General features: G+C 43.1%; 4 protein-coding genes, 1 non-coding gene and 3 pseudogenes across 18 annotated transcripts; 5 read left to right on the forward strand and 3 right to left on the reverse strand.

Moving 5' to 3' along the window:
• Positions 1-15647: 15647 nt before the first annotated feature.
• On the reverse strand, positions 15648-18439 carry LOC115935773 (uncharacterized). Its single transcript, XM_055350078.2, has 2 exons — positions 18422-18439; positions 15648-18383 (listed from the first exon to the last, which is right to left on the reverse strand). Exons 1-2 carry the CDS (start codon positions 18437-18439, stop codon positions 17649-17651), a joined length of 753 nt encoding a protein of 250 aa, XP_055206053.2. The 3' UTR covers positions 15648-17648.
• A 9-nt stretch (positions 18440-18448) lies between these two features.
• Positions 18449-19252, forward strand: LOC115935870 (putative cuticle collagen 145; the record flags this gene model as incomplete). The annotated part of the gene is given in 2 exon segments (XM_055350079.1): positions 18449-18665; positions 18668-19252. Coding segments are annotated over 2 exon segments (792 nt in total), but the record flags the coding sequence as incomplete, so codon positions are not given.
• Positions 19253-19844: 592 nt separating this feature from the next.
• On the forward strand, positions 19845-47905 carry LOC101149535 (putative ankyrin repeat domain-containing protein 19). Of its 11 annotated transcripts, XM_063696566.1 has the most exons (10): positions 19845-20155; positions 23887-24001; positions 24165-24338; positions 28576-28682; positions 29488-29625; positions 32456-32523; positions 35695-35829; positions 36778-36831; positions 44593-45556; positions 46092-47905. In XM_063696566.1, exons 1-6 carry the CDS (start codon positions 19950-19952, stop codon positions 32508-32510), a joined length of 795 nt encoding a protein of 264 aa, XP_063552636.1. In that variant the 5' UTR covers positions 19845-19949; the 3' UTR covers positions 32511-32523; positions 35695-35829; positions 36778-36831; positions 44593-45556; positions 46092-47905. The 11 variants fall into 11 exon arrangements, with proteins under 11 accessions (XP_063552636.1, XP_063552635.1, XP_055205866.2 ...); XM_063696565.1 differs by lacking the exon at positions 35695-35829; XM_055349891.2 differs by lacking the exons at positions 32456-32523; positions 35695-35829 and adding an exon at positions 37646-37737.
• On the forward strand, positions 31223-31325 carry LOC115935879 (U6 spliceosomal RNA). Its single transcript, XR_004071475.1, has one exon. It is a non-coding gene; the product is annotated as a U6 spliceosomal RNA (small nuclear RNA).
• On the reverse strand, positions 43837-45484 carry LOC101149889 (elongation factor 1-delta-like; annotated as a pseudogene).
• A 3495-nt stretch (positions 47906-51400) lies between the features above and the next one.
• On the reverse strand, positions 51401-88679 carry ZNF484 (zinc finger protein 484). Of its 4 annotated transcripts, XM_063696561.1 has the most exons (6): positions 88493-88672; positions 85650-85694; positions 69998-70023; positions 64052-64178; positions 63671-63763; positions 51401-56372 (listed from the first exon to the last, which is right to left on the reverse strand). In XM_063696561.1, the coding sequence occupies exons 4-6, from the start codon at positions 64083-64085 to the stop codon at positions 54052-54054; spliced, it is 2448 nt and encodes an 815-aa protein (XP_063552631.1). In that variant the 5' UTR covers positions 64086-64178; positions 69998-70023; positions 85650-85694; positions 88493-88672; the 3' UTR covers positions 51401-54051. The 4 variants fall into 4 exon arrangements, with proteins under 4 accessions (XP_063552631.1, XP_018888541.4, XP_063552633.1 ...); XM_019032996.4 differs by lacking the exon at positions 69998-70023 and having other exon boundaries at positions 88493-88679; XM_063696563.1 differs by lacking the exons at positions 69998-70023; positions 85650-85694.
• A 4466-nt stretch (positions 88680-93145) lies between these two features.
• On the forward strand, positions 93146-99982 carry LOC101150625 (putative spermatogenesis-associated protein 31C2; annotated as a pseudogene).
• Positions 99983-122440: 22458 nt separating this feature from the next.
• LOC101126448 (polyunsaturated fatty acid lipoxygenase ALOX15-like) lies at positions 122441-132975 on the forward strand (annotated as a pseudogene).
• The last annotated feature ends 11204 nt before the right edge of the window (positions 132976-144179 follow it).

A 144179-nucleotide genomic window follows, 5' to 3' on the forward strand; every position in this document is an offset into this window, starting at 1 on the left:
CATGCTGCACTTAAACAAAAGAAATTTACTCTCTTGCAGTTCTGGAGGATGGAAGTTCAAGATCAAGGTGCCAGCAAGGTCGGGTTCTGGCGAGGGCTCTCTGCTTGGCTTATAGTGGCAGCTTTCTCACTGTGTCTTCACAATGGGTTGAGAGAGAGCTCGGGCACCAGCATGCTAGCTCTCAGGTGTGTCGCTCTTCTTATAAGGACACTAATCCCATCGTTTAAAAAAAAAAATCATTATTTATTTATTTAGTGAGACAGAGTCTCGCTCTGTGTCCCGCTGGAGTGCAGTGGCATGATCTCAGCTCACCGCAACCTACGCCTCCTGGGTTCAAGCAATTCTTGTGCCTCAGCCTCCCAAGTAGCTGGAATTACAGGTGTGCACCACCACACCTGGCTAATTTTTGTTTTTGTTTTTTTTTTTTTTGATAGAGTCTCACTCTGTTGCCCAGGCTGGAGTGCAGTGGCATGATCTAGCCTCACTGCAAGCTCCGCCTCCTGGGTTCACGCCACTCTCCTGCCTCAGCCTCCCGAGTAGCTAGGACTACAGGTGCCCGCCACCATGCCCGGCTAATTTTTTTGTATTTTTAGTAGAGATGGGGTTTCACTGTGTTAGCCAGGATGGTCTTGATCTCCTGACCTCGTGGTCCACCCGCCTCGGCCTCCCAAAGTGCTGGGATTACAGGCTTGAGCCACCGTGCCCGGCCTGTATTTTTAGTAAAGACGGGATTTTGCCATGTTGGCCAGGCTGGTCTCAAACTCCTGGCCTCAAGTGATCCGCCCACCTCTGTCTCCCAAAGTGCTGGGATTACAGGTGTGAACCTCCACATCATCATTGAGGCCCTACTCTCACGATCTCAATGGTTGATGGGTTGATGGAATTAAGGTGAAAATATGGAAGAAAATAGGAATTTTGAATGGACTTTATGTGAAGTGGTTGCATCTCCTTTACCTGAATGTGTTAACAGGATGGGTATTATGTCCGACTGGGGAACACGTCTGTATCTAGTATTGTGAAGCAGAAGGCACGGACGTTTGCCCTTTGGCCAATATTAATTGGACACGCTAAATGGGAACCCATGGGCCTGAGCCCAGACCGGTTGTTAATTTGAAAAAGCATAAAATGCTTGGTGGGCAAAGAGACTTTCACTTTAATAACCTGTTGGAGGCTGGAATCCTGGTACTGTGGTCTCTGTGCAATAACATTATGCATGAGTGCCACCCAGTGGTGACCACTGGGATTTTGGACCAGGAAATCCCCAGACCTGGTAGGTAGTAGCTTGCGATTGGGTATTAATTGAAACTTCCCCTAAGACTGAAGGACATACTCTCATCTTAAAGCCTGAAATACACATGTTGTCTTGGGGGATGGCAGAGATACAGTTCAATAAGGAAGGCACTGCTCAGAAGAGTCCCATAATAAAACGGAAATGGTTTCTACAGGAGCGTGATACAGAGGAATGCAAGGAGGGCTTTTCCCCTGCAACCGGTTTTGGAACCAGCTGAGGATCTGCCAGGTCTATGGCATCATGGATGGTGCCCCATGAACAGCTCTCAATGGACAACAAAGAGCTATTTGGTTTGTGGTTGGCAGTTTCAAGGTGGATGGACAACATCCAGATCTGAAGGCCACCACATCATGAGCAATAATGGGAAAACTCATACTGAAAAAGGCAAGAACAAATCAGCCCAGCTAGATGAACTGCATGCTGCGTTTCTTGCTGCGATGAAAGAATGGAACAATCATAAGAGCTCGTGTTTGGGTTTTTACTGACTCATGGGCAGTGGCCAATGGCCTGGCCATGTGACCAGGCAGAGGGGCAATGGCAAACTGGGCTGTGAAAGGGATGCCAACATGGAGCACAGCACTGCAGGAATTTAAGGGGCACATTAAAGTAGGTCATATCAATGCCCACCTGAAGAATCCCTCCCAGGATCTGTGATCAGATCCGGTAGGTGGATATCCTGGTGAACAAACTTGAGGTGGCCACCTAGGTTCAACAAAGGAGTGGGTGACAGTGCAGGGATGGGCTGCTCAGAAACATGTCCCTCCTGCACCCTCAGAGACACAAATGCCAACAAGAACTGCCTTGACAACAAGAAGATGGAGACCGCAGGTGGCTAAGGGGCAGATTCCCCAGAGGGAGATGACCCCACATGCAGCTGGCAGGTGGACTGTACGGGACCCCTGCTGGTAGCCCTGGAGGGAGTTTATAAATGGGTTCTGGCAGGAATAGACACTTACTCTGGACTGAGCTTTACCTACCCAGTGGCAGATGCAAATGCTCAAGATACTATAAAAGTACTGAGCAGAAGACACTGTATCAATGTGTGTCACTAAGTTACATACCTTCAGACCAAGGAACACACTTTACAACCTACACAGGGCAAGGAGACATCCCATCAAATGGGTATATCATGCTGCACATTATCCTCAGAGTAGTTTGTGAGAGAATTGAAATGGGCAATGGAAATGTTTGTTGTCTTACATGGGGAGAGAAAAAAGCGTGAAGGCTTACACACCTCCATGCATGTGTGCTCACACTTAACATGTGGTGGTCAAGGAGGATCCCCACTAGATAGATCCCTCCACTCTTGGGGTGATCTGGGGAAGATGGCCGGGAAGGATGCTGCTACGACTATGCAGTTCTTCACAACAGCACCTCAACTTTCTTGTCTCCTACCTGCTGAAAAGAGTCTGAGACCAGGCCCACAGCTGCAAGTGTTGGAAGCATCTGCCACTGGGTAGGTAAAGCTCACACTAGCACACCTAGCTAATTTTTGTATTTTTGGTAGAGACGGGGTTTCACCATGTTGGTCAGACTGGTCTCAAACTCCTCACCTTGTGATCCGCCGGCCTTGGCCTCCCAAAGTGCTGGGATTACAGGCATGAGCCACCGCGCCCGGCCAGATGCAGGAATGATTCTTAAGCGAGAAACAGTTGTTATATCTTTTAACATTTGTGTCAGAAATCCTAAAGGTCTGATGGGATAGCTGTGCCTCCACTGCATCTGGCAAATCAGAGGTGGACAGTGAGTGCAGCTGTATCTCCTGGTGGTCAGGGCAGCCTCACAGTTCGTCTCTTTGCAGCCCTACCTTACATGACTGGAAATGGCCCTGCGGGAGGCACTTGCTGAAGTGGTATTGCTGCTGGCCATCTGGGCCTACACAGTGGATGAACCTAACATCCCTTCATCCTTTCTAAAGGTGTAAAAGTTGGGTGAAAATCAATGACAAATGGAGAGAAGGAGAAATAGTAGCTGAGGGCAAAGGAATGAATAAATGGGTTATGCAATGAGAGAAACCCAACAATATATTGGTGCCTTGACGTAAGCTCAGAGCAAGGGACTTATATTGTCTCTTAGCACAGTTATACCAGATGCCTGAAAGGGTAAACTTTTGTGTTTGTCAAAACCATCCCTGTTTTAGGAATCTGACAAGGTCGAATAGCAACCTGCAAACCTAGTGACATCACTGTCAGAGACACAGTGGTCACACGACGATGACCAAGTGGAACTCTAGCATCTTTCAACTCTGACTTTTCAGGGTACATCTACAACAAAGGGTATCTTTTGGGAAGGGTTTTTTGGGAACTACTCCCTATTGGGGCATCAGACTCTGTGGTGTATGATTGCTGGTTGACTGACTCCTGTGTAACTATAAACCCTGGTGATCAGAGGCTTACAAAGTTCTCCCTGGTTATCTTGGACGACATAGAATGGTGGCCTGTCCAACATGCCACAGTGTGCTGTGCACAGACACAAACCACCCTGTTCTGTGAATGGAAAGCTCTTACACAAACCAGGAAAAACCACTGGGATGGTGATGGAACTAAAGCAGTAGGCACCACCCGGTGGGTCCAAATTCCCCAAGGGAGCAGCCCCTCCATGCACAAGGAAGACAATGGAAACCTCTGTGACATATTCAGACTAAATGACAATGAGGTGTGACCACGACTTACAAAATGCAAGTATGGGGAAACCCAATACTTTTGGGTAATGAAACATGTATCCTAACTGCACTCAGCCACGAGGACACAGTGGCAACAGCATGCATGGTGGCCTGAACACTGGCCCACCAGACAGAAAAGGGCCTTAGGGGAGACGGGTGCTGGCCTCGGCTTCATGGGATGAGCTGAATTTGCTTCTTTTTTTTTTTTTTGAGGGGGAGTCTCACTCTTGTTGCCCAGGCTGGAGTGCAGTGGCGCGATCTTGGCTGTCTGCAACCTCTGCCTCCTGGGTTCAAGCTATTCTCCTGCCTCAGCCTCCCTAGTAGCTGGGATTACAGGCACCCGCCATCACGCCCAGATAATTTTTGTATTTAGTAGCGATGGGGTTTCACCATGTTGGTCAGGCTGGTCTCAAACTCCTGACCTCAAATGATCCGCCCACCTTGGCCTCCCAAAGTGCTGGGATTCCAAGTGTGAGCCACCGCACCCGGCCAGAATTTGCTTTTGATGAAGAGTAGCACTCAGTGGGGAAAAATTTATTGAAAAAAATAAGCAGATTAAAGGGAGCAAGGGGTGGGAGTCAGCCTGGGAAGACAATGAGGCTTCGGTGAAGTGGGTTGGGTAAAGTTGGGTAAAGCTAGCACCCAGTGTTGGGAAAGGGCTTTTCCCTAGATCCAACAGGGTTACTTGACTATTTTGTTACAGATGGAGGCCAAAGTGGCCGTGGGGCAGTGGCCCTCTGTCCTGGTTGCTGAGGCTCAAGGGGCCCACCTGTGGGAATCGTATGGGTCTCCAAACCTATGGAAGCTCTCTGAGAGCTCTTGCAACTTTGACCAATGCACTCTGCTCTGGATAACCCACATCCTGTAGTATAATCAGCAGGAAAAGGAACTAGTCTGAATACCACCTACATCCCTGTAGGAGAGAGTATGTGAGCCCTGCTATATAACAGAAGCCAGTCTTGCAATACAAGCCTGTGAACTAAGACAAGGCGACTGACTTTGAAGCCCAGGAATTACCGAGTCATGGTCAATCTTTTTTTTTTTTTTTTTTTTTTTTGAGATGGAGTCTTGCCCTGTCTCCCAGGCTGGAGTGCAGTGGCATGATCTCCACTCACTGCAGCCTCCACCTCCCAGGTCCAAGAGATTCTTCTGCCTTAGCCTCCCGAGTAGCTGGGACTACAGGTGCTCACCACCATGCCCGGGTAATTTTTGTATTTTTTAGTACAGATGGGGTTTCGCCATATTGGCCAGGCTGGTCTTGAACTCCTGACCTCATGATCCGCCCACCTTGGCCTCCCAAAGTGCTGGGATTACAGGCGTGAGCCACCGCGCCTGGCCTGTCATGGCCAGTTGTAATGATGCCTGGTCATAATAATATCTGGCATGTGAACACGGGCGGATGCTATTGGAAAGGCATAGCAAATAGCACTTAAATTATGACTGATTTATTCTGTGATGAAGCTAAATTGTGCCATGACCATACTGCAGTGTGATGCAACACTGGCATTTTTAGTAAGATAAGAATGACACATTCCATGTTTCATAGCATAGTATAGGAAAAAGGGAACACGTCAACTTTTGCCATCTTCCTGACAAGCCAGGAGTTAAAAATAAGTAAATTAAATAATAATGAAATCTAATCCTGTAATTTCTAAGCAAACATTACTTTGACTTTAATCAATAAGATTATTTAAAGTTCATTGAAAAATCCATATTCCTGCGTTTAGACTCATAAGGCTTAACCAATTACAGAAGAATATAATACAAATAGTTTCTAAATGGACATAGAATTTAAATTCAGATTTTAATGAACTAAATTCTGGCACTGTAGAGTACATAATGTAGTCAGCATTTTGCAAATGTTGGAGTATATACTTAGTAATGGAGTTGGTTAATAAATGTCAATGCAGTGAGACTGAGAATGGGATAGATTAAAACTTTCTTTTATTCTTCCTGCCAGCTCTGTGGCTACATGGGTGTGAACTGGAAAGAGGCAGAAGGGATCTATTTTTCTATTTAGTGCCAATGAGCCCCCATGTATCTACGCAGGGTGCTTTGTCCAGATGAAGGTAAAATCCCTCCCTGAGAGCAGGTCTGTGCTCATGGGTGTCGTTGGTTTCTCCATTCATAAGCGTCAGGTGGAGCTTGGGTGGAAACCACCTTGATTCTTCAGGGCAGCTGCTCTGGTTTGTTCCATTTTTAGAGTTAGATTGTTTCCTTTAAGAGCCCTATACTTCACAGTAACAGACTCTGATTTGGAATTTGCATTCATTGTTTATTTTATTTTGTTTTTGCCCAAATAAGAAATTGCACATTTTTCTTTGCACTCTAAAGTAAAAAAGCCGAAGCGGGAATCATTATAAATGCAACATTTGAGTTCCTGTTATAGCTCCTTGTTCTTGGAAATGTTTCATTTGCATCAGGGTCGTGCCAGACATGGTAATGAAGGCCCTGAACAGAGGGAGAACCATCAGGGACTGCTGTGTGAGGAAAGCGTGGACTTTCATCCTGAAAAATGAATGTATCCATAACAACATCCTCAAACACAGACAGCTCTGATTAGTGCTCCACGAGCCCTCTCTCTAAAAACATCTGAAAATGCATCACTCTTCCTGGGGCTCACATGAATGGGGTAAATCCTTACGAAGGAGGGGCCTTGGTGCTCAGGAGGTGAAGCGCATGCCATTCTCCAGGTGTGCACGTGGGTCCGAGGAATCAGGAGCTCAGGCTGCACAGCCCTGCTGCTGCCAATCACTGCTCACAGCCCCTGAGCCCTGCTCAGAGGCAGCAGCATTTCCTACTAGGGGCAAGGTGCAGCAGTGACCAGGACACCCTGGCTCTTATTTGCAACTGCTGCATTACCTAATAGCCACCCATGGCTTCACGAGGAGGGATGCTCACAGCCCCCTGCAGAGCAGCCTCCAGGTTCCAGCCCCACAGGGAAGCGTCTGCCGTGACTTCCACCCACACAGCATCTGCTTCCACACAATCACCCTGAATGGCAAAGGCTAAACACTTTGGTAATCCAAAACAGTAAACCCCAATTGTGCTACTCATAGTCCAATTTCTAAAATTTTACACTACAGCTGTTGAAAAATTCTAATGTTTATTTCACTGCCAGAATCAGCAGGGTAATGGACGTTTCAGCAATAAACATCATGAGCAACACATGAAATCTAATTAGCATCATTCCAATTTGCAACAGTTAAGTAAGTTATTACTCTGGGCTTTCTCCCCCCTAGATACCAATGCTTAGATTCTTGTAAAAATGTCAACTCTAGAAAAATCCTCCTTCCACTTCCAATTTTTTCTAATTCAATCTGTTTTCTAGTATTTCTTTAGAAACAAACTAATGAAATTCTCTATCATCCAGCTGTATGTACAACAGAATGAGCCTTGTGATGCCCTCTGCACAGGAGCAGTATCCGTGGGACAAAAGAGTGGGACTCTGTCACCATGATCACAGATGAAGGATGCCGGGACACTCTGTCAAAGGAAACTCAGAACTCCACATAGGACGCTTGACTAAGGTCCCAGGTACTGTCACCATGACTGTCACCCACAATTTTCCCAGGAGGGAGACGCCAGTAGGAAAGAGAACAGCCCCTGTGATGTCAGGGCCAACCTGTCTCCAGCCTCCGTTCTGCTAAGTAACTCTAGAAGTTCCCCTCCTGTCTCTGGCCCAACTGACCATGTGTCAGATGCCTGGGAAAAAGGAACACAGACTTGATGATGATTCCCGGTTCTGAGCTCATGTCACTGTGCTCCCAGGCTGTTGACACAGGCAGGACCCCTGGGCTTCTTGGATTCAAGCACACAGTTAATAACACAAACCCTGACAGCCTAGGCTTGAGCTGGGGTTCGTTGGGGGTGGGTGGCAGTGGTAGGGGAATAACTTAGGAAAGTTATTTAAGCTGTCTGGGTCTGAATTTCCTTGTCATAAAATAGCGAAAATAGTTGTACTTACATGGCACATCTGTGATGTGAATTAAATATCTGGCACCTAGAACAGTGCCTGGCCCCCAGGATTTGGTGTGTGAAGAGTCCAGGTATTGGTACGAGTCCATGTCCACTGTCTTCCCTGATCCCCAAACCCAGCTGCACCCATTAGTAACTAAAATGAGGCAGGCAAAGGGGATGAGTGATGAGCAGCAGTGGTTGCCAGAGGTAGGTCCAGGGACTATATTTCTTAAGACATTCTGGGTCAGGAATAATTACATAGAATGGAGCCAATAATTCCAAATCCATGTATTTAGTTAATAAGCTTTTATTTAGGGCATGCAGGTGCCAAATTTTGTCCCAGGCACTTATATATATTTAATCATTTAGTCTCCTCACAACCCATGAGAAATAAACATACTGTACTATCATTATCTACAAAGAAACATGGAATAAGACCCTAGAGAGAGCCTCCAGCAAAAGGATGTCTGTGATCATTGCACATTTTTCAAAACATGTTCAATGACAAAAAAACCAGCTTTATAAAGTGCATGTTGAACTGTGATATAACTAGCAGTGCGTCTAAGAGTGAAACAATGAACATTAAAAATGAAAGGATCCTTGGAAAACAATCCAGCCCACCTTTTGTCTCTGTTTTGGTACAATTGTGTTTTTTGTAAGGCATGTTTTAGTTCCTTCACAATGTACTATTTACAGCAAACAGCAATATTTTTACCTTTCCATCCTTCTGTCCTCCCTGAAAGCTAACTCTCTAGAGGGAGAGAAGACAATATGGGGTTTGATGCAAGGCGGTGCCCCAGCGCCAGGGCAGAGGGATGTACAGGCCTTATAGGAGCCCTTAGGGGCAGCGGGTGGGGCAGCTGCACAGACGCAGCCTTGGCGCTGTTCAGAAGGAGGGACATTCCAGGTGCTGGGTGAAGCAGAGGAGGTGCAGCCCTGGGGCAGAGCACAGTGAGGCTGGGCATGCGGCGGGCTATGGGCACCTTCCTGCTCGGGGACTTCTGAGCCTCCACTTGTTGAAAAACAGAAAAAAGCCAAGGCTCAAGCCAGTAGGGGAAGGAACCGCAAAGGTGTTTTTGCATGGTTAAAACAAAGAGATAATCGAAATATGATTTCATGGATCTGTGGTTTATCCTCATGCAAAGAGAATTTTTTTCTTAGGTTCAGAACGCTTAAAGAAGATAACATGGTGAACAAATCTCCCAGGGAATCCACTTGAGAGATGAGGCACACTGACCACAGATGAGTGAGGTCCTCAATTATTAAAGTCTAGTTGCTCCGTTAGGATGAAAGTCTCTGTGGGAAGTAACTTCTAATTAAAGCTTGAGGTGTTCCTTTATACTAGCAGTTCTTGAGGGAAACTGGCTTGGCCATCACAGTGGAGACTGGAGAAGGCCGGGGTGGTCCCTGGATACTAGAGGGAAGTTGGGGAGAAGTGGTGGACAGTGCAGCCCTCTCACAGCACAAGCTCCTGGTCATCGGAGAATGGCTGACAGAGTAAACCCTGCCATGACCTAAGCTCTTAAAGTGTCTGTCAAACTCTTAGGTTTATTGGACTTGGGAGTCCAGTAGTTGAGCTCAGTAACCCATATGGGGTCTGATAAGCTGTGATGTCACATTCCCGATGGGAGGAGGAGTAGCTCCAAGTTCTCACGTATGGGGTCTTGTTCTCCATGGGAGGGGGAAATACACTTCCAGTCCTTACTGCAGCAAGGCGTATGTTCTCCAAAGGACCACCAGAATGGCTAGAGAGTAGAAAACAGAGTTTTATTGGCAATATCAGTTTGCAAACCAGGGAGAGATCATCTCTGGTAAGAACCGAAAGTGCTCTCTTTGAAGAACAAAGAGAAGATTAGAGGTTTTATAACAAGGAGAAATGTTATGTATTCCTCTTTGAGTAAGTTCATTGGCACTAGGAAGGATTTGGGGAGCTGGCAAGCTCTGAATGATGAGCAAAGGTGGTGGGAAAAATTAGTCACAGAGTTGTAGCAAGTTATCTCAGAAGCTATGGATAAAACTGGTCTCAGGTGGCAACAAGCAGTTCCAGCAGTCAGGCTTGCAGAGAATTACATTTTTGGAGCAACGTTTTGTACCATGAGTGCTTTATCCCCTGGCTTCTCAACTCTGTTTTAGTTGGATGTGATAAGAATCACATGAATATGTACATTTTTGCAGCACTATGTACGATAGCAAAGACTTGGGACCAACCCAAATGCCCACCAATGATAGACTGGATAAAGAAAATGTGGCACATATACACCATGAAATACTATGCAGCCATAAAAAAATGGGTTCATGTCCTTTGCAGGGACATGGATGTAGCTGGAAACCATCATTCTCAGCAAACTAACACAGGAACAGAAAACCAAACACCACATGTTCTCACCCATAAGTGGGAGTTGAACAACAAGAACACATGGACACAGGGAGGGGAACGTCACACACTGGGGCCTGTCAGGTGGTGGGGGGCAAGGGAAGGGGGAGCATTAGGACAAATACTTAATGTATGTGGGGCTTAAAACCTAGATGATGGGTTGATAGGTGCAGCAAACCACCATGGCACATGTAACAAACCTGCATGTTCTGCACATTTATCCCAGAACTTAAAGTAAAATTAAAAAAAGAAAAAGCTAGTAACTGGTCTCAGGGCATCTAGAAACAAACAAACAAACAAACAAACAAACAAACAAAGAATAACCCAATTTGTATGATCAACCTTCACAAATGTATCATTCAGGTAGCAAACTATGTAAATGTTCGGAGTAATTTCAAAGCTGCATAACCAAAGGAGAGCAGGGGGACTCAGAAGGGCAGAAGACAGGAGCAGGCAGGGACATGCCCAGGCAAAGCCCTGTGGCAGCTTAACAAGTGTTGAGGAACTGAATCCATGTGTGATACACCTGAAAGAGAAAAGCACTTTCTTTTTTTTCTTTTTTCTTTTTTTTTTTTTGTGACGGAGTCTCACTCTATCACCCAGGCTGGAGTACAGTGGCGCGATCTTGGCTCACTGCAAACTCCACCTCCCAGGTTCAAGTGATTCTCCTGCCTCAGCCTCCCAAGTGGCTGGGATTGCAGGTGCACGCCACCACGCCTGGCTGATTTTTTGTATTTTAGTAGAGACGGGGTTTCACCATGTTGGCCAGGATGATTTCGATCTCCTGACCTGGTGATCCCCCAACCTCGGCTTCCCAAAGTGCTAGGATTACAGGCGTTGAGCCACCGCGCCCGGCTAAGAAACACACTTTCTGAGGCTGCTTAGGTGCTGCTTCATGCACAGGCCCAGGGCACTAGGCTGGAGAAGTAGTTCGACAGTGATTTGTGGATCCTCTTGTTTATTCACACTCCAGTGACAAAGGCACAGTGGAAAATCTTCTTTATTAAAGTAACTGTGTTTGTCTGTTGGGCCACCTTAACAAAGTACCAGAGAGTGACCTAAACATCAGGAATTTATTCTCACATGATTCTGGAGGCAAGAAGTCTGAGACCACGATGTCAGCAAGGATGGTTTCTCCTGAGGCCTCTCCTTGGCTGGCAGGTGCCATCTTCCCCCTGTGTCTTCACACCAGCTTCCCTCTCAGCATGTCTGTATCCTAATCTTTTCTTAGTAGGACACCAGTCCAGTTGGATTAAGGCTCACCACATGACCTCATTTTAACTTAATTACCCCTTGAAAGACCTTATCACCAAATACAGTCATAGTCTAGGGTACTGCAGGTAAGGGTTTCAACAAATGAATTTTGGGGTAGGACACAATTCATCCCATAATAGTGAGATAATTTTATTTATAAAAAGGTAGTTATAGGTCAAGAAATGCACCTGGAAATTAAACTTTTCTTTGGAAATAAGAACCCATTAAGAACCCAATTAGGCCCATACAGGCTAATTGCCTGATAAAGATCCACAAAATCTTGCCTATATAAATGCCTTCACACTTCTCCAATGCTTTACTGCCAAAAGCCAACATTTTGTGAATTTGGAGTGATTGGGTTCAGAGCAAACTTTCCAGCTATATGTGAATTTTTTTGTTACTGATGCCTTATTTAGTAGATCAACCCAGCAGAACTTAATTATTGTTTAAAATGCTTTTTAAAGAAATGATCAAAATGTATGTCATGGTGTTATGGGGGTAGAGGGGGAATTTCATCATTGTCCTGTTCCCAAGCGTGCATCTTTTTAAAATTATTATTATTTCAGTAGCTTTACGGGGTACAAGTGGGTTTTGGCTACATGGATGAATGGTATAGTGGTGAAGTCTAAGATTTTAGTGCACGAGTCACCTGAGTAGTGTTAATTGTACCCAATATGTAGTTTTTTTAATCCCACATCCCTCTCCCACCGTTTCTGCTTCTGAGTCTCCAATGTCCATCATAACACTTTATGTCTTTGCCTACCCATAGCCAAGGCTGCAGCTTAAAGGAGTTTCCATGAGATAGGAAAACAGCCTATTCTGATTATTTCTCCAAGTCCAAGACAGAGGTACAGATGTGGTAACCTGGATCTGGAGAAAAAAATTCCATTAGTTTTGTTCCAGTGGTTTCTGTCCTCTATGTCAGTTAAAATCTAAGAAAAAGCAATTATTCCATCCTAATGAGTTAAGAATGCTTATTAGAAAATGCATTAGTGAGCATGGAATTTAGTAAGTATTTGGAGTCTGGAAATGATCTTATATGTAAAATGACATTTAAAATACTTTCCCACCAAAAATAAATCACATGGATTTACTAAATAATATGGAATGAAAGATAGTAACACATATTATTTTTCATTTCAACAGATTTGGGTTAACATTTTGGTCACATTTTTCTCTAATTAGCATTTGAGTGTTAATGTGAGCTTTCCATAAATAGGTGCAAGTTACTTTACCTTTTCCATTGGTTCCCCATGAGATATCATTGTTGTTCTTACATACACATGAATCTATTGAGCCCTATTCTGTATGTGATGCTAAATAATCCTCCTAGCCCTGGGTCTCAGACTTCCTGCTCATGTTAAATATTTACTCCTCTTAGTAAGAGGAGTAAACGAAATCACAGACGAAAAGCACTTTGAAGAACTCAGAAGATGTTAGAGCAAACTTTCTTTCCCTGTCCTCCTGTTTTCCATGTGGACGCTTCCCTAGTGTAATCCTGGCCATCCCTTTCCCTCCGATAGGAGTGAATTCTCTGATTAATCAATAGCAAGGATCTGGCATCCATCTGTTTACATACCTTGATTCGGTGCAGTTAATGATTTATTTTATTTTTATTTTTATTTTTGAGAATAATCAATAGCAAGGATCTGGCATCCATCTGTTCACATACCTTGACTCGATGTAGTTAAGGATTCATTTTATTTTTATTTATTATTTGTTTGTTTTGAGACGGAGTCTCGCTCTGTCGCCCAGGCTGGAGTGCAGTGGCGCGATCTCGGCTCACTGCAAGTTCCGCCTCCCGGGTTCACGTCACTCTCCTGCCTCAGCCTCCCGAGTAGCTGGGACTACAGGCGCCCGCCACAGCGCCTGGCTAATTTTTTGTATTTTTAATATAGACGGGGTTCAACCGTCTTCGCCAGGATGGTCTCCATCCCCGGACCTCGTGATCCGCCCGCTTCAGCCTCCCAAAGTGCTGGGATTACAGTCGTGAGCCACCGCGCCCGGCCATCTTTGTCCATCTTAATGAAAACATAATTTGCAGCAATAATATTGAGATTCACCTGGTGTATTAATATTTTAACAGAAATTTAATGAACTGAATTACAAGCTATCAGGTAAATCAAGTAGGCCACAGGTTCAGTAAAAAGGAAAGCACCTTCTGAACGTTGATCCTAATACCTGTGAGCATTCATGCTCTGAAATTATAGCTGAGCGCACACTGTGTGCCAGATGCGGTCCTACGTGCAGGGATGTACAATGCCCAAGGAACTGCCGGTGCCAGGATCTGGGCTTGTCAAAAGGTGCCTTCGGTGTATGTGAGGAGACCTATCATGGGGGACACACTGGAAAAACCACCAACATGGTCCAGCGCAATCAGTGAGGCAAATGCATGGGGAGGTGGAGAGCTAGAGCTGCAGAAGGAACAGAGGCTCCATAGGGAGCCCAGAGTGGAGAGAAGCCCCTGGAGGGAGGGGCTATGGAGGTCCTGGTGGAAGAAAGCCCTGGGAGCCCGGTGGGTGTCGATTAGGGTCAGGAGGGGATCAGTGAGTGAAGAGAAGAGTTTCAAGGAGTGAGTGTGTGAGTGCGGATGTGGGTGTGTGTTTGTGAGAGTGTGAGTTTGTGTGTGTGTGAGAGTGTGTGAGAGACTGTGGTGTGTGTGATGTGAGTGTGGGTGTGGGTGTGTGTGAGTGTGAGTTTGTGTGTGCGTGAGAGTGTGTGAGAGACTGTGGTGTGTGTGATGTGTGTGAGTGTGGATATGGGTGGTTTGTGTTTATGTGGCATAGGTGAGTATATATGGAGTGTAGTGGGCTTGGTGTGTGAGTGTGGTATGAGTGTATATATGGGGTATCCATGGTGTGTGTGTGGAGTGTGTGATGTGTGTGTGGTATGTGGGTGTATGGGGGATGTTTGTGGTGTGTGTGTGTGAAATGTATGTGAGTAGATGGTGAGTGCCATGTGTGGTGTAAGTGTGTGATGTGTGTGTGGTGTATGTGAGTGGTACATGAGATGTGTGTGGTATGAGGATGTGTGGTGTGTGTGTGTGGAAGTTATGTGTGGTGTGTTTGTGGTATGTGAGTGTGAGTGTATGAGGCATGGCGGTGGTGTGTGTGGTGTCTGTGTATGTGGCGTGTGTGTGTGAGTGGTGTGTGTTTGAGAGTTTGGGTGATGTGTGTGGTGTGCGTGATAAGTGTGTGTTCACAGTGTGTGTGTGGAATGTGTGTGTGTTCTATGTGAGGTATGTGAGTGTGAGTGTATGGGGAGTGTTTTTGGTGTGTGTTTTATGCATGTGGTGTGTATGGTTTGTGTGTATGTGGTATGTGTGTGAGTGGAGGTGGTGAGTGTTGTATTTGTGAGAGTATGTGTGATGTGCATGTGGTGTGTGTGGGGGTGGTATGTGTGGTATGTGTGGTATGAGTATGTGTCTAGTGGGGTGTCTATGGTGTGTGTGTGGAATGTGTCAGTGCATGGTATTGTGTGATACGTGAGTGTGAGTGTATGCGGGAGTGTTTGTGGTGTGTGTGTGATGCATGTGGTGTGTGTGGATGTAGGAAGTGAGTGTTTAAGGTGTGTGAGTTTGTGTGATGTGTGTGGTGTGCATGTGGTATGAGTGTGCACGTATTGGGGTGTTCATAGTGTGTGTGTGGAATGTGTGTTTGGTGTGTGTGGTATGTATGTTAGTGTAGGTTGTGGGTGTGATGCATGTGTGGTGTGGGTGTGGTATTTGTGGTATGAATATGTGTGTACTGGGGCGTTCATGTGTGTGATGTGTGTGGAATGTGTGAGTTTTTGGTGTGTGGTGTGTGAGTGTACGGGGGCTGTTTATGGTGTGTGTGTGTGTGTGTGTGTGTGTGTGTGTGTGTGATGTGTTGTGAGGGAAAGTGTGAAATGTTTTGCTGGGAAAGGAAGATCATCAGGTAAGAGAACTGTAGCAAGGTTACCGTAGCAGCAGGACAGCAAATAGATCATGAGGTGCATTAGAGGCGGGGAGACCAAAGCAGTTATTACTGGCAAGTTGACCCAAGTAACTGAAATCTGCAAAGCTTATGATTGACGGAGGAATTATAGAAAGTCAAAATACACACATGCACAGTAAGACTTTCTGATTCTGTACCATAGGCTTCTTTTTTAATATTTTTATTTTGTAACATTATCTTAATAGCACATTATTAATAATATTTTGAATAATGAAAATACCCAGTACAAACATTTTTCCCTAAACTATTGCTTATCTGGTGATGCCACCCAAGGTCAAGGACCAGGGTCACATTTCTGTTTTTATACTTCAGGTCAATAGGAGCAATAACAATGGCTAACATTTACAGAAAATCTATGTTCCAAGTCTTATTTACATATATAAATTAATTTAATCTTCATAACAGTCTATAAGGTAGGTCACTATTATCTGTTCTTAGAGACTAGGAAACTGTGACACAGAGAGGAAAAGCGAGTTACTCACTATCACACAGCATGAAGCTGTGGAATGAGAGTTCCAACCCAGACACTCTGCTTGCAGCCACTCCACCCCAATGTCTACCAGAAAGTGTGGTTCAGTATTTTGAAAGAATGCTGGTGGATTCATCTTGATTTATATACCTCCACTGTGCCTCTTGTATGTAATTCTGAACATAAAATTAGAAAAAACCTTCACCTGAAAATAGAGATATTCCCTCAGCAATAGCATAGGCATGTCATCCTGCCCTTGAGCTAGCTAGTCATAAAAATTCTTACAGATCACACAGCAGGTTTTGTAGACAATAATGACCAGCCATGGGCAGACACAGAACTCCCCAGCCCGGACTAGTAGGGTCAAGTCTGCAAGCACAACGGAAGCTCCTTCTTGCTGAGACAGGTGACTGGAAACAAGACCACAGTTCCCACGCCCAGAGGCAGTTGCGACTCAAGTGTGTTTAGTCTCCTGGGCCTGGAGGAGAGTAATGGGCAGCCCGCTGGGCTGTAATGGCCATCTGCCCGCCTGCGGTTTCTGCCCTGATGCGCATGGTCCCTTCCTTCCTAGCCAGACCGTGTTCCAATCACCTAGTTCTAATCGGCCTTGCCCCAAGTGCATCAGTTGCTGCTTCAAGTTTCAATTACACTGTATAAACCAGGTTTCTGGAGAATTCCAGCCAGACAGTGATCCGAGGCACTCACCCCGAACCCTGCATATGGAATCTGACTCAGATCTATGTTGTATTCACAGCACCTGCCTAGTGATGGCAATTTTGTCCAATAGCACCTGCCTCCCCTCTCCGGCTCTTTGCTCTTGGGTAGTCTCCCTGACACCTGGCCTTTGTGTCTACCTCAGGAGTTCCCAGCAGCGCTGGTAACAGGCACCAAGCTTCTGAGTAAAGCCTTGGGCCATAAGTCATGTCATTCATTTTACTACTGGTGGAAGATAAAACACCAAAAATCAGCCAAAGAACTGTTCCTTGGAGAAGTGCCTCAACATTTGGAGGGGTGAGGTATACTCACAGGAAATTTTATTTTTATTAGGCTTCCCACAAAATATTAATGAAATACTCATAGTGATTCTCCATCTTCCATTTATATTAAAAATAGTATATTTTAAATGTATCAATTTTGGCTGGGTGCGGTGGCTCACATCTGTGAGTCACATCTGTGACTTCGTTACAATTTAAAACTTTTGCTCTGGGAAGGGAAATATTAAGAGAATGGAGAAACAAGCCACAGACAGGAAGAAAATATTTGTAAAACACCTGTCTTGCATCCAGACCATTAAAAACCACTTACAACTCAACAATAAGAATTCAAGCAACCCAATTAGTAAATGGACAAAAGATCTAAAGAGGCTCCCATCAGAGATGGCATATAGAAGGGGGAAAGCTTATGAAAAGATGTTCGCCCTCCCTGCGCTTTTCCCTCCCTGCGTCCATCTCTCCCCCACACACCCTCCGCTGCAGCGAGAGTGGGAGCGGGTCAGGGGCGGTAGGCGGTGACGGTGACTTGCTGTCTCTCGTGCGAGGTGTGGGATTTAAGCGCATTATAAGCCGTGGGTCCGGAGAATCCCGAGAGGCTGCGCTTGGAGCCCAGACTGACGCGCTTCTCTCATGGTTCCGGGCCGCTGCCCTGCAGAGCCCACCTTACTCTTACTCTCCACAGGCCTGTTGGCCGCGGCGGGCCTTGGCTCCCCTGAGCCTGGTGGGCCTGCAAAGAGCTGCGTCCAGGAGCCGCCCCCCGGGAACAAGCTGCCAGCGGGCCCTGGGGAGAACCGCCCGTCCGATGAGCTCGGCTGAGCGTGCACGCAGTGCCGAAATCAAGGACGCCTGGATGCTTTTCGTGGCAGATTGACAAAGGTTTAACAACAGGAAGAGGATCAGGGGCCAAGACAAGAAGCTGAAGTTCGGCCTGCCAGGACTCCCGGGCCCCAGCATCCCACCCAAGGCGCTGCTGCAGGAGTTCCAGCTGCTGCTGAAAGGTGCGGTGCCGCAGGGCCAGAGTGCGGGATCCTGAGCCCTGCATGCCAGTCCTTGCGGGGGCCGATCGCTGCGAGCCTCACTCAGGTCCAGCCGCCTCCAGGGAGGACAATGTAGACGAGGTGCGGGGCGTGAGGGCGGTGCTGACCGCACCCCTGGTCCTGGGGCCGCAGGAGCCGCGCGAGGAGGCCGCCTTCCACTGACGCCTGCACCAGGACCGGTTGCTGCAGCGGTGTCAGCTGCAGGAGCTCCGCGTCTGCTGCTTCTCCGACGCCAGGGCGCCGCCAGGATGACAGGTGCAGGAGACCGCGGCTGTGGGCAGATGTGGTTTCCAGCCCCAGGTCCCTGCGGCCCCTGGCTTCCCAGCCCGCTGTCCTGTGAGCAAGAAGATGAAAAAAGCCACCCGATCTACAGGTCAGCTGCCCCGCCTGGCAGCCCAGCCAGACAAGGCAACCGAAGTTCATCCTCTCTGAGTTGACTTCGTGCGGGCAGCGGGCCGGCGCCCAGGATGCTGGGGAGCCCCGCGCGCCGGAGGCCGACAAGCCGTGGGGCTCAGAGGCGCCTCAGGGCGAGAAGGCACCCGCCTCCCAGCGCTTTCACCCCCTGGCCTGCCCGGCCCGCGTGGTGTCCCAGTGGCTGCGGCCACGCCAGGCATTCTGCCCCGCGGCGGCTGCACAGGGACGAGAACTGAGAACCGCTGCTCAACCCCATCCGGGGTGACTGCCAAATGCCTATGCCAGCGGCCCCGATCTCCCTCCGGTGGAGGAGTGGGGCGGGAGACACGGCCTGGGGGCCTCAGGCTGGGCGCGCTGGCGATCCCGAGGCCGACCAGGTCATGCACCTCCAGTCCGCCTGGGCACCCAAGCTGCAGCCGCCTTCTGTGTGCAGACAGCAGCCTCCAGGCAACCCCCGAGCCCGCCCGCACTCCCCACATCTCAGAACCGGGGCTAGAGGTCCCTGTAGCTGCGGCCAAGCCAGGCGGTCTGCCCTGCGGCGGCTGCACAGGGGCAGGAACCGGCCCTCAGACCCAACCCCGGTGGCTGCAGAGGGCCACTGGCTAGAGGTCCCCAGCTCCAGCAGAGGAGGAGCCGGGCGGGGGCAGGGCCTGGCGGGCTCTCAGGCCAGGTGCACTCGCGATCCAGAGGCAGCCCAGGCCATTCTCCACCACCTGGGCGCCCAAGCTGCAGGCGCCCTCTACCTGCTGGCAACAGCTGCCTGGCCACTCCCAAGCTGGCTGGCGCTCCCAGCCTCGCAGAACCGGGGCTAGATGTCGCCGTGGCTGCGGCCAAGCCCGGCGGTCTGCCCGGCGGCGGCTGCACCGGGGCTGGAACCGACCCCCCAGTCCCATCCCCCATGGCTACGGAGGGCCCCTGTCAGCGGCCCCGATCTCTCTTTGGAGGAGGAGCGGGGCGGGAGTCAAGGCCAGGAGGGCCCTCAGGCCGGAAGGGATGCACGTCTGCGATTCCGAGACGTCCGGCGCGAGCCCAGGAGAACCCGCAAGCCAGAAGCGCCTGCGCCCGAGCTGCAGCAGCCCCCTGCAGGCCACGCGGGCTCGGGAGCGGTTTCCGGAGTCCGAGCTGGCGCTGAGCTGCAGGCGCGCACCTAAAGGCTTAGCCGGGGCTCACGCTGTCTGAGAGATCGGAGCGTTGAGCTACAGGCACGCGCTTAGCGGCTTCGTGGAGCTCACTCGGTCTGAGAGGTCGGAGGCTGCGAGTGTAGCTGCTGAAGGCTGTGGTGGACCAGGCTGGATCGCGGATTCTGAGCTACATCGCGGGTTTGGTGGTGGATCTTGGATTTGGGGGTGGATCGCGGGTTTGGGGGGTGGATCTTGGATTTGGGGATGGATCGCGGGTTTGGGGGTGGATCGCGGGTTGTGGGGGGGGATGGCGGATTTGGGGCTGGGTGGGGGTGGAAAGGCCACGAGGAGCCGCGGCGGCTCAGGAGCGGGTGGTGGGCGTCTGAAAAGTCGCCACCATGAGGAAGCTCTTCAGCTTCGGGAGACGCCTGGGCCAGGAGCTCTTGGACTCCATGGACCAAGAGTACGCTGGTCGGGTGTACCACATCCGGGACTGGGAACTGCGGAAGATCCACAGGGCTGCCACCAAGGGCGACGCCGCGGAGGTGGAGCACTGCCTGACGCGCAGGTTCCGGGACTTGGACGCCCGGGACAGAAAGGACAGGTAGCGGGGGCTCAGCCTGCGGTGGGAGGGGGCCCCAGGCCCGGCTTCCCTGCAGCCCCTGGGGCGGGGGCCTTGGAGGGCCCCAGGCACCCTCGGAGCCGCGGAGCCAAATGGAGCCTCAGCTGCTTTCCATCGCTGGCAATTCCCCGTCTGTAGCACTTGGTGGATAATTTGATTTAACTCACAAAGTTAAGCATATACACGTTTAAAACATGGGGCCATATACATGATAGGGAGGTGCCTAATGAGAACTCATTCCCATGTCAAAAATACCATGAGCCATTTTCAGTAGACGAAGAGTTCTCAGATTAAACCCTGTGTCAGTTTTAAATCCGAATCCACCTAGGTAGATAGGTTCTTTACTGGGGCTTCTTAGAGGGACACTTGGAAATGGGACGTGGGTTTCTTGAATGAGAAGACTCATTTTTCTCAAAATGTGAGCTCTATGTTTATCAGTTTTACATAAACCAAATAAAAATATCAAGGTTTTATCATTTTTGCATGACACTATCTATCTTACTATTGTGATGATATTTAAAAATGTTCATAATGGAGTGAAAAAAGACTTACTCCTCTAGATATCAAAATGTGCTATTAATTCTCACAATTAATTATTTACTAACAGCTGAAAACACAGATAAATAAATGCAACAGAATAGGAAATCCAAAAACACTGAAATATATGTAAGATATATACATAGGGACTGATAATGGTAACATTTCAGATGAGTAGGAAAGGATGAGTTATTAATAACATGCCTGCTGTGTGGAGAAAACTAATGGAATTTTATGTCGCAAAAATGAGTTCCTGATGGAATTTAGACTGAAATTTTTACATATGCAAAATGAGAAAAGTGCCAGAAGAAAATACAAAGACTTATTTATACAGGTACATTTTATGTTAATAAAGGCCTTCCTAAGAATGACCTCGCAAGCAGGCATTCTGAAAGTTGATTTAGCAAACTAAAAATTAAAATCCCCTGTGTATCAGAAAAAAATTAACAAAAGGTAACACACTTGAAAAATATTTACGATATATATTTTTACTAATATATAAAAATATATATTCAGATGAAAGGTGTATCTTCATCCTACAGGGAAGTTATTCTTTATCATATATAATATGATATATATTACTGATTATATATATAACAAATTGTATATATTACTAATATAATATGTTATATATATAGCTCAGTTATATATATACAGATAAAAAGCACATCTTTATTTTACAGGGAATTCTTTCCAATCAAATCCACAAGAACAGAACTCTAAAAGTGAGCAAAGTACTTTTTTGCAGATCCACAAGTTACTTATGTACATAAGAAAAAATCCTTAGTGTTTCTCATAAAAGAATTTAAGTTAAAAGAGGAATGAGACTGTGTTCTATCCACAGTGTTTGTGAGAATGAAGAGCAGTGGTACTTACACTGCTGCTTGAAGTTTAAGTTGCTGATGACTTTTCAAGTAGATAATTTGGAGATAATTACCACATTTTAAAAATGTATATGCCCTTTACCCATCAATTCCATTGTATTAAAATACCTTCAGAAAATAGAGATACATGCACTTTGTTTTTCTCAGCATTTATGTTAACAAGAACCCATAGAATGGATATGTGGCCATTGAAGGTGGCAATAGGTGGAGAAGTATGTTGATGTGTGAGGATGTATTTTGTTATAGCCAGTGAGGAAAAAAAATCAATTTGTTTGCACATACACACAAACATACTGTGGTCTTGTGTTAGCCAAAACTATGTACAAAATAGCATAAAATTAGTAACTTCTGAGCATTTGTATTTTCAAGTCTTTTGTTCTTTTTTCTTACCTTTGATTTCTGAAGTGAGCATTTCTAAAACTTCTAGTAAAAATTTATTATTAATGGAATAATTTTTGGGAAGAGAGAAATATGAATCTTGTACAGATAAAAATAATTTCTCACTATTTTTTATCATTATTATTGAGGGTTGTTATCTTGTTTGAACTTTTAGCTTCTTCAGAAGTAAAAAGAGAATCTTTTTACCTGTGCTTGCAGATTTTATTATGTACATATTATGTATATATGTTTTTCTTATGTATAGATTCATTACATATATGCAAACAATGATAGGTTAATCATTTCATTATAGTTGTAGTCTTATAAAAATAACAAATAGCAAATAGTATTACTATCACAAAAATACTGGTTTATAAAAGTTGTATTTAAAAATATTGAGCTCCCCAACTGTATTCTATCAATCCATTTATTCATCAAACATAGCCTGAATACCTGTTATGTAGCAAACATTTTACCTGTTATGTAGCAAACATTGTGCACTATCTCTCAGGACGCTTCCATACTTAAAAACTTTGTTTACCTGTTCTGCCTGAGCAAGATGAGAGATTTAAAATGGGAATAGTAGGACTTAATCTCCTTGAAGCTTTTCCTCCCACCTTTCAAGCAAAAGCATTTCTGAAGGTAGAAAACAGTAAGAGATAACCTTTAACTGCCCTTTTGAAAATTTATCAGTCTTAAATACTAATATGAATAATTGGAAAGTCTGATTTGCATATATTCTGTAAATCTAAGTGTTGACTAAAATGAGCCATACCTGTTCATCTCAATCATTAGTTTCCTTTAGCTTCATATTTTTAAAAATCAAAGAAGTAATTTGTTTAAAAATATGTTGTTATTTCAGTGCTCTTTCCCCATGGTACTTTTAGGAATTAAAATGTATTTAAGTGTCAATTAGATGCCTAGAACTGCCCTAGACCTGCTGTCTATACCGTATTTGCTTAATGTAAGGCCTCATGGATTGTGTGATACCCTACTGTTTTCTATATTAATAAGATGATTTTTTAAATGCTACCAATTGTAGTTATAAAAAATTATGAATTATAAATGCCATTCCAATATCAGATATACTAAAATGTGACCTAATCTTTAAATCATCCTGCAAAATAGCAATAATTGTATCATTTTACTTAATTAAAATGTTTTTGTTAAGTAGTAGTAATAGTAATAATTGTAACATCTGGCTGGGTGTGTGGCTCACGCCTGTCATTCCAGAACTTTGGAAGGCTGAGGTGGGAAGTTCCCATGATGCTAGGAGTTTGAAACCAGCCTGGGCAACAAAGTGACATTCCTACTCTACAAAAAATTTTTAAAAATTAGCTGATCATGCTGGTGCACTCCTGTGGTCCCAGCTACTCAGGAGGCTGGGGCAGGAGGATTGCTTGAGCCTATGAGTTCCAGGCTGCAATGAAGTATAAACACCATTGCACTCCAGCCTGGGCAACAGAGCAAGACCCTGTCCCAACAAACAAAAATCTAACAGTTATTGAGTTGTTGCTTGTTCTGGAAACAGTTCTAAATGATTTACATAGATTTTCATTTAAGATCACAGTGGTGTCCTGTGAGCTAGCTGCTGTTGTCATCTTTATTTTATTAATGAGGAAATTGAGGCACAGAAAGGCTAAGCAATAGCTGGTACCTGACCGAGTTCAAAGTAGAACTCAAACCCTAGCTGAACTGAATCTAAACACCAAGCTCATTCTGTCCAAATAGGCTGCTGTTTCCTTAAGGTAGGGAGCAATAAGAGCTAATAAATATTGTACTTTCTTCAAAAGAAAACTATTTGTTTTGAAGGCAGAGGAATAACTTGCTATTCACTGTTTACAATTACATGAACCATTGTACGTTTTGAGATACTGCACTACCATTTCCTGAAAATTCCTCTCGCCCTCCTAGGACTGTTCTACATTTGGCCTGTGCCCATGGCCGTGTGGAAGTGGTCACCCTCTTGCTGAGCAGAAGATGCCAGATCAACATCTGTGATAGACTAAACAGGACACCTTTAATGAAGGTATATAGTAGCCAACTCTTTCAGCATGAAATGGATTTGATTTAAATACATAGAATTAAAATGAATTTATCTCATTTAAATATAACTAGTTGGTGAAACCTGTGGAATATGTATTTTGAATTCTTAGAATTTATAGTCTAGTTTTTTTATCTGGCACTAATAGGCTGTACACTGCCAGGAAGAGGCTTGTGCCATTATTCTCCTGGAACATGGCGCCAATCCAAACATTAAGGATATCTACGGCAACACTGCTCTCCATTATGCTGTGTATAATGAGGGGACTTCACTGGCAGAAAAACTGCTTTCCCACCATGCAAAAATTGAAGCACTAAACGAGGTACAGATCAATCAACTTTCTTTTCAAAATACTTGTTTTAACATTGACATAAGTAAGAGTCAGTTTTTCATATTTGGAACTCAAGTGTTCCTGAATAAAAATATTTTGAAATAAATTAATTGTCTAAAATTTTACCTTAAATACAAAGAAGCTTTTTTAGTGCACTTACGGGAAATATTTGTGAATTTGTTAAGCTAAAACTTCTTCAAGTATTTGTTTCCTACCCCAGGTGTATTTATTTTTCTAGTTAGTATTTAAAAAATCACAGGAAAAAAGTTACCCTGGAAATAGGCTTTATCTTAAAACCAGCAATAGCTGGTACATGACCAAGTTCAAAGTAGAACTCAAGCCCTAGTTTAACTGAATCCAAACACCAAGCTCATTCTATCCAAAACAGCAACTTAAAATAAATGGAAGTCTTGCTGCTGCTGACGGTTTTCTAACAAAATGGATGTATCTTTCATTGGCAAGGTTTAAGAGGGAAAAATGGGAAGGGAAAAGGGGAGCAATCAAAAACATGCAGGTCAGTTGAAAATTAGGTAATGAGGGAAAATACCAAGAAGAGGTTTTGTTTTTTAGTTTGTTGTTTTTCCAGTTTATGTATTGAGACAAAGCACTCTTCAGCTTTGGGGTAATCATTTTTGGTTTGGTAAAAGAGGGATTGAAACTTGCCTAAAGATTAATTTTTAGAGGACTCTGAGGAAACCAGATTGGCAGTGAATATATGGTGATGAAGTGAGAAACACTTCAGCAAAAGGTGGAACAAATTAGTAACTGACTTATTACCCATCCTGGCAAAAACAGCCACTTAGATAAGAGTCTAAACTCTCCTTTCAAATCTAGAATGTCTTGGTGGGAAGGTGGGAGATAAGGAGCTTATAAATAGCAAAATCAACTGGGATTTTGAGTTTACTTATCCCTGTTATACCCACACCCAGGAAAATTCACTGGAGTTTTAATAAATAACTCTATCTCATACTCTTTTCTCTTTCTGGCCACATCCCAAGCTGATAAAGGATATTGGCCACGTGGGTGAGAGATGAAACTGAAGCGATTGTCTGCTGCAGTAATTCTCAGCTAGAATTGCGCATTACAGTGACCTGGGGAAATTTTGTTAAAAGTCTACAAGTGTAGGCTTTCCCCTGAGGATTTTGATGTAATAGATCATAAGTTCTGAACATGTATGGTTAAAAATATTTTCTTGAACCATGCACAGTGGCATGTTCCCGTAGTCCCAGCTACTCAGGAGGCTGAGGTGGGAGGATTGCTTGAGCCTAGGAGTTTGAGTCCAGCCTGAGAAACATAGTAAGATTCTTGTCTCTTACAAGAGCGAAAAAAATAATAATAATACCTCAGCGTTCGAATACACTCCTGATTAAGAAGCACAGAATACATAAGTGCAGTATATAAATTCCCATATCTCAAAGACATAAGAAATCTCTAAAAGAGTTGGCATTTGATAGGTGCTACTTTCTTCAAAGTTCTCCTTTCCAATAACATTAGCCTGACTTATCTGTCTTTCTCTATATTTGTGACTGGGAAGTGAAAGGAAATATCATTGGCAATATCTCTCAGCTTATAGAATAACACCTTTTGCTTCCCACCAGGAATCATTCACTGCCATTCAGAAAGTCTTTAGCAATTTACTTGTGGGTAATCTTTCAATAAGTAGAGGCTGACCCTTTCACAATTTCATGTTCCTTTGTCACCATTCAAGTAATTATGTGTCAACAAATGTTCATTACAAGTGAGATTTTCTCAATTAGATTAGCAGCAAATCCTGAACTTTTTTTTTTTTCAGTTGAAGTTGTATTAGGGACTATCTCGGTATGTCTGTTAAGTTTATAGAGCTTTGGCATAATCAGGATGTCAGTTTTAAACACGGAAATCCTTGAAGTCAGTGAGAATACAATAGGAATTCTTTTAGTAATTTAGTTTCAGCATTCCTATGAACTAATTATCTATTTGGTTAACAATCTGGGAAAACTATGTACACATAGATTGCAAATGAATAAATGTTGGGAAAATTCTTGAGGTGGATACTATGAGTCTTAACAGCAATTTTTATTATGTATATATCAGGGCCTGAGTTTTTTTATTAAACATATGCTACTACAGAAAGAAAAAGTTCCACATGCAAATACTTGGTTTATACACAATCATTTAGCAACACATTCATAGCAAATATAAAAACACAAGGGCTATAGTCTAAGTGTGGCATATAGATTTGTTCTTTGCCTCTTTAAATTGAGTCAACATGTAAAATTTAGTAGACTCATGCAGAAATCTGGACCTCAGGCTTGTCTTAAGAATCAAATCTAGTGTCCCCTGGACCGCATCACTTCTTGGTCTGCTGTGCAGAGGTTGCCCTGTGTAGGAGGCACATATTCTCCAGTTTGCTACTGTGCCCACCTGAGTACTTCACTTACTTAGGTAACCTCCTTCATCCTTATAAGTATTTGAGCTTACAACTCCTTTTTTATAGTATGTTTTCATAAAGATTTCAAGGTTTTCAAGACAGCATATATTGGTTCATAATATATAGTCTATAGTTTATATAAATCCCTCAATTATAGAGTTGAATTTTAGAATTCAGAAGTTTTTTTTTAACTGTTTTTTTATATCTATACCACAAATAGTCATCTGCTTATAGGAATGCCTAGAAGCCTTTTTAGGTTATTCCTGCTGGGAAGTGGATAGATTATGAATATTGCAGGCATTATATCTTTCTTCTCAGCAGTTTCCCTTAAAAATGCAAGTGACGGCTGGGCACGATAGCTCACGCCTGTAATCCCAGCACTTTGGGAGGCTGAGATGGGTGGATCACGAGGTCAGGAGATCGAGACCATCCTGGCTAAGACGGTGAAACCCCGTCTCTACTAAAAATACAAAAATTTAGCCGGGCATGGTGGCAGGCGCCTGTAGTCCCAGATACTTGGGAGGCTGAGGCAGGACAATGGCGTGAACCCGGGAGGTGGAGCTTGCAGTGAGCGGAGATCATGCCACTGCACTCCAGCCTGGGAGACAGTGTGAGACTCCGTCTCAAAAAAAAAAATGCAAGTGACTTATTGGCTTTTATTATGCTAGAAATAAGCCCTATACATCAGTATTAGAACTTTTATTGATAAGCCATTGTATTTTTATTTCTGATTTATATTTTGCCTAAAGTAAAAAAAAGTTAAATAGCAATTTAAATGGAAACCAATACAAATCGATTTAAAAAGTAAAGTTGCATTAGCATCCCAGGACTATCATTATAATTGAGAATAAAATTTCTTACTGAGCTTTGCTTTTTAATATTTATTTTCAAAAATTTTTAACTGGTCTCTCTTACACAGAACATACTGAACTTTCTAATAGTTAAGATACAAATCTATCCTCTTGTATTAGGAAAAATCCCATGGACTATTTAATAATAAGGAAAATAAGTGCATTTGAAGCCAATCTCTCCTAATTCAGAGCTCATTTCCTTAGTGGCCCCTTTGGACCAGGAGTGCCTGACATTGGCATCCTGACACCATTGATAGAAGTGAATCAAGCAAGTTTGTACCACCCAGAGGAAACCTCCACTTGTATTGGGAAGCTCTGACAACAGGATCCCTGAAACTCTAGTTCCTAAAATGTTAATGTTTGCCACAAAAAGTATTGTCAAATTGAGATTAGGCAAAGTTCAAGGGATTTCTAGATTGTTGGCCATGTAATACAGTTTTGTAATACTTCTCAAATGCAGATGATCGTGGAATCTTTTTGTTGGGGTACAGTTCTTCTGGTAAAACAAATATTCTTTGAAATATAGTTTAAGAAACACTGCTCTAAAGATAATAATTTAGATCATTAATTTATTTTAAAAACGTAAAGCATTCGCTACTATGTCTTAAGTTTTAGGGTTATAGAGAAAAAAGATACAGCCCTTGCCCTCAAGAAGCTCTTGGTTTCAGTGGGAAACAATGAAATAATTACAATGTACTGTGCTAAATGCTGAGATAGAAGCAAGGATTTTGGGGACTGGTAAATATAGTGAGTTTTGGAGATGACCGAAGTTAACGTGGGGAGGCAGAGGAGGGGTGTTTCAAGGCAGTGTGTGGGAAAGCACAGAGGAGTGAAAAGGACGGGACTGCTTTGCATTTACTTTCTCTCTATATTGCATGTTTAAGTTCATAGCATCTTATAGAAGATTTTTAGTTCAGTTAAGAAATACGTAATTTTGTGAATTATAAATTGTTTTTGCTTTTTACAGGAGGGAAACACTCCACTTTTGTTTGCTATAAATTCTAGGAGACAGCAAATTGTGGAATTTTTGTTGAAGAACCAGGCAAATGTACATGCCGTTGACAATTTCAGAAGGTGCAATAGTTTTTGGTTTTTTTGTTTGTTTTTTGTTTTTGTTTTTTTCCTAAAAACCTGAATGTTCTAGAGTGGTAACAGTCACTCAAGTCAGAAATGTTAATAAGATTAACTTATAACTATTGGCATATAGTAAAAAATAACATGAATAATCAGTTAGGTAGAAAAGCAGTTATTTGGACTGAGAAACATAAAAAACAGTATATAGTAGGATTCATCTTCTCTTATAGACTGTTACTTGTAATCTGATATTTTTGGTCCTGTAATCTTATATTAGCTAAAGGGGTTTTGTATTTTATTAATTTTATAAAGCGTAGACTTTAACTTTCAGTTTACAACTACTACTATTACCATTATTATTATTATTACTATTATTATTATTATTGCTGTTGTTTTAAGCCTGCAGATAGCTCTTACTTATTTGATCCCTAGCTGATTTTGAATTACACTGTATCAGACTAGGAAAGCAATGGGGAAATCTTCCTCTAAATCTTTGCCTACTTTAGATAAGTGACCTCAGTATAGTTTCTTGGCCATCAAAGGACTATAAATTAGCAGCTTGTATTATGTCATACCCCAATGGGACAAGAAGCTTCCTTGTTGTCCCTACCTTTTAGTCTTGGTGGTAATTTACCAAGGTGAACACTTGAGCACCCAAGACGCTTATACACATAAGCTAGTACATGTAAATGGTTATTATGTCTATCCTGACAGGCAAGATATGAAATTGGTGAAGTGTATCCAATTTGCTAATGAAATATCTTTATTAAAGTTCTTGAGTGCTGTTATTTCTTTATTATTTTAGAACAGCCCTCATGCTTGCAGTACAGCATAACTCGTCAAATATCGTCAGCCTCCTCCTTCAACAAAATATAAATATCTTTTCTCAAGACCTGTTTGGCCAGACTGCCGAGGATTATGCTGTTTGTTATAATTTCAGAAGGTATGTGCTTATATTAAAAGACCAGTTAATACTAAATTAAGGTTTAAAATAATTACAAATATTGCATCTTATACATTAGGTGACAGTTCATAGTTTGTTTGAGGTAGTTTGGAATGGCAACAAGTTAGTCCACTTTTTAGCCAGAAATCAAACAGAAAGCTAGATTAGTTAGAAGTAGCAATGAATGCAAGATTCTTTCAGGACTTTTAAAGACCTTTATCCCTAGGGATCTCAGTGTTGTTCATTTTATTCCAAGTATAACCGTCATATGTGAGATATAAATAACGTCACATCTTTTACTTTTTTTCTTCTTTCTTTTGTTTTGAAACAAGGTCTCACTATGTTGCCCATGTTCCTGAGCTCAAGTGATTCTCCTGCCTCGGCCTCACAAACTGCTAGCCACCATGCCTGGCCTGACTTTTCTAATTAGTTATTGGGTCTTGAAATATCCAGTTTAGCAGAAAATCTTGTATTGTCCCCTGGGGCTATCTCCTATGCCTTCCTCCTTTGAATTTTTCAAAAAGCTAAGGGGTTCTCTAAGTCCAAGGAAGACAATCTTACTTTACAAGTCAGAAGAAGGGGGGAAAAGGCCATTCTAGTCATTCTGTTGTTTCCATTGATTCACTTGCTGTATTGCTGCCATTGTAACTGGTCCTGCAATCTGGTAATGATTAACTTTTGCCACCAGGATGCTGTTACTGATTCAGATCCCTCACTCTTCATGGTGACTTATACACAGAGTCCACAGCTGCAATGTTTTTTAGTTCATGTACATAGGCTCAGCCATTGTTCCCAGCACCCTGCTCTGGCAGCAAGGCCTCCTGGCTTTACCCACACACATAGTGAGTAAATTGACCTTTCCCCAATACTAAAAACTTTATTTGTAGCCCACGTCTTAGCTAGGCTTACCCTAGTCCTTCATGGTAAGTAATCCTTTGAGGCCAGTGTCCATCTTTTCTCTAGCAAATATTAGTTGGGATTGTACTCAACAGTCAGGGATGTTCAAATAATGTTGCAGGAAGAGAGAAGAGGTCCCTTTGCCTTTTGCTATCACATCTGTACCTTGAGGCTTTTTTCTGTCCTGTGTAGCAGCTTTTGTTAGATAGCAAAAGGTTCCACATTATCCTCCAATAGACAGTGGGCACCAACTTGCCGTTGGCCCCTCAAGTAATGTGTTTCCACAGTAATGAAAATCTCTAAGGCTACTTGCATCTCTACCTCAAGTTTTTTTTTTAAATTATACTTTAAGTTTTAGGGTACATGTGCACAACATGCAGGTTAGTTACATATGTATACATGTGCCATGTTGGTGTGCTGCGCCCATTAACTCATCATTTAACATTAGGTATATCTCCTAATGCTATCCTTCCCCCCTCCCCCAACCCCACAACAGGCCGCGGTGTATGATGTTCCCCTTCCTGTGTCCATGTGTTCTCATTGTTCAATTCCCACCTATGAGTGAGAACATTTTAAAATTCTACCTCACAGGAAGTCATTTGATAGAATTCTCTGTATCTAAAGTAAGTAATTTGTATTTCACAGAGCTAAGCCTCATCCATGACTTATGAGTATCCATGTATAAAACAGGGCTTTATACTTGCCCTAGCAGCACATATTCTAAAATTGGATCAATACAGAACAGATAAGCATGCCTGCTGCCTAAGGATGGCACGCAAATTCAGAAAGCATTCCACATGTTGCACAGTACCCAGAAGGTCGTTTGACTATTTGTTAACTAGCTTCAAGGAAACAATGTGAGTCAAACCAAAACAGGAGACACCCGATATGGAAATTGTTATTATGATCATTATGAAAGTATTCATATAAGGTGATCTGTGAAATGAGAACAGAGCTGAGTAGCATATGGGATGTTACATGCAAATATGTTGTTAGTACATGACTTGGAAATGAGGAAACATAAACTTGCATCTCTTTCATGGAACCAAAAAACAATACAAGCAGGGCTTTGTCTTGTATGTCAGTCGGAGAGGACCCAGAAGATGCAGCCTCTAACACAGACCTGCTGGCTCCGAGTTTGAGGAGGTAGAGAAGGAATGGTAGTTATCCCAGCCGGGTTTTGACACCTATTAGTTTTCTGCCCTTGGTGTGACTGATGAGCTCAGTAATGGGGGACAATTAGGTTATATGTTTTAATGAGATAATAATATATTTATGTAGAAATTTAGTTACAAGTTATGAACTAGCTAAAATGCTGTGAACTACAAGCCACAATGAATAGAACTAATAACCAAAATTAGCACTTAGTAACATTCTCTGAAAACTGTGACATCCAAATATTAGAACCTATGAAAAAACACCCATCAGGTTTTGTTTGAGATTCCAAAATGGTTTCAGCAATACAGTTCAAGAGTAAATTTTTCCATTGCTTTACGATTTCTCTGAACATTTGAACATGTTATCTCATTACATCCTCCTGACAACCTAGTGAAGTCAAATAGTAAAATCTCTACTTTTTAGAAGAAGCCATGGAGCCTAAGAGAAGCAACTCGTCTGAAAACAAAATACCTATTAGTTACAGAGTGAGGACTTACTCTGAGTGCAAGACAGTTTCCAGGCTGTTAAGCTAGCTAACTAGAATTAATTTACTGAGCTATGCTTTTCTTGGTTTATGAGTACTTCCTGTTTTTCTTCTTTAATTAGAAGCTTAATAAGTTTATAGAGCTTAAAATTTTAAAGTGTATGGGACATTAGAGTTCCGATATTAGCTCTGATATTGTCTGAAATGCTTTAAGAATTTAATATGTTTGGTAAATATTTTTCATATCACTATTAAAATACTAATTTTATTTATTACATTTATTATGCATAGCATTCAACAACAAATTTTGGAACATAAAAATAAGATACTTAAAAATCATCTTTGAAATGATAATCAAGGTAAGACTTCTGATAGTAAATTTCTCATTTCTCTTGGTTATCTTACTGATTTTAAAAGGCAAAATTACAGGCCAGGCATGGTGGCTCACACCTGTAATCCCAGCACTTCGGGAAGGTGAGGCGGGTGGATCACCTGAGGTCAGGATTTTGAGACGAGCCTGGCTAACATGGTGAAACCCCATCTCTACTAAAAATACAAAAATTAGCTGGGCATGGTGGTGGACACCTGTAATCCCAGCTACTCAGGAGGCTGAGGCAGGAGAATCACTTGAACCTAGGTGATTGCAGTGAGCTGAGATGGCACCACTGCACTCCAACCTGGATGAAAGAGCAAGACTCTATCTCCAAAAAAAAACAAAAAAAAGTAAGATTACATATTTTTAATCATAAAAGAGCAGTTTAAAATATATATATTTATATATAAATTAATTTTTTAAATTTAATTTCTTTAGAATTCAGTTATTTAAGAAGTTAGTTGTAGCTAATTCTCAATCTCAAACAGTATTGTCTGAAAAAAATTCATTTACCTACTTATGATCCCTGAAATTCTACATGATATTTTTGTATTAATAGAAATAAGAAATTAGATTTTTAAGTTAATATGTTGCATTTTCTTCTATAATTACATTGTTACAAATTGGACTTGTTATTGCAAATGGATCTTCTATTTAATTTTTATAGTAAATGGTTTATATTTAGTAAATAAATGTTAATTACAGTTGATTCTTGAATATCGTGGGGGTTAGGGACTCTGATCCCTGTGCAGTTGAAAATCTGAGTATAACTTTGACTCCTTCCAAATGTAACTACTAATAGCCTACTGTTGACTGGAAACTTTACTGATAATATAAACAGTCGATGAACACATAGTTGATATGTGTTGCATTATTATATACTATGCTTTTAAAATAAAGTAAGCGAGAGAAATGAACTGTTATAAAGAAAATCATGGAAAAGAAAAAATATACTTACTATCCATAAACATAAGTGAATCCTCCCAAAGGTCTTCATCTTTAACATCTTCAGGTTGATTAGGCTGAGGAGGAAGAAAATGGTTGGTTTTGCTGTCTCTGCGTTGCAGAAGCAGAAGAAAAATCTGCATATAAGTGGACCCCTGCAGTTCAAACTCTTGTTGTTCAAGGGTCAACTGTATTACACAGGAATCTGTGTCACTAAGAAAGTAACTGTCTTTAGAACTAGGAATTCAACAATCCCTTTCTGATACCATAAACAAATGGCAATAAGAACCATAAAACTGAGCCAGTGTGCACCCATACAAATAGGAGATTATTTTTGAAGATACCTACTGAATGCAGAAGACAGAAAAGTAATTCCTTCCCGAGAAGCAGAAGTTATGTTATGTATTCCTATACAAACAAGGTCTATTTGTAATTTATTCACCATAAGTTGGAAGCTCATGAGATATATTCACTTCTTAGAACAAGCTGTGTGTTTTTATGTGCTGGATAATTATCATAATAATAGTAATTTTGCTGGAAGAAGATAATCTGTTACCAGGCTGGGTGTGGTGGCTCACGCATGTAATCCCAGCACATGAGAGGCCAAGGAAGGCAGATCACTTGAGGTGAGGTGTTTGAGACCAGCCTGGCCAACATGGTGAAACCCTATCTCTACTAAAAGTACAAAAATTAGCCAAGCATGGGGGGTGGTCACCTGTATTCCCAACTACTCGGAAGACTGAGGCAGGGGAATTGCTTGAACCCGCGAGGTGGAGATTGCAGTGAGCCGAGAATGCGCCACTGCACTCCAGCCTGGGTGACAGAGCAAGATTCCATCTCAAAAAAAAAAAAAAAGATACTCTGTTACCATTAGGCAAGATATGATCATAATAAATATTCTAATAGCCAAACTCTAGGCTCAAAAAATGAAAAAAATTATAATAAAATTATAAAAATGGTTCACAATAACAAAAACATGACACCCAATGCATTGTACAGTCTGAACCGTATAAAGACACCGTTAATTTAGTACATAATTATCAAACCACTTCTATAAGTTAGGTTTGGCAAATTGTAGGAGACAAAGATGGAATTGACATAGTTTTTGTCTTTAAGATGCTCATAATAGAATATAGATAACTGTTTAATTTTTGTGTTTTTTTCAACAGAATTTTTAAGAAAAATATTTTAATTCATTCATATACTCGTCCACTTAAAAAATAACCATCATGTATCTTTTATAGACTAAGCATTTTTCCAATGTTACAAAATACATTTAAAAAATACAGTTAGGAGATTGTTATTACCACTGTTATTTATTTTATTTACTACCTTAAGTAGTGCTTACTGTGTGTCCGATGTCATCTGGGAGCTTATAGTTATTATTTATTATGTATGTATCATGTTCAGTATGTGCCAGGCATGTTTACATTTGTGGTAATGAATGCAAGCTTCTAAAATGTGGGTAGGATTTAGGGTAAGCGTGCAGAGTGAGTGGAACTTTGCCAGGTAAGGAGGCAGAGGGATGATGCTTGGCAGAAGGAGTATCTAACAAGCTTGCATGTTTGACAGAAGCAGCAGCCACGAAGAATGAAAATTTTAAAACACAAGGAGCAAGTTCAAAAGATAGGACATCTGAGTGAACTTTGTAGAGTTTATGAGCAGTTCAAATTTACTAGTGCAAAAAAATATATATGGAGTGCTTGGTAATGAGGTGAAAATAGCTTATAGTTATTATTTATTATGTATTTATTATGTTTAGTATGTGTCAGTGAAGGCAAGCTTAGGAAAGACTTTGTTGTTGTTTTACCTGTTTCTAGAAACAAGTTCAATGAAAGACCTTTAATAGTATAGAAATGAGTAGATCTTATCCTGTAGGCCAGGGGAAACTTCTGAGGTAGAATGCTTTTGGCTGCAAATTCTAGAAGACCTAACAGTGGCCAAAACTATAAGAACCAGACTTGTTTTGGTTGTCCAGCGATATTATTGGATCCCACTTTTTCTTCTTTCAGCTATGCTGTCGGCAGTGTCTTGTTCATGTCTCCTTTCATGGTTGGCTACTTAGCAACAGCTCCAAACATCATGTTATCACAAGACAGTATCTAAAGGCTGGAAGGGCTGCTTTTCTTCACATGTGTCTTTTAAATTGGGAGAAAACTCAGAAGCATGCAGGGGACTTTTTGTAATTTTTTTTTTTTTTCCGGGGATGTAGTCTCGCTCTATCACCAGTCTGGAGTCCAGTGGCACGATCTTGGCTCACTGCAGCCTCCGCCTCCTAAGTTCAAGCAATTCTCCTGCCTTAGCCTCCCGAGGAGCTGGGACAACAGGCACTTGCGACCACGCCCAGGTCATTTTTGTATTTTTAGTAGGGACGGGGTTTCACCATGTTGGCCAGGATGGTCTCGGTCTCTTGAGCTCGTGATCTGCCTGCCTTGGCCTCCCAAAGTGCTGGGATTACAGGCATGAGCCACCGTGCTCAGCCCTTTTTGTAATATTTTATTAGCTGGGTCACACCACATGCTCCTTCCTAAACCAGGCACTGGGAAAGCAAAGGTAGTTATCTGATTAGCTTAGAATAATCACTTATCCTTTGAAGCTGGGGAGGGGTATTGGGATAATAAATACCCAAATAAATTTGTGATTCTCCAGCAAGAAACAACAAGGAACTGCTCTTGGGTAGGGAGCCAGCTGTATTTGCTCTAGAAATTCATTGGAAAATTGTGAGCAGGGGAGGCATTAGATTCGATTTGAGAATTAGGGCATTCTGTTCAGGGTATAAAGCAGGGATTGGCAAGCTTTTTCTGTAAAGGGCCAAATAGGAAATATTTTAGGCCATGTGGTCTCTCTCTCTTTCAAAAATGATTTAAGCAGCTGAAGGCCATGCTTAAATGGCCTTAAGTAGCTCTGTCGTAGCTACTCAACCCTGCCATTGTAGTGTGAAAGCAGTCATAGGTGGCAAGTCAGTGAACAGGCATGACTGTACTCTCATAAAACTTCATTGAGAAAAAACATGGTAGGCAGGATTTGGCCTGTGGTCTACAGTGCGCTGATCCATTATGTAGAGGGTAGATGGAGGATAGATGTCACCTGGGAGCATGTAGTTATTATTTACAAGGTGTTTATTATGTTCATTAGATGCCATGCACTTTTAAATTTGTGGTGATGACTGCAAGCTTCTAAAAAAATGGGTAGGATTTAGGGGAAGCATGCAGAGTAAGTGAAGCTTTGCCAGGTAAAGAGGCAGAGGGATGATGTTTTCCAGAAAGAATATCTAACAAGCTTGCATGTTTGACAGAAACAGCAGCTATGAAGCCTTGAATTTTGAAAAAAAGACAAGAAGGTGCAAAAGGTAAGACATGTGAGTGTTTCTACTCTTAACCACGTAAAGAGGCTGGGAGACAAGGGAAGCTTCAGCCATAGTTAATGCTATAGTTTCCTTGTCACAAATCCATGGAGTACATGAGTCTATTACAAAGTTTTCACCCATCCATGATAAAATAAAATGATGGAGCTCCAGTTTATTCATTTGAAAATATTGGTATTGCCGGGGATGGTGGTTCCTGCCTGTAATCTCATCAGTGTTGGAGGCTGAGATAGAAGCATCCCTTGAGGCTAGGAGGTCCAGCAGCCTGGGCAACATCACCAGACCCCGTGTCTATTTTTTCAAACACTGTAGCTGGGTGTGGTGTTCTGCACCTGTGATCCCAGCTACTGGGGAGGCTGAAGCAGGAGAATTACTTGAGCCTAGAAGTTTGAGCCTGCAGTTAGCTATGATAGCAACATTACACTGTGGCCTGGGTGGCAGAGTGAGACCCCATCTCTAAGAAAAATCAAGTCAAATAAGACAAGATACAATAAAATAAAATGTTGGTTTTTTTCTTGGAATTATGCTTTTCTAATTTGTTTTGCTTTTTTTATAAACTTAAGAAATGACAATAATAGTTGTTGGTTTATATAAGGCTTTCAGAAACTGGCTTCTGCCCAAATCTCCATCTGCAGCCCTTTCTCTGTCTGCTCCTTTTTCTGGCATTACTGAGCTGCTGGTGATGCCCCATCACCATCCCTCTCAAGTAGACAAATACATACACTCTGGGAAGGTCAATTAGGTAATAGCACTAAATCGATGTTAATCCCTGCTTTCATAATTTTACATGGTTATATAGGAGAATGTCTTCGTTATTAGAAAATACGAAAAGAAGAATCTGAAGTCAAGGAGAATAACGTTTGCAACTCACCCTCAAAGGCTCAGAAAAAAGTAATGTGTGTTTGAGTGTGTGTAAATGCACTTATGTTAATGGGCAGAGAGTTGAAGCAAATGTAGTAAAAATGTTAACATTTGGGGAATCTGTGTGAAGGATATATGGGAATTTTGTAATGTTCTCATAAATTTAAGACTGAAATTATGTCAGAATACAAATTTAAAAGAAAAAATGCACAGTTAAGTAAATCATAACAAAAATCAATAGATAAATGACAGATTCATAAGAAATATGTGTAAGGCACATGACAAAGGGATTATTTCATAAATATATGAAATCAACAAAGAAAAGATAGGACAGTAAAGCAATAGGAAAAGAAAACAAGAAGACAATTCACCATAAACAAAAATGGCTTCTAAAGCACTCACGCAGAAAACTCTACCACAACCATATTAGAATATAGTTAAATATATGTATATATAATTAGTCTTTTCAGTTATCCAGCTGCCAGAAAAGTAAGAGCCCTTTAATGTCTTTGATGTATAAAATTAAAATTTCTCCAATGCAAAAATCCCGGTTATAAATACTATGCACTTTGAAATGTAAGAATACTAGCTAAAAATAAATGGCCATCAGTAGGGGCTTGGGTAAATGATGGCACATCCATTATTAATTCATATAATATATCTACAAATAACACTTACAAAATAAGTGACACAGATATATGTGTACTAATATAGACTAGTCACCAAGGTATGCTAGGTGAAAAAACAAAGATGTATGTGTGTAAATATATATCTACACAACTTCCCATGCCTATTTTCTGCTAATTTTTGAAAGCTTATAATTGACAGAGGAATGTGGGAACTGTCAGATAGTGGTGATAGAAAGATAGCATTTACTGCATATTTCTTTGTAATGCTTTAAATATTTTAATCAAGCATATATATTATCAATAAAAGATGAACCAAACTTTTCACAAAATTTAATGCCTATTTTAAAACCTCCTGTTAACATAGTCTACTTTTAATTATTTACTCTCAATATTTATATTAATACTTGTACCTTTCATAGTACTTTATATACCATATTTTCCAATATTGAGTTAAATAGTTACAGTTCCAATGGGATACTCTAATTACTGATTAAAAAAAAATAAAAAACAGGATCTCACTCTGTCACCCAGGCTAGAATGCAGTGGTGTGATTACAGCTCACCACAACCTTGAACTCCTTGGCTCAAGCAATACTCCCACCTCAGCCTCCTGAGTAGCTGGGACTACAGGTGTGTGCCACCCACACCTGCCTAATTATTTAAAAAAATGTTTTTGTGATGACAGGGTCTCCCTATGTTTCCCAGGCTGGTCTTGAACTCCTGTCCTCAAGCAATCCTGCCATGTTGGCCTCTCAGAGCATTGGGAGTACAGGCATGAGTCACTGCAGCTAGCTCCTAATTAGTGATCTTAATTATCTTCATTATTTCCATGTAAAATATGTGCTCTTGTGATGAAGGGATTCAAGACGTCTGACTAGAGGCATCTAGCACTTGCCTCCTCCACAAAGAAGAACCAAAATAGTGAGTAATCACACTTCTAATAGATAATCTAAAAAAGAATACTGGAATTCAACAGAGAAGTAACAGGAAACACCTAACGCAAGGAAAGAGAGGGAAGAGAGGCAGCCTGCTTGGCTAGGGTTGGCTGGGAACCTCAAAGAGGCTCCACAATGTGGGAAAAAGGTAAGTAAGAGACCCCCATTGGTCTACACTCCCACCACAAACTCCTGCAATTCTAGCCACAGGAGAGCCCCTTGACACTCGTGGGCCCTAAGACTTAACACAGGGAGCTGCCTGGAGACTGTGTGATGGCATTGCTCCAAAGAGGGAGTCTATGCTGCATTGCATACATCTCCTGAGCTCTAAGGAGCCATTTTGAGAGTCCAGCCATCACCAGACTGCATCCTGCTCTGGAGCCCAACAGTCCCTACATTTTCACATCTCTAGAGATCTATTGACTTCCCATATCTACAGCCATTACTACTGCTGGCTACTGCCATCAGAGCTGAAGTGCGAGCCACTGGCAGCAATCCTGACACTCCCAAGCAGCAGGACCACCACACATTTACAAGTGCCCTGCTGGCTACCCCACCTGCAGCCACCACCTAGAGCTGACACATATGTCCCCCAGCCACCTGCTTACAGTTGCTGCCACTGAAAAGAAATGAGGAAGTCAAATTGTCCTTTTTTGCAGATAATATGATCTTATATTTAGAAAAATCTAAAGACTTCACCAAAAATCTCCCATCAGTAAATTTAGTAAAGTTGCAGGAGACAAAATTAACATACAAAAACCAGTTGCCTTTCTATACACCAATAATGAAATAGATGAGAAATAAATCAAGAAGCCAATCCCATTTCAAATAGCTACAAAAAACGAAATACCTAGGAATAAGTTTAAACAACAAGGTTAAAAACTCTACAAGGAAAACTACAAGACACTGATGAAATAAATTGAAGGGACACAAACAAGTGAAAAGACATCCCATGCTCATGGATTGGAAGAACTAATATTATTACAATGACTGTACTGCCCAAAGCAATCTACAAATTCAATGCAATTTCTATAAAAATATTAATGTCTTTTTTTCACCAAAATAGAAAAATTACTAAAATTTATATGGAACCAATAAAAAGCCCAAATAGCCAAAGCAATTTTGTGCAAAAAGAACAAAGCTGGAGGCATCACACTACTTACCTTCAAAGCATTACAATGCTGTAGTAACCAAAATAGCATGGTATTGATACAAAAGCAGACACAAAGATCAATGGAATAGAATAGAAGAACCCAGAAATAAATCCTCATATTCATAGCCAACTGATTTTCAAGAAACGCTCCAAGAACATACATGGGGGAAAGGAGAGTTATCTTCAAAAACTGAATAACTCTATGGAGAAGAATGAAACTAGACCCTATCTCTCACCATACACAAAAATCAAATCAAAATGGATTAAAGACTTAAGGGGGTCTAAGAACTGAAACTGTAAAACTACTAGAAAAAACGTAGGAGAAAAACTTCAGGACATTGGCCTAGGCAAATACTTAATGGCAAAGACTTCAAAGTACAGGCAACGAAAACAAAACTAGACAAATGTGATTATATTAAACTAAAACCTTCTGCACAGCAAAGAAAACAATCAACAGAGTAAAGAGACAACCAGTTGAATGGGAGAAAATATTTGCAAACTATTTATCTCATAAGAGACTAATATCCAGAATATACAATGAACTGAAACAGCTCAACAGTAAACAAACAAACAACCCCTGCCCCCAAATAACCTCATTAAAAAGTGGGCAAAGGAAAGGGATATTTAAAAATGCTCCAGGCATGGTGGCTCATGCCTGTAATCCAAGCACTTTGGGAGGTGAAGGCGGGCGAATCACATGAGGTCAGGAGTTTGAGACCAGCCTGGCAAACATGGTGAAACCCCATCTCTACTAAAAATACAAAAATTAGCCGGGTGTGGTGGTGCATGCCTGTAATTCCAGCTACTCAGGAGGCTGAGGCAGGAGAATCGCTTGAACCCAGGAGGTAGAGGTTGCAGTGAGCTGAGATCATGCCACTGCACTCCAGCCTGGGTGACAGAGCGAGACTCCGTCTCAAAAAAAAAAAAAAAGCTCAACACCACTAATCATCCGGGAAATACAAATCAAAACCACAATAAGGTATCATCTTACCCCAATCAGAATGCCTATTATTAAAAAGACAAAAAATAGCAGATGTGGCAAGGATGTGGAGAAAAAGAATAGTACAGCCACTGTGGAAAACGGTATGATTTCTAAAGCAAACTAAAATAGAATTACCATTCGGTCCTGCTGTAGGGGTTTAGTCAGGATGGTGGGGAAAATTATAAGCCACAAACCTTCTTGGAAGGCCTGAAGGGTTTTGCAAAAGTCTCAGGATAAGGTTATGTCTGAAGGCAACCTAATCCATACCTTGAGTAAATAGCTTAAAGTGGGTACAAAGGAAGGTAGAGTAGTTTACCTGACTAGTTTGTTTACTCATGTGGTCCTAAGACTAACCTTTGATCTACCACAGGTGCTTAATTGCTTTCTACTCAGGAAGTCCGGGAAGTCTGCAATGTCAATTACCCTCTAGTGGTGTTTACTCACAACCTTTGTCAATTAATCTTTACTGAATAAATGCAAGTCTTGCTGACTGATCAAGGCCGCGGCTGTGACTAAGTGGCCTGGACGCTAGGCTGGACTGGCAAAGCAGAACATCTGTGTTTCAGTGTACTTTATTCATCTGTCGTTGGGTCAGGGTCTGGAGGACAGACTCCCACATCCTGCAGTTTCACTAATGGGGTTTTATTCAAAGGAAAAGAAATCAGCATATCAAAACTATACCTGCATCCTCATGTTTATTGCAGCACTACTCACAGTAGCAAAGTTATGGAATCAACCTAAGTGTCCATTAATGGATAAATGGATAAAGAAAATGTATATATTCACAATGAAATACTATTTGGCCATAAGAAAGAATGAAATCATGCCATTTGCAGCAACATGGATGGAACTAGAGGTCATTATGTTAAGAAAAATGAGCCAGACACAGAAAGACAAATATCACATATACTCACTCATATGTAGGAGCTAAAAAAAGTTGATCTCATGAGGTAGAGAGTGAATTGTAGATACTAGAGGCTGGGAAGGGCATGTGGGTTGGGGGAGGTACGAAGGGAGGTTGTTTAATGAGTGCAAACATATAGTTAAAAGGAATAAGTTCTAACATTCAATAGCAGAGTAGAGTGACTATATTTAACAACAATTTATTGCATATTTCAAAATTGCTAGAAGAGAACATGTATTAATATGTTCCCAATACATAGAAATGATAAATACTCAAGGTGAGGGATTCCCTAAACACCCTGACTTTATCATTACACATTCTATGTATTTAACAAAGTATCATATGTACCCCATAAATATGTACAAATGTCATTCATCAATTTAAAAAAATTCAAAAAAAATTGCTGTTGCATTTAGTTAAATAATTATATTTAGGTAACCTTCTACCAGGCCTATTTTATTAAAAATGCTGAATTAATAAAATACCTTTCAGTGATTACTGATATAAATATATTACCTTCTCTTTTAATTTATAGTAGTAAATTATTTCAATTTCTTTTTCTTTTTTTTTTTTTTTTGAGATGGAGTCTCGCTCTGTTGCCCAGGCTGGAGTGCAATGACATGATCTTGGCTCACTGCAAGCTCCACCTCCCAGGTTCACGCCATTCTCCTGCCTCAGCCTCCTGAGCAGCTGGGACTACAGGTGCCCGCCACCACACTCGGCTAATTTTTTGTATTTTTAGTAGAGATGGGGTTTCACCATGTTAGCCAGGATGGTCTCAATCCCCTGGCCTCGTGATCCGCCCACCTCGGCCTCCCAAAGTGCTGGGATTACAGGCGTGAGCCACCACGCCCGGCCAACCTCAATTTCTTGATAGTCTATCACTTTTGAATTTTAGAATTAAAATCATTACTAATTTTCAAATATACTTCAATATTCTATTCACCACAATGTTATTTAGAATTTTTGCATCTGTGGGTATAAATGACCTGAGTCAATAATTTCTTGTTTGTTTTTTTTTTTCCTGTACTTACTATGATGGTCTAAGAGTGATGATGTATTTTAAAGTTGCAATGAAGCAATTACAAGAAATAAAATATTGGTATATACTTCTCTATAACTTGAAATGATTTCAATTAATAAAATGATCTGATCTTTAAACATGAACTATATTCAGATATGGATCTATCTTCTGTATTTTAAAAAATCAACTTTAGCAAGATATTATTTACATACAATAATTGTATCTATTTAGTGTTCATTTTGACAGTGTGTGCACCCATGAAACCACCAACACAATAAAAATACAGAACATTTTTATCAACTCTAAAAGATTCCTTGTGCCCCTTTGCTGGCCATCCCTGTCTCTGGCCTAGCTTCAGGCAACTGCTAATCTGAATTTTGTTACTTCACTATTAGTTTGCATTTCTAGAATTTTATATGAATACAACCATATGGTACATAATACTCTTTCATGTCTGGCATCTTTTACTCAAAATGACTGAAATTCATCCATGTTGTCACATGTATCATTAGTCTGTTCCTTTTTATTGCTGAGTAGTTTTCTAGTTATGGATACACCACATTATATCTATTCACTTTGATGATAAACATGTAGGTTGTTTCCAGTTTGAGGCTATTGTGAATATAAGTCTTGTCAACATTCATGTACAACAAGTCTTTGTTTGGACATAAGTTTTCATTTCACTTGGGTTAAATACTGGAGTGGAATGGCTGGGTTGTATGGTAGCTATGTGTTTAACTTTTTAAGAATTTGCCAAAGTATTTTACAAAGTCTTTGTGCCATTTTACATCCCTACCTGCCACGCATGAGTTCCAGTTGCTCAACATCTTCCAACACTTGGTACTGTCGATCATTTTAATTTCATTAATTTTAATGAGTGTGTAGAAGTGTCTCATTATGGTTTTGATTTGTATTTCCCTGGTGGCTTATGTTGAAATCCTTTCTTGTCCCCATTGACCATTTCATATCTTATTTTATGAATTATCTCTATTGAAGTATATTGTCATTTTTATTGAGTTGTCCTTTTACAATTGGGTTATAAATTTCTTTACATTTTCAGGAAACAAATCTTTTGTCAGAAATTTATTGCAACTATTTCTTCCCCTTCTGAGTCTTTCCTTCTAACCTTCTTAAGTGCTTTCAAAGGACAAGAGTTTTTAATTTTGAAAATTCAAAGTTATGATTTCTGTCTTTTATAGTTCATTATTTATGTGTACTACCTTAAAAATCTTTTTTTTTCTTTTTTTTGCCGGTCTCAGTCTTTAATCCTGGCAGGGATTCACGGGCGCACACACACACACTCAGGATTCAGATCTTGTTGAAAGCTGCGATATCGACACTCTGCACGTGCTCCTCAAACTTGGTGATCTCCTCCAGCAAGTCTGTCCCCACCTTGTCGTCCTCCACCACACACTGAATCTGTAGCTTCCGGATACCGTAGCCCACGGGCACCAGCTTGGAGGCCCCCTAGACCAGCCCTTCCAGCTGGATGGAGCGCACACAGGCCTCCAGCTGGGCCATGTCAGTCTCATCGTCCCAAGGCTTGACATCCAGCAGGATGGAGGACTTGGCCACCAGTTCAGGCTTCTTGGCCTTCTTCTCTGCGTACTGCTGCAGCCGCTCCTCCTGCAGCTGTGCCGCCTTCTTGTCCTCCTCCTCATTGTCGCTGCCAAACAGGTCAGTGTCATCATTGTCGTCATCCTCTGCTGGTGTGAATGGCTTCTTGGCCAGGGGCTCCACTTGGCGCATGGGAGACATGTGCTGGGTCTGTGGGGCCGTGGCCCGGCGGCCAGGCGAGTTCTTCTCCAGCACGTTCAGGCGGGCCTCCAGCTTGGAGATGACCTGCTGCAGCTCCTGTACCACACTGCGCGGGCTCTGGTTCTCCACTTTCAGAGTGGTGATCCGGACGACGAGCTTGCTGTGGTCTCCGCTGGGGCCGCTGGAGGCCCCGGGGCCTGAGCTTCCGGCCAGGGATTTCTGGATGTTCTCTCTGGCTCTCGCGATGTCACGGAGGATCACGCTGGCGCCGTTCTCTTGGCTGGAGGCACCGGCCGCAGGCCCATTCATCTGCTCGTAGAATCTCCTTTCTGCGTCGTCATATTTGAACTTGTCGAACCAGATCTTCTCATGTACTAGGAAGTTTGTAGCCATTTTTCTGACGCCTGCCAAGGACGCGACGACCAGGGAGGAGGAATCGGCGGACGCGGGACACCTGAGGAAAGGGTACTACCTTAAAAATCTTTTCCTATAGTCTTGGTAAATTTTAAATGATAGCTCTATAAATGATATTTATAACTTATGGGGTTTTTTTTTAGTTTTTCATTAATTTTGATCAATTGTATCTTACTAGGAGATCACCCATTTACTGTAGGTAGTATTCTCTTCCTACTACATTTCATATCTACTTACTACATTTCATATCATTTCCTACTACATTTCATATCATTCCTACTACATTTCATATCTACCTACATTTGCATGTAGGTAGATATGAAATGATTCAATATCCATGTCTCCTTTTACTCATTACAAATCTTACATAATTTTGCTCTCTCTTATCTCTTTACCTTACTCGGGTTTATGTGAGGTATTTAGTTTACTAAGGTTTTAAAATATTTTCATATTCATTTTAGTAGGAAAAGGACGGATTATTTTATAAATTGCATTGCCTGAATAAGTTTAGGTATGGTTTCGGGTACAATAAGAAAGACATAAAATGGAATGCTTTATGCCAAACATGTTTATTTTTATCACACAGCTAAAGTCTGTAGTTAAGTTGCTGCTACTTTTGAGTCAATAACATCAAGACCAGTGTTGGTGAATCTTTTGGCCTTTCCCCAATGCTTGAAAGAAGATCACCACTGCTGGAGGCATAATGTACAAGGCAGGAAAAGGGATGGAATTGATGGTGACAGCTAAGTCTGTCTTTTTTCTTAGGAAATAAAGGTTTTCCTAGGATACATTTAAGTGTTTTGCTTCTCTTGGGCTGAGGGAGGTCATTTGGCCACTACCAGTTTCAGAAGATGATGATGTTACAGCACTATTCACAATAGCAAAGACATGGAATCAACCTAAATGCTCATCAATAGTAGACTGCATAAAGAAAATGTGGTACATATACATCATGGAATACTATGCAGCCATTAAAAAGAATGAGATCATGTCCTTTGCAGGGATATGGATGGAGCTGAAGGCCATTATCCTTAGCAAACTAACGCAGGAACAGAAAACCAAACATCACATATTCTCACTTATAACCAAACACCACATGTTCTCACTTATAAATGGGAGCTAAGTGATGAGAACACATGGACACATACAGAGAAACAACACACACAGGGGCCTACTGGAGGGTGAAGAGTGGGAAGAAGGAGAGGATCAGGAAAAATAACTAATGGGTTCTGGGTGATGAAATAATCTGTACAACAAGCCCCCATGATATGGGTTTACCTGTGTAACAAACCTGCACAGGTACTACTGAACTTAAAATAAAAGATAAATTTAAAAAAAGATAAAGTAAGCCGGGCACGGCGGCTCATGCCTGTAATCCCAGCACTTTGGGAGGCCAAGACGGGTGGATCACAAGGTCAAGAGATCAAGACCATCCTGGCCAACATGGTGAAACCCCGTCTCTACTAAAAATACAAAAAATTAGCCGGGCATGGTGGAGGGTGCCTGTAGTCCCAGCTACTCAGGAGGTTGAGGCAGGAGAATCACTTGAACCTGGGAGGCAGAGGTTGCAGTGTGCCGAGATTGCGCCACTGCACTCCAGCCTGGCGACAGAGTGAGACTCCGTCTCAAAAAAAAAAAAAAAGCAGTGAGAGAGGAGTTTGGGGATTGCACGCTGGTTCAGCAAAGCAACATTTTCCCAAAAGATACACAAACTATACAGAAGACCACTTTAAAATATCATATGTGAAGCTTAAGTTTTAAGATTAAAAATTCAGAAACTGTAAAAGAATACACATTTAAACATGTAGAAAATAAAATTATGTGAATGGAATAATATCACATGCAAAGTCGAGACAAGGAATAGATGTTTTTTAAAAAAGGAGTTACTCCCTTTAACATAAAAAGCTGTTTTAAATTAATAAGATAAACAATCCAAAAAGAGAAATGTATAAATAAATGCTTTATAAAGGCAATTTGCAGAATAGCAAATTCAAATGGCCAAGACACATTTGGAGGCATATTTATATACAAATTACAATTAGTTATCATTTGGAACTTGTAAAATTTCTCAAGGTTAAAGAGTAACAGCAGCTGGGCACGGTGGCTCACGCCTGTAATCCCAGCACTTTGGAAGGCCGAGGCAGGTGAATCATTTGAGGTCAGGAGTTTGAGACCATCCTGGCCAACGAAATGAATCCCTGTCTCTACTAAAAATACAAAAATTAGCTGGGCATGGTGGCAGGTGCCTGTAATCCCAGCCACTTGGGAAGCTGAGGCACGAGAATTGCTTGAACCCAGGAGGGAGAGGATGCAGTGAGCCAAAATTGTGCCTCTTCACTCCAGTCTGGGCAATAGAGCAAGACTCAGTCTCAGAAAAAAAAAAAAAAAAAAAAAAAAAGAGTAACAGCTACTTGTAGTGGGGGAAAGAGGTATATTTATACACTAATATTGGAAACATAGAAAGCTACAGTCTTAGGACAAAGAAATCTGGCAACATCTGTTAAAATAAAATAACACATACCATTTGATCAGTCCCACTCCTACAAGCATATATGCTACAGAAAAAAATAATCTCTAGTACGTAAGGGCATGATTGTCCTTGTCCAATTGATTATCTGTTGACAGACTGTTGGAGTGGTTGGAATTGCTATGAATGGAAGTTCAAAAATCAAGAAGACATAAAATACATTATAAAAGTTACAGTTAGGCCAGGTGTGGTGGCTCATGCCTATAATCTCGGCAATTTGGGAGGCTGAGGCAGGAGGACTGCTTGAGGCCAGGAGTTTGAGACTGACCTGGGAAAAATAGCAAGACCCTGTCTCTAAAAAACTAAAAAAATTAGCAGGTGTGGTGGCGTGTGCCTGTAGTCCCAGCTACTCGATAGGCTAGGACAGGAGGATCACTTGAGCCCAGGGGTCGAGGCTGCAGTGAGCCAGGATTGTGCCACTGGACTCCCATCTGGGTGCCTGGGCGACAGATTGAAATCCTGTCTCTAAAGTAAATAAATAAAGTCACATTTATGCCAAGTTATATATGTATGCACGTGTGTGTGTACGTAAATATTTATTTTAATAGAAAGGAAAGTGTTGGATGGTCTGTTTTTCTCCACTGGTTTGAGACATGGGCTTGAGGTTAAATCAGTAAACAAAATGAACTATATTTATTATGAAATCTGCTTCTATAGGAAGACCTTTTCCAATGTATCAAATAGAGCTTCTTCTCTATTTGAATTTTATGGCATTTAATAAAATGATATATTCTTACAAAACCTATTCTTAACAATTACTTGTCTGGTATACAGTAAGGTGTGACTCACGGATGAAGATTTTTCCATATACAATATATAATGTACAGTAATCACAGGGCTTCTCTGTAGTATGAGTAATTTAAAACTGGTTCTGACTTCTGTGAAAAGACTTTCTCACTTTCAAGAAATACAGTTTCACTCGTGTAAATACTGAAGAATACTAAAACCTGATTTCTGTGTGAAGCTACAGCCACATTTGCTCTTAACACTGTCTCCTTCTGGTAGGAACTTTCTGATATATTCCAAGTGAAGTGTTTTCCAGTCACTGTTCTTATAGGCTTTGTTCTCCAAATTGTGTTTTTAGTGTATAATGGGATTTGAATTATTTTTTCTCATGTGTGAATTTACTATGTTCAGGTCATTAACTTTTCAGTGGAAGATTTCCTAGTCATCATATTCATAAAGTTTCTCTCAAGCATGAATTTTCTGATATGTAATGAGGTATGACTTGTAAAGAAAACCCTACCCACATTCAGTACAAACAGAAAATTACTCTCCCTTATGAATTATCTGATGCATACGTAAATGTTTGAGTGTATGTTTTCGTATATTTTCTGAATACACAGTATGATTCACTTTTTAAAAATTAATTTAAAATGCATTTTTGGCTAGGTGCTGTGGCTCACATCTGTAATCCCAGCACTTTGGGAGGCCAAGGTGGGAGGACTGCTTGAAACCAGGAGTTTGAGACCAGCCTGGGGAACAAAGTGAGGCCTCATCTCTAACAAAAAAACAAAACAAAACAAAAAGGGCTGGGCACAGTGGCTCACGCCTGTAATCCTAGCACTTTGGGAGGCTGAGGCGGATGGATCACCTGAAGTCAGGAGTTCGAGACCAGCCTGACCAACATGGTGAAACCCTGTCTCTACTAAAAATACGAAAAGAATTAGCAGGGCATAGTGGTGTATGCCTGTAGTCCTCACTACTTGGGAGGCTGAGGCAGGAGAATCGCCTGAACCCGGGAGGCAGAGGTTGCAGTGAGCCAAGGTTGCACCATTGCACTCCAGCCTGGGCAACAAGAGCGGAAACTCTGTCTCAAGAAAAAAAAAAGCCAGGTGTAGTGGCACATGCCTGTGGTCCAAGCTACTTGGAAGGATAAGGCAGGAGGGTTGCTTGAGCCAAGGAGTTCAAGGCTACAGTGAACTATGATCATACCACTCCACCCGGGGTGACAGAGTGAGACCCTGTCACTAAAAAAAAAAAATTAAAATTAATAAAATAGAATAAAATGCATTTTTATTAAAATATTTAAACTGTAAAACTGTCTTAAAATAGTTTGCTGTAAATGAACTATAATAGAGTGCTGGCATAAAAAGATATGGCTGGCTGGGCCATGCCTGTAATCCCAGAACTTTGGGAGGATGAGGTGGGTGGATCACTTGAGGCCAGGAGTTCGAGACCAGCCTGGCCAACATGGCGAGACCCTGTCTCTCCTAAAAATACAAAAATTCGCTGGGCGTTGTGGTGCATGCCTGTAATCCCAGCTACTTGGGAGGCTGAGGCATGAGAATCACTTGAACCCAGGAGGTGGAGGTTGCAGTGAGCCAAGATTGCCCGCCATTGCACTCCAGCCTGGGTGACAGAGCAAGACTCTGTCTCAAAAAAATAAATAAATAAATAAAAAAGATACGGCTAACCTACAGTGTTTTCCCTAGTAAAGTCTATATTCCACATGCTTCCAATCTATACTGACCTTTGAGTTCTACTTAACATTTAGCTCTCCCAATTCACTTATAGTTTTCCACCATTTATTCCTCAATCAGTTCACAAGTGCCCCTTGAGAAGCAAGAAATCTCACAGAAGAAAGTCTTTCTTTCTTCTAGAGATTAATACTGTGTTGACAAAAGGTCAAGTAGCTCTTTTATAGTTTCTTCTTTTTCTTGGGAGTATAACATTCTATTTTTTAAAACGTGCCTGAGAATAAAGGTTGAGAATCACTATCTCAGTTATCCTACTAAGTTAATTTTTCAAACCCTGGGACTCTATACCAGTCTTCATTAACCCCATTTTCTATTAATTGTACAAAGGAAAAGCCATAGTATTAAAAAAGACATCTGAGAAGCTTTTAGTGAATCTCTTCCATTTGCTAAATTTGGCAGCTACCACAATAAAATTTGAAACCACCAGAGGTAATTTTCTCTTACGTATCAAAGTTTGTAAAGGTTTTTTTTTTTTTTTTTTGAGATGGAGTCTCGCTCTGTCGCCCAGGCTGGAGTGCAGTGCTGCGATTTTGGCTCACTGCAAGCTCCGCCTCCTAGATTAACGCCATTCTCCTGCCTCAGCCTCCCGAGTAGCTGGGACTACAGGTGCCCACCATCACGCCCGGCTAATTTTTTGTATTTTTAGTAGAGACAGGTTTTCACCGTGTTAGCCAGGATGGTCTCGATCTCCTGACCTCGTGATCCACCCGCCTCGGCCTCCCAAAGTGCTGGGATTACAGGAGTGAGCCACCGCGCCTGGCTGTAAAGGTTTTAACAAATGGGTGAATGCCTTAAGACTTTTAGCAACAAAAGATTGGAATAAAGTAATGCTGCAAATCTAAGCATTTTCATTTACAAGTCAGTAATTTTGGAAATTAAGAAAATATATTTTTGGTCTTGATACTTCTTAAATACAAGTAGCTATCTCAACGAATTAAAAACATCTGCCAGTGGCAGAGTAGGTGGTACAGACTAGTACTTCCTTTGGGAACTAAAAAAGGTGAATGAAAATATTAAACACATTTAATTTTTTGAAGGCATAAGAAAGCTACCACGGCAGTGAGAAACTGCAGGAATAAAATTGGAGACAAGACATAAAGTCTCATATTTGGGACATAATGTCTGAAACTGTTTATTACTAAGAGGTATTTGCTAATTCTGACAGCAAATACTGGGCAAGAGAGGCTGGAGAGAATTTTTGACAAATTCAAGTGACCGAAGGAGAAATACTAGAATTCAAGTCTTTCCAAAGAGGTGGGGCCTGATGTACCTCCCAAACTCCTAAGTCCTAAAAGTATCCTAGAAATAAGGTTTAGATGTTCACATTCTGAACATATAATAAAATAAGATGAGTCTTCCAGAGACTCAAGCCCAGTTTCAAATAATCTTAATACATGACTCGATAAAGGCAGTCAGGGATTACTAGTGATCATAGCCTAAGAAGCTACGTTAGAAGCTATGGCAAATCCTCTCTGGAAGAAGATATTATCCAGACCATCTTATTACCTCTAAAATTTTAATATATATTGTCTGGCAAGTGATATAAAAATCACCATATGAGGAGATAGGACATCAGCAAAATTCAAGAAAAATAACCATTAGAAAACAGGCCAACAGAACTGGGTAATAAGGCTATCCCTAAAAGAAACAGAGAAGGAGAATGAGGCAGATACATAATTTGAATAGATAATAGCTAGGAATTTCCCCAAATGCACGTGTGCACACACGTACACGCACACATGCACACACACACCCCAAAACCACTAAACCACAGATTTAAAAAACATTATAAACTTCAAGGAGGATAAATACATGGAAAAATTACACCTAGGCATATCAATGTGCAACAGTTGAAAAACAAAGACAAATAGATAAATTTCAAAGGAGACAGAAAAGCAAATTGCCTGCAAAGGTAATTATATAAAGCTTCTCAATAAAACAATAAAAGACAAACCAAAATAAAATATCATCAAAATACTAATAGAAAACAACTTTCAACTTAGAATTCTATATTCAGTAAAAGTATCCTTCAAAAATGAAGGCAAAATAAAACACTGCCAACAAATGAAGAACAATTTGTCACCACCAAACTCACAGTAAAAGAAATACTAAAGGGTGTTCTTCAGTAAGAAGCAAAATAATTCTAGAGGAAAACTTAAAGGACAGGGAGGAATAAAAAAGTAATTAAAATGATAAATATGTGGGTTAATTTAAATGGATATTGACTCAAATAATGATTGGGTATGTTCACCATGTACAGAATCCAAATATACAAAATTAATACCATATGAGAGACAAATAAATGAAATTAATGTTATAACTTCTCCCCTTGTCCAGAAATGTTAGTACTAATTTACATTAGCTTTTAATCCATATGTAAATTAGTATCTGACATAGTACATTTAAGGCAAAAAATTACTAGAGATAAAAAGAAACATCTAATAATGATAATGTGTCAATTAACCAGGAAGATTACAATTCTAAATTGTATGTAAAATCAAAGACAAAATATATAAAGCAAAAATTAGTAGCTCTAAAGGAGACAAATTCACAATTATTTGTAAAATTACAACACAGTTCTTTCAGTATTTGATAGAAGAAAAGACAAAAAAGTCTATTCAAATACAGAGAATTTGAAAAACAAAATTAATTAAGATTAGTTTGTAGAGATTGTGAGGAGATAAAAGGAGAAGTCTTCCAAATGTTCAACTATATTTTATCTTCTAAGGACACAAACTAAAATTCAAGATGCTTGTGTCTCATGGTAATCTAGCAAGTAACGAACATGTAGAGAATGTACTAACAAAATTAGTGGGAAAAAATTTTAGGATTTGATATCCATTTTCTTAATTTGTCCTATTTTTCAAACAGGAGTTGGTAACAACAACATCAAAAAAGTGCAGGTTTCTGTGGCGAAAGCTGAGGATCTAAAGTGCTGCTATCTAGACCTGGGTCCCTGTATCTAAGTTCCATGATCGTAGGGCCAGTTCTAAGGTAATAATATAGACTTTTGAGAAATAGGCAAAGAGCAATTTCAGACCTCTTGGCTAACTGCTGCCCCAGCATACGCCAACAGATATAACAATAAATAATGGTGACTTCCCAAAGAAAATTTAAAAAAAAGTAGAGTCCTTTCTGTCTTTAGTGTTTTCACAAAAACTGCTGATTCACTTTCATTATAGACCTAAATTGCCCTCCCTTTGCCTTGATCTCAGTGTCCTTAGGCTGCTTAGACAATGTAAAATTATCTCATCATACTACTCATTATGAATTTTTTGGGGTCAATATTGAATAATTGTGGTACCCAGAACATGAAAAACTCAACAGCCATGAATTTATAAAACTGTTTGCCCAAAAAGTGAAACAAGAAAGACTGCCAATCATCTCCTTGCACATTTACTATTATTTGCAGGAGCTTGACAACACCAATATGAAGTAACCAAAGATGGCCACTATACATTGCTTAAACACTCTCAAAAGTGTCTCCCCATATGCGTAACTACACATCAGCTATATGATCCAGATGTTCATAATTCTAACTAGATAGAAGAAAGTTGGCCTTGGTCACCTTCTGAGTCCCCACACCATAATTGTGGCATGGAGCACTCTACTTGCCCAGTGTCAGATTTCTGAGGCATACTGAGTTGTGGCTTCCAGTTTAAGGCTTTCCCCAAGTCACTGCACTTATAGGGTTTCTGTTTAGTATGAATTTTCTGGTGTTTAATAAGATTTGATCTGATGGTGAAGGCCTTTCCACACTCAGCACATATATATGGTTTCTCTCCTGTGTGAATTCGATGATGCTCATGGAGTTGTGATTTCTTAATGAAAGACTTGCCACAGTCACTGCATTCATAGGGTTTCTCTCCAGTATGAATTCTCCTGTGTCTATTTAAGTGTGACTTCTGGATGAAGGATTTCCCACATTCATTACAAATATAGGGTTTCTCTCCTGTATGAATTCTCTGATGCATAATTAGTGTTGATTTTCTTGCAAAGGCTTTCCCACATTCACTGCACTCATAATGCCTTTCTCCAGTATGGGATTGCTGATGTATATGGAGACCTGACTTCCTAGTGAAGGCTTTCCCACAGTCACTACATTTATAAGGTTTCTCTCCAGTGTGAATTTTCTGGTGTGTAAAGAGATTTGATCTGTCAGTAAAAGCCTTTCCACATTCAGCACATCTATAGGGTTTCTCTCCTGTGTGAATCTGCTGATGTACGTGGAGCTGTGATTTCTTAGTGAAGGATTTCCCACAAATACTGCATTCATAGGGTTTCTCTCCAGTATGAATTCTCTCATGTGTAATAAAATGGGATTTGTGGAAGAAGGCCTTACCACATTCAGTGCAAACATATGGTTTTTCCCCTCTATGAATTCTCTGGTGCATACTTAGTGTTGACTTCTGAATGAATGCTTTCCCACATTCACTGCATTCATAATGTCTCTCTCCAGTATGACACTTCTGATGTATCCTGAGCCGAGACTTCCAGGTGAATGATTTTCCACAGTCGCTGCATTTATAAGGTTTCTCTCCAGTATGAATTTTTTGGTGCTTAATGAGATTTGACCTGTCAGTAAAGGCCTTACCACATACAGTACATATATAGGGTCTTTCTCCTGTATGAATTTTCTGGTGTATAATGAGATTTGTCTTGTGAGTGAAGACCTTCCCACATTCTGAACATATAAAGGGATTCTCTCCTGTGTGAATTCGCTGATGCACATGGAGTTGTGATTTTTTAATAAAGGATTTCCCACAGTCACTGCATTCATAGGGTTTTTCTCCAGTATGAATTCTTTCATGTGTGATAAAATGTGACTTCCGGATAAAGGCCTTCCCACATTCAGTACATACATAGGGTTTTTCTCCTGTATGGATTTTCTGATGCATACTTAGTGTTGATTTCCTTGTGAAAGCTTTTCCACATTCAGTACATTCAAAGTGTTTCCCTCCAGTATGAATTTTTTTATGTATATTAAGGTTTGAATTCTGAGGGAGGTTTTTCTCACATTCACTGTACTCATAAGGTTTTTCTCCAGAATGAATTCTCTGGCATCTGAACAGATCTGACTTCTGGATAAAGGCTCTTCCATAGTCACTGCATTTATAGTAATTCCCCTCATAAGGAGTTTTCTGACGGTTTGACTTGAGGGAAAAATCCTTCTCATATTCAGTGCATATTCCTGCATAAACCCTCTGACTGCCCTCAAGCTGGGACTTCTGAGTGAAGACTGCCTCACATTCATGGCATTCATGCTGCTTTTCTTCAGCACAAATACTCTCATGTGCAAAGGCATGTGACTTCGGGGAGAAAACATTTATATAGTCAGAAAACAAATAGAGGCTCTCTCTAGTATGAATTTTCTGTTGTTGAATGAGAGCTTGCTTATGATGCAGAGGTTTCCCACATTGGTTACATTCACAAGCAGTCACTTCTGTATGAGAATTCAAATGAGTGAAAATATCACCATCTCCAATAGTCTTAGAATTTTCTGTTGCATTGTTTCTATCATATAAGGTTATGATAGGCTCCAAATTCTTTCCACACGAGTTACAGTTATGGGGTCTTTTTCTTGAGGAAACCAGGTGTGTGTTTACATGAACTATTTCCCCAATGTCCTTATATTCAAAGATGCTGTCATTAGCTAGTGTTTTCTTGTTAATCAAGGCAACACGACTTAAAGGTTTGTTCTGGTTTTCTCCACATTTTCTTGTGTGTTCATCGTCTTTCCACAATTCTTCTAAAATGGAATATGGGTCATCTCTTGTGAAGAGATTAACATTAATCTCAGACTGGAAAGAAACTTCTTCAGACATCCTCTGTTGTAAAGGTCCAAAACCAATGTCCCCATCTAAAAAAGAAAGAAAAGATAAGACTGACAAAAAGAACAATTAACAGAAAATAAGGCCAGGTGTGGTGGCTCATGCCTATAATCCTAGCACTTTGGGAGGCTGAGGTGGGCAGATCACTTGAGGCCAGGAGTTTGAGAGCAGCCTGGCCAGCATAGAAAAACTCTGTCTCTGCTAAAAAACACTAAAAATATTCTCTACTAAAAATTAGCCAGGTGTGGTGGCACATGCCTGTAATTCCAGCTACTCAAGTGGCTGAGGCAAGAGAATGGCTTGAAGGCAGAGGTTGCAGTGAGCTGAAATTGCGCCATTGCACTCTAGTCTGGGTGACAGAGCAAGACTCTGTCTCCAAAATAAATAAATAAATAAATAAATAAATAAATAAATAAATAAATAAAAATACAATAGACCTTTGATTCAGGCCGGGTGTGGTGGCTCACGCCTGTAAGCCCAGCACTTTGGGAGGCTGAGGCAGGTGGATCACCTGAGGTCGGGAGTTGAAGACCAGCCTGGCCAACATGGAGAAACCTCATCTCTACTAAAAATACAAAATTAGCCGGACATGGTGGTGCATGCCTGTAATCCCAGCTACTCAGGAGGCTGAGGCAGGAGAATCACTTGAACCCAGGAGGCAGAGGTTGCGGTGAGCCGAGATCTTGCCATTGCACTCCAGCCTGGGCAACAAGAGCGAAACTCTATCTCCAAAAAAAAAGAGTTGATTCAGGGCAAACACAGAGATATGAGAGAGGCTATATAAATATAACAAATGTACATAAGTATTTTAAATATACATAAATATATAGGTATAATAACTCATTTATATATAATATGTAATACAATGATGTAGAGTAATAATATTAATACTTACATTTATAACATGATAAACTATCATTTAGATGTGCTGTTCTAAGTTCTATATTAATTCACTTAAACTTTATCACGACCCGGTATGGTGGTTCATGCCTGTAATCCCAGCACCGTGGGAGGCTAAGATGAGAGGATTGCTTGAGCCCAGGAGTTTGAGACCAGCCTGGGAAACATAGTGAGACCTCCATCTCTACAGAAAAATGAAAAAACAATTAGCTGGGCCTAGTGGCACATGCCTATAGTCCCAGCTACTTAGGAGGCTGAAGCAGGAGGATCACTTGAGCCCAGGTGTTTGAAGCTGCAGTGAGCTCTGATCGCAACATTACACTCCAGCCTGGGTGACAGAGTGAGACTCTGTGTCTCTCTTTTTTTTTTTTCTTTTTTAAGACAGGGTCTCACTCTGTTGCTCAGGCTAGAGTGTAATGGCATGATCAGAGCTCACTGCAACCTCCACCTCCTGAGTTCAAGGGATTCTTGTGCCTCAGCCTCATGAGTGGCTGGAACTACAGGCACGTGCCACCACACCTGGCTAATTTTTGTATTTTTAGTAGAGACGGGGATTCACCATGTTGGCCAGGCTGGTCTCAAACTCCTGACTTCAAGTATCTGTCCGCCTCGGCCTCCCAAAGTGTTGGGATTACAGGCGTGAGCCAGCAAGCCCAGCCAAGACCCTGTCTCTTAAAAACAAAAACAAAAACAAAAAACACTTTATTGCAACCCTTTGCTGTTGGTATTATTATTGTTTCTAGTTTACAGATGAGGAAACTGAGCCACAGAAGAGTTTAGTTAAATTTGCCCAAATCAAATGTTTAGTAATTGGGGAAGAAGAGATTGCAATTCAGTGCAAATGTAGTAGAACTACATGGTGAGTGAGGTGTCAGAAGAACAAAGTGATAAACTCTGTGAAAAGAAGTATTTCTGAGTCTAGATTCTTTTCCTTAATCTGTAAACCTTCACAATCTTCCTGTTTTCTCTTCTCCCTATGATTCACTGTGCCCTAAATACCAATGTATTTATGTTTACAATAAAATTACGATATCTTAGTCATCCTAACTTGGCCAAACAGAAAAATTTATATACATTTGTTATATTTATATAGCCTCTCTCATTTATCTGTGTTTGCCTTGAATCAACTCTATGTAACAATTGGTCTATTTTCTTTTGAGATGGAGCCTCACTCTATCACCCAAGCTGGAGTGGCTTGAGTGCAATGGCGCGATCTCGGCTCACTGCAACCTCCGCCTCCCAGGTTCAAGCAATTCTCCTGCCTTAGCCACATGAGCAGGTGGGACTACAGACATGTGCCGCCATACATGTATTTGTAAAAATACAAATTTTTGTATTTTTAGTAGAGATGGGGTTTCACCATGTTGGCCAGGCTGGTCTCAAACTCCTGACCTCAAGTGATCTGCCTGCCTCAGCCTCCCAAAGTGCTGGGATTACAGGTGTGAGCCACCGTGTCTGGCCTATGGTTCAATTCTTCATCCCTGGTTTGGGGTACTGATGTGATAAATGCATCTGGTAGAAGACACAGCAGGAAAGAACTAGACATCAGAAGAGGAGACTGAAAGTTGTTCATCAAACCTGTGCCCTTCCTTCACAATATTAAGCTTGTAGCCAAGCACATGGCTGCTTCACAACACTAGGTTTGTCCAGCTTCATTTGTCACTAGGTGGCACTGAGTAACTCTTTTTCACTAATCAGTGGAAGTGATAAGGCCAATGTCTTAAGAAAGTGGGTTTGTCTCCCACAAACCTCTTCTTTTCCCACCAGTATATTCCAACTTGGCAGCACCCAGTTCTATGAAGCTGGAATGCCCTAGGGCAGGGGTCAGAAAACTGGAGCCCTTGGGCCAAATCCAGGCCTCTACCCAAAAGCTAACAACGTATTTTACATTTTTAAATGGTCAAAAAATTAAAAGAAGAATACTACTTCACGACATATGAAAATTATATGAAATTCAAATTTCAGTGTCCATAAAGTTTTCATTGGAACACAGCCACACCCATACATTGATGTATTGTCTATAGCTGCTTTGGGGCTACAACTGCAGAAATAAGCAGTTGTGACAGTAGCCATATGGTCCACAAAGCCTATTTACTTTTGTGCCTTTACAAAAAATTTGTCAGCCCTTGCCCTAGGGGATGGTGGTACAATGACTTTCTAGAAACTTTGTCCCTGAACAGCCATGGAAACAGTTGCCTGGTGTTATGGCCATCAAAAAGGGACTAACACATATCTTTCCATTAGTCACTGCAGTCTATTTTATCAGTGAACCCAAACATACAGTCTTTTCATTTTCTCCATTTAAGCTTCCTTTTTCTGATCTTTTGTTTCTATCGAAAATTCATTGTTCTTCATTAATCATTTGGGGTTCTCTGCTTTAAAAGCTAATTTCAAATTTCACCACAACTCTAGAGAGGCTCTCTTTTAACTTAAAAACAAACAACAAAAAGGTACTCTGAACCACTCATATTTATATTTGAATTGGCATAGATGTGCATGTTAACAAAAGTGTAATGCACAAAGACTGAAATTTTCAAGATTTCATGCAGTTATCCTCTCTTTCCAATTAGTTTTTCTAGCCCTTTGAATTGCTCCTAAAAGAAAAATTTTAAAGTCTTTCTGAAATAGAGCAAAACGACCTCCTTTGCTTATAACACAAATTCAGGAATTTAATTTCACTATTTTCTACAGAAACTTTGTGTTTTAATGTACAAGAGTAAAAGCCTCAGTTATCATGTAATTTAATGTAGGTTTCTCTGAATTTCTGGAGGTTGTATGCTGCAATAGGTCAAATTCAAGAAGTGAAAGCTGAGCACAAAATATGTGTATTATTTGGTTTTTTGTTTTTGTTTTTGTTTTTGTTTTCTGAGATGGAGTCTCGCTTTGTTGCCCAGGCTGGAGTGCAGTGGCACGATCTCGGCTCACTGCAAGCTCCGCCTCCTGGGTTCACACCATTCTCCTGCCTCAACCTCCCAAGTAGCTGGGACTACAGGTGCCTGCCACTATGCCTGGCTAATTTTTTTTTTTTGTATTTGTAGTAGAGACGGGGTTTCACCGTGTTAGCCAGGATGGTCTCGATCTCCTGACCTTGTGATCCACCTGCCTCAGCCTAAAGTGCTGGGATTACAGGCGTGAGCCACCACGCCCGGCCTTTTTTTTTTTTTTGAGACGGAGTGTCGTTCTTGTCACCCAGGCTGGAGTACAGTGGCGCGGTCTCAGCTCACTGCAACCTCCACCTCCTGGGATCAAGTGATTCTCCTGCCTCAGCCTCCTGAGTAGCTGGGATTACAGGCCCCTGCCACCTCGCCTGGCTAATTTTCATACTTTTAGTAGAGATGGGGTTTCGCCATGTTGGCCAGGCTAGTCTCAAACTCCTGACCTCAGGTAATCCACCCACCTCAGCCTCCCAAAGTGGTGGGATTACAGGCGTGAGCCACTGTGCCCGGCCAAAATATATGTATTATTTGAATACACAGATAGATAACATAATAATCAAAGGGCTCGATGAAAAGGGAGAATTAAAGAAAATCTTAAAATAGGATAGAAATGGTTATGGAAAACAGGGACAAATGTGAATTGCAAATATGAGGCCATATTCTTTCTCTAGCTTACAAACCTACTGAGAGGAGAATCTGTCACATGTTAGATATTAAGTAGTAACTTTAGTTTTGTTCCATGTAGCTATGACAGGATAAACACAGCACACAATGTTTTAAGTAGTGAAATCTATCAGCAGCATCTGAGATGAAATAGTGAAAAAGAAAGAATGGGATTATCACATACAAATAGGATTAGAATAATCTAGGCATGAGAAAACACAGACATGGTTGTAGGTGATATGACTGGGAGGTAAGAAAGAGGCTTTTGTAAATGAGAAAAATAAGTAGAAAAGCAGAATGAATTATCTGAGAAGATGGATTAGAGGGAAAAGTAAAAAAACTCCAAGAGAAGATGACAACATTTTGAAAGGCAAGCCACCTGCTTTTACATGCTACATTGTATCTTGTCTTCCTTCACACAAACAGCCAGACCCTTAAATGCAAACAGTATTGGTCTTTCCCCTGAGTGCTGTATACAACAGGGCCAATGCCTGACTGAGACATACAAATAACAGTCACAGAGTAAAAGTTGTTCCCATGAGCCAATTATCACTCAGAGCTTATGCTGCAGCTGAGACACATAATCTAAGACACAGATTATGCTGGGCTGAGACACATGGCCCTGGGCAACTTTAAGGAGGGCCCAAAGCCCTTACACCTGTCTCTAAATGTCCACGATAACTTCTAATGTAGGTTAGTTATGTATAGGACAGAGGCAAAGTGCATACTTGCCAGCAGGCAGTATAACCAGTTGGGAAGAGAAGAAAGACCCCTGTGGGGGTGGTCATTGCCTTGACATCCTGCTTATTGCCCCAGCTGTAAATGACCTGCAAGGAGAAATGGACCCCACCCCAAACTTGGTTCAGATGTCAAGAGTGATGATGAGACACACACAATAAGAGGGTGTAAAAAGATTCGTTACTCACATAATGAGGCTTTCTGGGGACAGCGCCAAGCAGGTCCAGATGGGGCTAGAGTGAGCAAGGAAAGGACTGTCTTGGGAGTTTATGGCAGGGGTGGGTGGGGCTGGGCTAACTATTCCCTTATGTAGTTGGAATTTCCCAGCACCAATGGAGGGAACCCATGGGCTTTTTTCTCAGTTTGTCCAGGAAAAAAAGAGAGAGAGATGAGGCTTAGAAAACGTCAGCAGTTGAACATCAAAAATGAAGGATACAGAATGAGATGTTCAAAGTATTTTATTAGGGAAATACAAATTAAATAATAATTAGAAATTAAAACCCATCAGATTAGCCAAAATATTAAAAATTTGGATAACACTAGGTATAGGTAGGGATGTGGGGAGCTAATACCCTTGTACAAAGTTCCAGGGACTATAGAGTGACACAGCCAATCTGGAAAATAATGTGCTTATACCTCATCATATTCAATATTAGTATGCCCAATGATAAAGCAATCCCACTCCTCTTCCTTAAGAAATTCTCATTTCCGGCTGGGCGTGGTGGCTCCCGCCTATAATCTCAGCACTTTGGGAGTCCAAGGCGGGTGGATCACGAGGTCAGGAGATCGAGACCATCCTGGCTAACATGGTGAAACCCCATCTCTACTAAAAATACAAAAAATTAGCTGGGTGCAGTGGCGGGCGCCTGTAGTTCCAGCTACTCGGGAGGCTGAGGCAGGAGAATGGCGTGAACCTGGGAGGTGGAGCTTGCAGTGAGCTGAGATCATGCCACTGCACTCCAGCCTGGGGGACAGAGCGAAACTCCATCTCAGAAATAAATAAATAAATAAATAAATAATTTCCAGTAAGAATAATTCATGAAGAAATGTATTGCAGTACTGTTCGTAGTAGCTGAAAAACTGGACAAGTAAAATGGGGTATATATGTGCACTACAGAATGATATGTAGAAATTAGAATAATGCACTGCAACATAGACCAATTTGAGAAAAAAAAAAACTTGAGTAGGATATATAATACAGTACCATTTCTACAAATTAACAATGCCAACAACTCAGATTTTACAAATATCCCACAAATTCAAGGATAAATGGCATAACATGTCAAATATATTAGAACGGTTGCCTCTTGGAAGGATAAAAATGAGTATGGAGACTGAGGATTAAAAAGAATAAATAAGAGGGGAGCCTTAAACACATTGATGATGATATTGACTAAAAACTAAGGCTATAATTATTAACTCAATCTTCTGTACAGGATATACCTGTACACTAGATAAAAAAAACTTTGTGTAAGATACGAAAATAAATAAATTAGAAAGATCAAGTCAGTGTTGCGTTGCACTAGCCAAGTAGGAAGAAAATGTCAATGGTACTCTCAAAGTCAACAATCAGAGAAGAGGCATGGGGGGACTTCAGACAAGCCCATCTCTAGATGACAATTGTGAGGCACTAAGAGGAAAGAGACAAAATGAGAAGAAACAGCAGGAACTGAAGTTGTAATGCACAGTAATGTTTTCAGAAGGTAGATGTATGAGTATTTGAATGCATAAGGAAATGATCTAAGACCTTGATGGAGGTAGAAAGAATAAAACTTTTCTAGGGAAAGAGAGAAAAAAGCAAGAAAACAGGACCCTAGAAAGTAGAGTGTGACATGATCCAAAGAACCAGTAATTGTAGCATATTCCCTCCTAAAAAGCCAAGCAAAGAAGAAGGCATTGATATGAGAAGGGATCTTAAGTGGGGTTAGCATTTAGCTATCCAAGGGTCCTTGTCTAATAACTGCTCTTCCAAGCAGTTCTAAAAGTCATTATTAATGACACATCAAAGTTGGGCAAAGTTGTGCACAGCTTCTCCCAGTACAAATGCAGCTGAGTCCTACTGTCTACCATGCTCTTGGTTCCCTTCTCACCTGGACGGCTCTGACTGGGGATCTCACCATCCAACATACATGGCTCTTCTTGTTCCAAGCTGAAGATGACTTCTGGTTTGGGAACTTGACATCCTGTTAACAGGGGATGATAGAGGACTTGATTTCAGAGGCCATACAATGAAGCATTCCATTTTTTTTCCAAAAAAGTTCACTGGGAACAGAGGAATATTCACACTACCCGAAAGAGATTATTAAGAACATGGGACAAAATAAGGACAAAACCATTACACACTTTAGATGTCCTGCAGTCTTTAGAAGTCCCACATACCTCAGAAAACACAGACTTCAGCAATTCTACTGAGAAGAAAAATATACTCAATTAGGTGCAGCCTACTCTATACCCAGCAGAGCCGTGCTTACCCACTGAGATCAAGTTGAAATAGTTTTCCAGCATCACTTCTCTGTACAGGCTTTTCTGAGCAAGGTCTAATTGTTGCCACTCATCCCTACTGAAGTCTACAGTTACGTCCTTGAATGACACTGATTCCTGTTAAAAAAAAAAAAAACTTTAAAATAATTTTTTAAAGAATATATTTGAATTCAAAAAAAAAAAACCTTTCAATGTGAAGGATCAAGATTACAGAATGGAAACAAGATAGGACCTTATTTTTAATGTGATACAATATACTATAAAGAACTTCTACAACTCAACGACAACGAACAAAATAATTTTAAAAATGGGTAAAAAGCTTAAATAGACATTTCTGCAAGGAAGATATACAAATATTTAACAAGCACATGTAAAGATGCTCAACGTCATTAATCACTAGGGAAATGCAAATTAAAACTACAAGATATTACCTCACACCCATCTGGATGATAAAGAAAATGTCTAAAATTGATTATAATGATGGCTGTACAACTGAGTGAATACACTAAAAATCAATACATGGTACACTTTTTTTTTTTTTTGAGACAGAGTCTCGCTCAGTCACCCAGGCTGGAGTGCAGTGGCTCGATCTCCACTCACCGCAAGCTCCGCCTCCTGGGTTCACGCCATTCTCCTGCCTCAGCCTCCCGAGTAGCTGGAACTACAGGCGCCCGCCACCACGCCCAGCTAATTTTTAAATTTTTTTTTAGTAGAGACGTGGTTTCACCGTGTTAGCCAGGATGGTCTCGATCTCCTGACCTCGTGATCCGCCCGCCTCAGCCTCCCAAAGTACTGGGATTACAGGCATGAGCCACGACACCCAGCCTACATGGTACACTTTAAATGGTAAACTGTGTGTGGTGTATGAAGGAGAGGGCTCTTTTTTGGCACTGCCATTTCCAGATCAGATGCAGTAGCTTGGCAGTCCAGTGCTTCCTTCAACAATGAACTGTAAATGCCAGACGCAATACTTGAAATCATCTGTTTCAAAGCACTGGAAAGCTGCTGAGGTAGCAAGAAATACAGGGGCTAAGACTGGAGAGGAGAGAATATTAAAGATTGAAGCTGACTTATTCAGTCACTCTGACAGTGGGAGCATTTACCAATTCTGGGTGTGGACAAAAGCTGAGAATCCAGCTTTTGTCATGGATTCTCATTTTGTCCTGTCTACTGGAGAATGCAGTAGAAGGCTGCAGCTGGGTGACAGAGAAACCAACATAACTCAAACAGATGGCCATTTTCCCCTCAGGATATTTGCTGAATTCTAGGGTATATAGGGCAGAAGACTAAAAATGTAAGCAAACAGCCTTTGAAGAACAGAGCAAAAGTCTAGTATCTGTTAAGAAAATAGTTGGGCATCTATCAGGAAGAGGGTCTTTAGAGGACAAAAGGGCTCTCAGCTGAAAATTCTCAGGAGCCAGGGTGATCCAAAGGTAAAGTGAGTCTTAGCAGAGCTTCAACCCGGCCTTATTTCAACATCAACAGTGCCTGACTGGATGTACGTGTTCTCCCTTCCCTCCATTTGCTAACATAAGGAAAGATGAATCCTCTGTGGAGAAAGATTTTTTTTTTCTTTTCTTCTGAGACAGGGTCTTGCTCTGTCATCCAGGCTGGAGTGCAGTGGCACAAACATGACTCACTGCAGCCTCGACCTGGGCTCAAGCAATCCTCCTATCTCAGCCCCACAAGTAGCTGGGACTACAGGCACATGCTACCATGCCCAGCTAATTTGTCTATCTTTTGTAGAGATGGGTTTTGCCATGTTGCCCAGGCTGGTCTGGGACTCCTGAGCTCAAGTGATCTGTCCCCCTCAGCCTCCCAGGTATGAGCCCTGCCTACAACTTATTATACACAGTGTTTAAAACAAACAAAAAAAATCCTACACATCCAAAAAGATAGGACCACATATCCAAAATCAGAGAAGGAAAAAATTCAATAGAAACAGTCACACAGCGAATTGGAGTTAGATGAAAAGAGGACTATCTTTAGAGAGCTGGTTCTTATAATAAAGAATCAAATGAAAGTTCAAAAATTGAAAAATCTAAAATCTAAAATTAAGAAGTCCTTATACAGGTTTAACAGCAAAATACAGAATTTCTGAAATGGAAGACAAGTAAATAGAAAATATCCAAACTGAAGCAGAGATTTTTTTTTTTAAAGAAAAAAACATAGGAGCATTAGGAACATGTGTGACATAGTAAAAAGGTATAACCTATCAGAGTCTGAGAAGTTAAAGAGGAGAGTGCAGGGAAGAAGCAATATTTGAAGAAGTAATGGCTATGAAAGACATCAACCCTTAGGATTCAAGAAGCTCTTCAAATACCTCTTTACAAAACTGCAAGTATTGACTATGCAAAACAGTAACAGTACTATTCTGGGAGGTTTAAAATGTATGCAAAATTTAAAATAATGGAAATAATAATGCAAAAATGGGAGGCAGTAAATAGAATTAAAGTGTTTTAGTATCCTAGCATTATTAAGGAGATAAAATAGTAAGTTCAAGATGGATGTTTTAATATCTGGGGTAACAAACAGTAAACGAATTATAACAAGTAAACAAAGGAAAAAATTAAAGAGTAAAAAAATTATGTAATATAAGAATTCAAGAAAGGAATGAAAAAATAGGTAGTTCAAATAAAAACTAGGCCGGGCGTGGTGGCTCACACCTGTAATCCCAGCACTTTGGGAGGCTGAGGCAGGCAGATCATGAGGTCAGGAGATCGAGACCATCCTGGCTAACACGGTGAAACCCGGTATCTACTAAAAATATAAAAAAATTAGCTGGGTGTGGTGGCGGGCACCTGTAGTCCCAGCTACTCAGGAGGCTGAGGCAGGAGAATGGTGTGAACCCAGGAGATGGAGGTTGCAGTGAGCCAAGACTGCACCACTGCACCACTGCACTCCAGCCTGGGCGACAGAGCGAGACTCCATCTCAAAAATAAAATAAAATAAAATAAAAACTAATAGTAAGGTGGTATATATAAATTCAAGTATATTAGTAATTACATTAAGTGTAAATGCATTAAACACTCAAGTTAAAAGCAAGGATTGAGACTTCTGGTTCTAAAAAACAAAACAAAAAAAGAGTGCATTCCACCCAATTCCTCCTGCTAATTAGCTAAAAATCTAGAAAAATACATAAAGCATCTATCAGAAGACTCACTGGTGGAGAAAAGAAAGTAGAACCTAAGGACTTAAAAAACAACACAGTAGTGAGTTCCCTAGAGGGAACTTAGAGGGAGAGAGGGAGCTCCTACATATTGCAAAATGAGTACTAGAGGAGCTTGCAACCTGGAAGAACCAATGAGCACAGACAAAAAAGGCCTCCCCAAAGCATACATTTTCCAGCCAAATAATTTGAAATAGGGCAGCACTGCAGGATGGGACCTTTTGACTACACATACCTACAAAGTTCAAAGTACCAAAGAACACCCTCACTTCTGACACCTACTGCAAGCAGAGGGATTTCCCAGGATCACCTGTACTTCTGACACCAATTCCAAGTCAGGGGTCCCCAGGACCACCCTCAGGTTCCACAATTCACAGAAGAACTCACAGAAATTAGAAAAGCCATAATACTCGTGGCTATGGTGTTATATAGTGGCTTTGCAATGAAAGGATACAGATCAAAATCAGCCAAGGGAAGATGTGCTTAGTGCAGGGTCAATGAGAGTTCCAGGTGTGAGCTTCCAGTGGTTTTCTCCCAGTGGAGTCATATGGACAGCACTTCTCCCAGCAATGATGTGTGATGATAATATGCATTGAGTATTGCCAACTGGGGAAGTTCACTTGAGCCTTGATGTCCAGAGTTTTTACTGAGACTTGATCATGTGGACATGAATGACTCCCACTGTGGCTGATCTTAGTCTCCAGCCCCTCCAGAGCTGATATTGCATGGCCAAAGGTACCCCACTATAAACCACATGTTGGCATAGAATATTCAGTGTGGCCCAAAGCTCCTACCATAAATCACACTGTCATTATATACTATCTTGCATGGCCCAAGCAAGGCCTGCAGGACATTTCAAAGATTTAGAGGTTACCTCCCAGGAGCTGAGTGCAAAGGCCAAACCTCTCTTTGGGCAAAGTTAATCCTTTACTGCACAACAATATACTTGAGGCCGGGCGTGGTGGCTCACGCCTGTAATCCCAGCACTTTGGGAGGCCGAGGCAGGCGGATCACAAGGTCAGGAGATCGAGACCATCCTGGCTAACATGGTGAAACCCCATCTCTACTAAAAAAATACAAAAAACTAGCTGGGCATGGTGGCGGGCGCCTGTAGTCCCAGCTACTTGAGAGGCTGAGGCAGGAGAATGGCGTGAACCCGGGAGGCGGAGCTTGCAGTGAGCTGAGATCACACCAGTGCACTCCAGCCTGGGCGACAGAGCAAGACTCCATCTCAAAAAAAAAAACAAAAAACAAAACAAACAAAAAAAACCCAGTATACTCGAGGTGAAAACTACAAAAGATGCATCCTTTGCCTTCTTCACAAACAATGTGACTCCAAAGATGGTGGGGTGGAGCTCTCTCAACCATCCCAACTGCATTAGCTCAAAGAGAGGTAGCACCCCTCTTGCCTCTCCAGCAGGCATTATATAGACTGTATTGGCTAACCCTACCCCAAATTAAGTGAATGACAGTAAAGAAGAAGTAGCTACCTTCTCCTTCCAATAGAGAGTGGAGGATGGATTATGGAGAAAGTTATAAAAAGGGGTTCTTTAAATACATGTATGATGACCTGGGCACACCTACGAGCAGCCCATGTATAAAATGAATCAGAATCAACATAGAAAAAGCTTTCAGGGCTGAACTAGGGTGTGGGATACTGTCCAGGTTTCAAATTAGCTTCTGGGTAGCACAAAAATGAGGGAGACCAAAATAGAACTGCAAAGACTTTCAAAACTAAGTTGAATTTGAAATACAGCCCATAAAAATAGACTAAGACATGCACTCTAAACCTAAATGTGTTGACAACTGCTAAAATAGAGGATTTGAAGGAGAAGACAGAATCTCATAACATGATATTCAGAATGTCCTGAATAAAGCCAGAATTATTCATCATCTTAAGAACCAAGAAAATCTGAAATCAAATGAGAAAAGAGCATCAACAGATAGCAACACTCAGATGAATCAGATGTTGGAATTATTTGACAAGGATTTAAAGTAGCTAACTAAAAGTGTTGCAACAAGCAGCTGTAAATAGTGTTGAATCAAGTGGAAATATATAAATTCTCAGCAAAGAAATAGAAGGTATGAGGAAGAACAAAATGAAAATTTTAGAACCAAAAAATACAGTAAGTGAAATTAAAAACCTCACTGGATGATCTCAACAGCAGAATGGAGATCCAAAGAATAGAATCAGTTACCTCAGTTACCTGTAAGATAGATAAATAGAAATTATCCAATCTGAACAATAGAAAAAATAATTGATGAAATGATTGTTTCATCAATTCCCTCAGGCTGTATTCAGCCTAAGGGATCCAGCGGGACAATAACAGAACAGCCAACAATCATTTCAGCAGTCCTAGAAGGAATGAAAAAGTAGGATGGGAGACTGGAAAAAGATTTGAAGAAATAATAGCTGAAAACCTCCCAAATCTGGTAAAAGGCATAAATGTACAGATTCAAGTCGCTGACCAAATCTCCAAAAGGAAAACCTCAAATAAATCCATGTCTAGATACATTGTAAGATTTATAAAATCCAAATTTAAGAATACAACCTGAAAACAGTCAGAGAGAAATGACACATTACATGTAGGGAAAGGGCAATTTGAACAAGAATGACTTTCTCACTAAAAACCACAGATGTCAAAAGGAAGTGGGACCATATTTTTTAAGTGCTGAAGGGAAAGAGCTGTCAATATTGAATTCAATATCCAGTGAAAATAAAATAGGCTCTGTTTAAATTCTCTTAAACTTAATTCTGAGGAATTACCTGCCATTGGTAGTTGAGAAAGAAGTCTGAAAAAAAAAATAAAAAAGAATTAACTGCCATACATTTATTAAGCATAATTACTTAGGTAATTCTTAGGAATTACCTGCCATATATTTACTAAGCAAGATGTTCAGAACTTTATGTTGTGAACATCTTCACAACTTTACACAATATGCTTCAAGACATCAAAGAACTTAACAACAACTTTCTAAGATATTATAAAGGGCATAAGAGATGTGCAAAGCATAGCATGACCCCAAATAGAGAGAAGAAAATTCTACATGGAGTGTAAGACTAAGTTCTGTAGAGTTGATGAAACTTAAGCTTAATCTTGGGAGATGACATGTTTAATGCAAGCAGAGTAGGGCAAAGTGATTTTTAGAAGGGAGCAGCATGAGCAAAGGTATAAAGACAGGAAAATACATGATAAATTCAGGGAACCACAAATTAGTCTGCATAATGAGAAGTCTGTATGCAGTGAAGGAAAGGTGTTTATGAGGAAATTTCAGTAGAAGTATGCTGGCATGAGATCATGCAACTATTTTTCCTCCAATAGATAATGGACTGCCATTAAAGTAATTTATATATAGAGAAAAGATGATTAGATTTATGTTTACAACTGCCAAGAAGATGCTGGCCAGGTTGTGGAGAAATAGGAACGCTTTTACACTGTTAGTGGGAATGTAAATTTGTTCAACCATTGTGGAAGACAGTGTGGTGATTCCTCAAAGATTTAGAACTGGAAATACCATTTGACCCAGCAATCCCATTACTGGTTATATACCCAAAGGAATATAAATCATTCTATTATAAAGATACACACATGCATATGTTCATTGCGGCACTATTCACAATAGCAAAGACATGGAATCAACCCAAATGCCCATCAGTGATAGACTGGATAAAGAAAATGTGGCACATATACATCATGGAATACTATGCAGCCAAAAAAAGGAATGAGATCATATCCTTTGCAGGGACATGCAGGGAGCTGGAAGCCATTATCCTCAGCAAACTAATGCAGGAACAGAAAACCAAACACTACATGTTCTTACTTATAAGTGGGAGCTGAACAATGTGAACACATGGACACAGGGAGGGGAACAACACTCACTGGGGCCTGTTGGGGAAGGGTGCGGGGTGGGAGAGCATTAGGGAAAAAAGCTAATGCATGCTGGGCTTAATACCTAGGTGATGGCTTGATAGGTGCAGCAAACCATCATGACACACATTTACCTATGCAACAAACCTGCACATCCTGCACATGTACCCTAGAACTTAAAATAAAAAATAAAAAAAGACTATCAAGAAACAGCAGGGAGAATACATTTGAATGAGCAAGAGTGGAAGTCTAGGCAATATTTCATGTGAAAGAATTAAAACACCTAAGTTAGGGAGAAAATATTATTTAACAGGAATATGGAAAAAGAAATTGGTGTAGATAATAGGTAATTAGAATTGATAGATGGAGTAAGAAAAAGGAGGAACTAAAGTGAAATTCTCAATTATTCGTTTTGTATACTCTGAGATTATAGTGTCATATACTGAAGTAGAGATTGATGAATGGAAAAGGTTGGAGAAAGGGAACCAGATGAAATCACTTATGTTTTGCACATATTGAGATTACAGGGATTAAACATGTAGGCAGGCATATTATAGGACGTTAGGCAGAGGCCTAGAGTGGAGATAAAGATTTGGGAGTCACCAGTAGATAATTAATAACTAAAATCATCTGAGTAAATGAGACTGCTTGAGAAGACACCTGATAAAGGAGAATGTAAAGGAAAGAATCTGAAAAAGTTACCAGCATTGAAGAAGAGGTGTCAGCAATAAAAACTGAGAAATCGGACAGAGCCAGGAGAGAGTAACGTCTTAGAATGTATGTGGGGATTAGTTGATGGGGTTGAATGCCAAGATGGATGAAAAAAGCAAAAGACAGATAAATTTTGGCTTTTGTATTTAGGAGATGTGACAGTGATAGCTAGTTGTCTTCCAACATACACTCATCCTTTCTTCCCTAATAACAGAACATGAATTCTTAGCTGGCTACTCTGAGTAAGACTTTCTTTTCCCAGCCCACCTTAAATGTAACTAGAAAACTATACTTTGGCCACAGAGATACAGGCGATACTTCTGAGATGGCATTTTTTAAAGGAGAAGGTGTGAGTGCCCCTTTCCTCCCTAACTTCCCCATGCTGCTGGCCTGGAACGCTGACTCAGTTAATGCAACCCCAGCAAATCTCGGGAACTATCAAGTGACGTGAGGTTAAAATCACAAAATGAGAATGACATAGAGAACAACAACAACAAAAAACCGGTGTATGAATTTGTGAAGACACCAGGCCCTGAATGAATACTTTCAGACTTCTTTTGCTTCTTTTGTGTTTAAGCCCGTAATTTTTAGATTTCTGTTATACTAAAATGCATTTTGCCAGACAATTCTAATAAAATAGATAGAAACTGGGTTGCAATTACAGACTCTTAAGCTTTTAAGCAAAAAATTCAGTACCTCGTAATAGCAAAAAGATCAGTACTTCAGGAAAATATAATTCATATTTTGAATGACAATCTAAAATACATAAAACAAAAGTTGACAAAATTACATGGAGAAATTTATAAACCTACACACGCATGGGAGACTTCCCAACTCCCCCTCCCTACTCAGAGATTTTAACCAGATTACATTCAGTAATCACTAGATATAGCAACAAAAATTTGGCACATATAGGAAAATTTCTGCAAGAAAATTGACAAGCCAGTTACAAAGGAGATGAGATCTCACACATAAAACAAATATGCAATACTCAAAAAATAAGGATTATACAGAAGATCTGAACAACACAAATAAGCTTTTTGTGATGTAGATAGAAATCACACACACACACACACACACACACACACACACACAGAAAGAGAGAGAAAGAGAGAGAGAGAGAGAACGAGAGAGAGTATATTCATCATTATATTAGGGGACCATACATGAATGACAGTGTGATAGTACACAAAATGTAAAAAGAACATAAATGTAACAACAGGCTGGGTGCAGTGGCACATGCCTGTAATCCCAGTACTTTGGGAGGCCAAGGCAGGAGGATTGCTTGAGTCCACGAGTTTGAGACCAGCCTGGGCAACATAGTGAGACCTTGTTTCTATAAAAAATCAAAACAAAAACAACAACAAAAAGCAATACAAACTACAGACAACTCAGTTAAAAAAAAGGGGGGAATGAATCAAGCAATTCTCAAAAGAAGTGTACATGACAATGAAATTCTGAAAAACTGTTCAATCACATTAGCAACCAGGGAAATGCTAATTAAATCCAAAATGAGATACCTCTGCAAACTCCCCAAGATGGCTAAAATTGTAAAGATTGAAAACACCAAGTACTGGTAAAGATACAAAGTAGTAAACATATCTGCACACTACTGGTAGGAATACAAATTGGCGTAACAAACTTTGCAAAGCTGTATGACATCATATACTAAAGTTGGAGAGGGGCCAGGTGCAGTGGCTCAGGCCTGTAATCCTAGCACTTTAGGAGGCCAAGGCAGGAGGATTGCTTGAGAGCAGGAGTTCAAGACTAGCCTGCGCAACATAGCAAGACGCCGTCTCTACAAAAAGAAAAAAAAAAAATTAGCCAGGCATGGTGGCATGCGTCTATAATCCCAGCTACTTGGGAGGCAGGGGAAGCAGGATCACTTGAGCCCTGAAAGTTGAGGCTGTAGTGAGCTGGGATCACAGCATTGCACTCCACTCAGCTTGGGTGACAGAGCAACACCTTGCCTTTGGATAGAAATAACTTCTGAAAGAAATGTTCACAAGAGCATATTTCATAATGCATTTTATATTTCTCCATAGTAAAGGCTTAAAAATAAATGAAAATAAAATAATAATGGTACAGAAATGCATATGGTATACCATCTTCTGTGGAAAGAACATAATACTTTTCCTATTTGTTTTTGTCTATATAATGACACTTTGAACACACACTAAAAAAAATTAGTTATCCAGATTGAGGACATGGGCTGATAGGAAAAGAAAGAGGGAGATTTTTCACTATGTACTTATTTTCTTACTTTTAAATCATATGCATGTATTACCCATTCAAAATACTCATCTGACAAAGGTCTAATATCCAGATTCTACAGGGAACTTAAAAACACATTTACAAGAAAAAAAACAACCCCATAAAAAGTGGGTGAAGGATATGAACAGACACTTCTCAAAAGAAGACATTTATGTGGCCAACAATCATACGAAAAAAAGCTCAACATCACTGATCATTAGAGAAATACAAATCAAAACCACAATGAGATACCATCTCATGCCAGTCAGAATGGCTATTATTAAAAAGTCAAGAAACAATAGATGCTGGTGAGGCTGTGGAGAAATAGGAACACTTTTACACTGTTGGTGGGAATGTAAATTAGTTCAACCATTGTGGAAGACAGTGTGGCAATTCCTCAAGGATCTAGAACCAGAAATACCAGTTGACCCAGCCATCCCATTATTGGGTATATACCCAAAGGAATATAAATCATTCTACTATAAAGACACATGCACACGTATGTTTACTGCAGCAGTATTTACAATAGCAAAGACACAGAACCAACCCAAATGCCCAGCAATGATAGACTGGATAAAGAAAATGTGGTACATATACAACATGGAATAGTATGCAGCCATAAAAAGGAATCAGATCACATCCTTTGCAGGGACATGGATGAAGCTGGAAACCATCATTCTCAGCAAACTAACACAGGAACAGAAATCCGAACACTGCATGTTCTCACTCATAAGTGGGAGTTGAACAATGAGAACACACAGACACAGGGCAGGGAACAAGCCACACCAGGGCCTATCGAGGGGTGGGGGGATAAGGGGAGAGAGAGCATTAGGACAAATAGCAAATGCATGCAGGCTTCAAACCTAGATGATGGGGGCCGGGCGTGGTGGCTCACACCTGTAATCCCAGCAATTTGGGAGGCCAAGGTGGGTGGATCACCTGAGGTCGGGAGTTTGAGACCAGCCTGACTGGAGAAACCGTGTCTCTACTAGAAATACAAAATTAGCCGGGCACAGTGGCTCAAGCCTGTAATCTCATCACTTTGGGAGGCTGAGGCGGGTGGATCACGAGGTCAGGAGATCGAGACCCTCCTGGCTAACACAGTGAAACCCTGTCTCTACTAAAAAAATTTAAAGAAAATTAGCCAGGCCTGGTGGCAGGCGCCTGTAGTCCCAGCTACTCGGGAGGCTGAGGCAGAAGAATCCCTTGAACCCGGGAGGCAGAGGTTGTGGTGAGCTGAGATTGCGCCATTGCACTCCAGCCTGGGCAACAAGAGCGAAACTCTATCTCAAAAAACAAAGCAAAACAAAACAACAACAACAACAAAAAAACAAACCTAGATGACAGGTTGATAGGTGCAGCAAACCACCATGGCACGCGTATACCTATGTAACAAACCTGCACGTTCTGCACATGTATCCTGGAACTTAAAGTAAAATTTTAAAAAAAGAAAATATTGCACCCATGAATATTAGAAAGATCATTCAGAAGTGAAGAAGAGTCCTTGAAATTAAAAATATAATATTAATGAGAAACTCAGTAACCTGAAACTTTCCATGATGCTGCACTGAGCACATCTTCTCTGGCTGATTTTAATCCATGTCCTCTTTCTGTAATGAACTATAAGCATGAGTATAATGGCTTTCCTGAGTTGTGTAAGTCCTTCTCATGAATTATTGAAACTGAGGGTGGTCTTGGAGACTCCTGAGCTTGCAGTTTCTGTCATAAGTGAGGGTAGTCTTAGAGACGCCTAAATAATTTTACTTGGGCTTGTATCTGAGTGTCAATAGGGCTGTATTCCTTCTGGAGGTTCTAAAGGAATATCAATTTCCTTGATTTTTCTAGCTTCTAGAGGCCACCTGTATTCTTTGGCCTTAAAACAACACAAATTTTTCACTATTCTGGAGGTCATATATCCAAAATAGGTCCTGCTGGGCTGCACTCCTTCTGGAGACTCTACAGGACAATCCATTTCTATGTCTTACCCAGCTTCTTGAGACTCAAGAGATCTAACATTTGAGAAACATGAGGAGAATTCCTAGTATCATGTGGAAGGGACAGCCCATGCCAGTAGCTGAGTATCAGATAGAGAGTAACTATGAGCAGGTCAACAACTCCAAGAGGAGTTTCTTTAAAGAGCTGAAATGAATAGCATGTAATCTAGAGCCAACGGCCTGGGTCTTATTTTCCTGGCTTCATCATTCAGGAGCTGTATGATCTTGGGCAAATTCCTTCTCTGTGTAACAGTTTTCCTCCTCTGTAAAATGAGAATAATGATTATAGATAGCTGTCTTTGTTTACTGTTACTATAAAGGAACACCTGAGCCTGGGTAATTTATAAAGAAAAGACATTTATTTGGCCCATGGTTCTGCAGGCTGTGCAAGAAGCATGGCATCAGCATCTGCATCTGGGGAGGGTCTTCAAGCTGCTTCCATTCATTGAAGAAGGGGAAGAGAAGCCGGTGTGTGCAGAGATCATATGGCAAAAGAGGAAGAAAGAGAGAGCGAATGGGAGGTGGCAAACTCTTCTCAACAACCAACTCTCAGGAACTCATAAGATTGAGAACTCACCACCTCCCCAGAGAGGGCATTAATCTATTCATGAGGGATCTGTCCCCATGACCCAAACACTTCCCGTTATGCCCTACCTCCTACACTGGGATCAAACTTCTCTTTTATTTTTAAAATTTCTTTTTATTTATTTATTTTTGTAAGAGACAGGGTCTCGCCATATTACCTAGGCTGATCTCAAAGTCCTGGCCTCAAGTGATCCTCCTACCTTGGCTTCCTGAATAGCTGGGATTACACACAAGCCACCGCGCCTGGCTTGGGGGATCAAATTTCAGCATGAGATTTGGAGAGGATAAATATCCAAACCATAGCAAAAACTCGTAGGGGTTGTGACTGAATTAGTTAATAGAGAATGCTTATAGTGCCTGGTATATAGTAAGCACTATATTAATGTTTATATTATATTACTGTTATTATTTAATATATTTTAATATATTGAGAAGGTATTTATATACCTGGGAAGACTAGAGATGAATTACTGATATGTATAATATATATTGTACATGTATGTATGGAAAACAAAACAAATGATTAAGCCAGACACTTATAATTTCAGGTAAAACAAAAAGCACTGCATAAAAAGTAAATGGCTCACTTGTGAATATTGTTAAAATAATCATCATAATAAAATGCAGCCTATTGATTTACCCCAAATTATGATATACCCATATTAGGCTGGGCGCAGTGGCTCACGCCTATAATTCCAGCACTTTGGGAGGCTAAGGTGGGCAGATCGCTTGAGCCCAGGAGTTCAAAGACCAGCCTGGGCAACATGGTGAAACCCCATCTCTACTAAATAAATAAATAAATAAATAAATAAAATACCCATATTAGACGGAGGGTACATGAGAAATGTGTACCTGAGTGTCAAGGGCCTGAGTGTCTGAAAGAGAGCTAATTCCTTCTTTCCATTGTGTTGTCTGTAGATAACTGCTTAAAACTGAAAGCCTAGAAATACCAATACAAACATGTTATTTAGACATATGAAAGTAAACAGCAAAAGATACTAAACTGAGTTCAAAGTGATTACCTTTGAGAAGCTGAAATTTGAAGAGGAAGAGAGCAGATGACAACTGTTTTATTCTAAGAAACCACAAAGAACAATTTGACTAAGTAAATATAGGTAAAACTTTCACGTATTTTTAAAAGTTCAAATGCAAAGGACAAAGAGGCAGTTATAACTGAACAAAACATATAAGACTATGCTTAATATATGAAGTCCTCTGTTCAAACTCAATAAACTGGATTCCACTCCTGGAAAGTTACAGTAGATGCACTTGTCTCTATTCATCCTGTTAAGTTCATCTACAAACCATAGACATTATCCATCAAACCAACATACAGGTCCCTCTCCCTCTCCCTCTCCCTCTCCCCACGGTCTCCCTCTCCCTCTCTTTCCACGGTCTCCCTCTGATGCCGAGCCGAAGCTGGACGGTACTGCTGCCATCTCAGCTCACTGCAACCTCCCTGCCTGATTCTCCTGCCTCAGCCTGCCGAGTGCCTGCGATTGCAGGCGCGCGCCGCCACGCCTGACTGGTTTTCGTATTTTTTTGGTGGAGACGGGGTTTCACTGTGTCGGCCGGGCTGGTCTCCAGCTCCTAACCGCGAGTGATCTGCCAACCTCCGCCTCCCGAGGTGCCGGGATTGCAGACAGAGTCTCGTTAACTCAGTGCTCAATGGTGCCCAGGCTGGAGTGCAGTGGCGTGATCTCGGCCCGCTACAACCACCTCCCAGCCGCCTGCCTTGGCCTCCCAAAGTGCCGAGATTGCAGCCTCTGCCCCGCCGCGACCCCGTCTGGGAAGTGAGGAGCGTCTCTGCCTGGCCGCCCATCGTCTGGGATGTGAGGAGCCCCTCTGCCTGGCTGCCCAATCTGGAAAGTGAGGAGCATCTCTGCCCGGCCGCCATCCCATCTAGGAAGTGAGGAGCACCTCTTCCCGGCTGCCATCACATCCTGGAAGTGAGGAGCATCTCTGCCCGGCCGCCCGTCATCTGAGATGTGGGGAGCACCTCTGCCCTGCCGCCCCGTCCGGGATGTGAGGAGCGTCTCCGCCCGGCCGCCCCGTCTGAGAAGTGAGGAGACCCTCTGCCTGGCAACCGCCCCCTCTGAGAAGTGAGGAGCCCCTCCACCCGGCAGCCACCCCGTCTGAGAAGTGAGGAGCCCCTCCGCCCAGCAGCCACCCCGTCTGGGAAGTGAGGAGCGTCTCCGCCCGGCAGCCACCTCGTCCGGGAGGGAGGTTGGGGGGCCAGCCCCCCGCCCGGCCAGCCGCCCTGTCCGGGAGGGAGGTGGGGGGGTCAGCCCCCCGCCCGGCCAGCCGCCCCGTCCAGGAGGTGAGGGGCGCCTCTGCCCGGCCGCCCCTACTGGGAAGTGAGGAGCCCCTCTGCCCGGCCAGCCGCTCCGTCCGGGAGGGAGGTGGGGGGATCAGCCCCCCGCCCGGCCAGCCGCCCCGTCCCGGAGGGAGGTGGGGGGGTCAGATCCCCGCCCGGCCAGCCGCCCCGTCTGGGAGGTGAGGGGCGCCTCTGCCCGGCCGCTCCTACTGGGAAGTGAGGAGCCCTTCTGCCCGGCCAGCCGCCCCGTCCAGGAGGGAGGTGGGGTGGGTCAGCCCCCCGCCCGGCCAGCCGCCCAGTCCGGGAGGTGAGGGGCGCCTCTGCCCGGCCGCCCCTACTGGGAAGTGAGGAGCCCCTCTGCCCGGCCAGCCGCCCCGTCCGGGAGGGAGGTGGGGGGGTCAGCCCCCCGCCCGGCCAGCCGCCCCGTCCGGGAGGGAGGTGGGGGGGTCAGTCCCCCACCCTGCCAGCCGCCCCGTCCGGGAGGGAGGTGGGGGGGTCAGCCCCCCGCCTGGCCAGCTGCCCCGTCCGGGAGGTGAGGGGCGCCTCTGCCCAGCCGCCCCTACTGGGAAGTGAGGAGCCCCTCTGCCCTGCCAGCCGCCCCGTCCGGGAGGGAGGTGGGGGGGTCAGCCCCCTGCCCGGCCAGCCGACCTGTCGGGGAAGTGAGGGGCGCCTCTGCCCGGCCGCCCCTACTGGGAAGTGAGGAGCCCCTCTGCCCGGCCAGCCGCCCCGTCCGGGAGGGAGGTGGGGGGGCCAGCCCCCCGCCCGGCCAGCCGCCCTGTCCGGGAGGGAGGTGGGGGGGTCAGCCCCCCGCCCGGCCAGCAGCCCCGTCCGGGAGGGAGGTGGGGGGGTTAGCCCCCCGCCCGGCCAGCCGCCCCGTCCGGGAGGTGAGGGGCGCCTCTGCCCGGCCGCCCCTACTGGGAAGTGAGGAGCCCCTCTGCCCGGCCAGCCGCTCCGTCGGGGAGGGAGATGGGGGGATCAGCCCCCCGCCCGGCCAGCCGCCCCGTCCGGGAGGTGAGGGGCGCCTCTGCCCGGCCGCCCCTACTGGGAAGTGAGGAGCCCCTCTGCCCGGCCAGCCGCCCCGTCCGGGAGGGAGGTGGGGTGGGTCAGCCCCCCGCCCGGCCAGCCGCCCCGTCCGGGAGGTGAGGGGCGCCTCTGCCCGGCCGCCCCTACTGGGAAGAGAGGAGCCCCTCTGCCCGGCCAGCCGCCCCGTCCGGGAGGGAGGTGGGGGGATCAGCCCCCCGCCCGGCCAGCCGCCCCGTCCGGGAGGTGAGGGGCGCCTCTGCCCGGCCGCCCCTACTGGGAAGTGAGGAGCCCCTCTGCCCGGCCAGCCGCCCCGTCCGGGAGGGAGGTGGGGGGGTCAGCCCCCCGCCTGGCCAGCCGCCCCGTCCGGGAGGTGAGGGGCGCCTCTGCCCGGCCGCCCCTACTGGGAAGTCAGGAGCCCCTTTGCCCGGCCACCACCCCATCTGGGAGGTGTACCCAACAGCTCATTGAGAACGGGCCATGATGACAATGGCGGTTTTGTGGAATAGAAAGGGGGGAAAGGTGGGGAAAAGATTGAGAAATCGGATGGTTGCCGTGTCTGTGTAGAGGGAGGTAGACATGGGAGACTTTTCATTTTGTTCTGTACTAAGAAAAATTCTTCTGCCTTGGGATCCTGTTGGTCTGTGACCTTACCCCCAACCCTGTGCTCTCTGAAACATGTGCTGTATCCACTCAGGGTTGAATGGATTAAGGGCGGTGCAAGATGTGCTTTGTTAAACAGATGCTTGAAGGCAGCAGGCTCGTTAAGAGTCATCACCACTCCCTAATCTCAAGTACCCAGGGACACAAACACTGCAGAAGGCCACAGGGTCCTCTGCCTAGGAAAACCAGAGAACTTTGTTCACTTGTTTATCTGCTGACCTTCCCTCCACTATTGTCCTGTGACCCTGCCAAATCCCCCTCTGCGAGAAACACCCAAGAATGATCAATAAAAAATAAAAATAAATAAATAAATAAATAAAAAAGAAAGTTTTTAGAAAAAAAAAAAACCAACATACAGAGACTCTGAAAGGTAAAGAAAAATAGGCACCCTGGCTAGGGGCCTCAGGAACCAGGGAAGTAAACACTAATAAGCTCTCTGTGTCTTTCGGCCTCATATAGATAGCTCTGACCAGGTGTTTGAAAAACCTACAATCCAGAAACATCAACAAGTGCATACAAAAAGGCCTGGAAAAAAGTGTTTTCTCTAGCTAAAAGACCAGGAAAGGGGCAACAGAGAAAAATTAAAAACTTTTAGACAAAACCTACTCCAACCAAATACCACAGATTATAAAACAACAAAAAACTGTGGGCTTGATTCATCTCTCATCAGCAAAGACTCAGTGGGTAGCCTAGACTCCTGTATTTGCCTGGCTGCCTGGTGATGCCCCTCCACTGCAATAAGGTAGTATGAGAAAAGCCAACTGGGGAGCTGGGACTTTCATCTCTGCACAGTGGTAATGGGTAGCTTTCTTGCCATGCCAGCGGGAGCCACCTCAGGGCTGGACTTCCATTCCTACCTAGCAGTAATGCGACACTCTTCCCATCACGACAGATGTGGTGTGAGAAGATGTCAAATGAAAATCCAAGACCTTCTTCACTCTGAGAGGTAATGAGGCCCTATCCAACCTAACAATATCAGAGAAGACAGCATGAAGAGCAGAAACAAGGTACCCTCTCCTTTCAGACAAGGTGATGTCACCAGAGGTCTACTGGGGAGCCTGAACTGCCAACCCCAACTAGCAGTAATGAGGTGTCTCTCTCCCCACAGACTGTCAACAGAGTTCAAGTAGGGAACCTGCAAATTCACATCCACCTGGCAGTAGTACAGCAAGGCCCCCCAATTCCCACACTGGCCCAGAGGACGCCTGCTAAAAAAGAGGACTCAAATAAGATCTAGAGTCTCATAATGCCCAAGGTTTCCACAATACATTACAAAATCATTTGTAAAACCAAGAACCAGGAAAATTTCAACTTGAATAAGGAAACAACCAATCAACCGATACTAAAACTGAAGTGATGCATGTTATCAGAATTATTTCATAAGGATTTTAAAGTAGTCCTCATAAAAATGTTTTAACAAGCATATGAACACACTTGAAACAAAAAACTTCAACAAAGAAATAGAGAAGAGATGAAAAAACCAAATGAAAATTTTAGAATTAAAAAATAACCAATATTAAAAACTCAATAGATGGGCTCAAAAGAATGGAGACAACAGAAGAAATATTCTGAGTACCTGAAAATAAAATAGAAATGATCTAATCTAAAGAATGGAGAGAAAACAGACTGAGAAAAAAAGGAACAGAACCTCAGAGACATGTGGGACAATAACAAAAAATCTAACATTTGTGTCATTGGAGTTCCAGAAAAAGAAAAAGAAGAGAAAGGAATGGGGGCTGAACAAGTATTTGAAGAAATAATGAATGAAAATTTCTGAAACTTCCCGAAAGATATACACTTACAGATAGAAGCTGGGCAAATCCCAAAAAGGATAAAACCAAAGAAATTCACACTAAGAAAGAATTATAGTGAAACTTGTGAAAACTACAGACAAAGAAAGAATGCTGAAAGCATTCAGAGAGTAACTACACATTACCCACAGGGGAAAAACAATTTGAATGACAATGTGAGATACTAAGAACCATGGCTCCCCAAAGATGTTCACATCCTAATTCCCAGAAATTGTGAATATGTTAGGTTGCATGGCAAAAGGGAATTCAGGTTTCAGATCAAATCTAGGTGGCTAAATCGGCTGTCCTTAAAATAGGAAGATTAATTATCTTAGATTATCTGGGTGGGCTGAATATATCACAAATTTGCTTAAAAGTTAAAGCAGGAGGGCCAGGCGCGGTGGCTCATGCCTGTAATCCCAATACTTTGGGAGGGCCAACGTGGGCGGATCACCTGAGGTTGGGAGTTTGAGACCAGCCTGACCAACATGGAGAAACCCCGTCTCTACTAAAACATACAAAATTAGCAGGGCGTGGTGGCACATGCCTGTAATACCAGCTACTCGGAAAGGTGAGGCAGGAGAATCGCTGGAACCCGGAAGGCGGAGGTTGCAGTGAGCCAAGATCGCGCCATTGCACTACAGCCTGGGCAACAAGAGCAAATCTCTGCCTCAAAAAAAAAAAAAAAAAAAAAGTTAAAGCAGAGGCAATAAAAGAGAGTCAGAGAAAGATGCGACTACAAAAGAGTGGTCAGAGAGACACAATGTTGATGGCTTTGAAGTTGGAGGAAAGGGCTACAAACTGTGAAATGTGGGCACCCACTAGAAGCTAGAAAAGTCATAGAAAATAGAAACAGATTCTTTCTTACAGCCTGTAGAAAGGAATACTGCCCTCTTGACACCTTGGTTTTAGTTCAGTGAGACCCATGTTGGCCTTCTAAAATATAGAACTGTAAAAAAAAAAAAAGTTATTTTTAAGCAACTAAATTTTTGATAATTTATTTCAGCAGCAATAGAAAATTAACATGCAGTTTTAACTAATATCTCATCAGAAACTTTGGAGGCCAGAAGGAAGTAGCACATTTTTCAAGTGCTAAAAAAAAAAAAAAAAAAGACTATCAACTTAGAATTTTGGATCAGGCAAAAATATCCTTCAGGAGAATGTGGAAATCAAGACATTCTCAGTCCTCCAAAAATTCGTATGTTTAGGCTGTAACCCCTAATGTAACTGTATTTGGAGATAGGGCTTTTAAGAGGCAATTACGGTTAAACAAGGTAGGGGTCCTAATCTGATAAGACAGGTGGCCTTACAGAGAGAGATTCTCTCTCCATAGGCAGGCAGGCAGGCAGGCAGGCAGGCAGGCAGGCAGGCAGGCGGTCACTAGGGAATGGCCTGTGAGCACATAGTGAGAATCTGGTTTTCATCTACAAGCCAGGAAGAGAGCCCTCATCAGAACCTGACCATACTTGCACCCTGATCTCTCAGTTCCAGCCTCCCAGAACTGTGAGAAAATAAATTTTTGTTGTTTATTCCACCCAGTCTGTGGTACTTTGTTATGGCAGCCTGAGCTGACTAAGACAACTACTAACAGCTCTGCACACATAAATTTGACAACTTAGATGAAAGGGACCAGTTCCTGAAAACACACAAACTACCACAACCCTCTCAATATTAAATAGACAATGTGAATAGCCCTGTAACACTTAAAGAAACTGAGTTTGTAATCTTAAAACTTCCAAAAAAGAAATCTCTAGGCCCAGACAGTTTCTCTGGAGAATTCTACCAAATATTTGAAGAATTAACATAATTAACATAAATTCTACACAGTTTTTTCCAGAAAACAGAAGAGAAGGGCATACTTCCCAGTTTATTGTGTGAGGCTATGATTTCCCTGACACAAAAACTGGACAAAGTATAGAAAAAGAAAACACAAACTATACACAATCTCTGGCAGAATAATCAATATAAAGGAACACATTCCAACTTATTTTATGAGGCCAGGGTTATCGTGATACCTAAACCAGAAATAGTACCAAAAGAAAAAACAGAGAGACAGAAAGAAAAAAAAAAGCGATATCCTTCATAAATATGATACAAAAACCCTTAACAAAATATTAGCAAATACAAATAATTTAAAAAGTATATACCACAACCAAGTGGAGTTTATTCCATGGATGCAACGCTGGTTCAATATTAAAAAATCAATCAATGTAATCTACCATACCAACAGACTCAAGAAGTAAAATCACATGATCATGTCAATTGGTACAGAAATAGCATTTAACAAAATTCAACTCCCATTCACGATAAAACCTCAAGGTTGTTTCAGAAAGTGGTCCTTGGACAAGGAGCATTGATGTTCTGTGGAAATTTGTGAGAAATAAAAATTCTCATATCCCATCCCATAGCTACTAAATCAGAATCTGAATTCAAATGCAAGTAAAGTGTCAGAAGCACTGTTCTATAAGACAGCAACAGAAAAACTGTTAGTGCACGTTCTTTCTTTCTTTCTTTCTTTCTTTCTTTTTTTTGAGACAGAGTTTTGCTCTTGTTGCCCAGGCTGGAGTGCAAAGGCGCAATCTCGGCTTACTGCAACCTCCGCCTCCTGGGTTAAAGCAATTCTCCTGCCTCAGCCTCCTGGGTAGCTGGGATTACAGGCGACCGCCACCACACCTGGCTAATTTTTGTATTTTTAGTGCAGACAGGGTTTCACCTTGTTGGCCAGGTTGGTCTGGAACTCCTGATCTCATGTGATCCACCTGCCTCGACCTCCCAAAGTGCTGGGACTACAGGTGTGAGCCACCGCGCCTGGCCTGTTAGTGCACTTTCAGTAGGGTTGTTGTTGAAGACTGCTCTGTCATTAACCATCTGAAGATCTATCAAAAAATTTCTCAAACATCAAGAACCATGACATCTTTACTACAGATGAAATAAATTACTTGTTAATTTTATTAATATAAACTATGTATCCAATTTCCATTATTGCTATGTCTTTCAGGAAGATCAGAGACAATTTAACAGTTCAAAGTTCATGACTGTGTAAGACCATATATTCTAAACTTGACTTGGGGCTGACAGTCTCTTCTTCATTTTATCTGATCTTAGTTTTTATTTATTTAGTCTTGTCATCTTACTATAGGGATTGTTAGATGTCTCCTAAAATCCACTAAAAGTAAAAGAAAGCAACAAATAAACAGATGAACAAATAAGAACTCACCAGGGACTTGGTCATTTTTGGCTCTTCGGACAAAGGGGCAGAGATCTGAGAAAACAGATGGGTAGAGGTACCCATGAGAGAAGGAACTGTGCCAATGTCACACATGGACACATACATCATTTAGTGCCCTTGCACCTTACTCAAAAATTTATTTCTGGAACTACCACATTAAAATATCATCCCATCCCATATTGTACAAAGATTTAAGTGCAAAAGTTGTACCATAACATGGTTAATAAAAAAGAAAGATTAGAAACGTTTAGATATTCAATAATTGTGGATTGCTTAAATACTTTATAAAATATCCAAAGGATACACTGTTCTATTACGTTATTATACTATCTGATTTCACAGGCCCTTCAAGTTATCATCAACCCTGGTACCTAACTCCTCACTACCACTCTTCAATCTGCTCTAAGTGTCAATTGGTGCCCAGAGACTACTCCCAGAAGCCATTACTGAAACCTCAGATTCACTGATTTCCATGCCTTGCTGCCCATGAGCCCTGCATCACTCATCCTACAATACCTGATCACAGAGTCTTCAATTCCTCTACCCTATTGGTCCTGGCTCTCTACCAATCAATCCCACATCCCCATGACTGGCCTCTATGCCTGTATGACTACCCATCATGCATCTCCATCAGCCATCCCAAGAGTCCCAATCCTAGGCACACCTGTATCTGCACTGGGGCCTTAGCACACATACACATCTCCCACCACTGACACAACTAGGCTATAAGCTCCTCCACATACACAAACAGGAACTCAATCAATGAACAAATCAGGGGAAATTCTTGCATGTACAGAATAAATTTATAAATAGAAAACACTTCTAAATCTAATTGTGAAAAACCAGACTATTTATAGAGGAAAAATGAAGGAAAGAAGAAAACTCTTCATCTGCAGTACTGAAAGCTAAATGATGTCGGAAATAGCATCTAAAAGACCACTTCTCTGTCAGGGCCAGAGAGACATTTTCAGAAATAAAAGCACTTGCAGAGTATCTCTATCTTTGAGAGAAACACTGGAAGAAGTAGTCCAAATAAATGTAAAATGAACCACACAATAAATCTTGAATAGGAAAATATTGTTTAGCAGTAATTCTTGCAAAAGATTTATAATTATAAAAAAGGAAAATGTGACAATGTGATAAAGAGGCCACTAAAGAGAAAATTAATAATACCCTATGATAAAACATTCCTAATAATCTCAGGAAAAAAAACAGAAAAAATGGGGTGCAGAATGGAAACAATGAGCAGAAATTTCATCAATCCAGTGAAAATATTATGTAAAGAAAAGGCAGAAAATAAAAAGAGCTAAATAGTAAACATCAAATGGAAGGCATAAAATCAGATAAATCATTATCACACTAAACTGAGATGTAAAATTCTATTAACAGAGACTATAAGTTGGATTTGAAAAAAGCAAAAGTATCTATTGTAAACAAATAGGTAATCTGACACAGAGACAAATAGGATACAAAATAAAGCTCTGGGCAAAGACATCATCCAAATGCAATGAAAGTAAAAACAAGGGTGGCAATGTGAGTATCAACGTGGAATTCGATGTTAAAAAGTGTTTTTCTTTTTTCTTTTTGGTTGAAAAAAGGGATCCTATAATACCACTTAATACATGAAAAAGGATAAAAAATGCACTAACCATTAAGTGTATGTATGCCCATCCCTCAGATGCACAAATAAAATTAGCAAAAAAGCACATACAACTGCAAAATGAACTATTAAAAGTGATTTTTATTGTATCTCTTCCAGAATATGAAACAAGTAGATCAAAATTAGGAAAGATAAAGATTTGAAAAATACCAACAAGCAAGACTTAATTAAAGAGAATTTTGGTCCATACAACAAAATATAATTTTTCTTTTATATCTGTTGAACAAAGTTCATTGAGTAACTTGGCTTCAAAGAAAATCTTGATAAATTGTTAAAAGTTGAGACTTGATAGTCTGCATTTTCTGACAATACGATAAAATAAAAAACAGCTAAAACATACTTTAATAATTTGGGAATGAATAAACTCTCCTAAATAAGAATCAAAGGGAAACATCAAAATGAACTTACGCATTTCATAGATAAAGATGTACTTAAAGAAACTTTACAACCCTAAATGTATCCCGCATAAAACTTAAGAAAATAAGGGAAAGAACAACAAATTACATCAAAAAGTGGGAAAAAGAGAAAGTACCTAAAAAGAAAAAGAGAAAAAAATTAATATTAAAAGAGTAGGGAGTATTTTATTGGACATTTCAAAATGTCCAATAAAACAGATAAACCTTTCAGACGCTTGATTCTTTTTAAATAGAGAAAGAATGAATGATATATAAATATAATAACCGTAATGATAAAGGAGCTACTAGTCTGGATATGAAAGAGAACAAAATGGAAATGGAAACATGCAATTCTATGTAATATATTCTTTAAATCTTTAGCAAAATATATCATTATAATGAAACAGAAACGAAAATATAAACAGATCGGTACGTATAAAAGAGAGGAAACTAATTAAGATGTGCATCATTCACACTCCTCAGATCCCTCCTTAGTTCCCACAGTCATCCTCCCCCACAACCCCACAGTCCGCACTCACTCTGCCCTCAGATCAACCACCAGACAGAGACCCCCAATCCGTCCTCACTCCGCCTGCAGATCCACCACCAGAGACCCCTCAATGCCCCCTCACTCCTCCCTCAGATCCACCATCAGAGATCGCTCCGACTTCCACTATTCCATCCACTGACCGACCCCATCACTGACCGGAAGGCTCAGAACAGACATCAGAGATTCTTCTTGCTCAGTCCACAGATGCTGCCATCCCTCTACTCACCTGCCCCTCACCCACGTCCTCTCAGGACAGTGGTCATTTGCCTCGGGAGGTGACTTTAGTCGCAAGAACCAGAACAGGACCCACTTCCTTTTTCTCAATGCCTCCCAGGCCTAGAGGTACTTCTTACAGCGCTGCCTGGGTTTGCGCATGCTCAGCAGTCTTCATGGCCTGAAGGTTGCCAGTAATCAACATGGCGCTTTGCCAAACAGGCTCCCGTTTCAGCGGCTTAGGCTGGGCGCCAGTATGGCGGCGCCCATGTAGACACTCTGGCCTGTGGGCGGCCATGTTGAGGTCATGTAGAGACTGAGGGGCTGAGGGTTGTCCAAAGGAAAGGAAGCAAGCAGAGGTGTGTCCCATCATACTAAGCCAGGACACAATCAAAGCCTATCACCTCAGGTTACAGTCTTTCTCCAATGCTTCTGTGGACACAACAACACTGTTAATCAACAGGAACTAATCAGCATTTATGTAACACCGCAAACGCAGCCGAATACACATTTTATTCGTGTCGATGGGACATTTAGCAAGATGTGAAGTAACCTGGGCCATAAAACAAATCTCAGCAAATTTAAAACAACTGAAATCATACAGTTTGTTCTCTGAACACAATAGAATTAAACTAGAAATCAATAACAGGAAGATAAAAGGAAAATCTCCAAACACGTGAAAACACATGCTAAATAATCCATTGTTCAGAGAGAAAGTCTCAAATTTTTAAAATACATTGAAATGAATGAAAGTGAAAGTGAATGAATTTTTAAAATACATTGAAATGAATGACAGTGAAATACAACATATCAAAATTTGTGGGATGTGGCTAAATCAGTGGTGAGAGAAAAATGTATACCACTAAGGGCTTACATTAGAAAAGAAAAAAATTTCAAAGCAATAACCAAGCTCACTCACATACTAGAAAAAGAAGAGCAAAATAAACCTAAAGCAAGTGAAAGAAAGGAAATAATAAGGATAAGAAGATGACTCAATAAAATGTAAAAAGAAAAATAGAGAAAAACCGATGAACAAAAGCTCGTTCTATAGATGTTAATAAAATTGACAAATCTGTAGAGGAGACACAAAATATCAATATCCAGAATGAAACAGGAGATACCACTGTAGACCATGACGAAATCAAAAGAATAAAGAGAATACTACAAACAACTCTACAAACATAAATTTCACAACATAGACGAAATGCATTAATTCTTGAAAAAGCACAAATTCTCTCTTACATGAAATAGTTATGTTGAATAGCCCTAGAACTGAAGTCATAATTTGAAATATCTGAAAAAGAAATCTTCAGGCCTGGATAGCTAGATCAGAGAATTCTAACAAACATTTAAAGGTTAACACGAATTATATCCAGTCTCTTCCAGAATAAAGAATAGAAAGAAGACAATAGAAAGATATCCCAACTCATGAGGCCAGTGTTACTCTGATATCAGAGCTAAAGACAGAAGAAGAAGAAAAGAAATCAGTATTCTTCATGAATATAGATGGAAAAATTCTCAACCAAATAATAGCAAAAATAATTCAACAATATATAAAAATAACTACAAACCATGAACAAGTGATATTTATTCCAGGAATAAAAAGTTGTTTTGGTATTCAAAAATCAATTTGTGTAACCCCCCACATTAGCAAGCTAAAGATAAGCATATTACATGATTATATCAATGCAGGAAAAGCATTTGAGAAAATTCAACACCCATTTATAATGAAAAAAAACTTTCAGGAATTAGGAACAGAGGTATACTTTCTAACTTTTAAGTTAGAAAAAAATCTACAGCTAACATCAAACTAAAAGATGAAAAAGACTGAATGCCTTCCTGTTCAGTTTGGGAAGAAGGAAAATATGTCTGTGCTCATCATTTTTATTCTACACAGCTCTGGAAGACCCAGCTAGCTGACAAAAATTCTCTCCATAACCAGACTCTAGCCATGCTCCTTTGAACTCTCTTGTCAACTAAACCCTGGCTTTTGGGCTTTTGTGTTGTCTATGAATTGCCCAATATTAGTAAGAATCCTAGCAAGGCAATTTAGTCAGAATCCTCCATCTTCGTATCTGATCACCATTGATATCTAATTGGTTTTCTTATTGTCTACCATCCCCAGGTGATATCTGATCACTCTGGCATGGCTTCAGCAAGAATTCTGTGAGGTCAGTTTAGCCAGATTCCCTCCTATTGGTAATTTTCTGTACACTACCACCCCTCCACCCTGCTCTGTGGCTATAACATTTCTATTCAGAGGGAAACCTGAATATATGGAAACTGGAGATTACTGCAAGACCCTATTGCAGTAATCTCTATATCCACTGCAATAATCCCTCTGAATAACGTTTGTCTTACTATTTTTTAACAGGTGTCACGAATAGTTTTTTCTATGATACAGCTCAACAAAACAAGTCTGAAATAGAAGAATAAAGTGGGAGGAATTATTCTACCCAATTTTTTAACTTTTTACACAGCTACAGAAATCAAGACAGTGTGGTATTGGCAGGGGTATAGACAGTTCAATAAAACAGAATTGAGAATTCAGAAATATTTCCATACAAGTACAACCAACTGACTTTTGAAAAAGGTGCAATATCAATTCAATGGTACAGTGGTTCTGGAGCAGTTAGACACCATAGACAAAACAATGAACCTCAATCTAACCTCATGTCTTTATTTTAAAAAAAAAGGATCAGCCGGGCGTGGTGGCTCACGCCTGTAATCCCAGCACTTTGGGAGGCCAAGGCGGGTGGATCACGAGGTCAGGAGATCGAGACCATCCTGGCTAACAAGGTGAAACCCTGTCTCTACTAAAAATACAAAAAAATTAACTGGGCGTGGTGGCAGGTGCCTGTAGTCCCAGCTACTGGGGAGGCTGAGAGAGGAGAATGGCGTGAACCCAGGAGGTGGAGCTTGCAGTGAGCTGAGATGGCGCCACTGCACTCCAGCCTGGGTGACAGAGCGAGACTCCCTCTCAAAAAAAGAAAAAAAAAGATCATAGATCTCAATGTAAAAATATGAAATTTAATGATAAATTCTTCAGGTCCTAGGACTTGATGAATAATTATTAGACATGACACCAGAAAAGCACAATTAATTATGAGAATTTATTAATTGGATGTTATCAAAATTTAAAACTTTTGCCCTGCATAAGAACCTGTTAATAAAAAGACAAGGTAAAAACTGGGAGAAAACTGCAAACCACACCTGATAAACCATATCTGACAAAGAGGTCATATCTAGAATACTGTTTAAAGTTTTCAAAAGTCAACAACAACAACAACAAGGAAAAACAATCCAATTAGAAAATGGGCTAAAGGCATGAACAGATATTTCACTGAACAGGATATATTGATGGAAAATGAGAAAATAAAATAACTTTTATCAGAGGAATGTCAGTCCTTTTAAATTATCAAGCCCAGAGAGACATTAAAATAAGACAGCAGGCCCCTTGCGGTGGCTCACGTCTGTAATCTCAGCACTTTAGGAGGCCAAGGCGGGCGGATCACGAGGTCAGGAGATCCAGACCATCCTGGCTAACACGGTGAAACCCCGTTTCTACTAAAAATACAAAAAATTAGCCAGGCACGGTGGCAGGCGCCTGTAGTCCCAGCTACTCCAGAGGCTGAGGCAGGAGAATGGCGTGAACCCAGGAGGCAGAGCTTGCAGTGAGCCAAGAGCGCGCCGCTGCACTCCAGCCTGGGCGACAGAGTGAGACTCTGTCTCAAAAAAAAAAAAAGGAGAACTGCATGTCCTGCACATGTACCCCTGAACTTAAAATAAACACATACGTACATAAATAGAATTTAAAAAAATCTTAATTGTATGTGGGTAGGTCCCTTTGATTGAAAGTGAGATAGAAGGCTGGGAGCAGTGGCTCACACCTGTAATCCCAGCACTTTGGGAGGCTAAGGCGGGCAGATCACGAGGTCAGGAGATCAAGACCATCCTGGCTAACACGGGGAAACCCCATCTCTACTAAAAATACAAAAAGAAATTAGTCAGGCGTGGTGGCAGCGGACGCCTGTAGTCCCAGCTACTCAGAAGGCTGAGACAGGAGAATGGCTTGAACCCGGGAGGCAGAGCTTGCAGTGAGCCAAGATCGGGCCACTGCACTCCAGCCTGGGCGACAGAGAGAGACTCCATCTCAAAAAAAAAAAAAAAAAAAAAAAAGGAAAGTGAGATAGAAATAATTTTTTAAAACTTACTATTCAAAATTTGCAAAACTAAATAAGAGTAAAATAACTTTACATTTTGTCCCTGGATTGATATAAGACAAAAACATTGTGTGGGAAAGCTGGAGTTGAGGACAAATGAGATTCTGAGAATAAAAATCCCTGGTACATAGCCAAAATTTCAGAGTCAACTTCAGATTTTCAAGGGCCATAAAATAGGTAACCTCAAGCCACCGACTCCAACAGATAAAAGGAATCAGGTAATATGTGTTCCAGGGAGAAAGAATAGAAAATTGGCTGAGTTCTATCACTGACAAAACTTAGCAGGAAGGAGGGATCTGGAAGGTGGGAGGGTGGAGGGATCCCCGGCTTGGGGGGTGGGGAGGGGCTGTGCTTCAGCCTCCGCCTCCTACTGCCCCTCCCCAACAAAGGAGCCCTTTGTGATGTGAAGGCCCAGCTCTGTGATGCAGGCCTGGGCTCCAGTCCCTAGTCTCCACGGGGATGCCCAGAGCTCAGTTGCTTGAAAGCAATGCACCTATTCACATGGAGAATCTTCCCTTTCCTCTAAAATTACTTAGTCCCTCATCACTAAACACCCCCAGCTCCACACCATGGGTGTTGGATATCTTCCTCACCTTGGTGATTGCCCTGGGGTTCTTCTTCCTGTTACTCCCCTACTTATCTTACCTCCATTGTGACGACCCACCCTCACCATCGCCTAGGAAGAGAAAGGTAAGGAGCCCTCAGTCCAGACCCACAGAGCTTGATTCTCTCCTTTCTTTTTATTATTAGTTCCACTTTTCCAAATCCAGTGGAGGGACTTCTGCGATGGGAAGTCTCAGGAGAGACCGGAACATCATGCTTCCAGGGAGAGGCAGGGCAGCCATGGGTTGGTAGGGGTAGATTGTGTACAGGGATTTCCATCCCAAGCCCTCAGTCCATCTGTTGGGGAGCGCAGGAGGCGTGAAGGCAAAATCAAACCCGTGGGCTCAGCGGCCAGGAACGGTCATGAGACGGGGGAGGTCTCTGGTCATGAGACGGGGGAGGTCTCTGTTCGTGAGACAGGGGAGGTCTCTGTCCGAGGCCAGGCCCTAAGCCCTGGCTCATCAGCCCCTTCCTGGGGCAGGTGGCTCGGGGCCCAGCCTCCTCTGTGTGGGGTGATATGGGGCCTGTGCTGGGCCCCCGAGGGCCTCCCACCGGGGCCTGGCATCTCCTCTTGTCTCCTGGGAAGCAGAATCCTACCTGACAGCTCAGTGGTGCCTGCGGGCCTGAGCCTGGGTGTTCCAGGAGCAGAGGAACAGGGACTGATGGCGTCCATGGTGGACCTCATATTGAAAATCCCTCTGTGTGTGTGTGTGTGTGTGTGTGTGTGCGTGTGTTATTTTTATTTATTTTATTTTATTTTATTTTTTGAGATGGAGTCTCGCTCTTTTGCACAGGCTGCAGTGAAATGGAGCGATATCTGCTCACTGCAACCTTTGCTTCCAGAGTTCAAGCTATTCTCCTGTCTTAGCGTCCTGAGTAGCTGGGAATTACAGGCACCCGCCACCACACCTGGCTAGTTTTTGTATTTTTAGTAGAGACAGGGTTCCACCATGGCCAGGCTGGTCTCAAACTCCTGACCTCAGGTGATCCACCCACCTCGACCTCACAAAGTGCTCGGATTATAGGCATGAGCCACCTTGCCCGGCCCCTTCTTCCTGTTTTTCTAAGAAGAAAAGCAGTTTATCATCCATTTAAACATGAATGGGAGGAAGCACACAGAGCTCCCTGAGCAAGACAGAGAGAGCCATGCGGTTCATGAGTGCAGAGTGCTGCGGCTGGGCTGGGGGTGGAGAGGGAGAGCCGGTCCTAGCTCCTCGCCATTTCTTGTCTCCCAGTGTCATCTTGTCTCCATGCGTCATCTTGTCTCCCAGTGTCCAGTAGGGCAGAGGGGGATGCCCAGAGGCAGGATGAAAAACCACAGTCTTCAGAGGTAAGGCTCTGCCAGGGCACACTATAGTTAATTTGATCTCGTCTGTCCCTGAGGGAACTGACTCTGAAGAAGTCAGTTGAAGAAGCCTGAGGTGGGGGCTCCTAGGAAGGAAATCAGAACCCCGGGTCCTTCTCAGATTCCATGCCGGAATGAAGCCATGGTGGGTCAGGGACTGAGCATTACCCAGCAGGGGGCAGTGTGTGTGTCCTGGGGAGACCAATGCCTGCCTGGATGCGGAGGGGGGTGAGGGTCCTCCCGCTCCCTGGGAACAGCTGTTCAACTCTGCTAAGGCTGATTCCTCTTTGAGAACACCCCAGTCCTTTCTCCCCACAGGGCAGTTGTGAGGACTATGGGGGTGGGGGGCCTGTTTGTGAAGCCCTTTGTGAATGACAAAGCCCTGTCCTCCATGCCTTGCTATTACCATCGGGGCCATGTGGCTTTGGACACAGATGGGTGGGTTCCAGTGAGTAATTCCCCCATGGTCTTCCCTAAAGAAACATACACTCAGCCTCCTGTGAGATCCCAAGCCCCTCCCTCACTGCCCTAACCCAGTCTGATTTCCAGCTTGTAGAGAGTGCCTGAGAGGCCTGGAGGAGACTTGGGACCTGATTTCACAACTGCAGAGGTGAGGCACTTCCCCTTCCCTGCATCCTTCCTACCAGGGCTGGGATGTGACCTCAGGGCCATAGGCAGCCTGGAGCTGACCTGGGATGGGGAGACCGGGGGGACAGAGGATGAGAGTAAAGGCCTGGGGCAAGGGGTAGCAGGAGAATTGGGCAGTCAGGGTGTGGGGTGGTGGAGGGGCTGTGGCCCGAGCGCCCACTCTGCCCTCCGAACCCACCTGCTCCTGGCTGCAGCTTGTGCCTCCTGTCTCCTGCAGCCTTCTGGGGCCACACCTTGAAAAAGGTGACTTTGGTCAGCTCTCCGGTCCAGACCCCCCAGGTGAGGTGGGCAAAAGAGCACCTGATAGAGCCTCCCAGTCCTCTCATGAGCCTATGGAAGATGCTGCTCCCATTCTCTCCCTGTTAGCTTCCCCGGATCCTCGAACCAAGCATCCTCATGATCTGGCCTCCACCCCACCACCAGGCCCAATGACCACCTCAGTCTCCTCCCTAAGTGCCTCCCAGCCACCAGAACCTTCCCTTCTCCTAGAACATCCCTCACCCGAGCCACCTGCACTTTTCCCTCACCCACCATGCACTCCTGATCCTCTGGCCTGCTCTCCGCCTCCTCCAAAAGGCTTCACTGCTCCTCACCTGTGGGACTCCACTCTGATAACTCCATCTAACTGTGACTCAGTGGCATTTCCACTGGGCACTGTCCCTCAAAGCTTGTCTCCACGTGAGGATTTGGCAGCTTCTGTCCCAGCCATCTCAGGTCTTGGCGGCTCAAATAGTCAAGTTTCTGCCTTCTCCTGGTGGCAGGAGACTACCAGAACCTGGTGTGTCTTCAATTTTTCAGTCCAGCAAGATCATCTTTCCCGCCACCCACCAGAGACCTGTCAGATGGAAGCTGGTAGACCATTTTTGCTCAGCTCTGATGGCCAGGATGTCGTGGGGATACAAGTCACAGAAATCAACATTTGAGAGGAAAAAGAAAATGATGGACGATTTCCAAAACAGCCCACAAAAGCACTTGAATGCTTTGGGGAATTTGGTTAAATCATTGGATGCTGAGCAGGACACCACAACCCCAAAACCCTTGTGGAACATGGGAGAGAACTCAAAATAGCTGCCCAGTCCTCAGAAGCTCTCAGATCCTAGGCTCTTGCAGGAAAGTTTTCAGAAGAATTATAGCCAGCTTTTCTGGGGCCTCCCCTCTCTGCACAGTGAATCTCTGGTGGCTAATGCCTGGGTCACTGACTGGTCTTACATCCTTACATCAATGAAATGTCCAATGTCTGCCCAATTCAAAGGGAGACTACAATGTCCCCACTGCTTTTCCAGGCCCAGCCTCTGTCCCATCTGGGGCCTGAGTCCCAACCCTTTATTTCATCCACACCCCAATTCTGGCCCACACCTATGGCTCAGGCCCATCTTCAATCCTCTTTCCCAGTCCTATCTCCTGCTTTTCCATCCCCAATGAAGAACACTGGAGTAGCTTGCCCTGCGTCGCAGAATAAAGTGCAAGCTCTCTCCCTACCTGAAACTCAGCACCCTGAATGGCCTTTGTTGAGGAAACAACTAGAAGGTGGGTTGGCTTTACCCCCTAGGGTCCAAAAATCTCAGGACATCTTTAGTGTTTCCACTCCTAACCTTCCCCAGGAAAGGGGACACCCATTCTGCCTGAAAACTTTCCAGTCAGTCCTGAACTCTGGAGCAACATATTGAAAAGTGGTTCATTCAACACCAGGGCAAGATTCAAGAGTCTCTGGATCTGATGCAGCTTTGGGATGAATTGCCAGGGACAAGTCAGGCCAAGGGCAAACCCAGGTCCTGGCAGTCCTCCATGTCCACAGGTGAAAGCAGCAAGGAGGCACAGAAGGTGAAGTTCCAGCTAGAGAGGGACCTGTGCCCACATCTGGGGCAAATTCTGGGTGAGGCCCCGCAAAATCTATCCAGGGGCATAGAAAGCTTCCCAGGGAAGACTCTGGGGGTGACCTCTGAGGAGTCAGAAAGGAACTTGAGGAAGCCCTTGAGGAGTGACTCGGAAGGGATTTATTAAGACTCACAGACAGGAATCATATAGAAAACATCCTGAAAGCCCACATGGGTAAGAGGTTGGGCCAGGCCGAGGGCTTGATCCCCGTGAGTATGCATCGATCCTGGCTTGCTGTCAACCAGGCTCTTCCCGTGTCCAACACCCACATGAAAACCAGCAATCTAGCACCCCCAAAAAGTGGGAAAGCCTGTGTGAACACAGCCCCAGGTGCTTTCCTTCCTTGAGCAGTGTACTCAACAGGTACTGGGAGCCCACATTTTGAGGTTTTGGGCCAAACACAGGTGGGGTCTACCCCTCAGGGTCCTCAAGCCCATTCAGTGCTTTAAACTGGTTTCATCCTTGTGCAATACACAGCATGCCGGTCCGTCCTCAGCCACCTGTGAATCTGGGGCTGGCTCAAAAGTTGAGGTGGCCACGTTCCTTAGAAAGCCACCAATGGCAAGTCTGAGAAAGCAGGTGCTGACCAAAGCATCTGTTCACATGCCAGAGAGGCTTCAGGCCTCCTCACCTGCATGTAAGCAGTTCCAGAGGGCCCCACGAGGGATCCCATCTTGGAATGATCATGGGTCCTTGAAGGCTCCTACAGCTGGACAGGAGGGCAGGTGGCCATCTAAGCCCCTCACATACAGCCTCACAGGCAGCACCCAGCAGAGCAGGAGCTTAGGAGCCCAATCTTCAAGGGCGGGAGAGACCAGGGAGGCAGTGCCACAACCCAGAGTCCCCTTGGCAACCTGTATGTTGGCAAACCTCCAAGCCACAAGTGAGGATGTGCATGGTTTTGAGGCTCCAGGGGCCAGCAAAAGCTCTCTCCTCCCTAGAATGTCTGCCTCCCAAGATCCAAGAAAGCTGTGTCTTAGGGAGGAGGTTGTTAGTGAATTTGAGCCTGGAATGGCCATGAAGTCAGAGACCCAGCCTCAAGTTTCTGCCACTGTTGTGCTCCTTCCAGACGGGCAAGCATCTGTTGTGCCCCATGCTTCAGAGAATTTGGCTTCTCAAGTGCCCCAGAGCCATCTCCAGAGCATGCCTACTGGGAACATGCAGGCTTCCCAGGAGCTACGTGACCTCACGGCAGCCAGAAGGAGCAACCCGGGGCACAAGGAGCCCAGAAACCCAAACTGTCAAGGTTCATGCCAGAGCCAAAGGCCGATGTTTCCCCCTACTCACAAGAGGGAGAACCCTAGGAAGCCCAACTTAGATAAACATGAAGAAATGTTTCAAGGATTGAGGACTCCTCAACTTACCCCAGGCAGGAAGACAGAAGACACCCATCAGAATGAAGGCGTCCAGCTACTGCCATCAAAGAAACAGCCTCCTTCAATAAGCCACTTTGGAGAAAACATCAAGCAATTTTTTCAGAGGTTTTTATCAGAGAAAAAAAGCAAGCCAGCACCAGTCACTGCCGAGAGCCAAAAGCCAGTAAAAAACTGATCATGCATGTACGGCAGCAGTGCTGAAGCTCAGCGGCTCATGACAGCAGTTGGACAGATACTGGAGGAGAAAATACCACTTTGCCATGCGCGCCATGCCTCGAAATCAGCACCAACAGCAGTTTCAAGCCCCAGTCTGTGGATTTCCCTGCAACCACAGGCACCCCTTCTACTCAGAACACAGCAGAATGCTGAGCTATGCGGCCAGCAGTCAGCAAGCCACCCTCAAGAGCCAGAGTTGTCCCATCAGAGACAGAGAAATTGATCAACAGACCTTGAAAAGTGTCTGGTGCAACAATGAGGGCCTTCACTGTACCTCTTTCTGTCAGCATTTTAATCACAACTGTTTAACAAGTCTCTACAATGGTCCAAACTTTCCCTCATCTTCCTGTCTTCTTCCAAGTCCTCCAAACTCTCCACCCTCTGGCTGTTAGCCACTTCTGAACCTGCTTTTATATTTTCAGCTATCTTTGTCACAGCCTGGCAATGTAGAAGGAAAAAAAAGGCCATTTTCAGGGCAAACTTCAAGAAGACTTCAGATATTTGCATTAAAAAGAAGACCAGTGTTAATAGAGAACACGGTGGGGAAAAGTCATTGAAGGCATTTCATAGCTTGACTTCGCAGTACTAATTTTCTGTATGATCATAACAAAAGGGATTTAGTTGGCTAGGCTAACTAACTCAGGAAGCCTCCCCATCATACCAGAAAGACAAGCAGCAATAAAATATTTCATATGGCAGGAGTAGGAGCAAGACAGAGAGGAAAGAGATAGCATACCCTGTTATACAACCAGATCTCATGAGAACTCAGTATCACAAGGTCAGCATCAAGAAGAAGGTGCTTAACCATTGGTGAATGATCCACCACCCCACTCACCTCCACCCCCAACTGTTTCCAGGCAGAAAACTGATGCAGAGGCAGAGCCTCTTGGAATACCTCTACTAGGGCAGTGCAGAAGGAACATATGGGCTTGAAGGCCCCATGCAGCAGGCCATCATCCTAGAGACCGCAGATTCATAGACCCACCAACAACCCGCACCCTCAGTATGGAAAAGGTACAGGCACTTAACACCAGCCCAGCCCATGAAAGCATCCATGAGGGCTAAAGCCGGCAAAGCCACAGGTGCACTGTTCTAGTAGAGGTTTCCCATGAGCCTCTGCCCCTGCAGCAGGTTACTCCACCTTCCTACTATCCACCAGCCTCCCACCACCCTACGGCCAGGCTATTCCTCCCCACCCTCCCAACCCCTTTCTCCTTACACCCCCACCCACCTCCCATTCATGATTAAATCACCTCCCACCAGGCTTCACCACCCAAATTTGGGATTACAATTTCACATGAGTTTTTCTAGCAAAACACAGCCAAACCATATTATTCTGACCTTGACCCTTCTGAATCTCAGGTTCTTCTCACAGGGTAAAATACAATCATGCCTTTTCAAAAGTTTCCAGAAGACTTAACTCATTCTAGCATTAACTCAACTATAAAAAGTTCAAAGTCTCATCTGAGACAAGGCTACAGTATCTTCTGCCTATGAGTCCCTGAAGTTAAAACGGAGTTCTTTTCTTTCAAGGTACAACAATGGTACAGACATTGGGTGAGCTTTCTTAATCCAAAGGGAAGAAATTTCCCAGAAAAATAACACAAATGGGACCACAGGCCCAATGCACATCCAAAACCCAGCAGACCAGTATTCAATCTCACAGCTACAAAATTATGACGAGAACTATCAGAAGGACAGCATTAACGAGATGGTATTTAACCATTTGTGAAGGATCTGCCCCCACCCCTGTCTTTCACCCCCAATGCCACCATAATTCCCCCCAATTCTCCCCGACACCCCCACCTTCCAACCTCCACTCTCCACCATGATTAAATCACCTTCCACCAGCCCCCACCTTTAACATTTCCCATTACAATTCCACATTAGTGGGACACAGAGCCAAGTCATATTATTCTGTCCCTGCCCACTCAAATCTCATGTCTTTCTCACATTGCAAAATACAATGGTGCCTTCTCTACAGTCCCCCAAATCTTAACTCATTCTAGCAAATGTCCAAAGCCCAAAGTTTTATCTGAGACAAGGATACAGTCCCTTCTGCCCATAAGCCTCTGAATTATAAAGCAAGTTAACTACTTCCAAGGTACAATGATTGTACAGGCAATGGGTAAGCATTCCCAGCCAATTGAAGAAAAATTGCCTGAAAGAAAAACAAACACTGATGGGACTCACAGGATACATGAACGTCCAAAATGCAGCAGGCCAGTCATTCAGTCCTACAGCTCCAAAATCATCCTTTTGGAATCCTTGTCCCACATCCATGGCACAGGGGTGTGAGGGCTGGGTTCCCAAGGCTTTGGGCAGATATGCACCTGTGGGTTTGCAGTGATCAGTCCCCACTGCTGCCCTCATGGACAGGGCTGGTGTTGAGTGCCTGTAGCTTTTCCACACAGAGGGGGTAAGCTGTTGGTGGGTCTATGAATCTGGGGTTTGGAGGACGGTGCCTCCCTGTGTGAGGGCTTCAATCCAATATGTCCATTCTTTGCTGCCTTAGTAAAGGTTTCCATGAGGCTCTACCTCTTGGAAAGGCTTCCGCCTGGACACCCAGGCTTTTCTGTACATCCTCTGGAGTCTAGACGCAGGCTCCCAAGCCTCTAGTCTCTTGCTCTGTGCACTTGCTGGCTTAACACTGTGGAAGCCATCAAGGCTTGGAGCCACCTCTGAAGCAGTGACCCAAGCTGTACCTGTGCATCTTTCAGCCATGGCTGGAGCTGGAGCTGCATGGATGCAGGCAGCAGTGTCCTGAGGATGCACGCAGCAGGGAGGCCATGGAGCTGGCCCAGGAAACCATTTATCTCTTCTAGGCCCCAGGGCCTGTGACAGCAAGGGTTGCTGCAAAGGTCTCTGAAATGCCTTCAAGGCCTTTTCCCCGTTGACTTGGCTATTTGCACTGGGCTCTTTTTTATGCAAATACTCTAAATGTTCCCTAATTTTCCTCCTGAAAATCAGCTTTTCTTTTTGACCTTTTGGCTAGGCTACAAATTTTTTAAGTTTTTGACCTCTGCTTCTCATTTAAATAGAAGTTGCAACTTGAGGTCATTTCTTAGGTCGCACATAAGAACACAGGCTGTTCGACGTGGACAAGACACCTCTGGAGCTATGCTGCCTACATGTTCATTCCATCAGATACATCCTAAATTATCACCCCCAAGTTCATAGTTTCAGAGATCTCCAGGACAGGGTCACCATGCAGCCACGTTCTTTGTTAAGGCCAATCAAATGTAACTGTGGCTCCTGTTCACAGGAAATTCTTCATTTTCATCTGAGACCTTTTAAGTCTGGCCTTCACTGTCCCTCTTTCTGTCAGCCTTCTGATCACAAGTATTTAACAATTCTTTTCAGTGGTCCAAACTTTTCCACATCTTGCTGTCTTCTAAGCGTTCTCAACTCTCCCAACCTCTGTCTTTTACCCACTTCTGAACCTGCTTCTACATTCTCAAGATATCTTTGTCACAGCCTAGTAATGTGGTAAAAGAAGAAAAGTCCATTTTCAGGGGGAAAATTCACGAAGGCTTCAGATATTTGCATGAAAAGAAGCTGAGTGTTGATTGCTAAGACGATGGGGAAAAGGCCTTGAAGGCATTTCATAGCTCCACTTCACAGCACTAATTTTGTGTATAATCATAAAGAAAAGAGGTGTAATTGGCTCACAGTTCTGCAGGCTGTAAAGGAAGCATACTGGCTTCTGCTTCTGGGAGACTCAGGAAGCCTCCCAATCATACCAGAAGTCCAACGGCCAAGGAGATGCTTCATATGGCAGGAGTAGAAGTAAGACTGAGAAAGGAAAGAGGTCCCACACCCTGTTATACAACCAGATCTCATCAGAACTCTGTATCACAAGGTCAGCATCAAAAAGATGGTGCTTAACCACTGGTGAAGGATCCACACCCCCACACCCACCTCCACCTCCCACCGTTTCCAGGCAGAAGCCTGCTGCAGAGGCAGAGCCAGATTCATAGACCCACCAACAGCTTGCACCCTCAGTGTGGAAAAGCTACAGGCACTCAACACTAGCCCAGTCCATGAGAGCAGCCGTGGGGCTAAAACTTGCAAAGCCACAGGTGCACTGCCCTAGTAGAGGTTGTCCACGGGGCTGTGCTTCTGCAGCAGGCGACTCCCCACTCCCAGTGCTTTATCATTCGTGAAGGACCTTCCCGCACCATTTTATGACTAAATTTTTTTCTACCTAGGCCCCACCTCTAATGTTAGGGAGTATAGTTCCACATGAGTTTTGATAGGGACATAGAGACAAACCCTATTATTCTATCCCTGACCCCAGAAACATCACGTCCTTCTCACATTGCAAAATACAATCATGCCTTGCCAGCATGAGTCTTAACTCGTTTCAGCATTAACTCAAAGTTACAAAGTCCAAAGTCTCATCTGAGTCAAGGCTACAGTCTCTTTTTCCTATGAGCCTCTGAAATAAAAAGCAAGTTCACTGCTTCTAAGGTACAATGATGGTACAGGCATTGTGTAAGCTTTCCATATCCAAAAGGAAGACATTTCCCAGAAAGCTTCTTATTTCTATCTGAGACCTCCTCAGCCTGGCCTTCAATGTCCATGTTTCTGTCAGGATTTTTGTCACAACCATTTAACCAATCGAAGATGGTCCAAACATTTTCTCATCTATCTGTCTTCTTTTGAGCCCTACAAACTCTTCCAACCTCTGTCCATTACCTAGTTCCAAAGCTGCTTCCACATTTTCGGGTATCTTTATAGCAATGCTCCAGTCCTCATTTGCCATTTTCTGTATGACTCATTTTGAAAAAGAGGTTTAATTGGCTCATGGTTCTGCAGGGTAGACAGGGTAGACAGGATAGACAGAAGCATTGGCTTCTGCTTCTGGGAGTTCTCAGAAATCTTTCAATCTTTGTGCAAGGTGAAGAGAGAGAGAGAGTTGTCTCACATGGCAAGAGGAAAACACGCAGAGTAGGGAGGTGACATAGAGTTTTCAATGACCAAGTCTCATGAGAAGTCACTCATGATTGTGAGGACAGTAGCAAGAGGATTGTGCTAAACCATTCATGAGAAATTTGCCTTCAGGATTCAATCACCTTAGACCAGGATCCACCTTCCACATTAGGAAATATAATTCAACATGAGATTTGGTGGGGATACATATTCAAATTGCATCATCAATCTTTGAATATAAAGACATCCACAGCAGGCTTTATCCAGCCAGCTTCTTTGAGACTCTTCACAGGGTTTGAGGTCTACAGCATATATACTAAAATATTCATCCTTCAAAAAGCAATAAAATAAGTGGTATCATTCTTCCAAAAGTTACAATGGTAGTGTAGGCATTCATAGCATGATTTAGTTCATGTTTGCTACTCTTTCTATTCTATCACCATATTAACTGTTTCCTACACAATTCTACATTCAACTGAGTTTCAGTTGAGAGCAAAACCATCCTTGTCCTACCACCAATAGCTAGCACTAGCTCTTTGCTAGTGTTATTATTCTGCTGCAGAAAGTATCCTTGAACTGGAAATAGTCCACAGGGGAGTATCTAGTCATTCAACACTATCAATTCCTGGGTGACTTTTTGAAAAAATAGTATCTCTAGTTGCAAGAAATCCTGTATCTGTGAGTTCATGTCTCTCACTCAAATTGGATGGAAGTGGTGAATTTCAGCCAAAGTGTCCCAAAAAATCCTGTTCCTGTGATTCTGATGTTATCAGCCTCTGCACCTCTGTCCTCCCTTCTGCCACATGTTGCCTACTCTCCATGACTTTGGTAAGAGCTTCCTTGTGTATGTGGATGATGTCCAGGATGTTGGTCTGGTGTCCCTGAGACAGCACTAACAGGTCCATGACTGAGTCCAGTTCCTGGCTGGGTTCATTGGCAAAGAGCTCACAGACGGTGTTGAAGGCATCTCTGGTGAAGTGATGGCCTGTTCCAGATCCAAGACCTGGCTAAGGTGGAAGAAGAACTGGCTGCCTTCTGCTGCTCTTTCTTAAAGCCTCTGACCATCATCAACTTGCATGTCAACTCATTGGCTGTGAAGTTGAGCTGAGTGCCCTGTTGTCCATCTTCTTGATGAAGCACTCGAAGCCTTCAATTTTGCTCTCCCACTTCTAAAGGTTGAGGGCCACCCTGGGGGTGGGCTCAGAGTCAGGAAGAAGCTGGAACTCACCACCTCATCCTTCTCAGCCTTCCTCTTGCCCTGTCTCCAGGCTGTCTTTTCAGCGCTGGTGGGGCACATCAGGAAGTGACAGAAGATGTGGCACTGTGCCTGCACCCAGAAGCTGGCCGTATGGTTCATCCACCAGATTGGGCCCTTTCTGCACTTGAACATAGAGTCCTCCTCAAGATGGCCTGTGTTCTGCCTCTTGGCACCCAAGAAGCCCACAGTGCTGTAGGAGCCCTGATGCATGGACTGGAACCCCAAAGGCAGCGCACACCCTGCTCCTGAGCCTGCTGCTCATTTCCTCTATGTGGCTCCATTTGTAGCACAGTTGTTGCACTGAGGCCTGTGCATGCCAGGCAAGGCCAAGCTGGCTCAAAGAGCAAACAGCCACCTCTGCAAGGGTGTGCCAGGAGCAGGTGGACCAGCCACGAACCTCACTCACTGCCAGTCAGGGTAAATTAGTTATTCTGCCCTGGAGGTAGGTCCCCAGTGCCATCTGCTTTTCCTTAGTTCTCTGCTCCATCAGCCATCAGGTGGCAGCCACTCAGGCTGTGGGAACCTGGCCACCCCTGTTTCCTTGAGTGGGTGAGGCTCGTGGCTGGTCCATCTTCTCCAGGCACACCCTTGCAGAGGTGGCTGGTTGCTCTTTGAGCCAGCATGGCCTTGCCTGGCATGCACAGGCTCTGGGTACTGACACGCTGCTCTGAGCGAGCTTGTCCTGTCTTGGGCCAAATTCTAAGTCTGGCCAGGGCCACAGAAGGCTGAGTCCCCTGGGTGGTAATCCTGACTGCTGCTGGAGGGCCCATGGTGCCCCTCCCCTCCTAGGGCCCAGAATGAGGCCCAGCTGGGCCAGGACGCTTTAGGTATGGATCTTGTTTCCCAGGAGGGGGCCTCTGTCCCACAGGTTGGGTGAGAAGATGTATGCCATGCTGCTGGCTGCCAGGGTTGTCAGGATGCCACGTTCACCCTCCCCTCCAGGGACATCAAAGTTTCCAGCTTCCCCTTTGAGAATGACTTCCCAAGGCCCAGGAGCCATCTGGGGCTGCAGGGCAGCTGGCCACATGCTGCCCTGGCTTCTTCCATGTTGTGTTCATCACTACCCACCAAGGGGGGTCAGATACAGGTACCAAGTAGGGCAGTTGTCTCTGGACCTGCATCTTGGTTATCATGAAGCCAGACTGGGCCTGGTGACAGGGCCATGATGGGGTTGTCCTGGTGGTCCTGTGGGTGTCCAGAGGAGATGCAGAATGGAATTGCTGCCAGGATGAAGCAGATGACTGTTAGCACAGAACAGGCACCTGGTGAGTGCTCAGGGTTTACCTTCAGTAGCTGCCCAGAGGCCAAAACCACCCACCTGATAGTGACTGTCCCTAAACCAGGAGGAAGAGAAGAGAGCAGGTTCCACTCACTTGAGTCTGATCAGTGAACTGTGCTGAGATGTGCCTCTCACCTAGAAAATGGTCCTTCATGCAGAGCCACTCACAGACACTGCTGTGTGTCTCTAACTGCTCCACAACACAAAGGCGATGGGAGCTCAGCAACAGTGACATCATGGGGTGACACAATGCACCACAACAGGAGCCTGCTTGGGTCAAGAGGGCCCAGAATCAGTATCCTGTATCCCCTGAACTCACATGTGTGCATGCAATGTGTTTATGCATGCATGTGTGTGTATGTGTGTGTGTATGTGCATATGGGTGTGTTTGTCTTGCTTCTCTGGCCTGACCTAGCTGCTCACTCACAGGTGCACCCAGGTCCTCATCACTATCACCACCAGGGCCCAGGGCCAGGATTAGAGCCACCACAGGTGCTTCCCCAATCTCTGCCCTCCCCACAGAGGGTGGTCCTGGGGATGCAGACAGAGGAGGGGCGCTGAGCAGAGCAGAGAGGGCTGGCACCCTCTCTAGGTGGAACCCAGGTCATGTGTAAAGTTGGAGGTCTGCCAAGCAGTGCTGAATTCAACACATCTTCTCACATTCTCTTTCCAGCAACCCTCCAGGGTGCCCTGACTCACCTTCCCTACAGATGGAGGCAAGGAGGCTCCACAGACAAACCCCCTGCCTAAGGTCACATAGCAGCCAACTGGCCAGGTTCCTACTGACCAGGCATCCCCCAACCAGGTCCCACTGACAAGGCCCCTAATGACCACTCCTTCATTGACCAGGTCCCACTGACCAAGTCCCCACTGACCATATCTCCATAACCAGGCCCCTATTAATAGGCCTCGTGGACCAGACCCCCCTGACTGGGTTCCCACTGACAAGACCACAATTTACCAGGTTGCCCCTCACCTCACCCCCACTGAACAATTCTCCATGGATCAGTCCCCAGCTGACTGAGCCCCCTCTGACCAGGCCATCACTGACCAGGCTCCAAGCCACTAAGGCCCCACACTGACCAGACCCCTAATATACTGAACAGACCCCACCGACCAGTTTTTTATTGTTTATGTTCCAACCGATCAGGCCCCACTAATAAGGCCACCACTGACCAGGTCCCCACTGACTAGGCTTCCAATGACTAGGTCACCAGGTCCCCATTGGTGAGGCCTTCACTGAGGAGGTCACCCTCTAGCCAGGTCCCTGCTGATCAGGTCCCAACTGACCAGGTCCTGCTAACTAGGTCATCTCTGACTATGGTCCACTGACAAGGCCCCTGTGCAGCGGTGCTCAACATCTCATTACAATGGCCCAATCAGCCCACAGACCCTCCCTCCCTGCATGTGTGCCCAGAGATTAGGCCCTGGGGGTTTTCTTGGGCCCCAAGGACTCTCCTCCAAGACACAGGGAGGGGCAGTCAGCCTCAGGCTCCAGGTACCCAGCTTCACACTCAACCCCCAAGGCCCTCTGGGCCCATCTCAAAGGAGACAATGAGGTGGCCTGGCACTGCCTAGACATGCCATGTAGCCTATTCCTGAGTGTCAGAGTGGGAGGAAGGGAGGGACATTTGGTAGACGAGACACCCTGTGCTGCTGGGTCTCCCAGGGCCCTTCCCGCAGAGCCCCGATCCAGAGACACAGCACAGAGGCTACAGGGAAACTAATCCAGAACCCTTGAGGCTGAGCCAGGGGCCACATAAGGACTGTGCCCAGACAGCTAGAAGGCCCTTTGCTAGTTTCTTGGTAACTCAGTGGGTGCAGCAACAGTTCTTCTGTTGGGGACTAGTGAATGTGTGCTGGGGAAGGCTCACCTCTGCTTCCTCGGTGGTTCCAACTCTGCTTCTAAGAAAAATTACTCATTCTAGGACTGGGACAGAGAAAATACAAGATTAGTTTAGAACATCTTGTGCCAGAAAGTAAAAAGGTGCTGACAAGAGTAACAGAGACAAATAAAAAAGACATAAAGTCAGACACAAAGAAATGTCTACCACTGGCCTGATCTTGGGGAATTGGAGCACCAGAATCATGAGCTTTCCCTTCTCCTTTATTTATTGGTTTTATTTCTCCATGTAGAACAAAGAAGAGAATATGAAAATAATCATCTGGCAACCATCACAGTAATACTTGTTCAAAGACAAGACATCAATGAAATGCTAAATCTAGTGGGTTTTTAGGAGTAACCAGATATTTACAGAGCCTCAAAGTATCTCCACACAAAATACGGTTAACCTACAAAAAGAAATTCATAACATTAGTATGGACAAACCTGGCAGGTACTCCTTAAATCTCCTACTATATATAGTAATAAAACCTGCAAAATGCAAAGAAGCCTTCGACGACCTTTACTAAAGTATCAAGGATGACTTGGTTGTTTGGCTTTTTAAACAGCTGACATTCGGGCAATTTGAGTATGTCAAACTCCATAATACTGGTGTTCATTTGCAAGATCCACTTAAAACTTAAGGAGGCTAAAAAACATCATTTAAAATACCATATAAATTTTCATCATACATATGATATGAAAATATTCTACTTTAGTAAAGATTGTGATGTTATATATTTTATAAGAAACAATTAAAATTTCGTGTAAATAGCCCAGTAATAAAGTTTTATGATCTTTTAAATCACACAACTTTTCCTTAAGATTTTATGGTTAAATATTCTCTTTATTAGATGTGGCTTACCAGTGGATTCTAGAGAAGAAAGTAGACGGGAGCAAGTGCCCAACACAGCAAAAGCTGGAAAGAAAAAGAAAGGATTATGTTCTCTACCCAAAACATTTCAGTTAACTAAGTGTGAGTTTAAAATCTAAAGAGTTGAGAATGTTATCAGAGTTAATAAGAATGAGAAATATGTACGTATAATTACAATACAAAATTACTATTAAATAATTAACACATGGCATTAATTCTAATTGTGGTTAAATATCACAGCTTTTTCATTCTTCATTCATGTACTCAACACCCACGTGCTAAGGCACTAGGATCAGTACTGGAATTACAAGATGAAGATGGCATTATCCACCTCTCAACAGTCATATGCTATAACCTAAAACAACAGACAGGCAGGCAATGTCCATATAGAGTCATAGACACTATGACAGGTATAAAGCAGGGCACTACTGGAACACACAGAAGGGACATCTATCCCACTTTTGTGTCAATATCATGGGCTTTGTGGTGGAGGAGATACATAGGTTGATACCTGAAGGACAAGGAAAAGCTTGCCAGATAGAGAGACGAGGCGAAGGCAAAGAACCTGAGGTGAGGAAGAGCCCCACAGAGTTCTACTCCGTCCACTTTGGTGCTAGAGCAAAGGGCAGAGTGAGGTAAGTGGCAAGAGATAAGGCTGAGTAACTTGACAAGAATTACATTGACATGGGTGTTTTTATTTCATGGTGAAAATTTTGGAACTTTTCCTGAGAACAGATGTAAGCCAATGACACAGTAAATGACAGGAGAATTAAAATGTCACCTGTCAAGTGACTGCTTATGAAGGGTTATTCCTCAACTAAATATTTCTAAATGAGTCTGAGGTCTGTTGGCCTTCAATCTCTACCAAAACCCAGAGAACTTGATGATGCCTTTGTTTTCAGAGAATCCTTCCAGTGTGCTGGCTGACAGTTCCATGAGGATGGCAAAAGTGAAGAAATTGTAGCGCCAGTAAAAAAGAGATGGATACACTTCTTGGGAATTTTTTAAGCTATGGGACATGATGAATTAATGGTGCATGAGTATACTCTTCACTGTGAAAGTTTTTGTTTTCACATCTTTCATTAGATGTGTGTAAGAAAAAGATACTGAACGTAGTATCTACTAACCCAATAATGAAAAGGAATGCCATTCGCTATTTACACTTTATTACTAAAATAAACCTAAATTTAATTAATAAATTTTGGAAACATACTTTTCTTTGTTTCTGTAATTATTTGTTCTACACAGTCTGGCTCCATCTAAAATACATTAAAAAAAATAATGTTCAAGTTAAACAAGAGACATTATCATGAGAATAATACATCACTTACAAAATGTGGCCTTTAGTATTTTTAGGGACTAGACATAACATGAAGTTTGCTTAAAAAGAAAAATAATCACATAAATAAAGTAAAATTCCTACTTATTTTAAGTTTAGATAATAGAGGATGTATCTGTGTAATGCTGTTTAGAGTAATCTGATAAAAATAGATAATATTGGTCTATTGGATATACATAATTTTAGAAAAGTGGTGTTTTATTGGTACAAAGGTTAAACAACGGCTGGGCACAGTTGCTCATGCCTGTAATCCCATGACTTTGGGAGGCCAAGGTGGGCAGATCGTGAGTTCAAGAGATCAAGACCATCCTGACCAACATGGTGAAACCTCGACTCTACTAAAAATACAAAAATTAGCTAATTTTCAGTCCCCAGAGTGTGATGTTCCCCTTCCTGTGTCCATGTGTTCTCAATGTTCAATTCCCACCTGTGAGTGAGAATATACAGTGTTTGGTTTTTTGTTCTTGCAATAGTTTACTGAGAATGATGATTTCCAATTTCTTCCATGTCCCTACAAAGGACATGAACTCATCACTTTTTATGGCTGCATAGTATTCCATGGTGTATATGTGCCACATTTTCTTAATCCAGTCTATCATTGTTGGACATTTGGGTTGGTTCCAAGTCTTTGCTATTGTGAATAGTGCTGCAATAAACATACGTGTGCACGTTCCTTTATAGCAGCATGATTTATAGTCCTTTGTGTATATACCCAGTAATGGGATGGCTGGGTCAAATGGTATTTCTAGTTCTAGATCCCTGAGGAATCGCCGCACTGACTTCCACAATGGTTGAACTAGTTTACAGTCCCACCAACAGTGTAAAAGTGTTCCTATTTCTCCACATCCTCTCCAGCACCTGTTGTTTCCTGACTTTTGAATGATTGCCATTCTAACTGGTGTGAGATGGTATCTCATTGTGGTTTTGATTTGCATTTCTCTGATGGCCAGTGATGATGAGCATTTTTTCATGTGTTTTTTGGCTGCATAAATGTCTTCTTTTGAGAAGTGTCTGTTCATGTCCTTTGCCCACTTTTTGATGGCATTGTTTTTTTCTTGTAAATTTGTTTGAGTTCATTGTAGATTCTGGATATTAGCCCTTTGTCAGATGAGTAGGTTGTGAAAATTTTCTCCCATTTTGTAGGTTGCCTGTTCACTCTGATGGTAGTTTCTTTTGCTGTGCAGAAGCTCTTTAGTTTAATTAGATCCCATTTGTCAATTTTGGCATTTGTTGCCATTACTTTTGGGGTTTTAGACATGAAGTCCTTGCCCATGCCTATGTCCTGAATGGTAATGCCTAGGTTTTCTTCTAGGGTTTTTATGGTTTTAGGTCTAACGTTTAAGTCTTTAATCCATCTTGAATTGATTTTTGTATAAGGTGTAAGGAAGGGATCCAGTTTCAGCTTTCTACATATGGCTAGCCAGTTTTCCCAGCACCATTTATTAAATAGGGAATCCTTTCCCCATTGCTTGTTTTTCTCAGGTTTGTCAAAGATCAGATAGTTGTAGATATGCGGCGTTATTTCTGAGGGCTCTGTTCTGTTCCATTGATCTATATCTCTGTTTTGGTACCAGTACCATGCTGTTTTGGTTACTGTAGCCTTGTAGTATAGTTTGAAGTCAGGTAGCGTGATGCCTCCAGCTTTGTTCTTTTGGCTTAGGATTGACTTGGTGATGTGGGCTCTTTTTTGGTTCCATATGAACTTTAAAGTAGTTTTTTCCAATTCTGTGAAGAAAGTCATTGGTAGCTTGATGGGGATGGCATTGAATCTACAAATTACCTTGGGCAGTATGGCCATTTTCATGATATTGATTCTTCCTACCCATGAGCATGGAATGTTCTTCCATTTCTTTGCATCCTCTTTTATTTCCTTGAGCAGTGGTTTGTAGTTCTCCTTGAAGAGGTCCTTCACATCCCTTGTAAGTTGGATTCCTAGGTATTTTATTCTCTTTGAAGCAATTGTGAGTGGGAGTTCACTCATGATTTGGCTCTCTGTTTGTCTGTTATTGGTGTATAAGAATGCTTGTGATTTTTGTACATTGATTTTGTATCCTGACATTTTGCTGAAGTTGCTTATCAGCTTAAGGAGATTTTGGGCTGAGACAATGGGGTTTTCTAGATATACAATCATGTCATCTGCAAACAGGGACAATTTGACTTCCTCTTTTCCTAATTGAATACCCTTTATTTCCTTCTCCTGCCTAATTGCCCTGGCCAGAACTTCCAACACTATGTTGAATAGGAGTGGTGAGAGAGGGCATCCCTGTCTTGTGCCAGTTTTCAAAGGGAATGCTTCCAGTTTTTGCCCATTCAGTATGATATTGGCTGTGGGTTTGTCATAGATAGCTCTTATTATTGAGATACAGCCCATCAATACCTAATTTATTGAGAGTTTTTAGCATGAAGGGTTGTTGAATTTTGTCAAAGAACTTTTCTGCATCTATTGAGATAATCATGTGGTTTTTGTCTTTGGCTCTGTTTATATGCTGGATTACATTTATTGATTTGCGTATATTGAACCAGCCTTGCATCCCAGGGATGAAGCCCACTTGGTCATGGTGGATAAGCTTTTTTAATGTGCTGCTGGATTCGGTTTGCCAGTATTTTATCGAGGATTTTTGCATCAATGTTCATTAAGGATATTGGTCTAAAATTCTCTTTTTTGGTTGTGTCTCTGCCAGGCTTTGGTATCAGGATGATGCTGGCCTCATAAAATGAGTTAGGGAGGATTCCCTCTTTTTCTATTGATTGGAATAGTTTTAGAAGGAATGGTACCAGTTCCTCCTTGTACCTCTGGTAGAATTCGGCTGTGAATCCATCTGGTCCTGGACTCTTTTTGGTTGGTAAGCTATTGATTATTGCCACAATTTCAGAGCCTGTTATTGGTCTATTCAGAGAGTCAACTTCTTCCTGGTTTAGTCTTGGGAAGGTGTATGTGTCGAGGAATTTATCCATTTCTTCTAGATTTTCTAGTTTATTTGCGTAGAGGTGTTTTAGTATTCTCTGATGGTAGTTTGTATTTCTGTGGAATCGGTGGTGATATTCCCTTTATCATTTTTTATTGTGTCTATTTGATTCTTCTCTCTTTTCTTCTTTATTAGTATTGCTAGCAGTCTATCAATTTTGTTGATCCTTTCAAAAAACCAGCTCCTGGATTCATTAATTTTTTGAATGGTTTTTTGTGTCTCTATTTCCTTCAGTTCTGCTCTGATTTTAGTTATTTCTTGCCTTCTGCTAGCTTTTGAATGTGTTTGCTCTTGCTTTTCTAGTTCTTTTAATTGTGATGTTAGGGTGTCAATTTTGGATCTTTCCTCCTTTCTCTTGTGGGCAGTTAGTGCTATAAATTTCCCTCTACACACTGCTTTGAATGCGTCCCAGAGATTCTGGTATGTTGTGTCTTTGTTCTCATTGGTTTCAAAGAACATCTTTATTTCTGCCTTCATTTTGTTATGTACCCAGTAGTCATTCAGGAGCAGGTTGTTCAGTTTCCATGTAGTTGAGCAGTTCTGAGTGAGTTTCTTAATCCTGAGTTCTAGTTTGATTGCACTGTGGTCTGAGAGACAGTTTGTTATAATTTCTGATCTTTTACATTTGCTGAGGAGAGCTTTACTTCCAACTATGTGGTCAATTTTGGAATAGGTGTGGTGTGGTGTGGTGCTGAAAAAAATGTATATTCTGTTGATTTGGGGTGGAGAGTTCTGTAGATGTCTATTAGGTCCGCTTGATGCAGAGCTGAGTTCAATTCCTGGGTATCCTTGTTAACTTTCTGTCTCATTGATCTGTCTAATGTTGACAGTGGGGTGTTAAAGTCTCCCATTATTATTGTGTGGGAGTCTAAGTCTCTTTGTAGGTCATTCAGGACTTGCTTTATGAATCTGGGTGCTCCTGTATTGGGTGCATATATATTTAGGATAATTAGCTCTTCTTGTTGAATTGATCCCTTTACCATTACGTAATGGCCTTATCTCTTTTGATCTTTGTTGGTTTAAAGTCTGTTTTATCAGAGACTGGGATTGCAACCCCTGCCTTTTTTTGTTTTCCATTTGCTTGGTAGATCTTCCTCCATCCTTTTATTTTGAGCCTATGTGTGTCTCTGCATGTGAGATGGGTTTCCTGAATACAGCACACTGATGGGTCTTGACTCTTTATCCAATTTGCCAGTCTGTGTCTTTTAACTGGAGCATTTAGTCCATTTACATTTAAAGTTAATATTGTTACGTGTGAATTTGATCCTGTCATTATGATGTTAGCTGGTTATTTTGCTCATTAGTTGATGCAGTTTCTTCCTAGCCTCGATGGTCTTTACAATTTGGCATGATTTTGCAGTGGCTGGTACCAGTTGTTCCTTTCCATGTTTAGTGCTTCCTGCAGGAGCTCTTTTAGGGCAGGCCTGGTGGTGACAAAATCTCTCAGCATTTGCTTGTCTGTAAAGTATTTTATTTCTCTTTCACTTATGAAGCTTAGTTTGGCTGGATATGAAATTCTGGGTTGAAAATTCTTTTCTTTAAGAATGTCGAATATCAGCCCCCACTCTCTTCTGGCTTGTAGAGTTTCTGCCGAGAGATCCGCTGTTAGTCTGATGGGCTTCCCTTTGTGGGTAACCCGACCTTTCTCTCTGGCTGCCCTTAACATTTTTTCCTTCATTTCAACTTTGGTGAATCTGACAATTATGTGTCTTGGAGTTGCTCTTCTCGAGGAGTATCTTTGTGGTGTTTTCTGTATTTCCTGAATCTGAATGTTGGCCTGCCTCGCTAGATTGGGGAAGTTCTTCTGGATAATATCCTGCAGAGTGTTTTCCAACTTGGTTCCATTCTCCCCGTCACTTTCAGGTACACCAATCAGACGTAGATTTGGTCTTTTCACATAGCCCCATATTTCTTGGAGGCTTTGTTTGTTTCTTTTTATTCTTTTTTCTCTAAACTTCCCTTCTCGCTTCATTTCATTCATTTCATCTTCCATCACTGATACCCTTTCTTCCAGTTGATCGCATCGGCTCCTGAGGCTTCTGCATTCTTCACATAGTTCTCAAGCCTTGGCTTTCAGCTCCATCAGCTCCTTTAAGCACTTCTCTGTATTGGTTATTCTAGTTATACATTCATCTAAATTTTTTTCAAAGTTTTTAACTTCTTTGCCTCTGGTTTGAATTTCCTCCTGTAGCTCGGAGTAGTTTGATCGTCTGAAGCCTTCTTCTCTCAACTGGTCAAAGTCATTCTCCATCCAGCTTTGTTCTGTTGCTGGTGAGGAGCTGCATTCCTTTGGAGGAGGAGAGGCACTCTGCTTTTTAGAGTTTCCAGTTTTTCTGCTCTGTTTTTTCCCCATCTTTGTGGTTTTATCTACTTTTGGTCTTTAATGATGGTGATATACAGATGGGTTTTTGGTGTGGATGTCCTTTCTGTTTGTTAGTTTTCCTTCTAACAGACAGTACCCTCAGCTGCAGGTCTGTTGGAGTTTGCTACAGGTCCACTCCAGACGCTGTTTGCCTGGGTACCAGCAGCGGTGGCTGCAGAACAGCGGATTTTTGTGAACCACGAATGCTGCTGTCTGATCGTTTCTCTGGATGTTTTGTCTCAGAGGAGTACCCGGCCGCGTGAGGTGTCAGTCTGCCCCTACTGGGGGGTGCCTCCCAGTTAGGCTGCTCGGGGGTCAGGGGTCAGGGACCCACTTGAGGAGGCAGTCTGCCGGTTCTCAGATCTCCAGCTGCATGCTGGGAGAACCACTGCTCTCTTCAAAGCTGTCAGACAGGGACATTTAAGTCTGCAGAGGTTACTGCTTTTTGTTTGTCTGTGCCCTGCCCCCAGAGGTGGAGCCTACAGAGGCAGGCAGGCCTCCTTGAGCTGTGGTGGGCTCCACCCAGTTCAAGCTTCCCGGCTGCTTTGTTTACCTAAGCAAGCCTGGGCAATGGCGGGCGCCCCTCCCCCGGCCTCGCTGCCGCCTTGCAGTTTGATCTCAGACTGCTGTGCTAGCAATCAGCGAGACTCTGTGGGCGTAGGACCCTCCGAGCCAGATGCAGGATATAATCTCGTGGTGCGCCGTTTTTTAAGCCCATCGGAAAAGTGCAGTATTGGGGTGGGAGTGACCCAATTTTCCAGATGCCGTCTGTCACCCCTTTCTTTGACTAGGAAAGGGAACTCCCTCACCCCTTGTGCTTCCCGAGTGAGGCAATGCCTCGCCCTGCTTTAGCTCACACACGGTGCGCTGCACCCACTATCCTGCGCCCACTGTCTGGCACTCCCTAGTGAGATGAACCCGGTGCCTCAGATGGAAATGCAGAAATCACCCGTCTTCTGCATCGCTCACGCTGGGAGCTGTAGACCAGAGCTGTTCCTATTTGGCCATCTTGACTCAAGATTTTTTTATTTGCGAGTTTTTAAGTTTCTCTTTAAAGCATGCAGTTTCTATGGTTTAATAAGCAGGGCAACTGGCAGGCAAAACAGATCCACCAAAATTAAAGGTTTCATTTTTTTGGGTGTTTGTTTTTTGAGATTGAGTCTTACTCTGTTGCCCAGGCTGGAGTGCAGTGGCGCCATCTCGGCTCACCACAACCTCTGCCTCCCAGATTCAAGCAATTCTTCTGCCTCAGCCTCCTGAGTAGCTGGGATTGATTATAGGCTTCCACCACCATGCTCGGATAATTTTTTTTTTTTTTTTTTAGGAGAGACAGGGTTTCATCATGTTGGCCAGGCTGGTCTCGAACTTCTGACCTCAGGTGATCCATCCACCTTGGCCTCCCAAAGTGCTGGGATTACAGGCGTGAGCCACTGTGCCTGACCAAGGGTTCCATTTTTATACTAAATCCTGGGTCCCCAAAAAAAGGGGGTATCAGCTCATCTCCCATGGGATTTTATCTCTCAGTGGGGGTGGGTCATTTCCATACTTTCTAGATGGCCAGGAGCATTCCCCTGTGATCCAAACATGCAAAGAGCTGAGTATCTCCCCATAACTGCCATTATCTAGCTCCAAAACTCTATTTCCTACCTAGTTATTATATGCCAAAGCTCTATCATAATGCGAAGTAATTTCTGATACCCCAGAAAGTAAAAAATGTCAGATAATGCAATGCAAAACAGAAAAGAGCCTTAGATTTTGAGAGGGATCTATTCACTTTCAATTCCCAGAGTTCCATAAGGAAAATGGAGGTTTTTCCCTAAATGGGGCCTGTGGCGCCTCCTCTGTTTTTCCCAAGGTGTCCCAGGCTGTTAGAGCTTGAATATCTGCTTTTAATTAAGCTGACTTTTAACCATAGTGCTCTTTAAAAAAAAAAAATCCCTCTAAATCTCTTATTATTCTTCTTTACCCAGGCCAAATGGCAGATATTTCTGCCTTTTAAATGTTAATAAAAGTACCCTCACAGGTGAAACCAATAAGCCTTACCTCCTAAGCTAATGCACTGGGCAGTCTCCATAGCTCTCCCCAGAAGGAGCCTAGGGCAGCTAATTTTGAGCTTGTAAAGGCTTTTAATGGCTCAAGATAATTTTTAGGGCTATGACATGAACCCCAAAATTTCTGTTCCCTGGAAGGCGAAGACCAAAAGGAAGTACCACCACGTGGTTACAAGGTCAAGCTCCCAAGGACATAAAACAAGATGAGAGGAAAACTTCATCCAGTTTTTTTTGTTGTTGTTTCAGGGACCTGTAGCGAAGTTTGTTACTGACCAGCTTGCTGGGCCATCTTGAACAGAGAGCTTATGGGATCCTAGGCCTGTATTCTATCCTAAGGTACCGTTCTCCCTTATAGAACAACACAGAAATACAAATTCATAGCACGAAGTACATCAGATTTTCTACAGCCTCAGACTAGTCTCATGAATCCTTTTTCCCACTAATCAAAACCCACAAAACATAGGCATTAGCCACTCTCCTTAGCACCAATTGTCAACCTGGGAAGGCTCAAACTTGCCTCCAGTTGGACCCTGTCATCTCTGATCCACTCAAAGTGGATTGAAGGAGTTCCAATATGTGGTCTCTGGGCAAGGTAGTCGCCCTAAGTAACAGAAAGGATAAGTAAGGGAAAGGAGGCCAGGTGCAGTGGCTCACACCTGTAATACCAGCACTTTGGGAGGCCAAGGCAGGCAGCTCACTTGAAATCAGGAGTTCATACCAGCCTGGCCAACATGGTGAAACCCCATTTCTACTAAAAATACAAAAATTAGCTGGATGTGGTGGCACACACATGTAATCCAGCTACCTGGGAGGTTGAGGCTGGAGAATTGCTTGAACCTGGGAGGCGGAGGTTGCAGTGAGCAGAAATCACAGCACTGCACTCCAGCCTGGGTGACAGAGGAAGACTCTGTCGAAAGATAAAGAAAGAGAGAAAGACAGAAAGAAAGAGAGAGAGAGAAAGGCAGGAAGGCAGGAAGGCAGGAAGGAGGGAGGGAGGGAAGGAAGGAGAGAGAAAGGGAGAAAAGCATTGCCTACAGCAGGGAAGGGAAGGTGAGGAGCTCAGGGAGGCCAGAGAAAGACCTATCCATTGCAGAGACCCTGAATCAAAAGCTCAGGCGGTTGCTGGTCGGTAGTGAAGGGATCTTTCCAGCAGTCCCATCAGCATTCAGGTTTCCCCTTTTAGGGATAAAAAAAAAAGGTTCCCGTGTCCAGTGATCCTGTACATGCATAATCCTGTCACCCATAGCAGTCAACAAAGAGTACAAGACAGATTAATCAAAAAAGAAAAGTGGTTAATATCCCATAATGCCAAATCCATTTTTAACCAAGAGGGACTTTACTGAGAGGGGCCTCTAACCCCCTAAATCTTAGGAAGGACTCTAACCCTCCTAAGTTGGGCTTCAAACCCAAGTTTGGCCAAGCGCCCTTGCCTTTTATTAAGAGGGGTCTTTTACCCACTCTGTCTTAGGAGAGAATTTGTCCTAAATCGAGCCTGTAACCCAATCCCATCCTTTACCCAGTTACCCCACCACTTACCCAAAGTCATCCAATCAGTGCTGCAGTCTATTTCCTTTGGGTGAGGTGTCTCCACAGTATCATCCCTTCATGGTTGCCAGGAAGATGTTACCAGAAAGGGGTCCTGATCCAGACCCCAAGAGAGGGTTCTTGGATCTCTCACAAAAGTAATTCAGGGTGAGTTCATGGAGTAAAGTGAAAGCAAGTTTATTGAGAAAGTAAAGAGATAAAGAATGGCTACTTTATAGACAGAGCAAAAATATATATATACTGATTATCATATACATTTCTGTTACATTCGAATTAGAGACAAGTTCTGTTTAGAAATAACCCCATCTGCCTCAACCTCCCGAGTAGCTGCCACTAGGCGCGTGCCACCACGCCCAGCTAATTTTTTATTTTTAGTAGAGACAGAGTTTCACCATGTTGGCCAGGCTGGTCTCGAACTCCTGACCTCAAATGATCCACCTGCCTCAGCCTCCCAAAGTGCTGGGATTACAGGCATGAGCCACCATGCCTGGCCCATGAGGTGGAACAGTTTCATCCCAAAACCATCCCCATCTGCCAGCCCCCTCCCCACCTCCCACCTCTCACCCCCATCAGTGGAGTGCCAAAGCACAAGTTACTGTGAATTACTTTTGGAGGTCTTCCCAACTCTTCAATCACATTTTTAATCTGTAAGAAAATTATTGGGTTTGTGCCGTTTCTATAGAAGATGAATTTTATACATTATATTTTGATTTTTCTGAATTTCATTTATAAAAGAAAACTTGCTCTTGAATGTTGGGGCTTCCCATATAACCACACTTGATTATAGTGAATGTTTTCATAATAGCATTTATAGCCTTGTATTTTATTCAAGATAAAGTTTTTGAGATTACCCAAATAAGTCATGCTTCTTTAAAAATGTTTTAAAATTCCAAAATATATCAAACATGAAAATCCCTTCCATACTTCCTCTCCACCCTCTAGAGATAATCATTGCTAATACTTGAGTGTACACATTTTCAAGTATTTACCTATCCTTATTGTTGACAGAGATCATGCTCACTGTTGAAAAAGTTTTTAATGTTTGAGGATATTTTTGTCTATGGAGAGAACACCCCACAAATATTCATGTTTTGTTTAATGCTCAATTTATTAAACATATACTGTATACAACATTTTGAAACTTTTTTAATATTCAAAGATTGATTACAAACTTCATTAAATTCCCTTCCATTTAAACTATAATTACAAATTTAATATGATTCTTTTGAATGTACTTTTTTTGTTGTTTTTGAGATGGAGTCTTGCTCAGTCGCCCAGGCTGGAGTGCAGTGGTGCGATCTCGGCTTACTGCAAGCTCCACCTTCCGGGTTCATGCCATTCTCCTGCCTCAGCCTCCCAAGTAGTTGGGACTACAGGTGCCTGCCACCATGCCTGGCTAATTTTTTGTATTTTCAGTAGAGACGGGGTTTCATCGTGTTAGCCAGGATGGTCTCCATCTCCCGACCTCGTGATCCGCCCGCCTTATTCTCCCAAAGTGCTGGGATTACAAGCGTGAGCCACCGCGCCCAGCCTGAATATACTTTTTTTTTTTTTATTGATCATTCTTGGGTGTTTCTCGCAGAGGGGGACTTGGCAGGGTCACAGGACAACAGTGGAGGGAAGGTCAGCAGATAAACAAGTGAACAAAGTTCTCTGGTTTTCCTAGGCAGAGGACCCTGCGGCCTTCCGCAGTGTTTGTGTCCGAATATACTTTTTAAAGTACACAAAATAAACACAAATGCAATGATTACAGGACTTACTATAATTATCCTTATATCTATCTTAAAACACCAACATGATGGATTTAATTTATTACTTTATTGGTTTTTATTTGTGTTTTCCCCTAGGTATAAGATACTTTCTTATTTGCTAAACTATTTCTTTTGATGTTTCCTTGTGTTACTAAAATCTTATCAGACCCTACCCCCACCCAAATCACCTAATATCCTCAATCCTCAGATCAACCAAGGCTATAGACTTGGGCTTCTCAGCAGATTACTTCATGGTTGGGGCTCTGATGCTTGTAGTTTCTCTCAAAGAGCTATCTTTTTTTTATAAGATTGTGCTACCTCAGCACCCTTACTTTTTAGCAACATCGGTATGTTCCGGGCTTATCTTGTGTTTTACCTGCCCCCAAACACAGAATCAGCCACCCTCCAAGAGCCCAGGTTGTTTTTTTTTTTTTGTGGAGAATTATATTATAGACCAAAATCTAGGCTCTAAGGAATTGACGATGATAAAAAGACCTTGTTGCTATTGGGCACCTCTTAGTAGTGATAGAGCTGTAGGAGGGCTAATGTTCCTACTATATAAATAGTTCCTACAAATCAATAAGAAGATGACCAAGGCCGGATGTGGTGGCCCATACTTGTAATTCCAGTGCTTTGGGAGGCTGAGGCAGGAGGATTGTTTGAGGTCAGGGATTCAAGACCATCCTGCTCAACAGAGCAAGACCCTGTCTCTACTAAAAAAAAAATTTTGTAATTAGCTAGGTATGGTGGCATATACATCTGTAGTCCTTGCTGCTTGGGAGGCTGAAGGAGGAGGATCACTTGAACCCAGGAGTTTGAGCTATAATTGTACCCCTGCACTCCAGTGACATGGCAAGATCTTGTCTCAAAAAAAAAGAAGAGAAAGAAAAAGAAAATGCCCAAAGCCCAATGGATAAATGGAATAGCCAGTTCACACAGAAGGAAATACAAATTTCCTACAATATAAAAAGATGCTCAATCTTACTTATAATAAGGGCAGTGCAAATTAAAATTAAAACCAGGGTACCACTTTTCACCTATTTGATTGGCTAAGGTAATAATGGTTATTAACACACCATTGGCAAGAGTGAGAAAGAACAGGCATTCTCATACACAGTCCACTACTGAAGTATAAATTGGCACAACTTCCTGTGGAGGGCAATTTCTGCCAAAATTAGATATGCTTTTGGTCCAGAAATTCCATCTCTAGGATTTTGTTCTACAGATATGCTTTCATATGAGAAATGCTGTATACACTGGTTTATTTCTTTCAGCATTTTTTTCCATAGTTACAAAAGATTGCTAACAGCCTGTCTCCACTTATCAGAGAGGTTTATTTCTTTCAGCATTTTTTCATAGTTACGAAAGATTGCTAAGAACCTAAGTGTCCACTTACAACAGATTAGTAGAATGTATTATGCTACAGCGAAACGATGGCAGCCTTAACGAAGAACAAGGAAGCTCTTTATGTGCGGGTATGGAATGACCTGACTTATGTTGCAATATGGAAAAAGCAAGGTGCAGAAGAGTGTGTAAGGAATATGCTAAAATGTGCAGGAAAAGGACCAAAAATAGGCAGTGTTTGCTCAGTAATAGTAGTGCACAGAGAAGACTGGTAACAGTGATTGCTAGGGGTGGAGAAACTGGGTGGCTTGGGGCCAAGAGGAGGGAGAAACTAGTGAATACCACGTTGTATCTTCTGAATTTTGAATCATGTGATGTACTTCCTACTAAAAAATTATGCAAACCAGAAAAAGTGCATCAGACACATATTTTCATAAACTTTATTTGTCTTACCAGGCTGACTGCAATCTATGCCTTGGAGTTTATTTTACTATTCCCCTATTGTTTACATTGCCTGAGAGTTATTTGTTTAGCTGTGTCTCTCCCAAGGGAAGTATTTATTTATCATGAAGTTTTCAGCTCAATGTGTTTTGGCAAACACTGATTGACACCCACAAGCCCTGATACTGTGCTAAATCCAGGGGAAACAAAAGTGAGAGTCCTGCTGGGTGTATAGTCCCTGCCTAGGACAAACTCGCATTAGTGGGGGATACAGACATACAAACAAACGATCACAGCGCAGGATTAAGTGTGCAACAATAGAAGTGTGCACAAAGAGAAAAGTGGTAGAAAGGAAAGCTGATCAGCTCTGGTGAGGTGAGAGGGGTGGAATAACCACGGAAGACTTAGCTGAAAAACTGGAATCAGGGTTTAGAAGGATGAATAGGCTTACCCAGGAGCAAGTTCTTTGAGGGAAAGACGCGTGGGTTCCAGGGAACACATGGCTCCAGCCCAAAGTGAAGCAGCAGAAGATGCCCTGGTGCAGTGGGATGAGGGGCAAGGAGGTCTGGTCGGGTTAGCAAGGGCATTGAATGCCCCCAAATTTGGATTTTTATTCCGCAGGCAACAGGGAGGCAGAGGCGTTTACATTCAAAAGGAATGAATCCCAGAGCCTGGCACAGGGAAGGCAAGTAAGCAAAGTTGGTCCAATGAATTCAGTGGCCTGAATGTATCTTCCTCAAATGTCACTGAAGACTGGGTCTCCTCGCCCACTTCACCCCCTCCTGTAGCCCAACTTGTGAGACGCGCGCGCACACGCGCACGTTTAGATGGAGGGGGATTTCCTAGCCATCCAGGCTTGCCTGAAACTGCATCTTACACTGGTGCATAACTCCTGCCCCCACCTCACCTGCCTCCTGTACGAGGCGTTGATTCCTTCTTCCTGCGTGTTTTCTGTCCAAATCCTTTTCTGCTTCTCCCACCAGTCAAAGTAATGGTTTCCACTCCCTGCTCCCGCCAGGACTCCTTTTTGGCATGGGGCTGAGTTCTGCCCCTTGGAGCTCCAGCGGGTAGCTCCTGGGAGCCCCAGCGGGTAGCCAGGCGGAGTTGGTTGGAGACCTGCCACCCACTTTCTGACCCCAAGCGAATTCTGAGAGGGCAGGGTCTCAGGCTCAGCGAGTTAGCTCGTCCACCCTTCTTCCCCACCAGAAGGAGCGAAACGTTTTTGAGCAAGATTGGTCTCTACTGCGTCCGGGTGTCCACCGGGGCCTCACTCTGTGCCAGCTCCAACAACTAGGTGCAGCTGTGGCCCCACGGTGGCTGAGCCTCCTCTGTCTCCCGCGGGAAATAGAATTCAAGGTTCAAGTACCGGAGCACCTGGGGCCGCTGCTGTTTGGGAAACTGCGCAAACGGCATCTCCTTCTGGACGCCTCCTGGTTCTGCAACTGTATCTCCGTGCAGGGCCCCGGATCCGGTGAGGAAGTGAAGTTCCCTTGTTACCTCTGGGTGGAGGGCGACGGCGTCCTGAGCGTACCGGAAGGCACTGGTGAGAGCGGGGGCTGAAAGTGTGAAAGGGTGAAGAGGCGTCTGGAGTGCAAGAGAAGCTGGGGTGCATGCGGATGTGGAGGATGGGGGTGCTGGAACCTGGAGCGCAGGGGTCTTTGGAGGTTGTTGAAGGGGCGGTTGCGGGAGCTGGCACAGAGTGGCGTGGAGGCTGGGGGTGGGGCGTGGTGCCGAAGGGGCAGGGGCCACACAGAAGGACAGGGTGATGAAGCTCTCTTGGCAGGGACGAGAAGAGGCTCTCAGAAAAAGCCATTGCCCAATCCCTCCTCTCTACTGCACTCTACTCTAGGCTGCACTGTGGCCGAGGACTCTCAAGGCCTGTTCAAGAAACACAGGGAAGGCCGGGCGCGGTGGCTCACAACTGTAATCCCAGCACTTTGGGAGGCCCAGACGGGCGGATCAAAAGGTCAGGAGATCGAGACCATCTTGGCTAACACAGTGAAACCCCGTCTCTACTAAAAATACAAAAAAATTAGCCGGGTGCGGTGGCGGGCACCTGTAGTCCCTGCTACTCGGGAGGCTGAGGCAGGAGAATGGTGTGAACCCAGGAGGCGGAGCTTGCAGTGAGCCGAGATCGTGCCACTGCACCCTAGCCTGGGCGACTGAGCAAGACTCCATCTCAAAAAAAAAAGAAAAAGAAGAAAAAGAAAAAAAAGAAACACAGGGAAGAGGAGCTGGAAGAGAGAAGGAAGCTGTAACCGGTGACCCTACTCCCCAGACCCCATGTGAACTGCTGCTTCCAGCACCCGTGCCTGATTTCATTCTTCCCCACTGGTGGGGAAGCTGGAAGGATGGGTTAATTCTGAATGTGGCTGGGGCCAAACTATGTGATCTCCTGTGCATGAGCGATTTCTGGAAGACAAGAGAGTTGACTTTGAGGCTTCGCTGGCCAATGGGTGACAGCAAGGGGAGGCTGGGTGGGAGGGAGGTGCTCTGGTCTAGTGGAAGCCAAGCGGCTTATAGGCTGCACTGTGCTGGATCAGCCCAAGATAGGTGCCTGTGGTTGTAATGTTGGAGTCTCAAAATATGCTCAAACCCTTTGCCCCAACCTTCCTTGAAGCCTGGCCGACCTCGCTATCAAAGACTGTAAATGTTCTGACTTGTTGGAACAATCTGGATGACTTCAACCGGATTTTCTAGTGTGGCCAGGGCAAGCTAGCTGATCAGACCCCCTACCCCAATACTCCTCCCAGGACTCTTACTCCAGCCCCCACCCAATCCAGGGGAATTGAAAGAACCAGGGTGGGGAGACCAGAGACTTGGGTCCCTCTGGTGGGCTAGAGTCAAGTGGGCATGGTTGGTGGGGGTTGGAAGGACCAAGAACTCAGATCCCACAACTTGCTCAACAACTGCCTTCCCCAGAGAATGTGTGGGACTTTTGAAAGGAGGATGCCTTATTTGGGTACCAGTTTCTTAATGGTGCCAACCCCATGGGGCTGAGGCCCTCCATTCACCTTCCTACCCACCTCATGTTCCCTCCAGGGACGGAGGAACTGCAGGCCCAGCTGGAGAAGGAGCTGGAGGTATGGACATCAGAGGCCCAGGGAGGCCCAACAGTGAAATGAGTTGGGCTAGCCTCACCGGTACTTCTGTGGGACCCACTGTGGGCCTGGCTTGCTGCCAGTCAACAAGGAGGGATTCTGCAGAAGTCCTGGGGGATCCTGGAGAAGCTCAGCTGCACAGCCTCCTCCCCACATGCTGTGGAGGGAGGGTGTGCAAGGTGGAATGGTTGATAGGACAGGGTCAAATGAAGAAACGTGACTGGGCCTTGATGCTAGGGATTCAGGGAGTGTGCAGAGTAAGGGAATCAGGGTCAGAGTGCTGTGGCTGTTAATCAGGAGTCAATATAGAACAACAGAGAGGAAGTGCATGGGATTACAGGGCAGATAGGCTTGAATGTGAACCCTGGTTCTGCTATTTGTAAGCTCTGTGACCTCAGGCAAAATACCCAACCTCTCTGATTATCTGTTTCCTCCTCTGTGAAATTGAGGCTCATTCAACTATGTATAAGAATTATAAGCCCAGGCACAGTGGCTCATGCCTGTAATCCCAGCACTTTGGGAGGCTGAGGTGAGATAATCGCCTGAGGCCAGGAGTTCAAGACCAGCCTGGTCAACACGGTGGAACCCTATTTCCACAAAAAATACAAAAATTAGTGTCTGTAAGTTTTGGTGTGGTGGCATACACCTATAGTCCCAGCTAGGCTGAGGTGCGAAGATCATCTGGGCCCAAGGAAGTCAAGGCTGCAGTGAGCCATGGTGATCCTGCTGCTGCACTCCAGCCTGGGCAATAGAGTAAGATATATATATATATATATATATATCTCAATAACCACATGATTCCCTACTTGGTACAAAGTCGGTGATGGAGACAAGTTAGTTCCTTTCTCTCTCTTCTCCCCTAGAAGAATCAGAGTAAGAAAGAAGATGCCTCATGCTGATAGCAGCCCTTCACCTCTTCTCCCATCCAGGGGAGCACACTGTTTGAAGCTGACTTCTCCTTGCTAGATGGGATCAAGGCCAACATCATTCTGTGTAGCCAGCAGCATCTGGCTGCCCCTCTAGTCATGCTGAAGCTGCAGTCTGTTGGGAAACTCTTGCCCATGGTCATCCAGGTGAGAGGACTTGAGATTTCTGCTCCCAGTATCCAGCCTTCTCAGCTCAGCCCTTATCGAAATTCACTGGGCACCCACTATCTGCATCTTAAAGGAGGAAATGGGCAAAGTCTGTGATTCAGACACCTTGAAGTATAGCTGGAGAGACAGACTGGGCCAGTCTGAAGAAGCTCTGGTACTGAGGAAGTCCCTGAGGACAGGACAGCCCAGGAGGGATCAGGGGAGGTGGGGTATCATGAGCCTTGCCAGGGCTCAGACAAGCAGGAGGGAAGGAAAGGACCTGTCCTCAGGGGCAAGACGGTCTGGGCAGAGAGGCTGAGGCAGAGGAGTCAGGAGATTCCTAGGGGACAGTTGGACTGGGGGCCAGACTACGCCAGGCTAAGGAGTGTGATGTGGGAAACTGGAGAAGGCTGTGATGAAATGTGCTGTGGACTTTGGGAGGCCGAGGCGGATGGATCACCTGAGGTCAGGAGTTCAAGTCCAGCCTGGTCAACATGGTGAAACCCCGTCTCTACCAAAAATACAAAATTAGCCAGGCGTGGTGGCACATGCCTGTAATCCCAGCTACTCGGAAGGCTGAGGCAGGAGAACCTGGGAGGTGGAGGTTGCAGTGAGCCAGGATTGTGCTACTGCACTCCAGCCTGGGCAACAGAACAAAAACTACATCTCAGAAAAAAAAAAAAAAGACAGAAATATGCTGTGGGCACGCTGTATAGGCGGTTGTGTTTAGGATGGGTTGGAGAGGGGAGATGCTAGAAACAGGGATTAGGGTGACATGCTCCAGCACTTGCCCCAGGAGGAGGTGGGCTCAGATGTGTGTAGTGACCATCGGGATGAAGAGGACAGATGGATGTGAGGTTAGAAGGAGATCAAGGAGGAAGGAAAGGGAAGCCAGGCCAGGTGCCTGCAGAAATAGCACGAATAAAGAGGACAGGGTGCTCACATAGGCTTCCGCCTGGCCAATGTTGAGATTACCGGAAGACATTTAAATTGTCTGGCAGGCAACTGAGAACTAGAGATTTAGTCATTTGGGTAAAGGTGAGGCTGAAAGATGAGATTTTGAAAAAGGAGTGTGGGATGAAGGAAGCAGGCAGTTTGAATCTTGTCCAGACTGCAGGGACTGAAAGGGGAAGTGGAGGCTGGAGAAGGCACTAGAAGAGCAGTTTCTACAGAATGTTGGAGGCAGAGCAGCTTGCAGGGTGCTAATGCACCAAGTGGATAGGAAAGGGAGGGGTAGCTGTAGGGAGTGGCAGCAGTGACATGGAGCCAGTGAAACACATTTGGAGGACGAAGGGAGAGGTTAAACATGCAAGGGAGGGGGGTTGCTGAACACCTGGCACTCACCCCTTCTCTCCCTACACCTTGTTCCTGCTCCAGCTCCAACGCAGGATCCCAGCCACTTACGCTTTTCTTGCCCATGGATCCTGCAATGGTCTGGCTTCTGGCCAAATGCTGGGTCCATAGCTCTGACTTCCAGCTCCGTGAGCTGTAGCCTCATCCTCTGAGGGGACACTTGATGGCTGAGGTCACTTTTGTGGCCACCATGAGGTGCTTTCGATACATCCTGTCTTCAAGGTAACACCTTATTCCCTTCCCTCCTGCAGGCCTCTATCTCTGCCCCAGGCCACATTCCCACCTCTGGAGGCTCCCTCTCTGTGGAGTTTCAGAGTATGGAGAGAATCAAGGAATAGAAGATGTCAGAGCAAAAGAGTGCAAGCATGGCTGGCCGTGCATAGCACCTTTCTTGGGGAGAGGGGTAAAATCATTCTTGGGGAAAGTAGGGAAAAAAATCTTAACTCTTTTTATGTGCAAAGCACAGATATTGGTACAGTACATAAACAGTACATGCAAATGACCAAGGATTCCATCCAATAAGAAGAAACTATGCAAATAATATATGAATACTTTTTTCCAGCCAGTCACTTATCAGTTCTAAAATAGTGATACTGGCCAGTTAGAGGGGCTCAGAAAACAACAGTCACCTGGCTTATTACAGACCATTAGAGCGAAGTATTTACTTATTAAAAATATGTATTGGGAGCCTCCTGTGTGACAAGAACCATTCTAGATGCTAGCAGTAAGCAAGATAGTCAAGGTCCTGATCTTTTGAGACTTTCATTTCCAGCAAGGGCAAACAAACAACACAGACTGTATTGTAACATATCAGCTGTGGTAGGTACGATGCAGAGAATCAAAGCAGAGTGACGTGATGGCAAGTTTAGATTGGGTGATCAGAAAAGGCTCCCTTGCAGGAGATGACATCGAGAATGCGACTGTCAGAAGCTAACCTTGAAATGGTCAAAGGGGCACAGTGTTCCAGGCAGAGGCAACAGCTTGTGCAGGATCGAGGTGGGAATGAACTCCGCTTCTTTCGGTTCTTTGAAGGATGGGTAAGGTCAGGCAAATCAACCTGCCCTGCCTCCACAGTCAGAAAGAAGAGTGACCCAGAATCTCCCTTTCTCTCCCCATACCTCGTCGAAAACTCCCATGTTGGAGGCCAGCGGCTGAAGAAGGTGAGGATAACGGATGAAGGGGAGGCTTTGGAGGGAGGCAGTGGTTGACCATCCATTCTCAATGGGGCAACAGTGTCCCCCAAGGGATGAAGATGGTTGGAAAATATGTGTGAAAAATCTTATTATTTTTATGTATAAATCACAGATATGATGCAATACATAAGTGAATATACAGTATATATGTAGCATTAAAATTTCATGAGGTGGGGTCAGATTAGGAAAAAATGTCTCAAAAGGTTACTTAGGCCGGGCGTGGTGGCTCACATCTATAATCCCAGCACTTTGGGAGGCTTGGGCGGGCAGATCACCTGAGGTCAGGAGTTCGAGACCAGTATGACCAACATGGTGAAACCCCGTCTCTATTAAAAATACAAAAATTAGCTGGGCTTGGTGGTGTGCACTGTAATCCCAGCTACTCAGGAGGCTGAGGCAGGAGAATCACTTGAAACCAGGAGGTGGAAGTTGCAGTGAGCTGAGATCGCACCTTTGTACTCCAGCCTGGGCAACAAGAGCGAGACTCCATCTAAAAAAAAAAAAAAAAAGGACTACTTACAGAATGATAATGAAGAAAAAGTTGAGAAACTTTGGTCTAGACCTGTGAAAAAAATATGAAAAGCAAAGGAGAATGATTTCTTTCAATTATCATAAAGCACTAAGTCAGTGGTTTGTGGAACACGTTAGTCAGTGCAAATCAACTGAAAACTTGGTCGTTTATTTTTATTTATATTTATGTACTTATTTTTAACTTTTAGGTTCGGGGTACGTGTGCAGTTTGTCATATCAGTAAATTATGTGTCACAAGAGTTTGGTGTACAGATTATTTTGTTACGCAGGTAATAAGCATGGTACCCGATAGGTAGTTTTGGGATCCTTCCCTCCTCCCACCCTCCACCTTCAGATAGATGCTAGTGTCTGTTGTTCCCTTCTTTATGTCCATGTGTATTCAATGTTTAGCTCCCACTTATCAGTGAGAACATGCCATATTTGGCTTTCTGTTCCTGTGTTAATCCATTTAGGATGATGGCCTCCACCTCCATCCATATTTCTTGTTCTTTTCTATGGCTGCATAGTGTTCCATGGTGTATACGCACCACATTTTCTTTACCCAGTCTATTGTAGATAGGCATTTAGATTTGATTCCATGTCTTTGCTATTGTGAATAGTGCTGTGATGAACATACACATGCATGTGTCTTTATGGTAGAACAATTTCTATTCATTTGGGTATATATCCAGTAGTGGGATTGCTGGGTCAAATGGTACTTCTGAAAACTCACTGTTGAGAGGTCACTGAACTTTGAGTCTGTGATTTTTCTGGAGACCTGGTATCTTTCCTGTTTGTCAGCCCCTATTTCCTGCAGGGACCTGTGCAGCTGTCTTCTGACTTTGCCCTTCCCTGCTTTTTTGCCTCTAGCTTATAATTCCCCACCTGCAATACACCATGGAAATTAACATCTGGGCCAGAACTGGGCTGGTCTCCAACAGGAAGTTTTCAACCAGGTATGGGGAGAGAAAGGGAGATTCTGGGTCACTCTTCTTTCTGACTCTGGACTCAGGGCTGGTCAATTCGCCTGACCCTGCCCATCCTTGCTTCTCAGGTGGTGAGCACTGGTGGGGAAGTCATGTGGAGCTGCTCAAGCGAGCTGGAGCCTTTCTAACCTATAGCTCCTTCTGTCCCCCTGATGACTTGGCTGTCCAGGGCCTCCTGGGAGTCAAGTCTTCCCTCTTTGCCAAGATGCACTGCAGCTCTGGGAAATCATCTCTTGGTGAGGCAAGTGGGAAGGCCAGTGGGGGTGGAGAAGAAATCTAGGAGAGCAGGAGGTCTGTGTCTGGTTGTGGGCCTGGGGCCCTGACATGGCCATGTGAACAGGGGCAGAGCTGGCTTCAACACCCTGGCCCTGCCCCATTGGCTGGCCGGTATGTGGAAGGAATCATGAGTCTCCACTGTAAGACAGACGTGGCTGTGAACAGTGACCCAGAACTGCAGACCTGGTGTCGAGAGATCATTGAAATCAGGCTGCCCAGGACCGAGTTAAGAGGAGCTCCTGCCCTGAAATCTCAGACACAAAACTGCAAGAGGCCTCCCCAGAATCCTCTGTGCTTCTATGAAATCTTCCAGAAGCATTTCCAATACCTGTGAAAACTCCAAAGGCCTTCTCAGATTCTATTCCCTCCCAGCTGGAGACAGGTCCCCATCCTATGCATTGAGAACCTCTTAGATGCCAGATGCAGCGGAACCAGTGGTTGCTCATAAATGTTTAATAACTGACTCTCAGGAAAAAAAAAAAGGTCCCAATTTGTAACATTTGCACATTTCCATGGCACAAATATTCCTACTGTGGCTACCAAGGTGATGCTGGCCAGCTCACTAAAAATCTTAACATCATTGACTGACTCTTGTGAGCCAGTATGAGTCAGCACCAGTGCCCCACTGAGTGGGACCCTCCCAGTCAGCTCCCAACTCCCCCACCCAAGCTTGCTATCATGGTAATTCCCACAAGGGTTACTGAGCATTCCTTCTGCTCTTTCTCACCCTTCTTGTTCTCCTCTCTTGGCCTTGGCCTCTGAGCTCTGCTCTACTCCTGGCCTCACAGCTTCTAACTCTCCTCACCCCTTGAAGGGTTTCCTGTCTCTTTACAGTCTCAGGACCAGGTTTGCCACTTTGTCACCACGTGTATCTTTGCCTGCACTGGCCGACACTCCTTCGTCCACCTGGACCAGGTAGTTACCAGAAATGGGCAGCTGGGAATTTGGGGCCTGGGGTGATGGAGGAGTCTGTATGCAGGTGGGTCACAGGGTTTTCATGCTTAGCAGACATTGACTCTAGATTCCTGACTTTCCTTAGCTGGATTGGTACATTTGGGTCCCTAATGCACCCTGCACGATGTGGCTGCCAACCACCAAGGATGCAACGCTGGAGACAGTGATGGCAACACTGCCCAACTTTCCAGATGTCCTCTCCAGATGTCCATCAGTTGGCAGCTGAGCAGACGCCAGCCCATTATGGTGACAGCAAAGTGCCCAGGGCCCTAAGGAAGGAGGCAGCTGTGGGGACATGTGGCACCCCAAACTGGGGGTCATAAGGCTCTCAGCTGTTTTTTCCTCTCCATCCCAGGTGGCTGTGGGCCAACATAAGAAGGAGTATTTTTCGGGCCCTCGGCCTAAGGCTGTGCTGAAGAAGTTCAGGGAGGAGCTGGCTGCCCTGGATGAGGAACTGAGATCTGGAATGCTACACGGGACATGCCCTATGAATACCTGCGGCCCAGCCTGGTGGAAAACAGTGTGGCTATCTGAGTGTCACCAGCCTTTGGTTATTTCAGTCGCCCTCCACCCAAGCCACAATTCTACCCCCAGGTGGTTTCAGTCCTGCCCTCCCAAGCCCCACACTTTTCTCATGTCCCACCCTCCCTAAAGGGACACCTTTTCATGGTCTCTGCACCCAGTGAACACATTTTACTGTAGAGGCAGCACCTGGGGCCTTATTCCTCCCTCCTCCCTCCCTCCCTCCTTTCCTATATATTCCTTCCTCCCTGTCTTCCTCCTTCTTCAGATCTATAGGGCAAATAACAGCCGCGATTATATAAACCATTTCAAGGATCGAATAGGGAGATAATACATATTATTCCACACCTTTTATGAATCATATGTGATTTTTTTTGAGACAGGGTGTCACTCTGTTGTCCAGGCTGGAGTGCAGTGGTGCCATCATCTTAGTTCACTACAGCCTCAACCTCCTGGGCTCAAGTGATCCTCCCACCTCAGCCTCAGCCTCCTGAGTAGCTGGGACTACAGGCTCATGCCACCATGCCCAGCTAATATTTTTTTTGTAGAGACAGGTTTCACTATGTTGCCTGGGCTGGAAATATGATTTTGAACCCAAATTCAGTTTAACAATAAGATATTTTAGACTAATGATAGAAAAGAACTAGAACTGAATTATTTTAGATAAAATATTGGCAAAAGAATATAGAGCATCAAAAACATTTATCTGGGTTCACATGCTTGATGTGGTAAAGAATACAAAAGTTTTTAAAAATTAAAAAAAAATTGGCTGGGTGCGGTGGCTCATGCCTGTAATCCCAGCACTTTGGGAGGCCAAGGCGGGTGGATCACGAGATCAGGAGATCGAGACCATCTTGGCTAACATGGTGGAACCCCGTCTCTACTAAAAATACCAAAAGTTAGCTGGGCATGGTGGCAGGCACCTGTAGTCTCAGCTACTCGGGAGGCTGAGGCAGGAGAATGGCATGAACCCGGGAGGCGGAGCTTGCAGTAAGCCAAGATCACACCACTGCACTCCAGCCTGGGTGACAGAGTGAGACTCTGTCTCAAGTAAATAAATACATAAATAAATAAATACAAATACAAATAAAAAAATTCTCTTTCTAACTATATAGGATTTAACTTGTGTCCTGAAGCCAGACACACTACAAAGCAAACCATTAACACAGTGAGTCCCAAGAATTTTTGACACAAGATTTTCATGTAATGGCTCACTTAGAAAATACTGATGGAAAGTCAGCTGGTTGAACTGAAGAAGCTGCTCCTGGCTGGAGATACTCGGCATCAGAACTTCAGCCTCATGCATCCATACCTTAACCCCTCTGCAGTTCACCAGCTGGGAAGCTCCCAACTAATAACATTAAGTGGAAAAAGACTAAAAATTTCATTATTACCAAAATGAGTACAACAAGGCATTCAATGAACTCTAACTTCTGTATTTCATTAAGATTTTGGGAAAATAAACTTGGAAGTTTTATTTCTTAATATGATAATCTGTGGGTATTTTAAAACAGAAACTAAGAGTACACACAAACCAAAAGTGTTCCCTTTATAATACAATAAAGATGCTTCTTGCCTCTGATTCTATTTAATTCCACAGAAGACATACTGGTGATGCTTGGTCTGCTTTTTTTTTTTTCTAAAAAGAAACAGTCTCACTTAGTCACCCAGGCTGGAGTGCTGTGGCCCAATCATAGTTCACGGCAGCCTGGAACTCCTGGGCTCAAGCAATCCTCCTGCCTTGGCCTTCCAAAGTGCTGGGATTGCAGGAATGTTGGTCTTATTATTTTGTTTGTTTGTTTGTTTGTTTGAGACAAGGTCTTGCTCTGTTGCCCAGGCTGGGGTACAGGCATGACCATGGCTCACTGCAGCCTTAACCTCCCAGGCTCAGGCGATCCTCTCACCTCAGCCTCCCAAGTAGCTAGAACCACAGGCACATGCCATCATACCTGGCTAATTTTTTTTAATTAAATTTTTGTAGAGATGGGGTCTCCCCAGGCTGGTCTCAAACTCCTGGGCTCAAGCGATCCTCCTGTCTTGGCGTCCCAAAGTGCTGGCACTGTAGGCATGAGCCACTGTGCCTGTCTGGTCTGATTCTTGAAGGAGGAATTGGAAATGAATAGTAGAGAGGTGGGGGCAGAGTTTAACACTGGAATCTAGGAGAATCTGCAAAGAGGCAAGAGAGTGTGGTAGGATCTCCACACCAGAAACGAAACAGTAATCCAGCCTGGGGAGTGGTGCGGTGGGGCGCAGGGCCTACGAGAGGTCTTGTGGCAAAGCGGGGAAGAGTTTGTTTCATGATGTCAGGTGATTAGACTTGACCTTTGGGAAACAGCCATGGAAAGGTTTTAAGTAAGAGCATGTTTAGGGTCCTGGAAGACAAACTTGCAGAGGCACCTCCTTCTTCTTGGAGCCCACACCCTTTTTACAGGCCATGCACCTCTCTTCGGGGTCACACCCTCTTTTCCTTGGGGGCCACAACCTCATTGCTGGTTCCTTGTTCAGTACATTCATTGCAACAGACTTTCTCCTCAGTCCCTGACAGAGAAAATCTCAACTCTCATTGTTTTCTGGAAACAAATCTTTTAGAGCCTCAGGTTTATTACAAACAGACTTGCACGGGGAAAACTAAGACACATGCTCTTCAGGTTCTCTAACACATGAAGCCATGGCCCTTCCCTTCCAGTGAAGTTCCAGAATAAAAAGTCAGGTGACAGATAGTGAGCTACATGATTTTTGATGAGTACATTCAATTTCTTTTTTTTTTTTTTCTTTTTGAGGTGGAGTCCCACTCTGTCACCTACGCTGGAGTGCAGTGGTGCGACATCGGCTCACTGCAACCGCCACCTCCCGGGTTCAAACAATTCTCCCTGCCCCAGCCTCCTGAATAGCTGGGATTACAGGCACCCGCCACTACACCTGGCTAATTTTTGTATTTTTAGTAGAGACGGCGTTTCACCATGTTGGCCAGGCTGGTCTTGAATTCCTGACCTCAGGTGATCCACCCGCCTCGGCCTCCCAAAGTGCTGGGATTACAGGCATGAGCCACCCCGCCCGGCCTCAATTTCTTACAATAGACTAATTCTAACAAATATATTTTCTTATGACAAATAGGTAGCCAATAAATGGAAATTATAGTAAGTTATTGAAAACCATAGGAAGCATAGCCTCAACGTGATGGGTGGTAGAACATGGAAGATAACAATAAACTTTTGTTAGAATCGCTTAAGGGAAATTCTTGCAAACAAGCCTCCAGTACACAATTTCAAGAAGGAGCCTTCATCCCAGCCTGGTTAGTGTTTATATTCTCAGTGTTTTCAAGGTAAAAGTTTGCAAATATTCTTTAGATTTTACTTTTATCTAGCAAAGCATAATTGCTGGTCGGTGCATAGTTCTCTCAAAGTCCTTTTGTTAAGCCCTTGCATTCTTTCCAAGGTTCCTCTTTATCTGCCTATTGGGAATGGGCACCTCTGTCTTTGGTTACAATTTCCAGCCAAGGCTGAATGACAGAGTGTAGGATTTTTACCTTCCTGTTCCCATGCATCAGAACTGCTGGATCACTGCCTGCTCTTTTGCCATGGACAGAGGAATGAGGTGCAGGCCTGAGTGAGCCCAGCTGCCTGGATTCTGCTCTGTGACCTATTTCTCAGCCATACTTACCCTGTCCTTTAAAGATGAGTTTGGGCCAGGCACGGTGGCTCACGCCTGTAATCCCAGCACTTTGGGAGGCCTAGGCCGGCGGATCACAAGTTCAGGAGTTCGAGACCAGCCTGGCCAATATGGCGAAACCCCATCTCTACTAAAAATAACAAAAATTAGCTGGGCATGGTGGCACGCACCTATAGTCCCAGCTACTCAAAATACAAAAATTAGCTGGGCATGGTGGCATGTTCCTGTAATCCCAGCTACTCAGGAGGCTGAGGCAGGAGAATCACTTGAACCCAGGAGGCAGAGGTTGCAGTGAGCCAAGACCCTGCCACTGTACTCCAGCCTGGACGACAGAGTGAGGCTTCATCTAAAAAAAAAAAAAAAAAAAAAAGATGACTTTGGTGTAAATACGTGGAGGGTATTCTTGGCGGGGAACCCAAAGTGAGCAGCGAGGTTTGGAGGTGGGAATGGGAACAGGGATGGGAATAGCTGAAGCCAGATATTGGTAAATGCTGTTTAAGTCATACTGTAGGTTGTTCGTGGATAGTATATTCAGGGAAACAGAAAGGTGTGTCCTTGTGCCCGAGGTTAGAGGGAATCGTGCATTGGAGAGGTCATGGCTGGAAAAGTGGTGACGTCAGTGTTTTAAAGCCCAGAGCAGGCCTGACCTCCAGGAGCCTTCTCAAACCCTAACCACTCCATGCCATACAGCAGCACCCTTCCTCCTTGAACTACCTGTTCCTTTCCATGTGGATCTCGGTCTTGAGTTATTGAGAATGTGACCTTGCGGGCAGGGGGTGTCTATGAGAATGGAGAGAAAAGATATGAGAAATACTATAAAGACAGAATAAAGGACTTGGTCACCCTTTAGATATCAGAGGCTGGGTGCGGTGGCTCAGGCCTGTAATCCCAGCACTTTGGGAGTCCAAGGTGGGCGGATCACGAGGTCAGGAGATCGAGACCATCCCGGGAGGCGGAGCTTGCAGTGAGCCAAGATGTCGCCACTGCACGCCAGCCTGGGCGACAGAGCGAGACTCCGTCTCAAAAAAAAAAAAAAAAGATATCAGAAAGATTAGGTGTGGAGGAGCAGGAAAGGATGATTCCTTGGATGTAGGCAGTTGTGGGCAAAAGATTTTTTTATCCTAAAGTTTAAAAATTCACACACACACACGCACACACATAAAATGTAATGTACTGCTCAAAAGGTCATCACCAAGAGGATAATCATGTAGCAACAGCCTAGGGCAAGAAAGAAAACATTACCAGCACCCCAGAAGCACCTACATGTCTCCCAGCATTTCCTTTAATTTAAAAAAAGACATTATTAATTTTTAAAAACATAGACTAAAGCAGCTCTTCTCATCCTTTACTCTGCTTGCAAGTAATTCTGACACTCAGTTAAAAAAATGTTTTTTACTCGAAAGGAACCCCTTTCAGGTCTCAGAGAAGCTCTGCTGAACAGTTTTGATATCTAACAGCTCATGGTACATTAATGTGACACTCAATCATAGATACAGTAATCCAGTGATAACTACCAGGGCTTTTTAAAGTAGACATCTATATTCTTCTGTAGATACGTCTATGTTGGCCTTCATAGCCTACTATTTCTCTGTGGCTGGCTCTCTCCCAAAGGACATCAACTATAATGCAAGGTATTATTACATTGCATGTTATTACATGTTAAGATACATTTAACTATACGTCAGGAGTGTAGGTAGAGGCAGCTTTAGTTTCTCTTCTTTGGAACTTCTTCCTTCTTTAGGTATAACTTTATTGAATTAAAGTACAATAAACTGCACATAATTAAAATATGTAGTTTTATTATTTTTGGACATATGTCTATGCCCATGAAACCATTACCACAATCAAGATAATAAACATTTCCAGCATCCCTGGAAGACTCTTTGTGTCCTTTGGCAATTCATTACTCTCTTTACTCTGATTCCCAGACTACCAATCACCTGCTTTCTATGATAAATTAATTTGCACACTACAGTATTTTGTAGGAATGGAATGATACAATGTCTACTCTTTGGTCTGGCTGCTTTCACTTAGCACCATGAGCTTGAGAGTCATCCATTTCATTGCACATTGCGGTTTCTTTTTATTGCTGAGTAGTATTCCTTTGCACAGAAATCCCACAATCTGTGTATCTGTTTACTGTACGATAGCCCAATTTAAAAATGGAACATAGTTGGGTTATTTTCTAGATTTTAGCTATTACAGATAAAGCTAATACATACAAATTAAGCTTCATATACAAATTTTTATGTGGATATATGTTTTTTTCATTTCTTTTGGGTAAATACCTAGAAGTGGAATGGTTGGGTTGTATGGCAGTAGATGCTTAACTTCTTAAGAAACTGCCAGTTTTCCAAAGTGGTTGTACCATTTTATATTCCCACTTGCAGTGTATGAGAGTTCCCGTTGTTGCCGGGAGCGGATGCTCACACCTGTAATCCCAGCACTTTGGGAGGCCAAGCAGGGCAGATCACCTGAAGTCAAGAGTTTGAGACCAGCCTGGCCAACACGGTGAAACCCTGTCTCTACTAAAAATACAAAAAAATTAGCCAGGTGTGGTGGTGGGCACCTGTAATCCCAGCTAATTGGGAAGCTGAGGCAGGAGAATCACTTGAACCTGGGAGGCGGAGGTTGCAGTGAGCCGAGACTGCACCATTGCACTCCAGCCTAGGCAACAAGAACGTGACTCCGTCTCAAAAACAAACAAACAAAAAAGAGAGTTCCAGTTGTTCCACACCCTTGCCTATGCTTGGGATGGTGAATCTTTTTAGTTTTGGCCAATTATGGCTGTGTAAGGACTAATGATGTTGAGCATCTTTGCATGTGTTTATTACCATTATAATATATTCTTGTGTAAAATATCCGTTCAAATCTTTTTCCTATTTTAAATTGGGTAACTTGTCTCATTTTTAATTCAGTAGGAAGAGTTCTTTATATATTCTATATACAAATCCCTTGACTGACACGTGTGTTGCAAATATTATCTTCAAATTTGCCTTTTCTTTTTTCTTAATGTCTTCTGAAGAGCAAAAGTTTTAAATTTTGATGAAATCCAATTTAACAATTTTAAAAATTGTTTCATGCTTTTTCTGTTCTGTATAATAAATCTTTGTCTACTCCAAGCAAAAGATTGTCTCCTGTATTTCCTTATAGAAATTTTATAGTTTTAGGATTTACATTCAGGTCTGTAATCCATTTTGAGTTATTTTTGTTTCATATGTGGTACATTTTAATCTTTATTACATGGTACATAATGTATCTTTTCTTTGAGTGATTTTAAGGTTCATTTCTATCACTGGTTTGTTACAATTTGATTTTGATGTGCCTTTGTGTCAGGGGTGTGTGTGTGTGTTTATCCTGCCTTGGGTTTATTGAGCTCTATGGATCTGTGAATCTTTAGTCTTCATCAAACTTGGAAATTTTTCAGGTATTATGTTTTCAAAAATTTCTGTCCCACTTCCCTGTTCTTCTGAGACTCACATTATATCTGTGTTAGGCTGTTTGATATTGCTCTGCAGGCCATCGAAGTTCTGTGTAGGACTTTCCTCTGCATGATTCATTTGAAAAGACTTTGTTGCTATGTCTTCAAGCTTTCTCATCCTTTTTTTGCAATATCTAATCTGCTATTAATCACGTTCAGTAGAATTTTTATTTCAGATTTTTTTTGCAACTATGACAGATGAAACAAATATTGTTTTAATAAAATCTCTAGGCGTTTCATTTGCCCCTTTTTTTAGTATCTTCCACTCTCCCCTCATTATGTTTTCCTATAAATACTTCAATATGGTTATAATGTCTGTTTTAATCTGTTAAATTTTGATTAGATGCCTAATATTGGGAATATTATGTTGTGGACTGTCTGAATTTTGTTGTTTGTTTGTCTTCCTCTAAATTGTTGCAAGTGTGGTAAGGAGTTAAGTTGTTGATAAATCAGTTTCATCTTTCAGCCTGTTTTTAAGCATTGTTGGAATGGCATTCAAATGCTTTCAATAACGGGATAGGTCAGCGCTACTGCCAAAGTGCCACTCTTCTGGGCTCTCTACTGAAAGACTGATCACTGAGCACTTTTTTACTTAGGGTGATTAGAACTCATCTTCCTGCTTTGGGAGGTCTGAGACTTGTTCAGCTCTCCAGTGCCTGCCTGTCCTCATGGAGTTTCACCCTGTTTCCCTTGCCTCCAGCCTGTACTCTTCAATGACTCAAGGACATCCATATGCAGAATTTTTTTTTTTTTTTTTTTGAGACAGAGTCTCGCTCTGTCACCCAGGCTGGAGTGCAGTGGCACAATCTTGGCTCACTGCGACCTCTGCCTCCCGGGTTCAAGAGATTATCCTGTCTCAGCCTCCCAAGTGACTGGGATTACAGGCGCCTGCCACCATGCCTGGCTAATTTTTGTATTTTTAGAAAAGATGGGGTTTCACCATGTTGGCCAGGCTGGTCTCAAACTCCTGACCTTGTCAAGTGATCCGCCTGCCTCAGCCTCTCAAAGTGATGGGATTACAGATGTGAATCACCTCGCACAGCCCATATGCAGATTACTTGAAATATTTTTTCTGCACTGGTCCCACCTCTCTAGAACTCTGTCCAGTAACTTGGAGCTGTCTCAGCCTCCCTATATCCTGATTTCTGTCTCCTCAATTCAGAGAGTCCACTGGGGGCTATTTGGGTCCCTTGTTCCTGGGCTCCCAGTTGCCTTCAGGCAGAAACCTTATCATAAACTTATCTAATTTATTTTCTTTTCCTCCATGATTACAGCCCTGATTTGCCTGCTATTAAATATCTTAAAACAATTGTCTCATATATTTGTCCTGTTTTTCTGGTTGTTTATAGTGGGAGGATAAGTCATTTTATTATGGATGCAAACATAACTATTTATTATTTAATAAATAAGTAAAAAGTATATATACTTTTAACTATTTTAAAGTCCTTATATACAAATCCCATTATCTTTATCATTTCTGAGGCTGTTTTGCTGAGTATTTTTTTCTCCAAGTTATGGGTCATTTTTTTTTTTTTTGCTCTGTCATGTCTAGTAATTTTTAACTGGACACTAGACATTATGGATACTATCTTGTTGAGTAGGATTTTTTGGTCTTCTTTAAAGAATATCAGGTATTGTCCGGGCATGGTGGCTCACACCTGTAATCCCAACACTTTGGGAGGCCAAGGCAGGCGGATCACGAGGTCAGGAGATCCAGACCATCCTGGCTAACATGGTGAAACCGTCTCTAGTAAAAATGCAAAAAATTAGTCAGGCATGGTGGTGGGCACCTGTAGTCCCAGCTATTTGGGAGGCTGAGGCAGGAGAATGGTGTGAACTCAGGAGGCAGAGCTTGCTGTGAGCCGAGATCGTGCCACTGCACTCCAGCCTGTGTGACAGAGCAAGACTCCGTCTCAAAAAAAAAAAAAAAAAAGTCAGGTATTGTTCTGTTATGCAGCTTCAGCCTTTCAAGGTTCGTTTAGGGCTTGCTTCATCATATTGCTAAGGTGTTGCCTTTCTGGGGTTTCTGCTAAATTGCCTAGGTATTCAACAAGGTTTCTTCACTCTGGCTAATGGGAACTAGATTGTCTCTAAAGTCCTGTGAGAGCTTGGTTCACTTTATAAGCTTATAGTTTGCCATAAATTGCACTTTTCTTTGATTCCTTGAGTCTTACCTTGTGCTGTGGAGCTTAGTATTCAGACAGAGACTCAAGGAACCCTGCAGAGGACAGAATAATAGTTCCTGAAAGATATTCACATCTTAATCCCCAGAACTTTTGAATATATTACTTTACATAGCAAAAGCAACTTTGCAGAAGTTATTAAGAATCTTAAAATGGCCGGGTGCGGTGGCTCAGGCCTGTAATCCCAGCACTTTGGGAGGCTGAGGTGGGCAGATCACTTGAGGTCAGGAGTTCAAGGTCAGCCTGGCCAACATGGTGAAACCCTGTCTCTACTAAAAATACAAAAATTAGCCAGGCATGGTGGCATGTGCCTGTAATCCGAGCTACTAGGGAGGCTGAGGCAGGAGAATCACTTGAACCCGGGAAGCAGAGGTTGCAGTGAGCCGAGATCATGCCATTGCACTCCAGCCTGGGTGACAGAGCAAGACTCTGTCTCAAAAAAAAAAAAAAAAAAAAAAAAGAATCTTAAAATGGGGAGATGATCTTAGATCATCTGGATGGGCTCAATGTAATCACAAGCTCCTTGTGAGAAGAGGCAAGAAGGTCAAAGCTGGAGAAAGCAATGTGGTGACAGGAATAGAGGTTTTAGTGATGCAGTCATGAGCCAAGGAATGCCAGAAGCTGCTAGAAGCTGAAGAGGCAAGGAATAGATGAACCCCCAAAGCCTCCAGAAGGAACCAGTCCTGCTGAGACTTTTACTTTAGTCCATGGAGGTTGGACTTCTGACCTCCGGAACTATGATATAATAAACTTATGTTGTTATTGAGTTTGTGGTGACTTGACACAGCAGCAATAGGAAACATGTACAAATCCCCTACGCACATTTCTGGAGCCTTTGCTCCGCATGCTGGCTTCTCTCTCACACTTCTTCCTGTATATTTCAGTCCCCTTCCCTTTCCTGGACTTGGTTTTGTTTCTCCCAAGCACAGTGAAGTCACTGTGCTCTGCTCGTGTCCCCTCTTCTGCTCTGCGGTCTAGAAACTGCCTCTGGGAAGAAGGCTGGGGTGGTTGTAGGGCTCGTTTCACTGGCTTACCCCTTTTCAGGGGCCACAGTCCTCTGACGGCTGTGATACAATGTGTGAACAGTCCTTCCATATTTTGTTTCATTTTTTAAGTTGTTTATAGCAGGAGGGCTGGTCTGATAATAGTTACTTTGTCACGGCCAGAAGTGGAATTCTATTCAATTTTTATATCTAAAAGTTCTGTTGAGTTCTTTTTGAAACTTCTTGGGAATTAAATCTCTTGTTCTTTATTGATTTTTTTGGATTCCATCTTTCATTTTTTTAAGCTTTGACAGATAGTTATTTTGTATTCCGTATCTAAGTCCAGTATATGAAATCCCTGGGTAACTAAATCTGCAGTCATTCTTTCTGCTGGTTCTCACTCATGGTGTGTTTGTTTTCTTCTGAGTGAAATGGTTTCTGATTGTGAACTTATACCTGATGGAAGTTAATCTGTCGGAATTTTGAGGGCCTCAATTGGGATTGCTGTTCCCCATAGATAATTTGTAGTTTGCTTATTCCAGGAGTCAAGGTGGGTGCGTCTCACCTAAGATGACCTTAGCTCTAGCTAAAGGGACTCTAGCTAATGCCAAGTCTGGGGTTCGATGCCTCAGTCTAGCAGATGGTCCTGGGCTTAGTCTGTATGTTCTAGCTCTAGAACAGGCATTTATTTGGTCCATGAAAGGTCTTCTTGATCATTAGCTTACTGGGACCATTCACACTTAGTTCCTTGTACTTAGTTCCTTACTTACTTTGTCACCAATACTTACTGACTTCCCTTACTTTTTGGTATTGCAGATGGTATTGTAGTAGCAACATGTTTGTTTATTGTAGTGGAGAGTACTTCAAAGTACCTAGTTTGTTGTACTGCTGGAAGTATAAAAGTGGTACCTTTATATTTTCTTGTAATAATTTACTCTGTTTTGATGTTTTTAAAATTCACATGGAATTTACTTTGGGGTATGGCGTTAGGTAGGAACTAACCTTATGAAAATAGTGGATTGCCAAATGTCCCAAGTTCTCTTATTTTATGGTTCACTCATTCTCCACAAATTTGAAACTTCCTGTATCATAGTCTAAATTTC

This window comes from Gorilla gorilla, chromosome 13 (assembly GCF_029281585.2).
Source record: "Gorilla gorilla gorilla isolate KB3781 chromosome 13, NHGRI_mGorGor1-v2.1_pri, whole genome shotgun sequence".
Taxonomy (NCBI): Eukaryota; Metazoa; Chordata; class Mammalia; order Primates; family Hominidae; genus Gorilla; species Gorilla gorilla.

What these genes read in the sequence shown, in the direction of transcription:
- LOC101149535 (XM_055349891.2), top strand. Translation starts at nt 19,950, where the DNA reads ATGAGGAAGCTCTTCAGCTTCGGGAGACGCCTGGGCCAGGAGCTCTTG. An exon ending in ACAGGACACCTTTAATGAAG is followed by an intron (nt 24,002 to 24,164) that starts GTATATAGTAGC and finishes TGGCACTAATAG; the next exon opens with GCTGTACACTGCCAGGAAGA. An exon ending in GTTTGTTATAATTTCAGAAG is followed by an intron (nt 29,626 to 36,777) that starts GTATGTGCTTAT and finishes CATGTTTGACAG; the next exon opens with AAACAGCAGCTATGAAGCCT.
- ZNF484 (XM_019032996.4), bottom strand. An exon ending in TTTCAACTTGATCTCAGTGG is followed by an intron (nt 63,764 to 64,051) that starts GTAAGCACGGCT and finishes CCCTGTTAACAG; the next exon opens with GATGTCAAGTTCCCAAACCA. An exon ending in CCCCAGTCAGAGCCGTCCAG is followed by an intron (nt 56,373 to 63,670) that starts GTGAGAAGGGAA and finishes TTTCTTTTTTAG; the next exon opens with ATGGGGACATTGGTTTTGGA.